Source organism: Nomascus leucogenys, chromosome 24, assembly GCF_006542625.1.
Source record: "Nomascus leucogenys isolate Asia chromosome 24, Asia_NLE_v1, whole genome shotgun sequence".
Classification (NCBI taxonomy): domain Eukaryota; kingdom Metazoa; phylum Chordata; class Mammalia; order Primates; family Hylobatidae; genus Nomascus; species Nomascus leucogenys.
This window is the reverse complement of record NC_044404.1, coordinates 24696327-24840505: the sequence shown is the minus strand read 5'-3', so window position 1 is coordinate 24840505 and position 144179 is coordinate 24696327. Positions and strand designations below refer to the sequence as shown.

Sequence of the window (144179 nt, the reverse complement as noted above, 5' to 3'; positions counted from 1 at the left end):
GAAAGATAACTAGAAAATTCCAAAACATGTGGAGATTAAACAAAACACTTCTAAATAATATATGGGTCAAAGAAGAAATCTCAAAAAAAATTTTAATATTTTTACCTAATGAAAATTAAAACACGACTTATTAAAATGTGTAAGATACAGCCAAAGCAGTGGTTCAAGGGAAGATTATAGCATCAAATGCATATATGAGGAAAGAAGAAAAATCTAAAATCAATAATCTAAGTTTCCACCTTAACAGAATAGGAAAAGAGGGCCGAAGTAAGTAGAAGAAAAAAAAGAATAGTAAAAATTAGGGCAGAAATCAATGAAATTGAAAAAAGAAAATTAACAAATAACGAAATCAAAAGCTGATTCTTTGAAAAGATCAATTAAATCAATAAGTCTCTAGCCAGACTAAGAAAAAAAGAGATGGAACACAAATTACTAATATCGGAAATTAAAGAAGGAACATCACTACAGATCCTATGGACATTGAAAGGATAAGAAAGGAATACTATGAACTCTATGCCCAGAAATTTGATAAGCTGGGTGAAATGGACCAACTCTGTGAAAGACACAATTTGCCAAAACTCATAAAAGAAGAAATAGACAATCTGAATAGGACTATATCTATTAAAAAATTGAATCAATAGTTAATAACCTTCCAAAACAGAAGGCGCCAGGCAGAGAAGAGTTCACTGGTAAGTTCAACCAAACATTTAAGGAAGAAATTATACCAATTCTCTACAATCACTTTCAGAGGATAGAAGCAGAGCAAATACTTTCTAACTCATCCTATGAGTCCAGCACTACCAAAACCAGACAAAAACATTACCAAAAAAGAAAACTACAGACCAATATATCTCATAAACACAGATGCAAAAATCTCCAACAAAGTACTAGCAAATCAAATCCAACCATGTATAAAAAGAATTATACCTCATTACCAAGTGAGATTTATCCTGGGTATATAAGGCTGGTTCAAGGTTTGAAAATAAATTAATATAACCATCACATGAACAAGCTAAAAAAGAAAAACCCCATGATTATATCAATAGATGAAGAAAAATAATTTCGCAAAATTCAACACCCATTCATATAACAACTCTCAGTAAACTAGGAATTGAGGAAAACTTCCTCTATTTGATGAAAAATATCTAGGAGGAAAGCTACAAAACTCTGATGAACAAAATCAAAGAAGAACTAAATAAATAAAGAGATATTCCATATTCACAGATAGGAAGACTCAAAATTGTCATGATATAAGTTTTTCCCAACCTGATCTATAGATTCAGTGCAATCCCAATCAAAATCCCAGCATGTTATTTTATGGATATTGAAAAATGATTCTAAAGTTTATATGGAGAGGGAAAGATCAAAATAATCAACACAATACTGAGGAAGAACAAAGTTGGAGGACAGACACTACCTGACTTCAAGACTTATTAGCTATAGTAATCTTCAAGACTTAAAGCTATACTAATCAAGACAGTGTGGTATTGGCAAAAGAATAAACAAGTAGATTAATAAACAGAATAAACAGCCCAAAACAGGCCCACATAAATATAGTCAACTAATCTTTGACAAAGAAGCAAAGACAATACAATAGAGCAAAGACAGTCTTTTCAAAATATCATGCAAAAATCAGTCTTTTAAAAAATATGAATAACTGGACATCCGTATACCAAAAAAACTGAATTTAGACACAGACATTATACATTCCACAAAAGTTAACTCAAAGTACCCCATAAATCTAAATTAAAAATGCAAAACTGTAAAACTCTGAGAAGACAACATAGGAAAAAGTCTAGATGACCTTAGGTATGGTGATGACTTGTCAGGTATAACACTGAAAGCATTATTGCTGAAATAAATAATGAATGAGCTGGAATTCATTAAAAAATTTTTTAAACTTCCATTTTGTGAAAGCTAGTGTCAAGGGAATGAGAAGACATGCCACAAACTGGGAGAAAATATTTGCAAAAGACATGTCTGATAAGAGACAGTTGTCCAAAATATACAAAGATCTCTTAAAGCTCTCAAGAAGAAAAAAAAAACCCAATTAAAAAATGGGCCATGTACCTTAATAGACACCTCACCAAAAAAGATATACAGATGTCAAATAAGCATAAGAAAAGATACTCTACATCACAGGTTATCAGGGAAATGAAAACTAAAACAACAATGAGATACTACATATCTATTAGAATGGCCAAAATACAGAATACAAACAGCACCAAACACTGAGGTGGATATGGAGCAACAGGAACTTTCCTTCATTGTTGTAAATGTAAATGTAAAATAGTACAGCCACTTAGCACATAGTACGTCACTTTGAAAGATAAATTGTCATCCTATAAAGCTAAACATACTTTTACCATATGATCGAGCAATCACACTCCATGGTATTTACACAAAAGAGTTGAAAACTTATGTTCACACAAAAATCTGCACACAGATGTTTATAGCAGCTTTTTTCATGTTGCCAAAAGAAGAAACCAGGATGTCCTTCAGCAGGTAAGTTGATTAACTGTGGTACATCCAGACAATGAACTATTGTTCAGCACTAAAAAGAAATGAGCTATCAAGCCATGAAAAGAATGGAGGAAACTTAAATCCATATTACTAAGTGAAAGAAGCCAATCTGAAAAGGCTACATACTGTGTGATTCCAACTATATGACTGCTATTGTTTGAAAGTCCCCTCAAAAAACTGATGTTGAAGTTTAGTTGCCATAGTAACTGTTGAGAGGGGAGACCTCTAAGAGGTGATTAGGTTATGAGAGCTCTGCCCTCATGAATGGGGTAATGTTGTTATTGTGAGAGTAGGTTAGTTATCTAGGAAGTGGGCTCCTGATAAAAAGAATGAGTTCAACCTGATTTCTGTTCTCTTTCTCTTGGCCCTTCTGCCATGTTATGACACAGCAAGAAGGCCCTCACCAGATGCAGTTCTTCAACCTTGGACTTCCCAGCCTATAGAACCATGAGTCAACACTCAGTATTATTATATAAAATACATACATATATATATTTTTCTATATATTATATATATTTCTATATATTCTATATATATATATATATTTCTATATATTCTATATATATATATATATATTTTCTACATATATGTAAAATTACCCAGCCTGTGGTATTGTGTTATGGCAACAGAAAACGGACTAAGACAGAAAATTGGTGCAGAGAAGAGGGACTGTTGTCATGACAAATACTTGAACATGTAGAAGCTGCTTTGGAACTGGGTAATGGATAGAAGCTGGAAGAGTTTGTAGGAGCAGGCTAGAAAAAGCCTAGATTTCTGTGAATAGAGCATTAAGGGCAAATTTGCTGAGGGCTCAAAAGAAGGCCCCAGAACTAAGGACAGCCTAAATCTTCTTAGAGATTATTTAAGTGGTCATGACCAGAATGTCGGTAGAAATATGAACAGTAAAGGCCATTCTAATGAGGTCTCAGACAGAAATGAGGAACAAGGTATTGGAAACTAAGGGGAAAGGCCATCTTTGTTACAAAGCAGCAAAGACTTTGGCTGAACTATGTTTATGTCCAAGGGCTTTATAGAGTGCAGGACTCAAGAGCAATGAACGGGGATATCTGATGGAAGAAACAGCTGAGCAGCAAAGCATTCAGGTTGCTGCATGGCTCCTTTTAACCACATACAGTGAGATGCAAAAGGAAAGGAATGACTTAAAGACAGAATTTATAATCAAAAGAGAAGCAAAGGAAAACTCACAGCCTGGCCACCTAAAGAGTGAAAAGCAATAACGTTTGGAAGAGAATACTAAGGGTGTGGCCAAGCAACCATTTGCTTAAAAGATCAGGCTAGCTAGAAGAAAGCCAGGTGTTATTCATAAGACAATGGAGGAAAGACTCCAAAGCCATTTCAGAGCTCTTCCAGGCTGTTTCTCTTATCAGGGGCCCAGAGCTGTAGGAGAGCAGAATGGTTTCAGGGGACATGCCTGGGACATCCTCCACAGGCTCACTGCCCAGAGCCATCTCAGGACTCTGCCCCCATCATTCCAGTGCAGCACCTCTCGACTTCCCTGGCTGTGGCTTAAGTGGTCCCAGGTGCAGCTCAACCTGCTGCTCCAGGAGGTACAAGCTTTAAACTTTAGCAGCATCCACATGGTGTTAGGTCTGCAAGCTCACAGAATGCAAGAGCTGTGGGGGCATGGCTACCTTCAACTAGATTTAAAAGGGGGCCCAGGCAGAAACCTGCCACAGGGCAGAGCCACGACAGAAAGCCCTAGTAGGTAAATGCCGAGTGGAAATGTGGGATCAGAGGCACTGCACAGAGTCCTCACTAGGGCGATGCCTACTGCAGCCACGGAAGTGGGGCCACTCCCCAGACCACAGAACTGTTGAGCTGCCAGTGAGTGATGGCAACCTGGGAAAGCTGCAGGCATGAGATTCCCACCTATCAAAATTGCGTGGGCTCAGCCTAGCAAAGCCATAGAGGCAGGGCTGCCCAGTGTGCCCAGGTTGCGGGTTGTGGAGTCAAAGGAGATTGTTCTCCAGCTTTAAGACTTAATCTTGTTTTCCCTTTTGGGTTTTGGACTTCTTTGGGGCCTGTTACTCCTTTCTCCTTTCCTGTTGCTCCCTTTTGGAATGGGAACATCTATCCTATGCCTGTCCCACCATTGTATTTTGGAAGTAGATAACCTGTTTTGATTTTGCAGACTCACAACTGGAATGAATTTGCTGCAGCATGAGACATGCTTTGAGTCTCATCCATATCTGATTTAGATGAGACTCTGAACTTCAGTCTTTTGAGTCGGTGCTGGAATGAGTTAAAACTTTGGGGCTATTGGAATGGGATGAATGCTATTTTGTATGCAAGGAAGACAAGAGTTTTGGTAGGCCAGAGGCGGAATGCTATGGCTTGAATGTCTTTTCCAAAACTTATGTTGAAATTTAGTTGCCATTGTAACAGCGTGGAGAGACAAGACCTTTAGGATGTGATTAGGGCCAGGCGCAATGCCTCACACCTGTAATCCCAGCACTTTGGGAGGCTGAGGCAGAAGGATCACTTGAGTCCAGGAGTTCAAGACTAGCCTGGGAAACATAGCAAGCCCTCATCTCTAAAAAAATTTACAAATTAGCCAAGCATGGTGGTACGTGCCTATAGTTTCAGCTACTTGGGAGCCTGAGGTAGGAGGATCACTTGAGCCTGCGAGGTCAAGGCTGCAATGAGCTATGGTTGTGCCACTGCACTCCAGCCTAGGCAACAGAGTGAGACCCTGTCTGAAAACAAAAACAAACAAACAAAAAAGAGGTGATTAGGCCATGAGAGCTCTGCCCTCTTGAATGGATTAATACCATTATTAGGGGATGGTGTTAGTTATCCCAGGAGTGGGCTCCTGATAAACAGAAGAGTTCAGTCTGAGTCCCTCTCTCTGTTCCGTGAGCTCGCTTGCCCTCCGCCATGTTATGACACAGCAAGAAGGCCCTCAGCAGATGCAGCCCCTCAATCTTGGATTTCCCCAACAACGAGCCTAGTAAGTCTCTTTTCTTTATAAATTACCCAGTCTGTGGTATTCTGTTATAGCAGCAGAAAATTGACTAAGAGAATGACATTCTGGAAAACGCAAAACTGTGGAGATGGTAGAAAGGTCAGTGGTTGCCAGGGGTTAGGGGGGTGGGAGGAAGAAATAGGTGTTGCACAGAGGATTTTTATGGCAGTGAAAATACTTTGATACCATCATGACAGATACACTTCTCCAAACCCATAGAATGTACAACATTAACAGTGAACCCCAAAGTAAACTATGGATTTGCAGTGATAATGATGTGTCAATGTCACTTCATCGGTTGTTAAAATTGTTCCATTCTGGTGGGAGATGATGATGGGAGGCTGTGTATGTTGTGGGGGCAGGCAACATAGGGAAATCTCCATACCTTCCTCGCAATTTTGCTGTGAAACTAAAACTACTCTTAAAAAATCTTTGAATGTATTTAAAAAATGTTTTTAATTTAAAAAGATTTTTTAAAGGGTGAAACATGCTACAACATACATGTTCCAGCAGTACAACATGTAGTAATACATATTACAGTATGGATGAACCTTGAAGACTTATGCTAAGTGAAAGAAAAGACCACATATTCTATGATTCCATTTATATGAAGTGTCCAGAATAGGCAGATCCATAGAGATGAAAAGTAGGTTTGCGACTGCAGGGGCTGAGGGATAGGGGAGTGGGGAGTCACTGCTAAATGGTACAAGGTTTCTTTTGAGAGCAATGAAAATATTCTGGAATTAGTGATAATAGGTTGTATGACCTGGTGGATAATACTAAAAGCCACCTCACTGCACACTTTAAAGGGTTAATTTTATGGGGTATGAATCATATCATTTAAAAATTGTCCTTGGGGCGAGGCGCTGTGGCTCACGCCTGTAATCCCAGCACTTTTGGAGGCCGAGATGGGTGGACCACCTGAGGTTAGGAGTGCGAGGCCACCTGGCCAACATGGTGAAACCCTGCCTCTTTTTTTTTTTTTTTTTTTTTTTTTGAGACGGAGTCTCGCTCTGTCCTGCAGGCTGGAGTGCAATGGCGGGATCTCCGCTCACTGCAAGCTCCGCCCCCTGGGTTCACGCCATTCTCCTGCCTCAGCCTCCCAAGTAGCTGGGACTACAGGCACCCACCACCACACCCAGCTAATTTTTTGTATATTTAGTAGAGACGAGGTTTCACCATGTTAGCCAGGATGGTCTCGATCTCCTGACCTTGTGATCCACCCACCTCAGCCTCCCAAAGTGCTAGGATTACAGGCTTGAGCCACCGTGCCCGGCCCAACCCTGCCTCTTCTAAAAATAAAAAAATTTAGCTGGGCGTCATGGTGTATGCCTGTAATCCCAGCTATTCAGGAGGCTGAGGCAGGAGAATCACTTGAACCCAGGAGGCAGAGGTTGCAGTGAGCTGAGATTGCACCACTGCAGTCCAGCCTGGGTGACAGAGCAAGACTCTGTCTCAAAAAGTAAATAAAAATAAAAAATAAATAAATAAAAATAAAAATTGTTTTTGGGTCTAGAGTAGTTGGGGTGGAGCCCGAGAATTTGCATTTCTGACAAAGTTCCCAAGTGATGCTGACACCGCTGGTCCCCAGACCAGACTTCGAAAATCATTTCATGTAAATTGCTCTGTGTCTGGCCAACAGCAGCGGCTCAAAACCACGTGAGGAGATTTCAGTGATATCCACAACCAACCATCTGATGCGGGAACAGGGCAATTTTCTTTAATTTCCAGTTGGGGAAACTGAGGCCCAGAGAAGGCAGTAACTACTGGGAGTTATGAGGGAGGATGGGACATGGCAGAGGTGGGACTCGAGCCCAGGTCTTCCAGCTCCACGTTGAAGGCTCCGCCACTGGCCTGGAGCAAGTGGGGTTCTCTCTGAATGCCCCATAGACAGGGAAATGTGCCCAGGAACATACCCAACCCTCCAACCTTCTCACTCCATCCTCAGCAAAATCCTTCCATTCTCCCAGCCCCTTCTGAGATTATATCTAAGGGCTGGTCTGCCTGGCTCCAGATCTACTTCATTTGTGGATTCTGCCTCCTGCCACCCTCCTTCCCTGGCCCCCCAGGGCAAGTCTCAGCCGGATCCTTCCTGCTGCCACTCCCGCCCCACCCCACTCCACCTGGGGACCCAGGCCTTGGCCCCAGCAGGCATCATGGCAGGGCAGCCTGAACCAAGTCACACAGGGGTGGTCTTGAGGTGTCCAAAAAGGTCACCTAAAGACATTCACAGTTAACCCCTCACAGCTCATGCAGAGCGATTTTGCATCTTTGTCTCATTTGCTCCTGTGACTTTTGCAGAAAGTGGCTTTCCCAAGGGCAGCCCGGCAGGCAGCCTTCAGAATAAAGGCTGTCCCTTCCTGGCCTTTCATTTGCTCATTCATTCAAATACTCACTGGGTGCTTGTTCCATGTCAGGGCCTTGGGAACACAAAGGTGATTAAAACACAGTTGCATGGCCAGGTACTGGTGGCTCACGCCTGTAGTCCCAACACTTTGGGAGGCCGAGGTGGGTGGATCACTTGAGGTCAGGAGTTTGAGACTAGCCTGGGCAACATGGCGAAACCCTGTCTCTACTAAAAATACAAAGATTAGCTGGTGTGGTGGCACACGCCTGTAATCCCAGCTACTTGAGAGGCTGAGGCAGAAGAATCACTTGAACCCAGGAGGTGGAGGTTGCAGTGAGCCGAGATTGTGCCACTGCACTCCAGCCTGGGCAACAGAGCAAGACTCTGTATCAAAAAAAAAAAAAGAAGAAAGAAAGAAAGAAAGAAAAAAAAAAAGAAAGAAAAAAATATTAAACAAACAACAACAACAAAAAAAACAAAAAAACACAGTTGCAGAAGCTCACAGTCAGGTTGGGAAAGTAACTCACTGGGACCCTGAAACAATCATCACAGGGATGAGTCTGAGGTCCGACCCTGAAGACCGCTTTGAACGGTCCCCAGAGGGCACAAGCCTGGTCTTTATCCACACCCAGAAAGGACTATCCAGAAGCAGCCTGGTGTTAGAGCTGAGGTTTCCCACGGCCTGCTGGCCCCCTTATTCCAGGCTGGGGCCTGAGGTAGTAACACTTGGCTGCCACATGAGAGAAGTGGGCAGACGCTACCTGTCTGGGGGCGAAGTGACAGCTGCGACAGCTAGCCCAGAGGGACTGCAGTCTCATCTGCTTTCCGGGGCTTAATGATGGAGACAAGCTGCTTCTCAAAGGAAATTGCTTCAGTAAAGATCTTCAGAAGGCAATATACTGTATTTTGGTGACTCTAAGAGGCTTGATTTTTCACATTTTAGTGTCTCTGAAATCGGGGTGTGTCTTACAGTAATTGTTGGCAGGAGGCCCTCTCCAGGGAGTGGTCACAGCCCGCTTACACCGTCACATCGACAATGGGATTCTGTGGCTTGGAAGGAAATCCTGGGGTTCTTTTAACCTCTAGGAACCAAATGGCTGTGGGTACAGGGTGGAGGAGGTGGTAAATCGGACGTGTTTAGCAGCATTCCTCCCATGGGCGTCGAAAGTGGGCCAGCCCCGCACAATGGCAAACCCTGCGCAGGAGCCCAGCGCCAGTGGCCCTCAGCCACCTCTAGGAAATGCCGCATCCAGTAGTTGTTCCCTTGGTGGAAAGGGGCTGGGACAGCCACAAAGGAGGCTTCTAGGATGCTGGGAAGCTCTCCCCATCTGGGTAGTAGCTACACTCAGTGGTGGGCCAGTAAACCAGACCTCTGAAGGGAAAAAAACAGCCCTGAATTATGTAGCATTTGCCAATTTCCATGATGTAAAATACTCCCATTGCAGCTGGGGTTTGGTTTTTGTTTTTGTTTTTAGAGACGGGGTCTCGCTCTGTCACACAGGCTGGAGTGCAGCAGCTCAATCACAGCCTACTGCAGCCTCAAGCTCCTGGGCTCAAGCAATCCTGCCATGTCAGCCTCCCAAGTAGCTGGAACTTACAGGCACACACCACCACATCTGGCTAATTTAAAAATATATATATTTTTGTAGAGACAGGGTCTTCCTATGTTGCCCAGGCTGGTCTCAAGCTCCTGGGCTCAAGTGGTCCTCCTGCCTTGGCCTCACAAAGTGTTGGAATTACAGGTGTGAGCCACTGTGCCTGGCCCACAGCTGATTTTAAGTGACCAACAATTTAAAAACCAGTTTGCAAAATTCCTGAGTGTTTAACAATCCTAATGTGAGCCAGCTCCAACCCACCGGTGAGTCTAGATGAATATTAACGTGGATAAAAATTCATCAAGTGTACTTATAATTTATGTACTTTATTATATGTAAACGTGCTTTTCCTCTCTAACATATTTTTGAAGAGAGAGGGAGAAATCTTCATCACCATCAGCATTTGCAGGTGCGGAGAACAATACTGTGGGAAAGAGCTGGGCTTCTATTGCTCACTCAGATTTTGTCTTTTTTTTTTTTTTTTCTTTTTCTTGAGACAGAGTCTCACTCTGTCGCCCAGACTGGAGTGCAGTGGCACAATCTTGGTTTACTGCAACCCCCACCTCCTGGGTTCAAGCAACTCTCCTGCCCCAGCCTCCCAAAGTAGCTGGGGCTACACAGCCTGTGCCACTACACCTGGCTAACTTTTGTATTTTTTGTAGAGACAGAGTTTTGACATGTTGCCCAAGCTGGTCTCAAACTCCTGGCCTCAAGTGATCCACCTGCCTTGGCCTCCCAAAGTGCTGGACACAGGACGCCCAGCTGCTCAGTTAGATTTTGAATGTGAAGAAGTTTATTTTCATATAAATCCATTTCATGTCATATAAATTTGTTTTCAGATAGATTTTCCTTCTATGTACAGACAAGTGAGATATATATACATATGCATATATATATATGATGCATATGGATATGAAAGAGCTCTCTTAATTAGTCTAAAATAAAATTCTAAGTGATGAGAAGTATTGTGTCTTACTGTAGCTGACAGCATTTCTATTTCCCGGGGTATGTAAAAGAGTGGTGTATCTATATTCAACGATGTCATAGATTTGTTGAAATATAGTCATATCTATTTTTAAGTTTGAGAGATGTTCTCAACAGTTGGTTAGAACACTGAACCAGGAGTCAAGACCAAGAGATGGGTTCTAGGTGTGGATTTGCCACTGTGTGACCTTGGGCAAGTCAATTGTTCTCTCTGAGCCTCAGTTTCCCTACTTCCAATGAGGGGTTGTAATAATATCTACCTTGCAGGGCTATTGTGAAGATCAAGTGAGACACTGTGTACAGGGCAGTTTCTGTCTGTCTTTGAGCGAGGCATGCTGACGGATCTGCAAAAGGCAACTAATTGTTGTCACTGTTGTTACTTAGCCTCTCTGAGCCTCCGTCCAGCAAATGAACCGAAGTCCCAGGCTTGTTGGGAAGAGCCGCTGAAGCAATGCATAAGAAAGTGCTGTGTGCAAACTGGGCAGTGCCCTACCAGTGAACAGGACTGTTAAACAGTCTAAAGATTGTGCACAACAGACATGGAAACCTATTAGGGCAATGAGACTATGTCTGGACACATCCCCCAAGGAAAGCGTGAAAAGGGAACCGCAGAAACAGCACATCGAGGCTCAAACCTCACTTCCACACGTGGAAACATCCGTCAATCTGTGGTCAGACCTGCTGTCCTAGCCAGGCCTCTTGGTCATTTCAGAATAGAGAAGTGGCTGTGGGAATGGCTGCCTCGCCTTCAAGGGGCTGACATGAGGCCTTGGACAGAGGGCAGGGGAGGAGGCACCAGGAGCTGAGCTGGAAACATTCCCAGTGAGGGACTTCACACAATCCCACCCTGCACCCAGCTGCACTGTGGCAAGACCTTGTGGCCCCGTGGCTAAGGAACGGGCCTTTAAGAGGCTGTGTTTGAATCCTAGCTCTGCCCCTACTAGCCAAGTGGCCTTGGGCACCCTCCTTTGAGCCTCAGATTCTCCAGCTGAGCAGGTATGGGCTAATCATACCAACCTCCGGAGTTGTTGGGAGAATTAAATTCGATAATGCCTGCCAAGCTCTTGGCAGACCTGGCACATTATAGGTGCCTTAGCAAGCATCTCTTTAACCTAGAGCCAGCTCTGGGTAGGCAAAGTCAGGTTCTCCAAGCTCCTTGCCCCCTATGAATGAGGCAGAACAAACGGAGAAGTCCACGTTGAACATAATGTTCACTACATTCCGCTAAATAGAGAAGGAAGCGCAGGTGCTGTGGGCGGACATGAGGGTACTATCCCTCGACATGGAGGTGCCGGAAGGTTTTCTGGGAGAATTGGGTCTCGGGCGATGGGAGGGCGGAAAGGGCCTTTCTGGCAGACACGACAGCACAAAGCAACACACACGGGGCTTCTGCCCCCAAGACAAACCCCTCGTCTTTCGGTAGGGAGTCACAGGAAACCAGTGTTTCTTCCTTACTCTGAGCCAAACGCTCATGCTCAGCCGCCAGCAGAACAGGCTGTTGCCACCACCTCTACAGTTCAGAGTTAGCGAATGAGCTCCCCAGTGCCTGAAGCATTCAAACACAGTCACCGGGCCAGTCCTGGGCCTCTGACTTCACATATGTTCCTCTCTGTGTTCGGGGCAGGGTGCGGGCTGATGCCTGCAGGCTGCGTTTTTCAGCGGGTTCTGCCAAAGCGAGGCACTGGGGAGATTGGAGATGGGGCACATGTGACGAGAGAAGCTGGATATCCCTCCCCTTCCCTGTCTTCCTTGGTGAGCTCAGCGGCAGCAGCCACGTCTCTGTGCTCCAGCTCTCTGCCACAAGGCCCTGGCTGGCACTGGGTGACCCCAATCCCAGGATCTGCTAACCCCACCACCTCCCTGGCTCTTCCATCCTGGGGCGGTGGCGGTTTCTCGAAATCGCTAATCTCTGGGTTAACTCATCACACCCTCTTTGGCTTCTTGGCTCTCCCATAGCTCGTGTGATTAAATCCCTGTATGAAGGCCCTCTGTCTGCAACACCTAAGCGTTTCTGCTTTCTTGGTTGGACCCTAAAAGACATAAGTCTTTCCTGATGCCACAAGACAGGAATTCAAGCCATAGACAGAAGGCTGATCAGGATGGTCCTTCCCAAGCCTGAGAGTCTGGGCTCAGCTTTAGGGCCTCCCAACATCCACGGCCCCCCACCCATCCTACTGCCAACTTCCCTCTAGGGGCAACAGGCAGGCAGCCTCCACCCACGTCGGCAAACATCCGCGAGCAGAAACTACAACCCCCACCCCAAACCGCCAGAAGAGCCCAGTCACCTTTCCAAGGTCCCCCAGAGCAGCACGCTGTTCCGAAGTGCAGATAACTGGGAAGCGCCCTCACCCTGTGGCTTTATGGACTGGCATCCTGTTTGCAAGCCAAGAAAGGCCTCCGGTACCCTCTGGGCCGGCATCTCCATCTGAAGGTCAGGAGACTGAGGTTCAGGCAGGTGAAATGACTTTCTCAAGAGCTCCCAGCAGGCAAGCGGCAGGGCTGGGGCTGGAACCCAGGCCTCCTGGCTCCCAGCCAGCACGCTTTTGACCTCCCTTGTTATCCTGTGCCTGGCCCAGCCTCACAGGAAACAGGGGTTCTCAGGACCCCGGCGAGGCCACGCATCAGAACTGGCTTCTGGAGGGCAGCTCTGGGTACTGCTGTGGCCTGTCCAGTCTATTCTGGGGACTTCCATGGGCTTGGCCATGTTCTAAGAAGAGTAAATAAAGTCGTTTTCAGTTCTTGATTTAAAAAGTAAGAAAGGGCCAGGGGCGGTGGCTCACGCCTTTAATCCCAACACTTTGGGAGACCGAGGTGGGTGGATTGCTTGAGATCAGGAGTTCGAGACCAGACTGACCAACATGGTGAAACCTCAGATCTACTAAAAACACAAAAATAGCCAGGCGTGGTGGCAGGTGCCTGTAATCCCAATCACTCAGGAGGCTGAGGCCGGAGAATTGCTTGAACCTGGGAGGCGGAGCTTGCAGTGAGCTGAGATCATGCCACTGCTTTCCAACCTGGGTGACAGAGTGAGACTCTGTCTCAAAAAAAAGTAAAAAAAGTCAGATTGAGTTTTGTATGTCTTGCCATGGAAACCTGTCCCCGATATATGAACAATCAATTGTGCAGGGCTCCCTCTGGGAGGAAAAAAGATTGACAGAACTTTCACCTGGAAAGAAAAACGCCTAGAAGAGGCTGCCAAGCTGTCCACAGGGGTTAAGATCTGGGGAGGGGCAAAGGTGAAAAAAGGTTTTGTTTTTTGCTTTATACACTTCTTAGTCATTTCACATTTTTATAATAAACTTGGTTTATCTTTGTAATTACAAGAAGAGAGGAAGAAAACTTATTTTCAGCAAAAATCTCTGTGATTTGTGGAGGTGGGGGTTGGGGGGGGGGGTCTCCTTTGGTCTCCTGGGACACGGCTGGTTCAGCCTGACTCTCCTCTGGATGAGAGAGGAAGTCCGGCAGCCACACCTTCACTCTGTGGACAGTGCAATAAACTCCCATATCCGGCTGGGTGCAGCGGCTCATGCCTGTAATCCCAGCATTTTGGGAGGCCGAGGCAGGCAGATCACTTGAGGCCAGGAGTTCTGGCCAACATGGCAAAACCCCATCTCGACTAAAAATATAAAAATTAGCCAGGCACAGTGGCTCACACCTGTAATCCCAGCACTTTGGGAGGCCGAAGCAGGAGGATCATTTGAGGTCAGGAGTTTAAGACCAACCCAGCCAACACGGCAAAACCCCGTCTCTACTAAAAATACAAAAATTAGCCGGGTGTAGCGGCGCACACCTGTAGTCCAAGATACTCAGGAGGTTGAGGCACGAGAATCACTTGAACCTGAGAGGCAGAGGTTGCAGTGAGCAGAGATTGTACCACTGCACTCCAGCCTCAGTGGCAGAGCGAGACTCCGTCTCAAAAAACAAAATAAAACAAAACACCACCACCAACAAACCTCCCACATCCCCTTTACCTAGGCTCACAGATTGTCAACATTTTGCTCCAGGGGGGTTCTCTCCGAGTATCTGCATAAATTTTGTTTGCTGAGCCATATAGAAGTATCTACGCATGTCAGGACCGTTCCCCGTGGGCCTCCCGAGAACGAGGACCTGCTCTTACATAACTGGGAACAACGATCACGTTCAGGAGAGTTCCTATTGACACAGTGCGGCTCCCACCGCACCCACCATCCCAACACTCTCCTTTATGTCACTTTGCCATGTGCATGTTTTTTTTTTTTGTTTTGGTTTGTTTTTTTGAGACTGAGTCTTGCTCTGTCGCCCAGGCTGGAGTACCATGGTGCAATCTCAGCTCACTGCAACCTCCGCCTCCTGGCTTCAAGCGATTCTCCTGCCTCAGTCTCCCTAGTAGATGGGATTACAGGTGCCCACCACCGCGCCCGGCTAATATTTTTGAATTTTTAGTAGAGATGGGGTTTCACCATCTTGGCCAGGCTGGTCTCGAACTCCTGACCTCATGATCCACCCACCTCGGCCTCCCAAAGTCCTGGGATTACAGGCATGAGCCACCGCGCCCGGCTGCCGTGTGCATGTTTTTAATATGCATCATCAGTTTTGTGCTGGGTTCTCCTTCTTCCTGCTTCCACCCACCTACGTTTCTCGGGTCCTGCCTCTTCCTGGAGCTCACAGTGTGCCTTGCCTCTGACTGCTGCAGGTCCACTGTGTTTTCCCGCTGGGGACAAGGCTGCAATGAGCCCACCTGTGCCCTAGAGCAGCGCTTCTCAGAGTTCACCCCGTATCCGATCCCCTGGGGCTCTGGTGGGAATGCAGAGCTGGCTCAGGACTGCAGTGGGGCCTGACCCACCGCAGGAGATGTGGACACAGCCCGTGCTTTGAGCTGGGAAGCCCCTGCGCAGGGACTCGTGCGTGACTTTCTTTGGTGGAAGGATGGAGCTCAAGAACTCGGATGCTGTTTCTTGGAGCTTGAGAACTTAACGTTACCAAGTAGGGTCAGTCCAAGCTCGACGATGGCTGTCCTGCATGTCTGTGCTCCCACGAAGGTCCGGGCCCTTTGCTGCCTCCCTTGCCCAACCAGACTCCCCTTCCTTCTTTCTGCACCGCAGCCCAGGCTGGTGATGGAAACAGCAGCTTCCCACGGCGGACAGGACTCCCTTCTGCTCTGTCAGCCGTGAGCAGCACCCGGAGGGCTGGTGTGATCAGCCTTCCAGGCTTGTCCCAGACACCTCTGTGGGTGAATATGGAACTGAGTGTGAGTTATTACGTGGTCACAGACCTCGATCTGCCTGCCTTTAGCTCACTCCTGTTTACAGCCCAGGCGACAGAGGCACAGAGAGATGCAGCGGCTTGCCCAGGGCTACACGGCCAGCCAGACAGAAGGACTAGAGCTCAACCACCAGGCAATGGTAAGGAGGAACCCACTCTCCAGGGAGGAGGTGAGAATGCCTCTCACCAACTGCACTGGGGAGAAAATGACATTCTAGAAAGACCCATCATGATCAGTGGATGGACGTTGGACATTTTGAGCTTTTGAGGGTGTGGGAAAGCCAGGTCAACCAGTCCAAGTCCCTGCCTCTGCTAGGGGTGCTCTCAAAGTTCTGGAAGTGTGTCCCTGAGCCTCTTGTGGAACCAACACCAGGTCCCTGGTGGTATGATCTCAGCCCCTCTCCGGGCGTGCGGACCTCCTCCCACATCTGTGCAGGTCAGGGCCATTCCTGCACCGCTGCTTCCCTCTGCTCTGCCCACATGCGCCATTCCTGCCCCCCATCCTGTCCAGGGAGAAGGGGCTCAGAGCAGGTGCCTCACCCTCCCACCTCCCTCCGTGGTCCTGCCTGACAGCTCCTGCCTCTTTCTCACCTGTCCAGACCTGGAAGCCTCTCTCCGCTGTCCCAAGCAAAGGACACGTGTCCACAAAACATTCCCACCTCTAGAGGCCACCTGTAGTGCACAGGCGCTGCCCAGCGGGCCCCTTGCCCGTTCTCCCTGCCCCAGCCTTCTGTTCCTCACCCGCTCTAGCTCCTCCCTTCCTTGGGGCTATCCCTTGACACTTTCCATAAACAGCTTTCCATCACTGACCTGCACCACACCGCTCAGCCTCTGTGCAGACATCACAAAGTCGGAGAGGCCCCTCCGTTGCTCAGCAGCCCAGCCCCAAGGCCGCTCCATCACACCGTCCAGCGTGGGTTCTCCACAGCACTCAACGCCGTCTGAACTGTCAGGCTTTCCCGGTTGATTAGCTGGCTCCAACCACTTGAAAGTAACTCCAGGGATCAGGACCTCATCTGCTGTGTTTGCTGCTGTCTCCCCAGATCCCAGAGAAGGGCCTGGCATGAAAGTGGGTGCATGATAAATGCTCATTTCAGGAATGAATAAAGCACACCTTATAGCGCACATGCTGTTTTCACAGCCATAACACACTCAGTCCACACAAGCCTGCAAGGTAGGTGGTTACTCGCCCCTTTTGCGGATGAGCACATTGAGGCTCGGAGGGGTGAAGGGATTTGGCAGAAGTTACACGACCAGAAAGTGGCAGAGCTGGGACCACAAGCCCCAGTCTTTCTGACTCTGACCCCCTTGCTCTCCCAGGTGAAGGCAGAAATCCTGCCCTGGTGCCCTCGGCATTGGGCAGCATCTCCCCTTGTGTGAGGAGTCTGCTCTGAGTCACTTGTCCTGTCTTGCCCGTTGTTGCTGTGATCAGTGTCATTTAGGGACCCATAATTCCCCACTGGAGTCAGTCTTGCTTGGAGGTCAGAATCTGCTTCATTCTGTTCTGGCTGTGTGAGCCTGGGCAAGCCACTTCACCTGCCTGGATTTCAGTTTCCTCGTCTGTAAAATGAGCACAGTAGCCATCCTCACAGCCTGCTACAGGGTCAGAGCCCAGTAAACGGGAACTGTTATTCATGTCACTTTATCCATATGCAGATATTAAAATATTTTCACTACCAAAGTAGTTGCTCCATCCATTCTAGTTACAAAAAATTATAATGACACACAAAGTGAATGAGCTCCTGGCACCCACTGCTGGTTTGGTGAGTAATTTCCAGGACTGTTTTTTGCCTCATCGAAAGAAATAGAGGAGGGGCTTAAAATTATAAGCCTCGCCATCCTGCATGGCTGAGTCCTAACTTGATTCTTCCACTCAGCTCTTTGTCTCAGAGATGTCCCTATGCTTTATCTTTCATTTTTATTTCTTTCTTTTTCTTTCCTTCCTTTCTTTCTTATTTTCTTTTGTAGAGACAGAGTCTCACTCTGCGGCCCAGGCTGGAGTGCAGTGGTACTACAGGTGTGCACCACTACACCTGGCTAATTTTTCTATTTTTATTAGAGATGGGGTTTCACCATGTTGGCTAGGCTGGGCTCGAACTCCTGGCCTCAAGTGATCTGCCTGCCTCGGCCTCCCAACGTACTGGGATTACAGGTGAGCCACCGCACCCGGTCCCAGCTCATTTTTTAAATAATATTTTTTTTGAGATGAGGTATTGCTGTGTTGCACATACTTGTCTCAAACTTCTGGTCTCCAGCAATCCTCCTGCCTTAGCTGGGATTCCAGGCATGGGCCACTCTGCCCGGCTGCTGTACCTTTTATGGAATATGCTCCCTCCTGCCTCCTGTTTTGACCTTCACAGGTCTGTGACATGAACTGGGCAGGCAGCATCCCCTTTTTGCGGATGGAAAAACTGAAGTTCCAAAAAGTAAATGACATCTGCCAAAGGTCACACAGGGAGGAAGTGGCTACATCCCAAATCCAGATCTTCCCACTCTGGATGGCTGAAGATGTGTTTTCCAGGATCCACTGCCCACTCGGAGACAGACTGCTCTGCACAGCTTCATTGTTTTCATTCATTCGTTCCTTCCTTCATTCATTCCACCTGTGCTGGAAGCCAGGCCTCCTGCTGTGATGAGTAAGATTCCAGTACTGGCCATGTACAATTGGCATTCACAAAGGCAGATGAGAAGTCTTCAGCTGCTCCCCGCACCACGCAGGTCTCGTTCCTGTGGGGAGAGCACTGGGAGGAGAGAAAGAATCTTCATTTCTTTTTTTTTTTTTTTTTGAGATGGAGATTGCTCTGTCGCCCAGGCTGGAGTACAGTGGCACGATCTTGGCTCATTGCAACCTCCACCTCCTGGGTTCAAGTGATTCTCCTACTCTGCCTCCCAAGTAGCTGGGATTACAGGCATGAGCCACCATGCCCTCCTAATTTTTGTATTTTTAGTAGAGACAGGGTTTTGCCATGATGGCCAGGCTGGTCTCGAACTCTTGACCTCAGGTGATCTGCCTGCCTCAGCCTCCCAAAGTGCTGGGATTACAGGCATGAGCCACTGCACCCCGGCTGGGATCTTCATTTCTATGCTGCTTATAGTTTTAGAGACAAACATGATTTCTTTTGTTACTAAAAAGAAATAGAAAAAACAAAACCAGTGGGATCTGTAGAGAGAGGTACGCTCAGGGTAAAGCCAGGTGAGAAACTGGGCATGGGCTGTGCCCTGGCCTTGCTGAACGGCTTTGCTGGGCGGCCCAAGACACCTGGAATCTGAGACGCCAGCTCCCGGGCAAAGTCTCAGAACGTGAAAGGGTAAAAAAGGGAAGCGTGGAACTGTCAGCAGTGCTCAGGCCTCATTAAGAGGGCCCCCAAAACCCAAAGGTCATTTCCTCCTGCACAGTGGATGTGTTTATTTTACATATCTGGCCAAGCACAGGGGAAAAAGCCAGGCTATAGAGCCAAGGGGCCGAGAAAGAAAGGGGAGAAAAGAAAACAGAAAGTGAAGTGGTGTTTTATGAGCAGCTTTAAATCCCCCTCCCATAATGAATCATGAGGGCTGCTAACGAGGACGACTCCAGAAAGTCTAGGGGTGGGAGTCAGGGGAAACAGGGAAATCAGATCAACACGGATGAAACGTACGTGTGCTTGTTCACACATACACACACACGCACACACACGCACACACGCACACACATGCAGACACGCATACACAGACATGCATGCACGTATACACACATGCATGCACACACACACTCACACATATGCACACACACGGAGCTGTTCTGAGGAGAACAGAGGTGGGGAAGAGAACACATAACCTACGCGGTTAAAAACCCCAGCTGGGCCGGGTGCGATGGCTCACGCCTGTAATCCCAGCACTTTGGGAGGCCAAGGCAGGAGGATCACCTGAGGTCAGGATTTCGAGACCAGCTTGACCAACATGGCGAAACCCCATCTCTACTAAAAACGCGAAAAAATTAGCTGGGCAGGGTGGTGTGTGCCTCTAATCCCAGCTACTCAGGAAGCTGAGGCAAGAGAATCACTTGAATTGAAGAGGCAGAGGTTGCAGCGAGCTGAGATTGCGCCACTGCACTCCAGCATGGGTGACAGAGCGGGACTCTGCCTCGAAAAAAATAAATAAAATAACAACAACGACAACAACAACCCCAGCTGTCCCAAGAAGAGCCCTGTGTGGAGAACCTTCACGGCCAGGGCCAGGGGCAGCAGGGAGACACTGCCACTGGCAGGTGCTCAGCTCCACTCCTGCGGGCTCCCTAGCGTCGTGGTCACCCTCAGGGAGCACCTGGGCCTCACTGCCTCGTCCCCCACCATCCCCTCACATGGGGCCTAGGAGTTAGGCCTGGTACAAGATGTGATCTCATGTACACACTCACACGCACACACACACTCACATGCACACGCACACACACTCATTTACACACACACCTCTTTAATGTCTTTTCCTCTGGGGGCACATCTTGGCCAACCTCCAAAAGGTGGACTGTGACTCCTGTGTTTTCCACGATTGCCAGCCCCTGCCCCTTGGGTGGCAGCAGGAGGCGGTTTCTGGCACATGGGGTGACGTTGGGCGCCTGGGTCCGGCTGCCCGCCAAGCTCCTAGTGCAGGGCCTGGTTCAGAGCTTCCAGGTATGGAAGGTTTTCTTTTCAGCATCACTGTGCTCATCCTGAGTAGGGACCTTGGGAAGGCCTGTGGGAAGGGTGGAGAGAAGAAAAGAAGGACAGAAGATGCAGGAGGAGGGTGGCCAGGGAGGGAGAGCCCAGGGAACGGTGTCCAGGTCAGCCAGCTCATCAGAGACCCAGGCCCACCCTCGAGGGAATGGAAGTGGATCCACTGTCGGGTGAGGCAGGAGCTGGTGGGCAGCCTGTGCCCCTGGCGTGGGGCCTGGAGTCACTACAGGTCACCGAGACTGGCAGTCGGGAAAGAAAACTGGATGTGGACCCACTGGGCCCCATGAGGATGGGGTCAGCGCACCCACCACTGAGCGTGGGGAAGGGAAATGCGGGTTTGGGCTCCAGGAGGAGACAGAGTTGGCCCAGAAAGATGCCTGGTGTCCACTCAGTCATGCAGGGAAGCTTTGCCCCCAGCTGTCAGCCCTCAGCACACCACTGACTACTGCAGGGCTCAGTTTCTCGCAGTCTCTGAGAGACTGGGGGGTCCCATCTCCCACAGATTTAAGGCTCATTTGAATGCTACCGACTGTCCCTATCCACACGGCCCCTCCCCGCGGCTGCCTCTCCTCCCAGCACCTCTCCCTCAAGACACTGCCATCAGCAGCTCAGAAGCAGCCAAGAATTTCTACTAATTGCCTCTCCCTGCAAAACAAACAAACCAAAAAGAGTCACAGTTTAAGTGTCTTTTGGTCTGCTGCCTGATCTTCTTTAAGCCCAGCCTGATTTCTTCTAGGTCCAGGTGTACGAAAACGTCACCTTTTCTGACAGTGGAGAAACAGCCACCGAGTTTTCATGCAGGCCACAGGGAGGAGCTCGTTCTGGAGAATAATACAGCAAAGAAGACTTGTGAGTGCAGCCTTGAAATGATTCAAGGCCGTACCTCGCCGCTCCTAAGCAACTCTCCAAACTGCGGTGCCTCTGTGGGGAGTGTGGCAAAGCTAACAGCAGCTTCTGCCAGAAGGGAGTGCCCGTCTGAGAGCCTGCGGCCACCAGCTAGAACAGGGATGCAGTAAACTGTCTGTTGTCTGAAGGAGGGGGCCTGTGGGGAGAGTGATGGGCCTGGTGGCCCCAGAATCTGCCCCTGGTCCACTCCCACCCTCTCCTTTAAGGAATGTGAGCTGCAGGCTTCAAGAGCCCCAGATGTTGGCCACCAGCTTTGCAGCTGCCACCAGCCTTCCCAGGACCAAACTGATGGCCGCAGCCAGGGTAGGAGGAGCCAGCAGCATCCCCCCACCATTTTCTGGGGGAGTCCAGGACAAGTCACACTCTCTAGCCTATGCAAGGTCGCTTGTCTGGCCAGGGTAGCCAGGATGGCCGGGTGCCCATGTGGGTCATGCCAACCTCACCTCCTTCCCCGCCGACCGTACTCTGTGTATGGGAGAGGGAGTGATACCACATAAGTTCTGGCACCTTCCTGATCTCCTTTTGCACTTCCAGGTGTCATGATTTCTGCTCTTGGGGACCTCAAGGTCAGCAATGTCACCTACAGTGTCCCAGAGAGGGCTGGGTTTCCATGTGCCTGAATCTCCACGTGCGCTGGCCGCTCAGTGGTTCTGAACGGGGTATGGGGCATATCTGGCTGCTGAAATCCCACCGCAGACCTAACACACAGAATCCTCGATGCCCCGGGCCCGAACAGGACTCCCGGATGCGCCCTAACAATAGCCATGTGAGACCCCCTTCTTCTGACACAGCCCCAAGAGCCAACAGACCCAGGATGAAGCCTCCTGATGTGTACAGCCTTCAGCAAATGACTGAACCTCTCAGAGCCTGTGTGCTCGTCCCCAAAGTAAAGATAACTCCGGCACCTACTCCGTAAGGTCACGAAGAAAACATGAGCTAACTCAGCCCAGGGCTTCACACAGACTACATGCCTAATAAATGGCAGCTCTTATCGTGCTGTTGCTGTGTGGACAGAGAGAGTCCACTGTGAACGACCACCTTGCCTGCTTTCAGGCTGGAGTCTGTCTGCTCCGCCTTGCTAGCCAAGTCACCCCTGCCGGTCAGGGTTGCCACATACGGGTGTATAGCTTGTGCACTGCACAAAGTGCTAGCACCGGAATTGGGGCCAAAATCCAACGTGACTCCACCGCTGAGCCATGTATGTTGGCATAAGAGGAGTCCTGCACTGCAAGGAGCACATTTTGTCGTCTGTCCAGGAGCACCTCGCAGGCAGTGACGGCTGCTGTGAACCCCGGGCTGGGCTTGCCCCAGCCTCCACCAGTCCCAGAACCAGGGTCGGTGTTTGCCAAGTTCTGTCTCGAGCCCCAGCTCAGCCACCCTGAGAAGGTAGTGGCCAGCGTCTGGCTCTCAGTACCTCCCCGACAGGAAACTGCCCAACCCCGCCCCATGCCTCCACCTGGTCCTCGCAGGCTGCGGATTCCTTATGTCTCTGCCCGACATCGCCACTGTCCCTGATGGGGTTTACAGGCTCAGGCGTAGGTGGGAGAGGAAGAAGTTTCAGGTGGGTGGAAGAGAAGAGAATGGCATTCTACTAGAAGCTGGTTTTTAATTTGCATATATAGGAATGCACACATAGGCTGGGTGCAATCTCTTACGCCTGTAATCCCAGCACTTTGGGAGGCCAAGGCGGGTGGATCACTTAAGGTCAGGAGTTCACGACCAGCCTGGCCAACATGACGAAACCCCGTATCTACTAAAAATACAAAAATTAGCTGGGCGTGGTGGTGGGCGCCTGTAATTCCAGCTACTTGGGAGGCTGAGGCAGGAGAATCGCTTGAACCCAGGAGGCAGAGGTTGCAGTGAGCCAAGATTGCGCCACTGCACTCCAGCCTGGGCGACAAGAATGAATTTCCATCTAAAAAAGAAAAAGGAATGCACATATAAAAATATATTTTTTATTTTTACAATATAATTATATATAGAGAGAGTGTGTGCATGTGAGAGAGAAGGAGGACAACTTGAGAAGCTTGAACATCTATTTATTATTAGATGACATTAGGAAATGATTGGTAGTTTTTTTAGATATTAGATTATGGGGCCGGGTGCAGTGACTCATGCCTGTAATCCCAGCACTTTGGGAGGTCAAGGCAGGAGGATTGCTTGAGGCCAGGAGTTTGAGACCAGCCTGGTCAACATGACAAAACCCCATCTCTACTAAAAATACAAAAAATAAGCCGGGCATGGTGGCATGCATCTTTGGTCCCATCTAGGGAGGCTGAGGCTCAAAAATCACTTGAACCCGGAAGGCAGAGTTTGCAGTAAGCCAAGACCACGCCACTGCACTCCAGCCTGGGTGTCAGAGCAAAACTGAACAAATATTATGGGCCAGGCACATTGGTTCACGTCTGTAATCTCAGCACTTTGGGAGGCTGAGGCAGGAGGATTGCTTGAGCCCAGGAGTTCAAGACCAGCCTGGGCAACATGGTGAAACCTCATCTCTATAAATAAATAAATAAATAAATAAATAAATAAATAAATAAATGTGTGTGTGTGTGTGTGTGTGTGTGTGTGTGTGTGTGTATTAATTAAAATCAGCTGGGCAGCCGGCATTATGGTGTGCACCTGAGGTCCCATCAAGTTGGGAGGCTGAAGTGGGAGAATCACCTAATCCCAGGAAGTCAAGGCTTCAGTGAGCTGAGATTGTGCAACTTCACCCCGGCCTGGGTGACACAATGTTGAATTAGTGAAATGTCATAATGTTTACAGCTTACTTTGAAATGTTTCGGAATAGACAGATAAAACAAATACAGCAAGTGTCAGCAGCTATCACATCTGGTTGGTGGCTGCGTGGATACTTGTATGGAGATTTGTTAGATTACTCCTGCACCTTTTCTGTATGTTTGAAAATTTTCATAATGAAAACGTCTACGTAATTTCAGGTGAGAAATAGCCTCCAGGGTCACCTCAGTTCTCTTGTTCCCTCCCCACCCTGCACTTCTGTCTTTACCTCCGAGAGGAATACCCCTGAGCAGACCTTTGCCTCCTTTAGGTGTGGGGGCAGGGGTCCTCGCAGGGTGACGCATTAGAGCCACTCAGAAGGGCGGGCCATTCACCGTCTCTGACTGTGCCTCCTGGAGCAGCTGACGATGTGCTGCTCATGTCCCCCGCATCTCCTCAACCTCAGGGATACTCCTTTTGGAGTGAGAAGCTCCACAGAAAGATGTTATTTGCTTATTTTGTATGATTAAAAAAAGGAGAAAAAGTAGACCAGTCCAACTGTCCATCAATAGGAAATTGGCAGCAAAATTTAACAGCTGTGTGTTAGTACATCCCGACATGCAAGTATGTTCATGGTACGGTGAAGAAAATAGCAACTGCAAACACTGTGTATTATATGATGCTTTAAAAAGAAAACATGGGCCAGGCGTGGTGGCTCGTGCCTGTAATCCCAGCACTTTGGGAGGCCAAGGTGGGAGGATCGCCTGAGCCTAAGAGGTGGAGGTTGCAGTGAGCCATGATCACGCCACTGTGCTCCAACCTGGGCGACAGAGCAAGATCCTGTCAAAAAAAAAAAAAAAAAAAAAAAAAAAACTAAAGAAAAGAAAAAAGAAAACACTATATGTATAATCATGATGTATTTCTAAAGAACGATCTGGAAGGTGGCCTAGGGAAGGAACTGTTCACAGTGGTTTCTTCTGGAGAGTGAGATTAGGTGGGGCAGGAGAAACTTTCACTTTTCATGTCAAACATGCCTCCATTTTTGGAATCTCTTTACAATTCTAATAGCGCACATCTCAGAGCACTTATTACATTTCAGGCACTGTAATGATATCTAGCACTCATATAGCACCTCCTATGTGCCAAGCACTGTTCTAAGGGCTTCACACACATTACCTCATTGACTCTGCACACAATTTATTCCGTGTTACGATCATCTTTCCCAGGTTAAAGATCAGTGATGGCCGGGCATGCTGGCTCACTCCTGTAATCCCAGTGCTTTGGAAGGATCATTTGAGACCAGGAGTTGGAGACCAACCTGGACAACATATTGAGATCCCATATCTACAAAATATTTGAAAATTAGCCAGTTGCGGTAGCAGTCACCTGCAGTCCCAGCTACTTGGGAGGCTGAGGTGGGAGGTTTGCTTGAGCCCAGGAGGTCAAGGCTGCTGTGAGCCATGATGGGGCCACTGCACTCCAGCCTGGGCAACAGAGCAAGACCTTGCCTCAAAAAAAAAAAAAAAAAAAAAGAAAAAAGAAAAAAGAAAAGGAAAGGGAAAAAAAAAAAGAAAAAACTGAGGCACAGAGTAGTTGAGTAACTTGCTCAGGGTCACACAGCCAGGGATTTAAACCTGGACAGTCCCTCTCTACTGATAGTGCCATTACAACTCTATTCTGTTGCCTCGGAGGCCTTGTTTCATTGGATCCTCACAACAGCTCTCCCAGCAGGTCCCTGCCTCACTGAAGTACTCAAAGAGCAGCCGAGGAGGCTGACAAGACACAGTTCAGGTACGAAGGTGATTGACGGCTGGCGTGAGGTTTTTCCTCCTCTCTTCTTAGCAGAAGGAGAGGACCCCAGAGAAATAAACATCTACACATGCATGAGGTCCCACCAGCAGCAAAGCACTTTCTCTTCCAAGGACGCCTCTCATGACACACAGTGTTAGACCTGGAAGTCAAGGGGCCCAGCTGCTCACTCAACAGATGAGGAAACTGAAGCCTAGAAACAAATGGCCAAAGTCCGGATGAGTTTGGGATGGCTACTCCCTAAGGCCAGGGCCTTGCCGGGGAAAGGGGGCAAATGCAGGGCAGAACTGTCCCCCTCAAGGCTCCTGGTCTTACCTTCTGCAGGTGGCAAGGACTGAGTCTTGAAGTCCTGTCTCCACACATGCAGCAAAAGTGGCCCGTTTGGGGACCCCTGTCCAGCACTCACTCCACCCCTCGCTGGGGCCTGGACAGAGAGGTGTCGCACTGCCCCGGAGCCACCCCGTAGAATTCTGAGAATAAGAAGTGGTCCGACACCCAGGAGGAGACACACCCAAATGTTCACAGTGACAGATCTGGGGTGTGAAATTGTGGGTGATTTTTATTTCCTTCTTTGTACTTTCCAAATTTTTCAGTGGTGAACATGCATCGCTATTCTAATTAGAAAATAAAAAAACAGACTGGACTTCTTTTTTCTTCAGGAGAAACCAAGGACATATCACAGGAAGTATTTCAGCCAGTAAGTGTCAAATGCGCGAACCAAGAAGGGGAAATGCGAGAGGCAGAGAGGTGGAAAACCAGCATTTGCCGGGTGCCTGCGCTGCAGGAACTGTGGTGCCGGGAAGGCGGCATTGCGGCCTCTTCAATCCTCCCAGCTACCCTAGGAGTTTGGTGCTGTGATCTCTGTTTACCAATGGGGATACTGAGGCACTATAAGGAAAGCAGCTTGCCCAAGTTCACCCAGCCAGCACGTGGTAGAGCTAAAATTTGAACCAGACTGTCTTCCTACAAGGCCCCTGTCCTCTCCACCTGCCCATGCTGCCTTTCCAAGAGATGGTAGAAAACTCAATTTCAAAACCAGTTTGGCCCCAGGCACAGTGGCTCACGCCTATAATCCCAGCACTCTGGAAAGCCAAGGCAGGAAGATCACTTGAGGTCAGGAGTTCGAGACCAGCCTGGCCAACATGGTGAAACCACATGTCTACTGAAAATACAAAAATTAGCCGGGCGTGGTGGCAGGTGCCTGTAATCCCAGCTACTCGGGAGGCTGAGGTAGGAGAATCGCTTGAACATGGGAGGTGGACGTTGCAGTGAGATGAGATGGCACCACTGCACTCCAGCCTGGGTGACAGAGCAAGACTCCATCTCAGAAAACAAACAAACAAACAAACAAACAAACAGTTTGGTTTAAAATCATCCAGCAGAGGACCTGTCATCCGGGGCCTCCCAGAAAAGAGCCTCCAGTCTTCACTATGGACGGTCTCCTCCAGGCAGCATGGTACTGAAGCCCAGAACCGTGCCTGGTGCTTATTATTTGCCACTATCTTGATGACAGAGTGTCATTTTCATGTTCTGGCACCCTGCTCTGTCTGGTGGCATTAAAATCTAATGTAGATGGAGCTGAAGTGGACTTGGTCTACCATCGGCTTGCTAGTAGCACTGAAAATCGGTACAATCCGAAGAAATAGCCACAAATGGGTTGAGATCTTTTGACTCAGGAGTTCCATTCCCAGGGATACATTTCTAAGAACTACTTCAGAAATAAGCTGTGTGCACAAGGATGTTCATATCAGTATTAACTACACAAAATTTAGTCATTTACTACAAAATCAACTCACTAAACTTGCAAAAACTTTACAATACAGCATTGTGAGGGGAGATGCTATAAAACATGATCTTTTATAATAGATAATGGTCACCAGCCTCTAAAGGCCCCCCAAAATCCTTGCCTCCTGGTAATCACATCCTTGTGAAGTCCCCTCTCACACTGGATAGGGCTGACATGGCGACCAACAGGATATGATGGAAGCAACCATGAGTGACTTGCAACAAGAGCTCACGAAAGATTTTGCAGCTTCTGCCTTGGTCTCTTGACCATTCACTCTGGGGAAAGCCAGAGTCATGTCAAGTCATGAAGAAACTCAAGCCACACTGTGGAGAGTCCCCTGTAGAGAGGAAGGAAGACCTCCTGCCAACCGCCATGTGAGTGACGAAGTTGGAGATGGAGACCCTTGAGCAACAGTCAAGCCCCAGTCAGATGTCTGCAGCCCTGAAGGACATCTCAGCCGCAACCACACGAGAGGCTCAGCTAGGCTGCTCTTGAAATTCCTAACGCATAGAAACTATGCAAGATAAATGTTATTGTTTTAAGTCACTAGGTTTTGGGGTAGTTTGTTCCACAGCCATAGACAGAATAGTAGATGGCTCATACAGCGGGGTCCCATAAGGCAATGAGAGTGAATGAACTATTGCTATGCACATCAATGTTGGTGAATTTTATAAACCTAATGTTGAATAAAAGCAGCAGATACCAAAGAGAACATACGTCTTGGTTCATTTTCTGTTGCTGTAACAGAATACCACAGATGGGGTAATATAAAAAGAAATGTGCTGGGCATGGTGGCTCACACCTGTAATCCCAGAACTTTGGGAGGCCAAGATGGGTGGATTGCTTGAGCTCAGGAATTTGAGACCAGCCTGTGCAACATGGTGAAATCCCATCTCTACCAAAAATTTAAAAATTAGCCAGGTGTGATGGTGCATGCCTATAGTCCCAGCTACTCGGAAGGCTGAGTTGGGAGGATGGTTTGAGCCCAGGAGGCAGAGTTGCAGTGAGCTGAGATTGCAGCACTGCACACACTCCAGCCTGGGTGACAGAACCAGACTCTGTCTCAAAGAAAAAAACAAAAAAAAAAGGAAAGAAAGAAAAAGAAAAAAAATTTATATCTTATAGTTAGGGAAGTCCAAGACTGAGGAGCTGCATCTGGTGAGGACCTTCTTGCTACATTATAACACGGCAGAGGGCACCACATGGTGAGAGGGCAAGAGCATGGCAGTTCAGGTCTCTCTTCCACTTCTTATGGGCCACCAGTCCCAACCATGGGGGGGCCCACCCTGATGACCTTATCTAATCCTAATTACCTCCCAAAGCCCCTTCCTCCCCTCCAAATGCCATCAACATGAATTTGGGGATCGTTTCCAATGCAGGAAATTTGGGGGACACATTCAAACCATAGCAACATACTTTATGATTTTATTAATCAAAGGTCAAAAACGGTCCAAATTAATCTATGCTGTTAGAAATCAGGGTAGTTGTTATCTTTGGAAGGGGGAGGTTGGTGACTGGGACAGGTAAAGAGAAGACCTCCAGGTGCTGGTAATGTCCTCTTTCTTGATCTGGGGACTGGTTACATGTGTGTGCTTAGTTTTCACAAATTCAAACTAAGGCTGGCCGCAGAAGCCCCCAGGATTTTGGACGGCCGAGGTGGGAGGATCACCTGAAGCCAGGAGTTTGAGACCAGCCTGGCCAACATGGTGAAACCCCGTCTCTAGTAAAAATACAAAAATTAGCTGGGCGTAGTGGTGGGTGCCTGTAATCCCAGCTACTTGGGAGGCTGAGGCAGGAGAATTGCTTGAACGCGGGAGAATTGCTTGAACCCGGGAGGTGGAGGTTGAGGTGAGGTGAGATTGCGCCAATGCACTCCAGCCTAGGTGACAGAGTGAGACTCTGTTTCAAAAAAAAAAAAATTCTAACAAAGCTGTACATTTAGGATTTGTGCACTATTCTGTGTGCTGTGTACAGACTACTGTGTATCCCAATAAAAAAGTTTTAAATATTTACATATTGTGTATTTCAATAAAAATGTTCTTAAATTATCATTTTATGCTCACTGTATAAAATCTAGACACACATAATCAGGCTTTTGTCAGTGAAACCGGCAGAAACACAGGAGAGTCCGTACAATGATTTGCGGCCCCGTGAAATGCACACGCACATGGAAGGCAGGACGGAAACAAATGGAATGTTTGTGTTGGGAGGCAAGGATTCTGGGTAGCTTTTAAGTATTTCAATGAAGAATGTATTATTGTCAAAGAGAATGAAAAAAGGGCCTAGAGGTATCCTACATTTCCACATAGTGTCTAACCAAAAAGTAAAATATAGACCTCGAAGGAATATGCTTTTTATTCACCAAAAAATTGGCCACCCAGAATAACTCCTTCCCAGAGATTTTACAAATTGTTCAAGTGTGGTTTCTCTAGCAGAATCAGTTATTGAAACTACCATTTTCCTTAAGACAGAAAAGTGGAGGTCTACTCACCACGCTCGCGGTTCAGCCAGGCTTGGAGGGAAGCCACGCAAAGCGGGGAGAGAAGGTGTCGGCGACATGCTGGGCAAACAAGCAGCAAGTATCAATTTGCTGCAAAGTAAGAAGGAAATGTGTGGGCCTGGAGGATCCTTCCTGGTGCTGATAGAATCAAAGCAGAAACACCACGCTCAAATCCCCAAAGAGGCCAGGCGTGGTGGCTCATGCCAGTAATTCCAGCACTTTGGGAGGAGACTCACTTGAGCCCAGGAGTTCAAGATCAACCTAATCAACATAGCAAGACGCAATCTCTATTAAAAAAATAAAATCCCCAAACAGCTGCAGACTCCAGAAATATGGGAGAATTCTTCAGTTTCACTGAGCAATGAACTCTGGATTTCCCATAATAGCTATCCAGAAGAAGTCCCATGTAGTTCTTGTGAGAAATAAAACATTCCAATATTCACGTATCATTGTGAAGATGGAGAATCTGTGTTTAGCAGCCCCTCCCATATGTCAGCATCTTGCTCGAAAATCTTCAGTGGCTCCCCCAGCTTGTGACCCCACAGCACAGTCTTTTTTTTTTTTTTTTTTTTTGAGATGGAGTCTCGCTCTGTTGCCCAGGCTGGAGTGCAGTGGTATGATCTCGGCTCAATGCAACCTCCGCCTCCCATTTTCAAGCAATTCTGCCTCAGCCTCCCAAGTAGCTGGGACTAGAGGCATGTGCCACCATGCTTGGCTAATTTTTGCATATTTAGTAGAGACGAGGTTTCACTATTTTGGCCAGGCTGGTCGAACTCCTGACCTCATGATATGCCTGCCTCAGCCTCCCAAAGTGCTGAGATTACAGGTGTGAGCCACCATGCCCGGCCAGCACAGTCTTAAAAGGTGTCTCTGACTGGGCCCGAAAGTGCAGGTTCAACTCACCATGCACCCAAGACAGGGTCTCCTTCAGCTTCCAGGCCAAGACCCCATTGTACCCTTCACCTGGGAACTCCCTTCACCAACTGGTCTTTACAGGGTGAAGGGCTTTCTAAGCTTCAAAGCCGTGGAAGAAGCCACAAGGGAAATGTTTGCCAGATCTGTGTCACATAAAAATAAAAACCTCTAGCATGATAAAAAAAAATACAAGCAAAATTAAAACGCAAACAACCAGGAAAAAGCTTGCAGAAATGCCACAAACAGATGGTTAGAATCCTTAATTTATACAGAGCTTACATAAATGGATTAAAAAAGACAAAAGTGTCCATGAATAAAAGGGTAAAGGACATCAACAATAAAACACAAATACAAATGGCCAATAAATATTGGCAGGGAGTGGCGTGGGGGAGAATGTTTAATCTCTCTAAGGGCCAAAAAAAATGCAAAATAGCAATGAAATAACATTAAGTCAGCAAAGATACTGCTCTCTGTTAGCCGAAGTGTAAGAAGATGGCATTTGCACAGGCACTGGGGGTGTGTAAACTAATGAAGTATTTTTGCAAGCCATTTGGTGAGATTTATCAAAAGCCTGAACATGTTCCCACCTTTCATCCCCTTTTTTTTTTTTAACATTTCCTTAGAAACTCTGGCAAATACTTTGGGGATATTTATCATTCTCCTTAAAAATGTTCGTATTTCCAATTATTTCCTCTGAAACTTAGAAGCTGAAGTACAGTCAAAGCGGTATGTACAGAGATGTCCACTGCAACATAAATGTGTGGTGATTAAAAGCCGGAAACAACCTCGACGTCCTACAGTCGGGAATGAGTGAGGTGATTATGATGGGTCCTTGTGATGGAAAACGTCAGGCAAATAGCCTTAAAATAATCAAGAGAGGCCAGGTGCGGTGTCTTACACCTGTAATCCCAGCATTTTGGGAGGCCAAGGTGGGCATATCGTTTGAGCTCAGGGGTTTGAGGCCAGCCTGGGCAACATAGAGAAACCTCGTTTCTACAAAAAAATACAAAAATTATCTGGGCATGGTGGTGCATGCTTGTAGTCCCACCTAGCCGGGAGGGTGAAGGGGGAGGACTGCAGGAGCCCAGGAGGTTGAGGCTGCAGTGAGCCAAGATTTCACTATTGCACTCCAGCCTAGGCAATAGAGCAAGACCCTGTCTCAAAAAAAAAAAAAAAAAAAAATCAAGAGTTCCAGATGATGTGGGAAAATGCTTATGGTATAACGGATTTGTAATAGAAATTAAGCTCTAAAATTCTTAAAGGAAAAAAAAAATTCTCACCAAATGGGCTGGAAAACACACTATAAATAGTTGTCTCTGGGTGGTAAATTTGGGGGAAATTTGCATATGTGTTTCTTTTCTCTTTTCTGTACTTTCCAAAACTTGTACAATGAGAATTGCTTTGATAATCACTTAAACAATTCAAAACCTGTACAAAAAAAAAAATCCTCCCTGATATCCTTTTGATTTTCCTAGTGAAAAGTTCCCTTCATGAATCTTCATAAAGTAGGTTCAATAAATTTTTGTGAATGGATGAATAAATAGTACTTTTAGTCTCTTGAGAATCGTTTCTCACCTTCTGCTTTTATGGCCCAGTTATTTGTGTTCATGCCTTTTCTCCCTTGTGATCCTGGAAGCCTCTTAAAGGCAGAAATCACATGTCTTCATTAATTCACATCCAGCCAAGGCCTTGCACCCGGGAGGCATTCAACAGTATTATTTTTTAATGAATAGAGCATGCCATATAGTTAAGTGCGTGTGTTTTAACATTAGATAAATATATTTTTAAACATGAGATCAACATTCTGGTTGCCAAGGATTATTTGTTAAGCCCATTCCTTAGGAAGTCAGGGAACTCCCTGAAAACCGACAAGAGGGGATAAAGATGTCATTCTAGTAGCAATTCTGTCCCAGCCTAGTTGCCATCATATGTTTATGCTAAACACACTGTCTGGTCCAAGGAGCCCCCATTCTGCAACCAACAGAGCCTTGGGTGAGTCACTCATCCTTAGCTCTTTCTTCAATGAGACGAGGGTCCTGGAATATTTCCAGCTTGATGTCATCAAGGTTTCTAAAAAAATCTGATAATGCAAGCTGGCTTAGAATTTCAAGTAAGGTAACTTTAGAACACTGCAGATTGAACAACAAAAAATCTCTATTGATAATCAAATCAATACTGTGCACCAGTGATTTGGGCTTCACTTTATGTACATTTTTTACATTTATTTACATTTTCTGACCAAAAATAAATAAATAGTAAGGGGCAAACTCATGATGCTGGCATAAACCATAGAATTCTTGGAAGATCTGTAAAGATTAGCAGCAATTCCACAGTAAATTATTTAAGAGATGATTAAATCTTTTTTCTTTCTTTCTTTTTTTTTTTTTTGGAGACAAGAGTCTCACTCTGTGGTCCAGGCTGAAGCACAGTGAACCTAGTTCACTCAGCCTTCACCTCTTGAGCTCAAGCGATCCTCCCACTTCAGCCTTCCAAACAGCTGAGACTACAGGCATGAGCCTCCGTGCCCAGCCTTTAAATCATTTTTTAAAAGCATGTCTATGAAGGAAGGGAATGGAGAGGGCCCTGGGCTTTTCTCCTCTTGCCCTTTCCTTGATTGGGAAACCTCCATTCAGCCACGTGAGAATGAGTCTGCTGGCTTACAGTGACCTCTGCAGACGGCAGGGAGTTGCGTGAACATCTCTGAGCCAAGGAGGGGGAGAGGCCCCTTTTGCCCTCCCTGACCCCTCAAAGTCCCCCCTGCCAAGCAGGACCCTTTTACCCAGAAATGTGGTGCCAATGCACTCGGTGCGTGGTACTGGAACCACTCGGTTCTGCTTGCATTGTGCTCATTAGGCTCCTAAACTTCCTGCTGGAAAAGGCCACTTGGGGTGGCACGTGCCTGTAGTGCCAGCTACTCAGGAGGCTGAGGCAGGAGGATTGCTTGACACTGTTTCTAAAAAAGTTAAAAAGAGAGGAGGAGGAGGAGGAGGAGAAGGAGGAGTACACCTGGGTAGCTGGGGAGCTCTGGGCGGTTCCACGGCTGGGCTAAGAAATCAGCTTCCCTGAAGGACACAGTGAGCCAAGACTGCACCACTGCAGTCCAGTCTGGGCGATGGGAGTGAAAGCCTGTGAAAAGAAAATAAAAAATAAAAGAGAAAAGAAAGAGAGAGAGAGAAAGGAGGGAAGGAGGGAAGGAGGGAGGGAGGGGGGAGGGGAGAAGAGGGGGGAAGAGGGGAGAAGAGAAGAGAGAGAAGAGAGAAGAGAAGAGAAGAGAGAAGAGAAGAGAAGGGAAGAGAAGAAAGAGGAGAAGAGGAGAAAAGGAAAAAAGAAATCAGCCTCCTCGAGTCTCCTTAAACCCTGCACAGGGGAGGTGACAGCAACCAACCCAGTGCGATGTTAAGCTCTGGAGCCAGATGACCTCTATCGGTTCCTGGTGTGATCTTGGGCAAATTATTTAACCTTTCTGGGTTTAAGTTTCTTTATATAAAACAATGGGGACAAGAATAGTCCCTTCTCTAATAGACTGTTGAGAATATGAAAAGACTTGAAACATTTTAAAAACTTTAGCACAATAACTGGTACATCGAGTTTAATGAAAATTATTATCTGACTGAGGAAATTAGAGAAAGGAAACACAGGAAGAAACTGAGGTTTATCTACTTCTTATTTTATAAAAAATTGGATCAGAAATGTGTCACTGGCTTCCCCAAAGGATGTCCCGAGGCCGTCCCTCCCCATGGATGGGTGCCGCTTCTTCTGGCAGGGAAGTGAGGCCCTTCCGAGTCAGCAGAGCCGGGACCGCCCCGCCTGGAACCGTGGCCTCTTTTTCTGGTGCCCAGGCAGTCCCTCCCGCGGTCGGCGCTCCGGCCTGTGCCGGGCGTCCAGGAGGGCTCGCTCGGGCTCCCGCGCGCGCTCTCAGAAGCGGGGAACTGGCGCCTGGCGCAGCGGCGGGGGCGCTCTCGAGTCCCCAGGCAGTGATCGGGGGCCCCCGGGGGAGGGACGCCGCCCAGCCCTGTGGTTCCGCGGGCGAAGCGCTTCCTCTAGCTGCCAGTGGCCGGCCGAGAACCAGGGACGTGCAGAAGTGCCAACATCGAGGCCCACGTGCGACCTGACCTCGCGTGGACATTGGCTGGCTCCGTCACACCCAGACCGCTGGCACTTCCCACCCCACCCCACTAGGGTGTGAGCGGGTCCCTGCCCTGCCCAGCCGGGGGAGGCGCGGAGGTGTCGGTGCGCGGAGGTGTGGGTTCGCAGCGGCGCCGGGGAGCGTCCGTTCGACACAGGAAGGAGGCCGGAGGCGCCTTCGCAGCGCGCAGCAGCCCCAACAGATCTGATAAAGAGGAAGGAAGCCGACAACGCTACTGATCGGGTCTGGCAGCTCCCCAAACTGACGAGGTCCTGCAGTTGTCACAGCCCTGCTTGCAGAAATGGCGCCGAAAGGAGGGGAACCGCGGCCCCTGCTGGCCACTTCGGAACCGCACCCGAGTGGTGACAGGAAGGCGAGCAGGGGCTTTAGGGACAAGGCCGGCTGATGCCTCTCGCCGCAGGAGGTGGGGGATGCAGGGCCCCTCTGGGCCCGGGACCTCTACCTCCTGCTTGGTGCGAGAGATCTGCCCCTCAGGACAAACCAACCAAATGTGCTCTTGGCTGGGCGCGGTGGCTCACGCCTGAAATCCCAACACTTCCGGAGGCTGTGACAGGAGGATTGCTTGAGGCCAAGGGCTTGACACCAGCCTGGGCAACAGAGCCAGAATCCTGTCCCTATTTTTTTTTTTTTTTTTTTTTTTTTTTTTTTAAAGAATCTGTATGTTCCAGCTGGACCTCTGCTTACCTGGCAACCAACTACCTCTTTTAAGGAGGAAAACAAACACACTTTTAAAGATCGCTGAGCACTATCTGCATATTGCTATATTGCCTAACTTTGACTGTCATTTACTAGCTGTGGGATTTTGAGCAAGTTTCTTTTCTTATTTAGAGACAAGATCTTGCTCTGTTGCCCAGGCTGGAGTGGAGTGCAATGACACGATCATAGTTCACTGCAATCTCGAACTCCTGGGCTCAAACGATCCTCCTGCCCCAGCCTCCCATGTAGCTAGGACTAGAGACTCTCACCACCATACTCTGCTAATTTTAAATTTTTTTTTTTTTTTTTTTTTTTTGTAGAGACAGGGTCCTGCCTTGTTTCCCAGGCCTTGAGCAAGTTTCTTAACCTCCACATGCCTCAGTTTCCTCATCCATAAAATGAGAATAATAGTCTCTATCTCATAGGATTGTTAAAGAGACTAATATATGTAAAGTGTTTAGAATAGTTCCTGGTATATAATAAACACGTGTGTTAAATTTAAAAATTTAGATTTTCAGGCAGGGTGTGGTGGCTCATGCCTGTAATCCCAGCACTGTCGGAGGCCAAGGCTGGTGGATCACTTGAGGTTAGGAGTTCGAGACCAACCTGGCCAACAGGTTACAATTTTGTATTTGTAAAAATACAAAAATTAGCAGGGTGTGGTGACGGGCACCTGTAATCCCAGCTACTAGGGAGGCTGAGGCAGGAAAATCACTTGGACCTGGGAGGCAGAGGCTGCAGTGAGCCAAGATCATGCCATTGCACTCCAGCCTGGGCAGCAGAGTGAGACTCTGTCAAAAAAAAAAAAAAAAAAAAAAAAATATTCAGCATGGGTTGTAGGCTACTGTAAATAGTTCCTTATTCTGGGGATTGTCTTGGTATCTTTCAACTATTTATTTCTAGTTTAATTACACTGTGGTCAGAAAACGTATTTTGCTTTTCATTCCTTTGAAATTTGTTGAGGCTTGTTTTATGGGTCGGCATAGGGTCTGTTTCACTAAAAGTTCCACATATACCTGAAAAGAATGTACATTCTGCAGTTGGATATGGCATTCCATATGCATCCATTAGGTCACATGGTTGTGTTCTTCTCTCTTCTGCTATTCCTGTGTGTGTACGTATGTGCACATGCACGTGTTTTCCTCCTTGTTCTATCAGTTACTGAGAGCTATGTTAAGAATCTCCAATTATGAGGATGAATTTGTCCTCACAATTGCAGACATTTCCCTCCTTTTAGCTTAGTCGATTTTTATTTTATTTAAAGGTGTTATTAGATACACAGAAATTTAGGACTGTTACATTTTCATAGTGAATAAACTGTTCAGGATTATCAATGTCCTATATTGTAACACATCCTTTTTCATCTCCGGTAACATTTGTTGCCTCAAAACCTACTTTGTATGATAGTCACATCTTCTTTCTATTTACTGTGTCAATGAATTAACTATTCCATTCTTTAATTTCACCCTTCTGGGCCCATATATTTGTCTCTTGTAAATAGCATATATTGGGTTTTGATTTTTTATCCAGTTTGACACTTAACATTGTTCAGCCCATTTACATTTCATAAATTTACTAACAGTATTGGATTTACAGTTAACCTTTCGCTATTTTTCCAATTTGTCCTTTTGTTCATTTGATCCTCTTGTCCTTTCTTTTGAATTGAATTTTTTAAAACTTCCATTTCCTCCTTGAGTCTTAGATTTTTAAGTTATTTATTCTTGTAGTTCTTTTAGTAGTTACCCTAGAAACTGTGATATTTATCCATGATTTATTATCATTTTGTTAAATTGGTACTTTCACCACTTCCCAAATAATGTAAGAATCTTACAAGTACTTAACTCCACTTACCTTCCTTCCATCACTATTGTTATATGTTTTTTGTATTTTTAGTAGAGTCAGGGTTTCATCATGTTGACCAGGCTGCTCTCAAACTCCTGACCTCAGGTGATTCCGCCTGCCTTGGCCTCCCAAAGTGCTGGGATTTGAGCCACCACACCTGGCCTGTTTTGGTGTTTTAATAGTTTTTTATGGTTGCTGCAGCAGTAGTATTGTGTTGCTGTGACCTATATCCTACCCATCAATTACTGTAAGTTTTTATTAAGTCTTGATATCTTGTCAGACAAGTTCTCTTTCCCCATCTTCAAATATATGTTGGCTATTTGGGGGCATAACTCTTCCACATGAATTTTTGAATCCATTTATCTAGTTTCCAAAAACACCTGTTAGGATATTGTTGGCAAATATATTTATAAGTAGTCAGAATTTAAATTTTCATGCTTTTGAGCTCTCCATCCATGAATATGGTATGCTTATCCACTCAACAAATTTCTATTAGGCCTTTCAATAATGTCTTGTACTTTTCTCCACAAAGAAATTGCACTTAAAAAAAAAAAAGATACAGGGTCTTGCTCTGTCACCCAGGCTGGAGTACAGTGGCACAACCATAGTTCACTACCATCCTCAAACTCCCGGGCTCAAGAGATCCTCCTTCCCCACCTCCCGAGTAGCTAGGACTACAGACTCATGCTACCACACTTGGCTTTTTTTTTTTTTTTTTTTTTTTCTGTAGAGACAGGGTCTTGCTTTATTGCCCAGACTGGTTTTGAACTCCTGGCCTCATGTAATCCTCCCACCTTGGCCTCCCTAAGTGCTGGGATTACAGGTATGAGCCACCATGCTTGGCTAGCAATTGCACATTGTTTGATTTGATCCTCACTTACAGATCTCTTTATTCTTTTTTTTAAAGCACTTTTTATTAGAATAGGTAATATATTTACCAATTTCGAAAAACTTAAAAGTATACATCGATAATTTCCCACCCCTTTACCTCAGGCACCCAATTCTCCTCCAGAAAAAAAACAATGTTACCAATTTCTCTATTGGCTTTCAATGTGCTTACTATTTGTATATAGTAGTTATATTAAATTTTGTCACTCGATCTTGCAACTAGAAATCCAGCTGAATTATTTTTAGTATTTGTAAGTTATTTTGGATTTTATACACATAGACACCATTAACATCATCATTATCTGCAAAGGGCAGTCATTTTGTTGCTTCTTTTCCATTCCTTATTCCTTTCACTGATGTTACTGCATTGGCTAGGATATCTCTAAATAAAGTAGCTGTTAAAGTAGCTGGATAGTAGCTGTGATAGAGGACAACCTTCTCTTATTCTTGACTTTTAACTGGATCACTTCTGTTTCATTTGCTATAGGTTCTCAATAAAAGTCTTTATCAGGTTAAAAAAAAAAAGTTACCTATTTTGCTACGAGTAACATGAATATTTTAATCAAGTTATTTTCTGTACCTATTGAAATGATCCTAAGGTTTTTCTCCTTTAACCTATTAAATGTGCTGAATCACCTATAGAAAAAAAATAGTAGTCTCAAAACACTTTTACCTCAAATTGTTGTTTATTTTCATGAGGGGGGAAAAAAGAATCCTTTATGATAGTGAAAATATACTTTATTTTTTAATACAATAGCTGCCAGCAATATACTGGTGTTGATGTTCCAAAGAGAAAAGAAAATACATGTATTCTATAATAAGCTTTCATTTGCCTGTTCAAGAAATTATAAAGAAAATACTCCAATTCTGTTCAACATTACGGCTTGAGGAGTTGAAACTTTTCCATGATAAAAATATACTTTGTGTGGCCCAAACCTTTACTATTTATAAAGGATGGAGTTTTTAAAAGCCCACATATATCAATAACGAATGCTCCCCTCTCTTTGAATTAAATGCTTAAATTCAAATTAATGCAAGAAATTGGTGAATCATTAAATGATGAAATTTGTATCAAAATGTCCATGAAAAAATAACATTTCTATTTCCTCTACATTTTTACTTTGTAGTTATTTTCTAAATGGGTTTAAGTGCACAGAAATAAATGCTATCTACAGGCAACTCTGGAGAGATTCAAAACACAACAGAAGTAAAGTTAACATGCCTAAATCCTAGAGTTGATCCACTTAGTGTAAGAATAAATGTCAGAAATCTCTTAATTGTATACAGATTGCTCAAGGATTTAAAGATAAACTGCGAAAGCCAAAATTACCAAGAAATAAAATCTTATTTGAATTTTATCACAAAAGTTAACAGTCCTAGTAAAAGACAACAGAACTGTATAGAATAATCTGCATCTACATCAAAAAAGGGAAGTTTTATCAACTAGAATAGAGAGCTTTCCAACTGTTGAATACAAAAATTTCTCAGAATCTCTTGGAAAACAGATCCATTCAGACTCCAGTCTCCTCACTAAAACCTCCTCAGTAAAACACAAAAGGTGTTTAAATGAAGGGGAATGGATTCGTTAGGTGTAAAAATAAAATCAGATTATTTCCATTATGTCAATTCATATACTGCATGAACTGTCTACCATGAAAACTTTTCCGGCGTTGGTTGAAAATCACCCCCGGCTTTGGCCGTGGCTGCGGGTGAGATTCGGCGCCCAGAGCCTCCGGGGGCCTCAGCTCACCGCGCGCTGCCCCATGTGCGGCGGTGAAACCCAGGCCCCGACAGGCGCCGCGGCCTCCCCCGCCCCGGGTGCGGCCACTCGCGAGGTCTGGCCCCTGACTCCTGACCCCGACTGCATACTCCTAACCCTGTTTTTTCTCCGCAGGACACTGGTCCTCCCACGCCTGAGACCGACGTCGCCAGGACCGCGGGGTCGGGGGAACTTAGCTGTCCCCCGTCTTTCAAATAAAGCTGTTTGTCTAAAAAAAGAAAAAAAAAAAAAAAAAAAAGAAAACTTTTATGTCCCAAATTTCTCAAGATGTTAAACTATGCTCTTTCCACAAACATACAATGGGGTTAAAGCATGTTGCTGGATCGCCCTTTTTACTAGCTAGCTTTTGTCCATTTACCAATTTCCATTTCATTTGACTAACTTCCCTGATAAAGTGGTATCTGTCTTTCTACAGAGAAAAGTAATTCTGTCTTCATCAAAATCACAATAGACATGCCTTCCTCGAACATTTAGAGGGATGGCCAAGTGTAATCACTGGGTTAATAAAAACAGGAGAATATCCAAAATGAAAATATTTTAGTTTCAAAATGAATTTTCATCACTGTATTCTGAAGAATGGAGCTCTTTCCTCTGTTAGCCCTCCACCCCGCACCACTCAGTCCACCATTCACTGGAAAGAACACACCTCACTGCTCTTGAATCTTTTTTATACTTTAAGCTATGAGGCAAGGTTCAGAATCACCAGAATGAATCCCAAGTTGCCACTATTTAAAAAGTAGGTGAAGAGTGATAATGCCTGCCTGTGTACTGGTGCAGATGGGACACTTTCACCCACTAAAACCACTGCAAAATAATTTCTCAACAGATAACTGAATAGTGCATCTTCCTTGAACCAGATAAATCATACAATATTTAATTACCAAAAAAAACCAAGCGGGTACTCAAACTTTTGATAAGCAATAAAGAGTTCCAAGAAAGGTAAGGCAAAGAATCTCCCTGAACCAAATGGATACAACATGGAGATTTTCTTATCTTTCATACTAAGCTAATTAACATTAGGTTCAAAAAATGCAGTACACTTATAAAAAGCTGCTTTCATAAAGCCAGTGCTTACTAAATGTTAGCATATCAAAGTGGGAGAAACACTGCCATTTTAAAGCAATAAACAAAATTTCAAGAAACAGCCTATGAGAAATAGCACTTCCTATACAAATTAGGTATAAAAAAATTACCAAAAATGTGTTATAGTCACAATCACAGTCTTTGGAGTAGTACGTAGAAAGTCTGGTTTTGTTTTTGTCTTTTAAAAAAGAGTAAATACATAGCAAAGTTTTATTTTCAGCAAGTTCATCCTCCCTTGTTAGAGCACAAATAATTCCTGGTTTAGGGCTTCAATTAAAAAAAACCCCGAAAAACAAAACAAAAACATGCAGAGTGCTATTCCTCAACATGGCTGTTGGAAAATATAACTCCAGGAAGTGCAATGAGTGAGATTAGGCAAAACTACAGTAAATACACACTCACCATAACTATAACTTAGTCCCAAAAGAATAAACAATCCTCTATATAAGGTAAATGGGGTGAAATGAGAAAATTAGTGACCCGTGTTTTACCTTTTTTTTTTTATATAGGCTGGATAATGCATTCTTTAGGTCATCTACATTAAATGTACTTTAGAAACAAAAATTTACTTGGTATTTTGACAAACCCACCCTTCATTCCTTAGGTTAATTTCTGTGTTAATTTTTACATTACTAATCATTGTACTGCTATAGCTAAGTCGACTAAAAATCAGTTATGTAGTGTTGCTCAAAAGATGTACAGATAGCAAGCTCTATGATTACCTAAAAACAAGCTTTTTAAAATAAAGAAAGCAATAAAGTTCTAAATGAATGGCACAGGGCAAAACACATATAACAAACGTATTTAGACAGAGTATCAGGTGCCCATCAGTTTCTCTTATAAAGATAAAATGCTTGAGGAAGGTCTTGAGAAAACCCTCACTCCCTCTAAACTTTTAGCTTCTACATGGTGTCAGATGTTACAACTGGTATGAAGGATAAATGCTTTTAGGCAAAAGTAAAAATCTATCTACAAAGCAATATAGCAAAATCTGTAGTGACGTTTGTAGAAAGCTCTCTTCTCTGGTGGTAATATTCGTTAGTACATATCCAGGATAGACTAAATTGAAACAATATTTCTGATACAGTAGCAATCCTTTCATATACTCTTACTAAATATTACTAAAAATTCCAAAAAATACATAAATATTCCTTGTACCTGCATTATGCACCAGTTTGGGGCTGCCTGATAAAGTCATGGCTACTATTTTTAACAATTAAACATTGCACCTCAAAAGTTCTGCCATCTATACACAGTGAATGGACACAATGGTGAGGGCTCCTGAGAGATGGCAAGCTACCTCTAAAGTGAAAAGTTTGTGGTGGAGTGTCTCCAAATTAAAGAGAGGGGAACCCAGGTAGGGGAGGTAGCCAGGGTAAAAGGATTTTAAAATAATACTGCTTAGGAGTGTATTTTAAGATAACTACTATACCTTGTCTATCCTTGATCCTAATCTTCAATAACTGCATGTTCGTGCAAAATACAATTTCTGCTCTATAGGAAGGAGTAGCCTGTTAGGAAAAGCATATTCTTAGGGGAAGACATGAAGACATCTCTTTTATAAACGCGATTTTACTTGGTGAGTCTTTTGGCTACGTCACTATATGCTATTTCAACCTCCTTATCACTGGGACAGGTATTGGTGAACTCGTCCCTACTGTATGCATTAGTTAGGTATCTCCAGATGCCAGTCATTTCTTTTGGAATATCAAAGTTGCGATATTTTTTGGCCACCACCTGAAATACAAAGAGATCAAAAGTTAACAGACTTATTTTCCATGTCTTGTAAACTAGACATATCTCTGATTTTGGAGCAAATAATTAATGCTCTAAATCTTTGAGAACTGCTTCTATTTGAAAAGAAGTCCATCACCATCATTCTAACTAGAGTTTTAAATAATGACCAAGACTGCAAGCTACACCAGGGATTTAGAAGTGTGACAGTGACTGCAAATAACTGCCTTGGACACCCAGAAAGATAGCCAAGTATAATCACTGGAAAATACTTCTCAACACACATACACTATTTTAGATCTGTTTTTATTATTATTTACAACTAGCACTTATTATTATATTTAACAATGTGCCCAGCCCAGTGTCTCATATTATAAATGCTCAATACTTTTTGCCTTGAATAGAGAAAGCCAGGTGTGATCACAGAACAGAATTTGACAACAGAAGTCAGTGTGGCAAACTCCAATTCAAAGTCACGCATTGTATCTTTGAATTTTTATGCAGTCACAGAAAAAAAAAATTCATCTTTCTTATATTCCTCAATTTTAAGACATAATTTTCCATTTAACTAACTCTAGGGTGCTTCAACTATTGCCTAAACTGCATTGAATTAAACAACTAGTCATATAAGATCAGAAATGTTTTGAACACAAAGGAAATGCCACTTTAGTAAATACAATACAAGGTGATGGCAATGCGACATCCCCCCCTGCAGACCTACCTTGACAATATGCAGTTTGGGCAGCAGGTTGCAATCAGCTAATGTCATTTCATTGCCATCCAGAAATTTACGTGTAGAAAACTTTATGTCCTCCATACTATTCTCATCAATTTCATCAGGGAGAGGAGAATTCAGATATTCATCCAGTTTCTGCAGAGTTTTCATGAGACCCCTCTCCAGTGCTTGGGGGCGGGGGGGAAAGATGAGAATACTGTAAGAAGGAGAACCACTCAAGTCCCCAAGTAGAAGCATGACTCTGAGTCAATAACTGTTTAAAAATGTTTACTCTGACACAAGGTCCTGTAGAACAAAACAGACAAGGCTCCTGCTCTCCTAGAGCTTAATTATGTGGGTCGAGGGATAAAACAAGTTTGTTCAGGTAAAAGAATAAATAAGCATAATAATGTCGGGCAGTGGTATTTGTAAAAACTTGCTAACAACTGGCCGGGCGCGGTGGCTCACGCCTGTAATCCCAGCACTTTGGGAGGCCGAGACGGGCGGATCACGAGGTCAGGAGATCGAGACCATCCTGGCTAACACGGTGAAACCCCATCTCTACTAAAAATACAAAAAATTAGCCAGGCGTGGTGGCGGGCGCCTGTAGTCCCAGCTACTCAGGAGGCTGGGCCAGGAGAATGGCGTGAACCCGGGAGGTGGAGCTTGCAGTGAGCTGAGATAGCACCACTGCACTCCAGCCTGGGCAAAAGAGCGAGACTCTGCCCCCAAGAGAAAAAACAAACAAACAAAAAACACAACTTGCTAACAACTAAATGTCCCACACATGAACATAAATGGTCCAACACATTTGACGTTTAAACTGGAAAAATGGATGAGAAAAGGCAAGCATACTAATTCAAATCTAGGGATTAAAAAAAATCTTAGAGACAGATTCTTGCCCTCATTTTTAATTTCTGCTCCCCCAGGAATATTTTGATTTATCAGCAAGAAATGTGTTAAGAAATACCAATTCAAACAATCCAAACAGAAAACCTGAGATTTTCAAAACTATCTTATAATTCACAGGAAGCCAAGAATAGTACTATCTTATACAAAAAACACAAAAGTCAGATTAAAGAGTTCAATTTACAATACTGAACGGGAGCCTCTTTAACCAAATAGGTTAAGATGCTCTGATTGTCATGATTCTGATTGTCATGATTCAGAAGAAAGGATAATAGAAGATTTGTCTATTGTTATTCCGTATTTTTTATGGCATTCATTAAAGTGGGACAGAGCACCACTGTATATCCGGAAAGTCAAGGTTAGTGGCCCTCAGCAGAAAGGGGGTGGGAATGTCATTAAAAATATGGAATAACAACAAACAGGTCTTCTATTATCCTTTCTTATCCTTTACTTCCAATCCACCTTCCCCCTCACTCTCAGAATAGATGAACTTATACAGATGATTGTGGTAACTGGCCGTAAAAGAAAGTTAAATATCATGAGGTGGCAAACCATGTAGTTTTAAGCCTGAATTCAGTTGTGTCCTTTAAGGAAAAAGGTAAAGGCTTACATGCTGCATCTTAGATATGTTACCAGCAATGTATGTATGTCCTAACCCCAAACCTCTTCTTCCAAATTACAGCCACCCACTCAACCCTTGGTCCCTTCATGGTAGTCCACGTAATAGATGGTAGTCTCAGTTAGGCAAGGGGCTATAGCCATAAAAAGGAATGAATAGATTTTAGGAAATAAAAACTAACAGAGTTCAGAAACCAAAGTGAATATGAGAAAGGGGGGTAGATGCATTCGACAGAATATAATTGAGCCCCTCCTACCTGCCAAGTCTTATTCTAAGGATTGTTAAATTCACTGTTGAATAAAACATAGTAGGTTCCTATCCTCAGAGAGTTTAGATCTTGGGGACAGAGGGTAGTACAGAGAAGCTGGTCAACAAATTAAAGACTCCCAGGGTGAATGCTGGTGTCATTTACTGAGCCATTTACCTTCCCAAGGAGAAACAGATTTAGGGGCTATGGAGATGAGTTCAGTTAATATGCTGGGTTTGAGGTGCCTGTAAGACATGTGAGTAGAGATGTCCAAGAGACAGACAAATACGGTTTCAAATGTCACAAACTGAGCTGGAGCAATGTGTTTAGAAGTTATGAGAACATAAATGAACACTCAAACCATGGAGTAAAGGAGAAGCAGAGGGCCTAGAGAAAGCCCTAAGGAACATCATTTAAAGGATAGGTAGGAGGAAGAGTCTGCGGAGAAGACGGGGTTTCACCACGTTAGCCAGGCTAATCTCAAACTCCCGAGCTCAAGTGATCGGCCTGCCTTGTCCTCCCAAAAGTGCTGGGACTGCAAGCATGAGTCACTGCAACTGGCCAGATTTTTGAATTTTTAAACTATCTTCCATTTCTGAGAAACCCAACTTGGTTGTATTACCTTTTGTTATGTTGCTGAATTTGGCATATTTTGTTTCAGACCTTTGCATCTATATTCAAGAAAGATTGGCTTGAAATTGTCCTTTCTTTTGATGTTCTTGTATGGTTTTGGTATCAAGGCTCCCTGCCCTCAACAAGCAAGTTAGAAAGTATTCCCTCTTTTCTGTTCCCTGGAAAGGTATATGCAAGTATGACCTTACTTCTTCCTCAAATGCTTGGAAGAGTTCAACAGTGAAGCCATCTGGATCTGGAGTTTTCTTTTTAATTATATGAAATTTAAATGATATAAGAATATTCACATTTTTAATTCCTTGTGTCAATTTTGTTACACTGTACTTTCTGTAAATTTCTCCAATAGTTTCATAATTATAAGCATAAATTTTTTCATAATATCCTCCAAAAATCATTTTAATGTAAGCTCTGTAGCAATCCTCCTTTTTATTTCTAATATTGGTTTTTGCTGTCTTCTCTCACTTTTCTTGATTTTTCTTGTCAAGGATTTATCAATTTTTTTTATTTGTTAGACTTTGCAAAGAACCAGCTTTTAGCTTCCTTGTTCAACGTCATGTTTGTTTTCTACTTCCTTATATTCTGCTCTTTAGTATTTCTAACTTTTAGTTCACCAATATTTAGCTCTCTTCTTTTCTAATATACGCTTTTGGAACTATAAAATTCCCTCTAAGCACAGTTTTAGCCATATCTCACAAATGTAGACATTTTGTATTTTCATCACTTTATTCTTTTTCAATCTGTGGATTTAGAAATATACTAGTTAATTTTCAAACATGTAGAAACTTTCTAGCTGTAGCTTTTGTTTTTTAATTTTTGAGACAAGGTTTCACTCCTGTCACCCAGGCTGGGGTGCAATGGCACGATCTCGGCTCATTGCAACCTCGATCTCCTGGGCTCAAGCGATCCTCCCACCTCAGCCTCCTGAGTAGCTGGGACTACAGGCACATGCCACTGCACCTGTCAAATTTTTGTATGTTTTGTAGACAGAGGGTTTAGCTATGTTGCCAAAGTTGGTCTCGAACTCCTGAGCTCAAGTGATCCGCCCACCTCAGCCTCCCAAAGTGCTGGGATTACAGGCATGAGCCACTGTGCCCAGTTCTAGCTGTACTTTTGTTATCGATATCTATCATATTTTCTTTGATTGAGAAACAGTCCACATTTTCAATTTTTTTGGAAAAATTTTTAGCTTTGTTTTATGGCGCAGCTTTACCATCAATTTTGTTCCATGTGCATTTGAAAAACCAAAGTATATTCTGAAGTACAGTGAGATATGTATATACATATATGAGATTAAATTTGTTCACTTTATTGTTCAATTTTATCTTCTCATTTTTTTCCTTTTGTGGTTGATTCTAACAGTTACTAAGGGGGTAAGTTAAGATCCCCCACTATGACTGTGGATTAGTCTGTCTCTTAGTTCTGTCAGTTTCGCTTATATTTTCAGGTTAGTTATTTGGTAACACAAGTTTAGAATTATTTTATCTTCCTGGTAGATTAACCTTTTTAAATCAGTCTGGAACATGTTTCATTATCTCATAATGCTTCTTTCCTTAAAGTCTACTTCATCCAATGTCAGTGTGGCTTTGTCAACTTTCTTTAGGTTAGTATTTATATTATTTCATTTTTAGCTTTCCTGGATCCACATTTCCTGTATGTATGTGTGTGTTTGAGAGAGAGAGAGAGAGAGAGAGAGAGAGAGAGAGAGATACAGTCTTGCACATAAGCAACATTGTTTTTAATCCAGTTGGTAAACTTTGTTTTTTATTTGTAATATTTAAATAATGTATATTCAATGTCATTACTAAAAACTCTGGTTTAAATTTGCCATATACTTCTTATTTGTCCACCTGTTCTGTGTTCTTTTCTTCTCTCCTACCTTCCTATGGATTACATTTTTAAAAATTATTCCTCTATTTCCACCTCTATTAGCTTAATACACAGCCTTTTCTACTCTTTGTTTCCCTGACTCATTAAAGTTTAATTATAACTGTTGCCACTTCCAGGATAATGCAAAGACCTTAGAACTCCATTAACCTCCTTTCTGTCCTATACGCTACTATTGTTATGTATTTAATTCTACATTTTTAAAATTAATTAATTAATTTATAGACAGATTCTCACACTCTATCGCCCAGGCTGGAGTGCAGTGGTGCAATCTCAGCTCACTGCAACCTCTGCCTCCCGGTTTCAAGTGACTCTCCCGCCTCAGCCTCCCGAGTAGCTGGGATTACAAGTGTGAGCCATCACGCCTGGCTGGTTTTTGTATTTTTAGTAGAGATGGGGTTATGGGGTTATGCCATGTTGGTCAGGCTGGTCTCGAACTCCTGGCTTCAAGCGATCCACCTGCCTCAGCCTCCCCAAGTGCTGGGATTTACAGGTGTGAGTCACCGCACCTGACCCGGTAATATTTTTTACTTAGGTAAATATCAAACAAATTATAATGTGTTACCTAAGTGATAAGTGACAAGGTCAAAGATCTACCCACTTTATTATTATTAAAGGATCATGCTAGCCATAGCCATGATCAAGTTAGCTTATTTCTTAGAGGAAACATAACCAGCAGAGGGCACTGGAACCCAGTAAAATAAAGTTGAGACATTAACAGAGCTCAACTGAAACTACAGAAGTGACAGAGAAACAAGCCACTTAAAAATAAAAAATCAAAAACACAAAACAATAAACATAAACTCTTATTAATTACATTCAGGCCAGCAATAATGCATATAGTTAGCTGAAATGTAAAGTTTACAAATTAACAAGAGAATACAATGTGAGAAACAGCTAGGTCAGTAAGAATTCCAGGAAATGATGAAACACTTTTTATGGGTATATTTAAGAGGAAAAAAGAGAAAAAGGAGAGAGCAGAATCTCAAGGTTGTAAAACAAGATTTAATATGCTTCTTATTAAAGGCAGTGAATGCATGGCTGGGTGTGGTGGTTCACACCTGTAATCTCAGTACTTTGGGAAGTCAAGGCAGGTAGATCACCTGAAGTCAGCAGTTCAAGACCAGCCTGGCCAACACGATGAGCCCTCGTATCTACTAAAAATACAAAACTTAGCCAGGCATGGTGGTGCATGCCTGTAGTCCCAGCCACTCGGGAGGCTGAGGCAGGAGAATCACTTGAACCCGGGAGGTGGAGGTTGCAGTGAGCCGAGATCGTGCCACTGCATTCCAGCCTGGGTAACAAAGCAAGACTCTGTCTTAAACAAAACAAACAAACAAAAAGCCAAAAAAAAATAAAAGTAGTGAATGCAGAACAAGAACATGTTAGAGTACAAGGACTTGTTCTTTGATCAGATTACAATGAATAGAATCAGTCTGTGGGGAAGATAATGTTGCCTGAATTCAAACATTGAATTATTGTCTCAAATGCTATTTGAGTGTTTTGACAAGTTTTTGAGCAAATGTTTAACCTTGGACCTGCTCTAAATTAATGTTTTTCCTGAATTATAGATATAAAAATAAAATATCCTAAATTTACAAGGTTTATAATATAGTATTCCTCAGTGCAAGGCATAGTGGCTCACGCCTGTAATCTCAGCACTTTGGGAGGCCAAGCTGGGTGGATTGCTTGAGTCCAGGAGGTCAAGACCAGCCTGGGCAATGTGGCGAGACTTTGTCTCATTTAAATAAATTTTTTTAAAAAAGAAAATTGAGTCTAGCATAACATTACAATGACTGTTTTTTCTATAATTTTGGACTTAGCAAAGCACTTTTGATGAAGTCGAATTGTTATACCTGACTAGAGTGTCAGTAATTTTTCATAGTTAAGAAAGTCATAACAAGGGTATATTAATGAAAACAAAGAATGATGAATTAGTTTGATACAATTATATGTATCAACGTAAGGTATGGCCAATAAAACAAATACAAACAGAGGTATCAAAAAGTACTAAACAGCACCATTCAATAAACACAATACAATTTTCAAGACTAACCATCACAAAGGAGTATGTAAATATAAAGAAAATGTCAAAATTAACCACTAGAAGGCAGTAGCAAGCCATCACAAAGTAGCTCCCTGTCTTATAGCTAGTAAGTAGCACTATTATTCTCCAACACCCCTGAGGTAGTAATGCTGGTATCCCTAAAAAGCTATTTCATAAAGCTCTCAAAAAATTTTTAAGTGCAACAGAGCAACAAAATCAGTTTAAAATTAATTATGAAAGTCAAAACACCCTTTCTTGTCTAAGAGAACACAGCAAAATTACAAAGATTAACACACACCAGGGTCCAAAGTGTAGGGAAATGAATACTTTCATGTTTGTGGGAATATAAACTGGTATAGACTTTTGGAGAACAATTTAGCAAAATAGAGCAAAATTTAAAATGCACAAACTTCTTGAACTATTTGGAATCTAGCTCAAGGACATTCACCAGCAGCACTGTTTATTATAGTGAAAAAAAAAAAACAAAACTTGAGACAATCTAGATGTCTATCAACATGGAAATGGTTAAATGAAAAGCAGAATTTCTAAAAGTTGAGGTAGATCTATATTTTGATATAGAAGCATTTCTACCATATAAGTGAAAAGTATAACCACATAATGTATTACATAATACATACTTACAGAAATGTCTGCAAAATTACATAGAAAAAAAGAAGAACACTAAATTGTTGAAGAGGTCATGTAATGTGATTAAGGAGGGGCAATTAAGTTTTGTTAAATTTATTTCTATACTTTCTATACTATAACTTTTTCAACAATCATGTATTCTCTGTTATTTGTATGATTTGAATGAGTAAAATTCAAGGCAGAAAACATTAAATGTAATAAGAGCATTTCTGTTATTGAAAAACAAGATAATTTACAATGACTACAACAAAGACTAAAAATTGTAAGCACCGACATGGATAAAACTATATTTTCAAGCTACCTACCGCAGTCTTAATAAAGGGTAACCTTATACAAACAAGTTTTAAGGCTAAGTTACACATCAGTGGAAAATAGAAAGAGGTAATGAGTATTTAAAGATAATTCAATATACAATGCAGGCTTACTGCTACAATAATGCACAACCATCCTCTGACTTCCAACACTTTTCCAGAGAGAAAGGCGGGAGTAGTGGGGAGGGGCGAAGGAAGAGGATCCTGAATAAAAAGGAATTAATCAGAACCTCTAGATTCCTTGCCTCCATCTAAAAATAGGAATTTGGACATCATGAAATATACCTCAGAGTACATTCAACAACGCTAAGTTCACGTCTCTGAGTATTATAAATATCAATGACTAGTCACAGTTGGGACCTTAGCAAATTACATAAACTAATGCCATCACAGAACTTAAAAAAACGTAAGAGATCGGGGGACAAGTCATACTTAATACATCCCCACAAAAAAATTACCCATGAGCTTCTCTTTGAATGCCTAAATGGTTACATAAACTTTTACTCCCAATCAACTTGAACGTGTTACCAAAAGAATTATATATGTGTTATCTATCTATCATCAGTGTCTCCCTTTATTCTTTACATTTTACTTGTTTACTTCGTACCCCAACCTAACCACTAGCCCTTCTATTTCAGTTTCACTAGCCCAAAACTGTAGCATTCAGGCATTGAATCCCTTACTTAGAATTAAGTCCTAAAAGGTCTTAAAATTGTCCAAACATATTGGATTTTGAAAATATTTAATAGGTGGTAAAACTAATCAGACTTGTCTACTCTGATTTACCATGTAAAATGACAAATTCATCTGTATAAACTGTCAGCATTTGGGTGGGGGTTGGGGGAAATAAAAAAGTGAATCACTAATTTCCTGGGATTACTAAAGGCATTTGATTGCACTAAACGGATGTGAGGCCTGCAGCAAACATACATAAGGAGGGCCCGTTAAGCTCCAAAGTGATTTGAAATATTGTTTTCTGAAGTCTTATGGCCTCAACAGGTCCCTGTGGAGAGAAGTTGCTTGGCAACTGGAACTTTTATTTACCAGTAGGTAATTTAATATAAAGCCTTCTAGATTATGTACCATGTATTATATTATGTTGTTTGTTCTTATTGGTTACAGCATTCTGAGGACAGGAAGAGTAGGTGGCTACTCAAGACAGTAATAAATTGATGGGGAAAAAATAGAATACAAAGTTATACTTAAATGAGTCACTTTCTAAGCTTTTTATTCGTGTCCCGCCCTCACCCCGCCCCATCCTCATCCCTCAAAGCGGAAGCAAACACATTTTATTCCTTTCTCCTCCCCACCAAGTGTCAGAAGAAATTTAACCACCCTCCAACTCCCAAAAAACCACACGGAAAAATAAAAACATAACTGTAACTAAGATTGTTCAAAGAAGTATGTGGCAGGGGCATCTAGGTATAAAAGGGTAGTTTTATGAAAAGAATGGTTAGCTCGCATGAAGGAAGGGCAGAACAGAAAAGACACTGTCTGTGGAAAGGAGGGGCTCCAACATTAACCACTTACTTAATGTATAAATTGCTTAGACAGAAACATTAGTCAGGAAAAAAAAAAAGCCAATTACTAAAGAAAATTGCTTCCAAACCATGGCAGCTACTGGAATACATTATTAACAGATACAAGCCAGACCAGACCCTTTTTTCCCCTCACTGTAGAAAAACATTTCATGCAGCTAAGTATTATTCCAAAAATCAAGAGCAAAAGACATTGGAATCCAATACTATTATTACAAAATGTTGCCATTTTAAAATTTAGTAATAAAAAATAGCCTGAAGAGCTTAGGAACTTGCCTACTGAAATAACATAAGGAAATCAGCAAGTATTTCACTTTTTTAAAAGATATTCATTCTTGTTTAACCAGCACTGATATTTTCCCCTTTGGTATTCTTGTTCATTTGCTGACATAAACTTCTCAAAAGAACCCCACTCAAGCTAGGAAACTATCTGGAACTATGATAAATATTTTTAGGAGCTAGCATTTTTGGTTATTGCGTTACTTTCAAATAAACACTAATGTGTGCTACACAGTTTTCCCCAGAGAGAAGAACTATGTTTAACATCCCGAAGAGAAAAGGAAATTACTGAATGCTGTAGTTAAGACAAGGTTCACTGAATGGAACCTCTTCCAAAGATACCTCCCTACACTATACATTCATTTGGTGAATAAAATAATAAAAATAGTGTCCTTTAATAAATAAAAGAAAACTCCATCTGTACTACCTAAACAATTCTTACTGTGAAAACACGACTTGAAAATGAAATTCCAGTTTGAAGATGCAGAGAAATTTGGAAGGATAGTATGTCTAATTACCCTTTTAAAGCAACTCCAAACAAACCTCAGACTGACTTTAGGCTGCAGGCACTCAACAATAAACATTTAGTTACAGTTTAAATTAAGCTCGACCAATCTATGCTAAACCACCACAACCACACAATCCACTGTTTCTGATGCACCACTAATTCTTTGCCTAGCTCCCTTCACAGTAACTTCTGAAAATAAGATGAAATCAACTTCATTCAAGAAGCATTTTATCACACACTTACTATATACTGTGCTACTAGCTAGAAACACGGAAAAAAAGCAACATAGGGACTTATTCCAGTTTATCATCCAATTTCTGACCAACTCTGAAAGACAGTTTTTATTACGTATGGGAATGGCTGGACTCTAAAGTACTCATTTATAATCACTGTCATAATAACAGCTTGTTGTTGTTTGGGGGTTTTTTTTGCAATGTTAATTCAATTTTTTGTTTTTTACCTTCATTAGCCTCTGGCCTTGAATTCTTGATATATGCAGAGAATTTGGCAAAGATGTCCATTCCAGCAGTATTTGATTCTGGGTGTTTTGGTGAAAGCTTTAAGTACCTAAATAGAAAAAGTGATATGGATTATAGATCCTTCAAAGATGAATTAGCATAAGTTTTCTCAAACTACCGTGCTAGCAGTTACTAGATGTCTTTTAATAGTTATTACTATAAGAAATATCATTTGTTTTCTATGGTATTTTTAAAAAGTTTTTTTTTTTCTTGGGAGACAAAGCTCTGCACTGTGTTTTTGTTCACATATTAATATTCTTGGCAACCACAGGGCATGTGCACTCCACCTCCATCTGATAAATTGGAATGCTGGGGAAACAGCTGACTTGTTCAGAGATTTGTGCCAGGCCAACGGGAGTCTTGGAATGAGATTGCCAGAGCAGTGCTGTCCAAGAGAACTTTCTGTGATGATGGAAATGTTCTCTATCTTCATTGTCCAATACAGTAGCCACTAGTGCCATCTACCTATTTGAATATGAATTTAAATTAATCACAAATAAAATTAAAAATTCACTTCCTCAGTTGCACTAGTCACATTTCAAGTGCTCAGTAGTCACCAGACAGCACAGCTCACGTGCCTTCTCAAACAGCAGTGCCAACCAGATCCTTAGTATACCCTGCACTAAACCAGCCAGAGAACCCCAATGGCAGGAAAAGCGCCTAGGCTGGTCAAGCATCATGATCATCCATAGCAGGTTAAGGACAAAAACAGTAGGAGGCGGGTCAATCACTTGAAACCTACACCTGGGATTTCCCAAAACCTCCCTTATATTACACATTCCCTAGAATATTTATGAGGGTAGCACCGAACAACAAAAAAATAAGATGTCAGAAAGCATGCTGACAAGTGTTCTATTGTGTTGTCACATTTTTCTACTTTTAGAACAGACGTAAAACACCAGCTTTCTAAAACACACACAAAAATGTATATTTCACATGTTTAGATTTAAAACACACATACTCTGTGTATATTTCTTCTTCAAACTGGAAAATTTGTGAAAAAGCTCAATTATTCATCTTCCCTTTAGCAGGACTCATGTCAGCCCCAGGAGTCAGGGCTAGAAGAATTCAGATTCTTAGCCCCATTTTAGGGAAGATTAATCAGCTTGCAGGTCCTGCAAAACGTCACTAGAAAATAGACTTGGGAGCAATAAGACTTTAGAAAAAAACCTTACAGTGTGCTAATTATTTCAACTCATTTAGTTGAAGACATTGTCTTGCCAGCTTTCTTTAAAAATGAAGGGGAAGTAGTTTTCGAAATTTAGTTCAGTTGCAAGTTGTGTTTCAGCTTTTATAGTCATGTATCTTCTGTTTACTATTTTGAATTCGGGAAGAGATATATCTTCTAAATATTGGGCAGAGTACTATATTGGTAAGGAAGATATAAAATATCTATTGAACACCTATATTTTCAAGACATCTTTTTTAATAAGTCTACCTAGTCTCTAGATAGCTCTCATTTTTTAAGCGTAAAGATTTATCTTATAAACAATTATTTACATAAAGTTTTTCTGTAAAAAATTACAGTGAGTTTCACCTGAATTTAGATATCTATATCTATCTAGCCATACATTAACCGCACATCCCCAACTATAGGACCCTTTATCCTCTCCATTTTCTTTGTTTCTGCCTGAGCTGAAACAGTTAATCACAGATCAACCATCCCTAGATTTCCCTTGACTATACAAACAAGCCTCCAGTTTAAATGTTTGTACTGCTTGTAATACAGGACCATCATTGACTCATTTCAAACAAAAAATAGCACAGTGAACATAGTGCCTTTTCAATACATCTATGTCTTCCTATAGCCAAGCTTCCCAAATTCTCCTTTTCCCCAACCACTATTTAGCTGTACCTAATTGTACTAAAGAGGTAAGCCTCACGGTTCTCAAAATAATTTACAGGAAGGCAGGCTTGAATTACAGATCATTTATATATTCATCATTCGCATATACAGTGTAATTCTTGTAATATGCCCTGTTGTCCCTCTGAGATGAATTACTAATTTTGTACTTTTGTGTGTGTATGTGTGTGACAGGTCTCCCTCTGTCACCCAGGGTGAAGTGTAGTAGCAGGATCTTGCTCACTGCAGCCTCAATCTCCTGGGCTCAAGCGATCCTCCCACCTTGGCCTCCTGAGTAGCCAGGACTACAGGCATGTGCCACCACACTTGGCTAGCTTTTTGTATTTTTTGTAGAGACGAGGTTTCACTATGTTGCCCAGGCTAGTGTTGAACTCCTGGGCTCAAGTGATCCTCCTGCCTCAGCCTCCCAAAGTGCTGGGATTACAGGCCCGAGCCACTGCACCCGGCCTGTACTATTAATTTAATGCACAGAATAGTACAGCTATAAGAGAATGTTCACCTCAGATCTCTCATTTTACCTAAAAGGAAATTATGTTCCAGAAAGCTTACATACTTGGCCCCAAAATCACTCAGCTAATTAAAAGTATTGACAAACGAGGCCAGGCACAGTGGCTCATGCCTGTAATCCCAGCACTTTGGGAGGCCAAGGCAGGCGGATCAATTGAGGTCAGGAGTTCGAGACCAGCCCCGCCAACATGGCAAAACCCTGTCTCTACTAAAAATACAAAAATCAGCCGGGCATGGTGGCGGGTGCCTGTAATCCTAGCTTCTCAGGAGTCTGAGGCAGGAGAATTGCTTGAGACCAGGAAGCAGAGGTTGCAGTGAGCAGAGATCATGCCACTGCACTCAGCCCAGGCAACAGAGTGAGACTCCGTCTCAAAAAAAAGTATTGACAAACTAAAACTGAAATCTCCTGTCCCCAGGTCTAGTGTTTTTGTTTGTTTCTATTACAGATTAAATTATCTCTACAAGATAAATCAAATTCTAAACCAGCAGGTTCAAAATCAACTTTTTTGCATCTTCCCAAACATTACATTGTAATTTATGTATTATTATTGGGTTTAGCAAATAGCCTGATCAAGCAATGGTTTTCAATTATTGTGAGAACTCATTTTAACATTTAGCAAAAGGGAGGCAAATAATAAAAGGCTGAGTGTCAATGACAGAATAGACATGAGCACCCAGGGTATTTAGACTTTCAGATAAGCCCTTAATTCTGCTTACATCACAGACTCTTAATATTTTAGACTAGCTAAGAATGTTTCTATGCTTTTGGGAAAGATCTCAGGCATTTTCTCCTTTCTGGTGTAAATATAAAAATGAAGGCTGATTAGCCTTGTAAATTCCTTTTTTGTATGTCTCTCTCTCTCTCTCTCTCTTTTTTTTTTGAGACAGAGTTTTGCTCTTATTGCCCAGGCTAGAGTACAGTGGTGCAATCTCGGCTCACTGCAACCTCCGCCTTCCGATTTCAAGTGATTCTCCTGCCTCAGCCTCCCAAATCACTGGGATTACAGGCGCCCGTCACCACGCCCAGCTAATTTTTTGTATTTTTAGTAGAGACAAGGTTTCACCATGTTGGTCAGGCTGGTCTCAAACTGCTGACCTTATGATCCACCCGCCTCGGCCTCCCAAAGTGCTGGGATTACAGGCGTGAGCCACCATGCCTGGCCTGTATGTCTCATTTTTTAAAAAAGCTTAATAACATTTTATAGCATGCCCCTCCAAATTTATCTAGCTTCCTTCTATTTTATCCTTTTATCAGTAAGTTAGCTAAGTATCTAGGCTGTTTCAGTTAAAAATCCAAGTTTCAAAGTTTTTTAGCAAAGTGGTTTCTTCATTCAAGCAAGAACTATAAAACATACACAAAAATACTTTCCCCAGAGAAGAAGTTCACTTAAAAACCTACAGTTACATACACCAGTAAAAGTTATTTGATTTGAGCTTTTCATTAGCCTCTCAATGTTAAGCAACTCTAGAATAGACAATTGCCTGTATTTATATTTGTCATGATTAAATCAGGAAGTGTTCACAAAAAACCACTCAGTTCTCAGTACATCAAATGCCAAAAACATGTTATTAGAAATGCTAGATTCCAGTCTACCAGCTTGAACAATTCTTCTCCCTTTTCTCCTTATCCTATTTAGAAACAGTCTTACAAGCAGAGCCTGAGGAAGACTAGCAATAAAGACCTGAGACCTCCTTGTTCTGGAAGGAAAAGGCAGTGAGACAGAATGGTCCCTGGGTGCCCTAGAACAATACAGCACAATAGAGTAAAGGAAAATAAATGCAGCTTGTGATCCCAGAAACACTTCCTCCTCCCACTCATCCCCTAGAAACAATTCTGCATGATGAAAATTATGCTAATTAATTAGCATTTCACATTCTGGGTCCATATAGCCCACTAAGAAGAAGGCATACCCACTTCAAACATGCTGTTTCAATGCATACAAATAAATAAAAATTCATCAGAAGAGTTAAGATTCACCTGCTTTTTCAAAGAATTCATTGAATTAAGGGCGGGCACTGTGGCTCACACCTGTAATCCCAGCACTTTGTGAGGCCGAGGAGGTTGGATCACTTGAAGTCAGGAGTTCCAAATCAGCCTGGCCAACATGGTGAAACCCCATCTCTACTAAAAATACAAAAATTAGCCAGGCATGGTGGTGCACACCTGTAATCCCAGCTACTTGGGAGGCTGAGGCAAGAGAATCACTTCAACCTGGGAAGTGGAGGTTGCAATGAGCCAAGATGGCACCACTGCACTCCAGCCTGGGCGACACAGCAAGGCTCTGTCTCAAAAAAAAAAAAAAAAAAAAAAAAAAAGAATTCACTGAATTAAGTTTAATAACCACCTTTGGTCCCACTTGTTCACAGTCAAGTAAACGATCTTTGATTTCTCTCCTACCTTTCTTCTAAACTTGAGCTAGCTTTCAATTTTGTACTCATTAAAGCACAATCCCAATTAAAGACTTAACATTTTCCCTCTTTTACAAAAGCCAAACCCAATAAAATAAGAAGCAGAAAGCAGAGAACAGATGAAACACAGATTTTTGAAGTCATATTGATGTGGCTTCAAAAGTATCCCTGCTCTGCCACCATTAACTGTGAAACCTTGGACAAATTATTTGGATTACATCTTCTGTTTCTTCCCAAAGTCTTTGTGAGGATTAACAGAGATAATCCACAAAATAACCCACAAAGCACAATGCATGGCGCATAATTAGCACTTGAGTGTTATTAATAACAGCAGAGGGATAAGCAGCATCAAAAACCCCTGGCCAGGCACGGTGGCTCACGCCTGTAATCCCAGCACTTCGGGAGGCTGAGGCAGGCAGATGGCTTGAGCCCAGGAGTTCAAGTCCCCGGCTTGGGTAACATGGCGAGACCCTGTTCTTAGACACCAATTTAAAGTGATCTTACTCTCTACAAAAAAATACAAAAATTAGCTGGGCGTGGTGATGTGCACCTGTAGTCCCAGCTACTCAAGAGGCTGAAGCAGGAGGATTATGCGCCTGGGAGGTTGAGGCTGCAGTGAGGTAAGACTGCACCACTGCATTCCAGCCTGGGTGACAGAGCAAGGAGCGAGACCCTGTCTCTAAACAAAAACAGAACAAAAGAAAAAAAACAAAGAAGTAAAAATTTTTACCCCTACAGGGGATTTGGCACATTGTGAACATTTATAACACAAAGATTCCCATGTATTTAAACTGAATGAAAAAGACCATCTCTGGTTACAGTGTTTCTATGAATATGCTCAAATATAATGGGGCTAGAATTTTTGTATAAAAAAGCAATATGAAAATGTTTATTTTCAAGGTCCAATTGAAAGCTATGATGTCTACAGAGCATTAGATGCTAAGAATCCAGAATATTCCATATTAACTCTACTATTTCTCTTAATGTCACTTTCCCTCAGAGAGAAATGAGCAGGAATAATGAAAATTCTTTTTTTTTTCCTTCTTCTTTTTTGAGACGGGGTCTTGCTGTATCACGCAGGCTGGAATGCAGTGGCATGATCTCAGCTCATTGCAACCTCTGCCACCCAGGCCCAAGCGATTCTCCCACCTCAGGCTCCCCAGTAGCTGGGACTACAGGCACGTGCCACCACATCCAGCTAATTTTTGTATTTTTTTGTAGAGACAGGGTTTCACCATGTTGCCCAGGCTGGTCTTGAACTCCTGAGCTCAAGTCATCCACCTGCCTCAGTCTCCCAAAGTGCTGGGATTACAGGCATGAGCCACCACGCCCAGCCGAAGTCTTCATTGTTGTTGTTGTTGAAGGATATAAGAGGATATGAGGAAATGTCCATTTAACTAAAGTCATATGTATGTTTTCAACACACTGATTTTAAAAACTAAATAGACTTGGAAGAATTTATATAATAAGCACTTCAGACAACACTTTAAAACAAAATAGTTTCCTTCATAGAGAATGAATAATAATTCAAACTACTTCTCCATTTATAATTTAATGTTGATACAATGATCTACAGTGACATGAGAGGAAGATCATTTTCAGTTAGTGTCTGAGAGCCAAGTTGGCAAATATGGAACTTACCTCAGAGCTGACACTTTTAAGACTAAAAAGGCACCAGGTATGACAGCTTACATCTGTAATCCCAGCAATTTGGGAGGCTGAGGCGGGAGGACTGATTGAGCCCATGAGTTTGAGACCAATCTGGGCAACATGGCAAGACCCCATCTCTACAAAAATTTTTAAAAACTTAGCTGGGCATGGTGGCACACACCTGTACTCCCAGCACCTCAGGGGAACTGCTTGAGCCCAGGAGGTCTAGGCTGTGGTGAGCCATAATCGTACCACTGCACTCCAGCCTGGGCAACAGAGAAAGACCATATCTCAAAAAAAAAAAAAAAAAAAGACCAAAAAGGGATCTAGAAGTGGGACATAGTGGTGCATGCCTGTGGTCCCACCTGTTTGGAAGGCTGAGGCAGGAGGATCATCCTAGGCAGGAAGCTAGGAGTTCGAGGTTGCAGTAGCCAGGACAGCAACACTGTACTCCAGCCTGGGTGACAGTACACAGTACAAGACACTGTCTTTTTTTTGTTGTTTGTTTTTTAAGTATGGCTGGGCGCGGTGGCTCACGCCTGTAATCCCAGCACTTTGGGAGGCCAAGGCGGGCAGGTACAAGGTCAGGAGTTCAAGAGCAGCTTGGCCAATACGGTAAAACCCTGTCTCTACTAAAAATACAAAAAAAATTAGCCGGGCGTGGCGGCGGGCACCTGTAATCCTAGCTACTCGAGAGACTGAGGCAGGAGAATTGCTTGAACCCAGGAGGCGGAGGTTGCAGTGAGCCAAGATCGCGCCACTGCACTCCAGCCTGGGCGACAGAGTGAGACTCTGTCAAAAAAAAAAAAAAAAAAAAAAAAAAAGTTACAGCCAGACGCGGTGGCTCATGCCTGTAATCCCAGCATTCTGGGAGGCTGAGGCAGGTGGATCACCTGAGGTCCAGAGTTCGAGACCAGCCTGGCCAACATGGTGAAATCCCATCTCTACTAAAAACAGAAAAAATTAGCTGGGTGTGGTGGTGGACGCCTGTAATTCCTGCTACTTGGGAGGCTGAGGCAGGAGAATCTCCTGAACCTGAGAGGCAAAGGTTGCAGTGAGCCAAGATCGCGCCATTGCACTACAGCCTGGGCAACAAAAGTGAAACTCTGTCTCAAAAAAAAAAAAAAAGTTATTTCCACTAAGTTGAATGCATGTTCATAATAGTATCCTACTGAGACAGATAAAGCTTCAATTTATATTCACAAATACTCTAGCTTTGATTTATTGGCATTCTAATTATATACATGGCCTGAAGGAAAAATCAAGATATAGTTTTCTTAATGTTGGTCTGGAGATACTTTACTAGGGATGAAAGGAAGGTTAGGACTCCTGGGAAGGTAGAGAAAAAAAGAAGCTCCAGGCTCTTAGAAGGGCAGGAAGGATAGTAGAGGATAAGCTTTTAGAATTTTAGTAGAAAAAAGAATTAAGAAAATAAAATCTTAGGCTTAGCACAAGATTGTTAACCAGAGAGCAATTCTGCTCACAACAGATGAGAAGCTAGTTATAGACAGAGGCGTTGTTGTTCATCAGCCTTCCTGCCTACCATCCCAACCATGCACATCACAGTCCAGCCACTCCAAGTCTCCCCCAAATATATGTATATTAATATTATATTAATTATAATATACATTACACACTATTTGTGTATAGTATGTGTATAACATACATTTATACTATTTATTTAAAATGACTCCTACTCTGGAATACCTGTCACTTCTTCGTTCAACTGCTGAACATCTTTTTTGTTTTTTTTAATTAAGACAGTTCAAGTGTTCCCTCTTCTCCAAAGCCTTTCCTGGTTCCATTCACCTTCCCGTCCCACCACCATAAACACCTCTCCACCCATACTTGACTGTACTTGTTGAGGGCAAGAACTGTGTTTTATTTACTAATATATTCACAGTGCTTTGTAGTCCATTAACCCTTTGCAGAATGAATAAATCAATAAATGAATGGATGAATACTGACTAACTGGGCCAGGCACAGTGGCTCACACCTGTAATCCCAGCACTTTGAGAGGCCGAGGTGGATGGATACCTTGAGGTCAGGATTTCGAGACCAGCATGGCCAACATGGTGGAACCCCATCTCCACTAAAAATACAAAAATTAGCCAGGCATGGTGGCAGGTGCCTGTAATCCCAGCTACTTGGGAGGCTGAGGCACAAGAATCACTTGAACCCAGGAGGCAGAGATTGTAGTGAGCCAAGATTGCGCCACTGCACTCCAGCCTGGGCGACAGAGTGAGCCTCTGTCTCAAAAAAAAAAAAACAAAACAAACAAACAAACAAAAAACCAAATTGAGTAACTTCAGGTATACCTTGTCTTATTGTGCTTTGCTTTATTGAGCTTTGCTTCATTGTGCTTTGCAGATATTACATTTTTTACAAATTGAAGGTTTATGGCAACCCTACGTCAAGCAAGATGGCGCCATTTTTCCCAGCAGCATGTGCTCACTTCACGTCTCTGTCACATTGTGGTATTTTTCACAATATTTTAAAACTTTTCATTATTATTGTATCTGTTATGATGATCTGTGATCAGTGATCTCTAATGTTGCTCTTGTGATTGTTTTGGGGGCACCACAAACCACACCCATATAAGACAGCAAACTTAACTGATTAATATCGTGTATGTTCTGACTACTCCAGTGATTTGCTTTTCCCCTGTCTTTCCCTCTCCTCAGGCCTTCCTGCTCTCTGAGACAAAATGATATTGAAATTAGGCCACAGTTGATGACCCTACAATGACCTCTCAGTGTTCAGGTGAAGGGAAGAGTCACATATCTCTTACTTTAAATCAAAAGCTAGAAATGTTTATGCTTAGTGAGGAAAGCATGTCGAAAGCTGAGACAGGCCAAAAGCTGAGATAGGCTGAAAGCTAGACTTCTTCCACCAAACAGCCAAACAGCATACACAGAAGAAAAGTTCTTGAAGGAAATTTAATAGTGCTATTCCAGTGAACACACAAATGATAGAGAAAAACAGCTTTATTGCTGATAGGGAGAAAGTTTGAGTGGTCCAGATAATCAAACCAGCCACAGCATTCCCTTAAGCCAAAGCCTAATCCAGATCAAGGCCCTAACTCGCTTCAGTTCTATCAAGGCAGAGAGAGGTGACAAAGCTACAGAAGAAAAGTTTGAAGGTAGCAGAGGTTGGTTCGTGAGGTTTACGGAAAGACGCCGTCTTCGTAACATAAAAGTAAAACATGAAGCAGCAAATGCTTATGCAGAAGCTGCAAGCAGCCAGTTATCTAGAAGATCTAGCTGACCTATCTAGAAGATCCAGCTGATCTCTCTAGATCTTCCTTCATCACCTTCATCTGATGATCCATCTAGAAAATCTGATCTACCTTCATCAATGATCTATCTAGAATTGATCTTCTAGATAGATCATTGATGAAGGTGGCTACACTAAACAGATTTTTAATGCAGACAAAACCTTCTATTCAAAGATGTCATCTATGATTTTCATAGCTACAGAGGAAAAGTCAATGTCTGGTTTCAAATCTTCAAAGGACAGGCTGCCTCTGTTAAACAGTCTAATGCAGCTGTTGACATTAGGTTGAAACCCATGCTCATCTTCCATTCCAAAATTTGAAGAACCCTTAAGAATTATACTGAAGCTACTCTGCACATCTATAAATGGAACAATAAAGGCTGGATAATGGCACATCCATCTGTTCACAGTATGGTTTACTAAATATTTTAAGCCCACTGTTGAGACCCACTGCCCAGGAAAAAAAGATTCCTTTCTAAATATTACCACTCATTGACAATGCACTAGTCACCCCAGAACTCTGATAGAGATATACAGGGAGATCATGGTTGTTTTCATGCCTGGTAACACAACATCCATTCTACAGTCCATAAATTAAGGAGTAATGTTGACTTTCAAGTCTTATTATTTAATAAACACATTTCATAAGGCCACAGAAAGTGATTCCTCTGATGGATCTGAGCAAAGCGAAGTGACCTGGAAAAGATTTACCTTTCTAGATGCAATTAAGAACATTCAGCGGGGTCTGGGGGCTCACAACACACCTGTAATCCCAGCACTTTGGGCGGCCGAGACGGGCAGATCACCTGAGGTCAGGAGTTCAAGACCAGCCTGGCCAAAATGGCAAAACCCCGACTCTACTAAACAATACAAAAAAATTAGCTGGGCATGGCAGCAGGTGCCTGTAATCTCAGCTATTCAGGAGGCTGAAGCAGGAGAATCGCTTGAACCTGGGAGACGGAGGTTGCGGTGAGCCAAGATCGCACCACTGCACTCCAGCCTGGGTGATAAGAACGAAAACTCCATCCCCAAAAAAGAAACAAAAACGAACATTCATGATTTATGGGAGGAGGTCAAAATAGCAACATTAACAGGAGTTTGGAGGAAGTGGATTCTAACCCTCATGGATGACGTTCACAGGTTCAAGACGTCAGTGGAGGGAGGAACTACCTATGTGTTGAAAATAGCAAGAGAACTAGAATTAGAAGTGGAGCCTGAAAATGTAATCTAATTGTTCTACCTTCATAATAAAATTTGAATGGATGAGGAGTTGCTTCTTATGAATGAGCAAAGAAAATGGCTTTTTTTTTTTTTTTTTTTTTTTTTTTGAGATGGAGTCTCGCTCTGTGGCCCAGGCTGGAGCGCAGTGGCACAACCTCGGCTCACTGCAAGCTCCGCCTCCCGGGTTCACGCCATTGTCCTGCCTCAGCCTCCTAAGTAGCTGGGACTACAGGCGCCTGCCACTGCGCCCGGCTAATTTTTTTGTATTTTTAGTAGAGACGGGGTTTCACCGTGTTAGCTAGGATGGTCTCAATCTCCTGACCTCATGATCCGCCCATCTCGGCCTCCCAAAGTGCTGGGATTACAGGCGTGAGCCACCACGCCCGGCCAGAAAATGGTTTCTTGAGATAGAATGTATACCTAGTGAAGATGTTAAGAACACTGTTGAAATGACAACAAGGAATTTAGAATATTACATCAACTTAGTTGTTAAAACAGCAGGAGGGTTTCAGAAGATGGATTCTAATTTTGAAAAAGGTTCTACTGTGGGTAAAACACTATTGAACAAGGGTGCATGTTCTCAGGACCTCTTGAGATTAGCCTCAGGCAAAGAATCTTTAAAATTTTTAAATGCTATCAAACACTATTGCATGTTACAGAGAAATCTTTCATGAAAGGAAGAGTCCATCAATGTAGAAAAATTCATTGTTATCTTACTTCAAGAAATTGCCACAGCCACCCCCACCAGCAACCACCATCCTGATCAGTCGGTAGCCAGCGACATCAAGGCAAAACCCTCCATCAGCAAAAAGACTGACTCACTGAAGGCTCAGACAACCATTAGCATTTGTTAGCAATGATTTTTTTTTTTTTTTTTTGAGACAGAGTTTTGCTTTTGTCACCCAGGCTGGAGTGCAGTGGCACTATCTTAGCTCACTACAACCTCCGCCTCCCGGGTTCAAGCGATTCTCCTGCCTCAGCCTCCCAAGTAGCTGGGATTACAGGCGCCTGCCACCACACCCAGCTAATTTTTTTTGTATTTTTTAGTAGAGATGGGGTTTCTCCATGTTGGTCAGGCTGGTCTCGAACTCTCAACCTCAGGTGATCCACCCGCCTCGGCCTCCCAAAGTGCTGGATTACAGGCATGAGCCACCGCACCCAGCCTAGCAATGAAGTATTTTTAAATTAAGGTACAAGCAATATTTTCAGACATAATGCTATTATTGTACACTTAAAACACTACAGTATACTACTGTAAATATAACTTTTACATGCACTGGGAAACCAAAAATTTCATGTGACTCATTTTATTCCAATATTCATTTTATCACAGTGGTCTGGAACCTAACCCACAATGGTCTGGAACCATACCCTTCAGGGTATGCCTATAATTATTTTAGAACCCTCCATCTCAATAATCCCATTCCTAGAAAATATATCTGGACATGGAGGGCAACAGTCAAGTTAACCAGTAAGAAAGGTTTTGGTCAGTAGAAACAAAACATGTCAATTTTCAGGATAATGAAACTGGAAAAGCCTAAAAGAAACAAATAATGCTTTGAATCTATGCCAATATTACAGTATGATGCAAAGCTGCATATTTGCAATTTAGGTAACTATCATTACAGTACATCCAGGACCTAGAGATCTGGAACACCTCAAAGAAATAAGTAAATAAAAACTCTGAATCCTAGGGACACGGTCTGAAAAGTCAATTTCCTTGGATTACAGCTTTGGAAAGTTACCTTTAAAATGAACTGAAATCAAATCTCATAGCAGTCCTGTGCCACACTCCTGCTAAGACATTCCTACTGGGTTCAGTTGGAATGTGTCTTTCCCCACCCCTTCTCCTCTTTAAACTTCTCTCTCAGTTTGAGACCTACAGTCCACAAATAACCAGTCTTTCCTGACCTATCAGACACATCCCAAATCTGTTTCTACCACATATTCTGCAGCTTAGACAAATCCCCACCTTTCTTAGTATGGCTTATTGGCCTAGCTGGAAGCCAATTCTTATATCTGTGTAGCATTAATTATAAGAAACATAGAAGAGAGTCCTAGTCATTCCAAATTAATGCTGCAAGAAAGATCTCTACAGACAAATAACACAAGCTTCAAAGAAGTGACAATATTTTCATACTATTTTCCTTGATACTCACTTGGGAGGGCATAAGACTTCTTCAAGAAATTCCTCAATCTTATTTACATCCGTTTTGACTTCACTGTTGAAAGTTATAAATGGTGGGTGGGTCCCGGGAGCCAAGTTCTGCAGGTCTGCAGGCTTCCTGTTGGGCAAAATATTGGTCAAAATCAGATCATTTTTTTACTCTTAAACAATAGTAATACTTTAAATTCTCAAAGTTGGCCAGGCACGGTGGCTTGTATCTGTAATCATAGCACTACAGGAGGCTGAGGTGGGAGACTGCTTAGCCCAGGAGTTTGAGACCCAGCCTGGGCAACATGGTAAGATCCTGTCTCCACAAAACATAAAAAATTAGCCAGGCATGGTGGTGCGTGCCTACTGTCCCAGCTACCAGGGAGGCTGAGGTGGGAGGATCACTTGAGCCTGGGAAGTTGAGGCTGGAGTGAGCCATGATCGCACCACTGCACTCCAGCCTGGGTGATGGAGAGACCCTGTCTCAAAAAGAAAATAAATAAATTGTCCGGGCGTGGTGGCTCATGTCTGTAATCCCAGCCCTTTGGGAGGCCGAGGCGGGTGGATCACCTGAGGTCAGGAGTTCGAGCCTGGTCAGCATGGTGAAACCCCATCTCTGCTAAAAATATAAAAATTAGCTGGGCATGGTGGCGCGCACCTGTAGTTCCAGCTACTTGGGAGGCTGAGGAAGGAGAATCACTTGAACCCGGGAGGCGGAGGTTGCAGTGAGCTGAGAATCTACCACTGCACTCCAGCCTAGGTGACAGAGTAAAACCCTGTCAGAAAAGAAAAAGAGATCAAAGTGGTTCTAAATTTTAAAGTATATAAAACTGAATAAGAAATGGTATTTTTCAGCCGGGCATGGTGGCTCATGCCTGTAATCCCAGCACTTTGGGAGGCCAAGGTGGGAGGATCACGAGGTCAGAAGTTTGAGACCAGCCTGACCAACATGATGAAACCCCATCTCTACTAAAAATACAAAAATTAACTGGGCGTGGTGGCACGCGCCTATAATCCCAGCTACTCAGGAGGCTGAGGCAGGAGAATCGCTTGAATCCCGGAAGCAGAGGTTGCAGTGAGCAGAGATCTTGCCACAGCACTCCAGCCTGGGCAACAGAGCAAGACTCCATCTTAAAAAGAAAAAAAAAGGAAAGAAAGGAAGGTATTTTTCGACCGGGTGTGGTGGCTCACACCTGTAATCCCAGCACTTTGAGAGGCCGGGCAGATCACGAGGTCAAGAGATCAAGACCATCCTGGCCAACATGGTGAAACTCCGTCTGCTAAAAATGTAAAAATTAGCTGGGCATGGTGGCCCGCACCTGTAGTTCCAGCTACTTGGGAGGCTGAGGAAGGAGAATCACTTGTACCCAGGAGGCGGAGGTTACAGTGAGCCAAGACCACGCCACTGCACTCCAGCCTGGTGACAGAGCAATACACTGTCTCAAAAAAAAGAAAGAAATAGTACTTTTCTACTAAGTATAATAGCTGTAATAGTATTCTAATAAGAAGCAAGCCTCCACAAAATACATAATTTATGCTAAGAAAATTCTTTGATTTTTTTTTAACCAAAATACAAAATCCATCATTCTCATTCCAAATTAACTAAGTCACTCATTAGAGATAGTGATAGAATGAGGAGGGAAAAAAGATTTTGGAGAGTTAGTCTCTGGTTTCCACTCTGGCCCCAACTAATTGTGTAAAGATGGGTAAGTCATGACTTCCCTAGGCCTTTTGTTTTTTTTTCGTTTTGGCAAAATAAAAGAGACAAGCAGCTGAATCCTGCAGTCATCTTCAACTTCATAAGATTCCAAATGCTGGTGCTATTTCTTTCCCATTATTCATAGAAGTCCAGGTTTGACAAGGAAAAGGATCACCAGATTAGACTATCTAATAACAAAATTACTTCAATATATAAAAGATGGCATAATGAAGGGTAAAAAGCAACAAAGAATGGACAAAGTATTGAGTCAGAAAAGCTTAAAATCTACATTACCTAAGGATTTTGTCCAAATTCATTTCAAAGGTCATCAAAAAAATCAAATAGGTATGGGTCAAAAGAAATTGATGAGAGACAGATAAAACAAGTGAACACACAGAAAAATGTAAAATAGCACAACTATAAAGGGAATTTAAAAGTAAACAATAAGATATCTTCCTCCTGTTGATTAGGAAAAATTGAAAATACCACAAAACACTGATAAAGATGGTGAAACTGTCATGCTGACAACTACTAACAGCAAGAAATGTTTGTACTATCTTGTTAAAAAGCAAAATGGCTCACCCAAACCCATCAATGAATTTTAGGATCAAAAAATGAGATGACCAGATATGGTGTGTTTCCTATAGCACCATGAAGTATTCTTACCAAAAAAGTTGACCCTGAATCTAATCAAGCCTCTGGGGCTAGCTGGGTGCAGTGGCTCATACCTGTAACCTTAGCACTTTGAGAGGCCAAGGCAGGAGGATTGCTTGAGTCCAGGAGTTCAAGTGAGACCAGCCTCAGCAACATAGTGAAATCCCATCTCTATAAAAAAATTTTTTTTAATTAGCTGGGTGTGGTGGCATGTGCCTGTAGTCCCAGCTACTTGGGAGGCTGAGATGGGAGGACTGGTTGAGCCCAGGCGGTTGAGGCTGCAGTGAACAGTGATCATATCATTGCATTTCAGCCTGGGCAACAGAGTGAGACCCTGTCTCAAAACAACAACAACAACAACAACAAACCAAAAGAAAGCAGCCTCTGGGGCAGCTGTTTCTCAAACTGTAAGCCAGGAGACCCTTCCACCAGGTGATCCATTAGGTCAGAACTATTTTTATAATACTAAGGCATCATTTGCCTTCTTCACTCTCATTCTCCTCTCATGCACATATAGTAAAATTTTCCAAATTTACTTGGCTACTTGGTATAAGATACCAGAAGGTAATGAATGCAGAAGCAGAGACAAGAAACCTCTTCTAAGATGTGCAAAAATGTAAAGGAATGCCACCCTTCTCACTGTTTTTTGTTTTGGGAAATATAGTTGTTTTACATTAAAAATGTTTTATGATAATAAGTAGTAGGTTTATTATTGTTCTATATTTAATGAATTAGTAAATAACTTTTTTTTTTTCTTTTCTGAGACGGAGTCTCACTCTGTCGCCCAGGCTGAAGTGCAGTGGCACGATCTCGGCTCACTACAAGCTCCATCTCCCAGGTTCACGCCATTCTCCTGCCTCAGCCTCCCGAGTAGCTGGGATTACAGGCACACACCAAGCCCAGCTAATTTTTGTTGTATTTTTTAGTAGAGACAGGGTTTCACCATGTTAGTCAGGATGGTCTCGATCTCCTGACCTCGTGATCTGCCCGCCTCGGCCTCCCAAAGTGCTGGGATTACAGGTGTGAGCCACCACACCTGGCCGCAAATAAACATTTTTAAAATTTCTCAGGATTTTTTTTTTTTTGAGACCAGTCACCAAAGCAGGAGTGCAGTGGCACAATCATGGTTCCCTGCAGCCTTGATTTCCTGGGCTCAAGCAATTCTCCTACCTCAGCCTCCCAAGCAGCTGGGACCAGAGGTACACTCCACCAAGCCCAGCTAATTTTTTAAAAATTTTTTGTAGAGATAAGGATCTCACCATATTGCCTAGGCTAATTTCTCAACTTTAATTTCTAATATAGTAAAATAGGTAGATATAACCCACACAACTGAAAGCTGTTTGAGGCCTTCAATAATTTAAGACTACAAAGGGATCCTGAGATTATTTACAGGAAATGCAGGGAGGGGGAAAATGAGAGGACAAAGTTAAATGATATCACAAGGAAGCAATTGCTAAATTCTGGATTTGGGACAATCTACCTTTCAGCTGAATGGCATTTTTACCAGACACAGGTGGGGGACTGTTATAGATTAAGAAAAACTTAAGAGATATAACAATCAAACATAAAAAGTAGAAATTACTTGGATACTGATTTGAATCAACCAGCCAAAAATAAAAAGATGTTTTAGAGATAACCACGGAAATCCCAAATTGTATACGAGGAACTTCAGGAGATGACAGCATTGTGGTTAGGGAAGAAAATGTCCACATTGTTTGAAGACATACACTGAATTAAGTAGGGATGAAATGACATGATGTCTAGCATTTACTTTAAAACATTTCAGCAAAGAAAATAAGAAAAAAGGGGCAAAGCAAATGTGGCAAGATCTTGATAACTGAATTGGGTTTACGGAGAAGTCTGTTCTATTCTTATGCATGTTTGAAAACTTTCATAATTAAAAAAGCAAACATAAAAGTGTGTACTTCAAGAAAAGTAATACAACAACATACAGTTTCAAGGAATGTTTCTCCCTCCTATTATAGCCCAGAGCTGTTTATCTTGTTATTAAGTTAGCCTGCCTGCCTTCCTTCTTCCTTCCTTCCTGACCATAAATGCACAGAATTTGAATAAAATAAAGAATATTGGCTGGGCATGGTGGCTCATGCCTGTAATCCCAGCACTTTGTGAGGCTGAAGCGGGTGGATCACCTGAGGTCAGGAGTTTGAGACCAACCTGGGCAACATGATGAAACCCCATCTCTACTAAAAATATAAAAATTAGCTGGGTGCAGTAGTGCATGACTATAGTCCCAGCTACTCGGAAGGCTGAGGCAGAATTGCTGGAAGATGGAGGTTACAGTGAGCTGAGATGGCACCACTGCACTTCAGCCTGGGCGACAGAGCAAGACTCTGTCTCCAAAAAAAAAAAAAGAATATTTTTAAATATATCATGAAAGTGAAATACTTCGTCATCAGAATTTTCAAGACAGAGGGGAATCAGAAATCTATAACCAGTTTATAATCTATCAATTTCCCTTGGTCTGAATTCTCTCTCTGGCTCCATCTTTCAATTTAGGTTAGAAAGCCTCAGGTTTCTATGACTACATTCCAACCAAAGATACAAAGATTTATTTAATTATCTCATTAATTCAAAAATTTTTAACTCAAAGTCCAAGTTCTAGAGCCTATCTTGCTTCCTAAACAAAGAAAAATAAGACATATTTCCTATCAACTTCTATAAGAACCTAACCTCCAAAAGAGGACTTTCAAAAGTCAAAATCTGATTTGATTTTCAACTCTGATGCTTTCACTGAACATTCTTTAGCCTGACAAGGTAAAGTTTTTCACAAAATGAAATAAGTCAGCCCTCCTTATTCATGGGTTCAGCATCTGTGGGTTCAACCAACTGAGGATCAAAAATATTTTTTACAAGGCCAAATGCGGTGGCTCATGTCTGTAATCCCAACACTTTGGGAGGCCGAGGCATGCAGATCAGTTGAGGTCGGGAGTTTGAGACCAGACTGGCCAACATGGTGAAACCCCGTCTCTACTAAAAATAAAAAAAATTAGCCAGGCGTGGTGGTGGGTGCCTGTAGTCCCAGCTACTTGGGAGGCTAAGGCAGGAGAATCGCTTGAACCTGAGAGGCCAAGATCGCACCACTGCACTCCAGCCTGGGTGACAGAGTGAGACTCCATCTCAAAAAAAAAAAAAAAAACGAAATTTATAGATAGATAGATAGATAGATAGATCGATCGATCGATCTCCCGTCTCTACAAAAAATACAAAAGTTAGCCAGGTGTGGTGGCGCATGCTACTTGGAAGGCTGAGACGAGCCATGATCACACACTGTACTCCAGCCTGGGCGACAGAATGAGACTCTGTCTCAAAAAAAAAGGGCGGCAGGGCGGGGGCGGAGGTGGGGGGTGGTTGCAGTTGTACTGAACATGTACAGACTTTTACTTGTCATTATTCCCTAAACACAGTGTAATGACAACTTACATAGCATTTACACTTTATTAGGCATTATAACCTAGAGATGATTTAAAGTATATGGGAGGCTATTTGCAGGTTAATATGCAAATACTATTCCATTTTATATAAGAAACTTGAGCCATCTGTGGATTTTGGTATCCACCAGGGGTCCTTAAACCAATCCCCCATGGATACCAAGCAATGACTGTAGACCAGGCACAGTGGCTCATGTCTGTAATCTCAGCACTTTGGGAGGCCAAGGCGGGCGGATCATCTGAGGTCAGGAGTTCGAGACCAGCCTGGCCAACATGGTGAAACCCCATCTCTACTAAAAATACAAAATTAGCCAGGCATGGTGGTGCACGCCTGCAATCCCAGTTACTCAGGAAGGACAATCGCTTGAATGCGGGAGGTGAAGGTTGCAGTGAGCTGAGATTGTACCATTGCATTCCAGCCTGGGCAACGACAGCAAAACTCTGTCTCAAAAAAAAAAAAAAAAAAAAAAAAGGAATGTTTTTTAATCCTTGGTCATATATAAATTGTGATTACCTGGAAAACAATTTTTCCTCACTCCAAATTCCAATAAAAAACATATCCGTTAACATTTTTATAATGAACAGTCAATTAAATGCCTAACTAAGTTAATAATATAAGTCTGTTTTTCACAAATAGTTTTTTTTAAGAACAGGGTAGATTAGATAAAGGGGAAGAAGGTCTTGTTAGATATGAGTTCTAAATTTCTTTTCAAATAATCAATATGTCAGTATGTTCAATTCTTCACCTTCTGCTTTTAAACTTAACTTCCTCGTAAAGTGACCATTTTTGATTACCTGCTCCACCCTGACTCATTTCAATTACCTGCTCTGTCATACCCATTTTTCCGACCAAACCACTCACCCAGTGACTCTCTTTAAATTAGCCAAGAATTAGTTTAGCCTGTGCGGTCTAACCCTAGCCAATAGGGGAACGACACGGCAGCAGGGGCCACGTGCGTCAGAGATAAGAACCCCTTCCCCTCCCTTATCCAAGTGTGCGCTTACCATTGCTCCATCTGTAAGAACGCACCCTTCTATAGAAGTAACTTGCCTTGCTGAGAATTAAAAAGAAAATTTTATATTCAAGTGCTATTTCTTTTGCAACACCAAAAATTTATTTATAACAGTCTCAATGCTTAAAAAAAAAAAACAAAAAAAAACCCAAAGGAGTAGGTCGGGTAGGGCATGTGTGACAAAATAAATAACACATATTACTTCTATAATTAATTATGAAAGTTTTTAAGCTCTCTAAACAAAAAGATTCTTAATTTTTTAAATTTTATTCAATTTTTTTTTTTTTTTTTTTAGAGATAGGGGTCTCTCTCTCTTGCTATGTTGCCCAGGCTGTCCTCAAACTCCTGGTCTCAAGTGATCCTCAGCTGCGAGTAGCTGGGACTAGAGAGCACGCCACTGCACCTGGCTCCCAAATGAAAATATTTATTGGGAGAGGGAGAAAGCTAGCATATCAGAGAAAAAAGAACCAAGGCTGAATAAAAAGGACTGGCTTGAAGTCCCAAATGGAAAAGCTCTGCCATTTACCAGCTACATGACTAAGTAAATTACAACCTCTTTGAGTCTGGATTTCCTCTTTATAAGATCTGCTTTGTCTGTAAAGATTAGATCAAATAAGGCAAGTGAAAGTGAACTAAAAGTATGCAAATGAAAGCCATTACCACTTTTAGTATCACATTAACAAAGCATTATGCAGGAAATAAGATTGGCAGTTTTAACTTTAATAGAGCTGGTGGTTCATAAATGGTTACCTAACATTAACTGACTAGTAATAAACAAAATCTGATTTTGTTTGTACCACCAAGGAAAGTTTAAAGGGCATATGATTACCAATTTTCCATTAATATTTGTAATTAGTGAATAGTCTATCTTGCTTCGGTTGAAAGGCTATATATATTTTTTTCAAATAAATAAAGCGATAAAACTGTTTTCCAGATTAACTGTTGAGATGACAGACAACCACGGCAGGTCCTGATTCCAAGTGAAGAATCTGAGAAGAAACTTTAGTGCCTTCAAACATATTAGTAGACTTCAAATAAATGGACAAGTTCTAAACAGTAATCTGATTCACTCACAAGCTATATATCAACCAAACAGCATCTAAGATTCTTCAACTTGCAGTTCTCACCTGCATTCTCAGGCCTCAGGTGTTCTGTTTGACCCACAAAGGCTCATTTTACAGATGCTTCACAGAAACGTAACACTGTAAGAATTGCAGTTCGAGATAAATGAAACTGAGCCAATAGGCAATGTCTAAAAATTTCAAGACATCTTTGGTTTACTTCCAAAAAGGCCTTCAGTAAATACTCAATACTTGATTAAAACTCATTCAAATATTTCCCTTACGTGACATCAAGGGCAAAGTGCACAGAACTCATGCCTTGCAACAGGGTGCAAATATTCTCTAGTGTTTTGGGGTTTATTATTTTTATCCTCATTTATCATGGTAGTCTTTCAGATGAAATAAATTATTCTGTTGTTTCCCATTTTCTTTCTAGATGAAGAAAAGGAAATAAAAACAAAAACCGAAAGGAAAAGAAACGAATGAAAAGGAGGAATCCTATAGGAGCTAATATTTTAAGAGACTTGAGTGGCTTAATTTCTATTAAAATGTAGTTCAGTACAATTGCAACAATTGGAGGAAGCTGGGCTGGTGACTCAGTTCCAGCTGCTTGGTATGAAATGAGTGCAGCATAGCTATAGGACACTGGAGCTGGCTCTTGAAGATGACCTATCTGTAACAAGTTGACGTGCCCAACGAAGAAGAAAGTACTAGGTATGTAGGCCTTATCTTTTAAATTGAGCTCCTTTTTTCTCCAGAAAGAGAACAATAACAAAAAAAAAAATCGAGTTCCTTTTTGAAGGTGCCGATTTTCAGGGCATAAAATTAATTCACACATATCAAAGAGATTACTAGACACTATATAAACATATAACAACAACAACAAAAAAACCTCACAAAAGTTAACATAGAACCAGAATTATTTGTTTCAGAACGCTTTACTACTATTAATTATTCTTTACTAGATTTGCTATATTCTGGTTTGACTGATAGTCAAGTCACTAATTGAACGAATTAATCATGGACTCAACAAAACACACACACCAAGACCCCTTGTCACTAAGAATTTGTCTTTGTCCCAGTTCAATCAGTTAAAGAATTTTATTGATTTGGATTAAATATTGTTAATCTGTCTACTTTTAATGTCAATTTTAATGCCAATCTGTGGAGGAATACTTCAATAAAAATAGCACCCATGGAAAGATTTCAAATATGGATTCCATAATTCTTTTGTCTTTGTTTTTGGGTGTGTTTTTTTTTTTTTTTTGAGATGGAGTCTCACTCTGTTGCCCAGGCTAGAGTGCAGTGGCATGATTTCAGCTCACTGCAGCCTCCACCTCCTGGATTCAAGCAATTCTCCTGCCTCTGCCTCCCGAGTAGCTGGGACTACAGGCACTCACCACCATGCATGACTAATTTTTGTATTTTTAGTAGAGACAGGATTTCACCATGTTGGCCAGGCTGGTCTTGAACTACTGACCTCAAGTGATCACCTGCCCCGGCCTCTCAAAGCGCTGGGATTACAAGAGTGAGCCACTTTGCCTGGCCCAAATATAGATTCTATAATTTTTAACATCTTGATAACAGTTTAGGAGTAAAGTGTATACTGATAACAGGTTTAGAAAAACATTCACTGATAATTCTATTCACTTAGCTCTCAGTGGCCTCAACAGGATGTATCATCTTTGAAATCGTCTTGAAAAAGATTAAAAAAAAAAAAAAAGAAAAAGAACATAAAGACATAGCAACAAAATACTCCCCCTCTGTGTGTCTATGTTTCCCTTACCTCTCAATCACACACACACACACACACCCTCACCCACCCACATACACACATCCCCCACCCACCCACCCACATACACACACACATACACACACACACCCCACACACACATTCACACACACACAGTGGGTACACATGTGATTCTGAATGCAGTCATAAAGCACAATTATCTTGAATTGGACTGCTCTAACAAGTGCTTCATGTAGCTCAAGTCAACTTTACAAAGGGGAAAAATGGAGTCTGACTTTCCTGTCTGGACAGCAGCAGGAAGTAGATGATCTCTCTGAAAGACAGGCCTGTCTCATTCCATTTAGTCTCGGCATGTGTCACTCATGCTGCTGCTACTGAAGATCATGGAAATTGAACTGATTTCTCAAGTTACTGAAGACTGTTTTCAGAAAGGTGGAACCACAGAGACATGATCATGAAGATAAAACTATCTGAAGAGTCTATTTGGGAATCAGATTTTCTTCTGAGTTTCTAACTGCCTTTTAAGATATGCAGAACTATCAGTTTCATAGTTCCATTGTAACATTTTAAACTATTACAAAAGTGAAGTTTTTTTCCCTTCCTTTTTCCTGAATTTAAATATAAGGTAACTGACTCCAAGGAAGATGAGGCAGCTTGGCCCCAGGTCCCAGTGAAATCAGTGATGGAGCTTTCTCCATACACAGCCAGGTCTCACTCCTGAAATTTTCTATACTATGCCATGGTTGTTTCCCAACTGATGACATGCCAGAACATCTTTAACTCTGTCCCCAATTTTAATATTTTCACTTATATTAGCTGAAGCTTTTGTTCAAATCGTTGATGTAAATTGAAATTCTTTGTGAAGCCCGGGCCCTTTTTTTATCTAAACGTTCTTTAAATTGCAATATGAACAGAAAATTAGGTTTGGAAATGACTCCCACCAAAGCACTAAGGCTGCTTTGGCAGGCAAGTAATGGAAGATTGTTCACAGCCTCACAAGGGACACATGAATACTACCAGCATAGTCATTAATGCCAACTGAGATTCAAAGAGAACATGTCATACAGTGCCAGAACTAGAAATGGGCTTGTTCTCATGGATGAAATGTCATGTAACAATCATTTTTTTCAAATCATAGAGTGAGCTGCTAAGTAACTCTCCGAGGAGTTCTATTGTTCTCCACTGGTTTGTTCTGGAGTCAGTACTTCTCACCAAGATATTAGGCAATTACCAGGAAAAGCAGGAAAATAAGCACTATAGGCATTTTTTCTCCCCCACAAATTTCTAAAAAGAGTCACATTTAATGTTTTAAGATTAAGAATATATTATGAAAAGTACTACAGGGATGTTTTATTCCTCTGTGATAACTTTCATATATACTGGTGGGTTGATTTCTGATTTTGTTTTTTGAACCAATGTTCACTTTCTTGAGGTACTTTCTCTTTAAAATTTTGTCCAAGACTACAAGTGTGTAAACTCATGGAAAAGATCTGGATGAGGCCAGGCACAGTGGCTAAAGTCTGTAATCCCAGCACTTTGGGAGGCCAAGGCCAGAGGACTGCTTGAGCCCAGGAGTTCAAGACCCACCTGGGCAACACAGGGAGACTCTGTCTCTTAAAAATAAAAAATTAGCCAGGTGCGATAGTAAATACCTGTAGTCCTAGCTACTTGGGAGGCTGAGGGTGGAGGATTACTTGAGCCCAGGAGTTCAAGGCTACAGAGTAAGCCGTGATCGTGCCACTGCACTCCAGCCTTGGTGACAGAGGCAGACCCTGTCTCAAAAAAAAAAAAAGAAAAAGAAAAAAGGAAAAGATTTGGAAGAATAAAGACCAAACCTAAAACAAATTATCTCTCTGAAGGGGAAGTTGATGACTAGGGGTAGGGATGGTAGAGACTCATTATCATGTACTACTTGTATAGTTTTAGCTGCCCTAAGAAGCATTTTTTAGATTTACTGGAGACCTATGATTGCTAAAGACCAAAAAATATAAGCTTCAATTTTAAGTGCTCTCTACTGTTGATTTTACATAAAGCCCTAGGTAATAAACATATATCTTCTTTGATATTTTCTAATTATGAGGCCCTGAATGCCTACCTCCCATGCGCCACTTTTTATATATATAAACACTTAACATATACCCTTAAACATATTTCCACATATACAATTAAATATATACAAATCTGCAAATATCAATCAACCTATAGGAATAATGCCTTTAAAAAGTCTGCAAATGAAAAGAAACAGACAACTCTGAAATAGCTATAATGGGTTTACTTCCTTTTCTGACCCAGATTCCCATCGTTTATAGCACTATTACTGGTATGTGTCACAATTAAAGCACTGTATTAAACTATTCAATGACGGCTTTTTCAAAGCATGGCAGTCAACTCACTTGCTCCAAGCCAAAAATGGAATAGGAGAAATTCATGTATTTTAGGACACAGTAAGGGTGTGTGCCTGGTGGCACAGTCTATTTTTAGGAGTTATATTGGGAAACTTCCTTTGTGTACACATGTATGAAAAAAAACAGTAATAGAAGGGTAACTACATGACTTATTTCATTCTTACAACATCTCTGTCCAACATGAATAAGGTAATGTCTTCCCAAGAGCTTGTAGTTTTAACTCACTATTCCCAAAGGCTTATTTCTACATTTACATATGTAACTAAAGGGGTTCCTAGATGACTTTATGGCTTATGTTCAATAAATTTTAAAGTCTGTAAAATTTCAAATATATGCACTGGCAGTAAGTAAAAATGTATTTTAAGGGAATGACAGAAATCTGAGTACACTAACCTAGAACTGGGAATGGAATTATAGCTCTCAGGTAACTATCAGCATGTGATGCTCAGAGGGATAACATACATGAATCCTGCCACTTTATCAAGTGATAGGCTGTCAATATTTTTTCCTGGACACTGTTCATAACTTGATATATAATATGGTTTAAATTTGTGTCCTTGCCCAAATCTCATATCAAATTGTAATCTTCAATGTTGGAAGAGGGGCCTTGTGGGAGGTGACTGGATCACAAGGGCAGACTTCCTGTGACAGTGAGTGAGTTCTCACAAGATCTGGTTGTTTAAAAATGTGTAACACCTCCCCCTTCTCTCTTCTTCCTTCTCTGGCCATGAAAGACATGTCTGCTTCCCCTTTGCCTTCTATCATAATTGTAAGTCTCCTGAGGCCTCCCCAGCCAAGTTTCCTGTACAACCTGCAGAACTGTCAGTCAATTAAACCTCTTTTCTTTATGAATTACCCAGTCTCAGGTAGTTCTTTATAGCAATGTGAGAACAGACTAATAGTTTTAAAAATAAGTATAATAGCAAATCATGTTGTGACACTTGCATCAAGAGGAATCCACTGCCAAACCCTAGATTTTCCCATTAATATAACTATTCTTCACCCTTGATTTTCATCTTTTCGGAAAGGAGATGTATGAATATTCTTCACCTCAGACCTGTTTGCTAAAGGTGAATAGACATTCCTGAATAAAACAGAGCTTTCTACTCATCACGGCTCTTCTCAGCCCTCTCCACTATGGAAAAATAAGCCATAAAATCATCCAAGAGAAAGCTGCAAACAACTCTTCACTTAGCAAGAACAGACACGGGGCCACAGATAATTGCTCTTATTTTACAATACATTTAAACAAATATGATTAAAATATTTGCATTATAGCTAAAATGCTATAGAAAATTACTGTTATTCCCTGAAAAATAAATTAAATGAAATTGACAACAATGGTATTCAACCCCCTAAAAATCCTTGTCTTTAAAGATCCAGATTATATAGGTCACATGTTTAACACATTTGGGGCGAAGATGATGTCTGTTTAGAAAGTTCTTGATGACTCCATGTTTACACTGGAAAAAAGAAGTCAAGGATTTCACTGCATCCACACTAACACATACCTCCTCGTGCTGCTCATGAAATTTAAGGTAAACATACAAAAGTTCCTAAAAAAGACTGAGTAGCCACATGCAGTATACTGACAGTGTGACTTGTCCAAAATGGTTATATACAAGTTAAGTTTGTCCACAAACCAGCAGAACTTTAATACAATATATTTCCTTTAGAGAATACATGCCATCAAGGTGAAAATAGGATCAAACTGAAAAGATAGTTCAGCTTAAGTTGATTGCAAACTGCGACCATGTCTTACCTTTTCAGGTCAACAGTTGTCACACTAAATACAACTCCTTTGAGCCAAAGAATCATGAAGAGCCTCTGGGAAAAGGGGCAGTTTCCTATGCTTTCACCATCACTGCCAGCCTGGAAAACAGAATTAAACATTAAAAACAAGGTCAAAGTGATGATACTCAACATGACATATCTTTTTCTGAATTTTAATCAAGAGTACAAGAAGCCAGGAAAAGTTACATTGTGGAAGGAAGAGTAGAAATTTGGGTCTTTATTATTTTGTTCTTTCATTAGCCTTTTTATTTTTTATTTTTTTCTTTTTTTGAGACAGGGTCTCCTTCTGTCACCCAGGCTGGAGTGCAGTGGTGCGATCTCAGCTCACTGCAACCTTCACCTCCAGGCTCAAGCAATCCTCCCATCTTAGCCTCCCAAGCAGCTGGAGCTACAGGCACGTACCACCATCCTGGCTAATTTTTAATATTTTTAGTAGAGACAGGGTTTCACCATGTTATCCAGGTTGGTCTTGAACTCCTGGGCTCAAGTGATCAACCTGCCTCAGCCTCCTAAAGTGGTGGGATCACAGGCATGAGCCACTGCACCCAGCTAGCGCTAGCCTCTTTCTTTTCTTAAAAATGATCAGTCTAGGGCCAGGCGTGGTGGCACACACCTGTAATCCCAGCACTTTGGGAGGCCGAGGTGAGTGGATCACACAGTCAGGAGTTTGAGATCAGCCTGGCCAATATGGTGAAACCCCATCTCTACTAAAAATCCAAAAATTAGCAAGGTGTGGTGGTGGGTGCCTGTAGTCCCAGCTACTCAAAAGGCTGAGGCAGGAGAATCACTTGAACCCGGGACGCAGAGGTTGCAGTGTGCCGAGATCGTGCCATGCACTCCAGCCCGGGCAACAGAGTGAGACTCTGTCTCAAATAAATAAATAAACAAACAAACAAATAAATAAAAAATAAAAATGACCAGTCTAGTATAGCACTGCCCAAGAGAATTTAATGCATGATGGCGATGATCCATATTGCCAATGTCCAATATGGTAGCCACTAGCAATATGTGGCTAGAGAGTATTTAAATGGGGCTAGTTCAAGTGAACTGAATTTTTTTGTTTCATTTATTTTAAATTACAGTCATGCATCACTTACTGATAGGGACACATTCTGAAAAAAATGTGCTGTTAGGTGATTCTAGCATTTTACAAGCATCACAGGGTGTGCCTTACACAAATCTAGATGAGACAGCCTACTACACACCTAGTCTACATGGCATAGCCTATTGCTCCCAGGCTACAAACCTGTTCAGCATGTTACTGTACTGAATACTGTAGGCAAGTGGAATATAATGGTAAGTATCTGTACATCAAGACACATCAAAACATAGAAAAGGTAGAATAAAAATACGAATTATAAGCCGGGCGCTATGGCTCACGCCTGCAATCCCAGCACTTTGGGAGGCCGAGGAGGGCAGACCACGAGGTCAGGAGTTTGAGACCAGCCTAGCCAACATGGTGAAACCCCATCTCTACTAAAATACAAAAAATTAGCTGGACGTGGTGGTGCATGCCTGCAGTCCCAGCTACTTGGGAGGCTGAGGCAGGAGAATCGCTTGAACCCGGGAGGCGGAGATTGTACTCAGCCGACATCGTGCCACTGCACTCCAGCCTGGTGAAAGAGCAAAACTCCGTCTCAAAAAATAAAAACAAAAAATAAAAGCGAATTACAATCTTTTGAGACCCCTGGCATATGCAGCACATGACTATAATTTCTAATTTAAAACATAAACAATATGTTTTCTTAATTTAAATAGCCACATATGACTAATGGCTACTATGTTGGACAGAACAGTAATTCCTAGGGGGTACATAAACCCTTGCCTCAGGGCAAAGTCAAAGTCAATTATGGGTTTTATGAAACGTAAAAATCATTTTTCATTCTATCAGACAGTATTCTTTGTAAGGCAAAGTAAAAACGGAAACTTGTAGGTGTGCCTGCCTCCAAAAAAAATTCATTATAAACATCCCATATCCTGGCTGGGCGCAGTGGCTCACTCCTGTAATCCCAGCACTTTGGGAGGCCGAGGCAGGCAGATCACGAGGTCAGGAGTTTTGCGACCAGCCTGACCAACATAGTGAAACTCCGTCTCTACAAAAAGTACAAAAATTAGCCAGGCGTTGTGGCGCATGCCTATAATCCCAGCTACTCGGGGGGCCGAGACAGGAGAATTGCTTGAACCCGGGAGGTGGAGGTTGCGGTGAGCCGAGATCGTGCCACTGCACTCCAGCCTGGGCAACAAAGTGAGACTCCATTTCAAAAATAAAGATAAATATCCTATATCCTGTTTTTTTTGTTTGTTTTTTTTAATTAGAGAAAGGATCTTACTATGTTTCCCAGGCTGGTGTGCAGTGGTTACTCACAGGCACAATCACAGCATACTGCAGTTTCAAATTTGTGGACTTAAGAAATCCTCCCACCTCAGCCTCCCCAGTAGCTGAAACTACAGGCATGCACCACCATACCCGGCCCATATCCTGTTGTACACATGTCTTCAGAGAGCAAGAAAATAACAAAAGATTTATTTATAATAACCCATTTCTAATCCTACTTAATGAATGGCAATGACGAGGTAGATTTTCCTAAAAATCAGAGTGGTACAAATCTTTTTTAGTCCCATCATGTGTGCCCCAAGGTTGTTTTTTTTTTTTTTTTTAACTTTTATTTTAGGTTCAGGGGTATTATGTGCAGGTTTGTTATATAGGTAAACTCATGTCACAGGTGTTTGTTGTACAGATTATTTCATCACCCAGGTACAAAGCCTAGAGCCCAATAGTTATTTTTTCTGATCCTCTCCCTCCTTCCATCCTCCAACCTCAACTAGAGCCCAGAAATAAGGCCACACATCTATAACCATCTGATCTTCGACAAAGCTGACAAAAACAAGCAACGTCAAAGACTCCATATTCAATAAATGGTGCTGGGATAACTGGCTAACCATATGCAGAAGATTAAAACTGGATCCCTTCCTTACACCATAGACAAAAATCAACTCAAGATGGATTAAAGACTTAAATGTAAAACCCAAAACTATAAAAACCCTGAAGACAACCTAGTCAGTGCCATTCTGGACATAGGAACTGGCAAAGATTTCATGACGAAGATGCCAAAAACAACTGCAACGAAAGTTGACAAACAGGATCTAATTAAACTTAAGAGTTTCCGCACAGCAGAAGAAACTATCAACAGAGTAAACAGACAAGCTACAGAATGGGAGAAAATATTTGCAAAATATGCATCTGACAAAGGTCTAATATCCAGCATCCATAAGGAACTTAAACAAAATTACAAATATAAAACAAACAACCCCATTAAAAAGTGGGCAATGGACATGAACAGACACTTTTCAAAAGAAGACATACATGTGGCCCAACAAGCATAGGAAAAAAAGCTCAATATCACTGATCAATAGAGAAAAACAAATTAAAACCACAATGAGATACCATTTCACACCAGAATGGCTATTTTCAAAAAGTAAAAAAAAATAACAGATGTTGGCAAAGTTGTAGAGAAAAGGGAACACTATACACTACTGGTGGGAGTGTAAATTAGTTAAACTACTGTGGAAAGCAATGTGGCAACTCCTCAAAGAGCTAAAAACAGAACTACCATTCAACTCAGCAATCCCATTACTGGGCATATACCCAAAGGAATATAAATCATTCTACCATAAAGACACATGAATACGTATGTTCACTGCAGCACTATTCATGATGGCAAAGACATGGAATCAGCCCCAAGTTTAAAAAGGAAAGATGGACTGAAGGAAAAGGAGAGATGGGAAGCAGAGAGAGCTGGAATGCTGGAAGAGAACGTTCTGACATTGCTAGAGATCAACACAGCCTGTTGACTATGACGTCCATGGAGAGTGCCAGAAATAACTCTCCAATAAGTCATTCAAAGATGCTGGTAAAAGTACTGTTTATTATCCTAAAGTAACTCTCAAAAAATTCGGAAGCATTTCAGTAAAATGCTACATCAGTAAAAAGTCATTAATTCCCAAACTAATGGAGAGGTAAAAGGAGTTTAAAAAACAAAAACAAAAGAAGTGGGCTTATAGTGAAGATTCCAGAACCCTAATCAGACAGCATGGGACAGTTACAACAGAGCTTGGTTTAAAAAAAAAAAAAAATCCACATCATTCTTTATCAGTAACAAAATATACACAGAATTTGATGGCAGAATGAATCATATTAATTCCTAATACTACATACAACTTGTACAAAAATGTACTTCCTAAAAAAGGCCTAGTTCTTAAATTTTATTGTGATTACAAATAACCTAAGGAAAACATTTAAAATGAAGACCTTGCGCCGGGCACGGTGGCTCACGCCTGTAATCCCAGCACTTTGGGAGGCCGAGGCGGGCGGATCACAAGGTCAGGAGATCGAGACCATCCTGGCTAACACGGTGAAACCCCGTCTCTAATAAAAATACAAAAAAATTAGCCGGGCGCGGTGGCAGGTGCCTGTAGTCCCAGCTACTCAGGAGGCTGAGGCAGGAGAACGGCACAAACCCGGGAGGCGGAGCTTGCAGTGAGCCGAGACTGCGCCACTGCACTCCGGCCTGGGCGAAAGAGCAAGACTCCATCTCAAAAAAAAAAAAAAAAAAAAAAAAAAAAGAGGACCTCAGGGCCACATATCTAGACATTCTGATTCAGCAGAACTCCTGGGTTGGGGCCCAGGAATCCTTATTTTGTTATAGGCACTCAAGGAGATTCCAAAGTAAGGCGGCACCTGCCTGCTGGATACATTAAGAAACACTGGTGTGGGAAGGTTAGGATGATATTTGATTCTCAGAACCCAAGTCAATTTACAGCACTAACTCATCCTACTATATAAAAACTGGTGCCCAAAGTTGCCTTTTTGAAGATACTGACCATTAATAGCATGGAACACTGATAACACACAAGTGAATTTACTACAGACAAGAAAATGTTAATACATTACCTTTCCAATTAGCTTGATAATCCAAATTTGAGATTTACTAAAAAAAAAAAAAAAAAAAAAAAAAAACAGTAGTTTGGTAGACAAAGAACTAGTCTGACTCAAGGTCTTTATCCTCCCCTCCACTTAATCTATAAAATTAACTAAAATTTCCCAAGCTGCCTGTCAAAGAAGTGTTAAAATCATTAAGTTGGTAAACGAGACATAATAAAGATATTACATGTAGGAACTTAGAAACACGTTAAACTAAAAGCAGGCTAACGATGAATGGGAACTGGCTACAGATCAGTCACCATACATAATCTCCTACAGTGGTCTGCAGAGCCAGTCCTTGAGCATGGGCAAAAGAATCTCAGAATACAGAACAGTTCATGAAGACCTGGTCAGGACACAAATGCCCCTTTCCTTTCACAGGTGACTGCCTCCTTTCTCTATAATTTTCTAACAAATTTTCCCAATTTACTTTTGTTTCAGGTATATCAGAAGCTTGTTACACATCTCATACGCCTAATAAGCACTTTCCTTCATGCACACATAAATAAAAGGATGCATATTCTTCAAGACAGACCTGAAAAAAGTCCCTTTTTTACTAACCACTAATGACAAGCCAAATAAGAAAAGTCATCGTCACCATGAACAACTTTTTCCAAAGTTTTAATAGCATCAGAAAATTGGGAGCTACTAGTCAGATGAAATATTTATTTTTATTTTTGAAATTTTTTAAAGTATAGAAAAGGCCACGCACAATGGTTCATGCCTGTAATCCCAACACTTTGGAAGTCCAAAGCAGGAGGATCACTTGACACCAGGAGTTTGAGATCAGCCTGGGCAACCGAACAATACCCCATCTCTACCAAAAAAATTAGAAAATCAGCCAGCGTGGTGGCACTCTCCTATAGTCCCAGTTATTCAGGAGGCTGAGGTAGGAGGATCACTGGAGCCCAGGAGTTCAAGACTGCAGCGAGCCATGATTATAGCACTGCATTCCAGCCTGGGTAACAGAGCACTATTTAAAATATGTATACATATTATATATATATACACACACACACACATACATACATATAAATACATATATCTACACACATCCACATATATATGTATAATTTATATCTATATAGTAAAACTGTGGAAAAATTCAAATTTCTTTTTTTTTTTTTTTTTTTTAATTAGATGGAGTCTCACTCTGTTACCCAGGGTGGAGTACAGTGGTGTGATCTCGGCTCACTGCAACCTCTGCCTCCCAGGTTCAGGCCATTCTCCCGTCTCAGCCTCCCGAGCAGCTGGGAGTACAGGTGCCCACCACCATGGCTGGCTGGCTTATTTATTTATTTATTTATTTATTTATTTATTTATTTTTTGAGATGGAGTTTCACTCTTGTCACCCAGGCTGGAGTGCAATGGTGTGATCTTGGCTCACTGCAACCTCCACCTCCAGGTTCAAGTGATTCTCCTGCCTCAACCTCCCAAGTAACTCGGATTACAAGTGCCCACAAACACACCCGGCTGATTTTTGTATTTTTATTAGAGATGGTGTTTCACCATGTCAGTCAGGCTGGTCTTGAACTCCTGACCTCAGGTGATCCGCCCGCCTCAGCCTCCCAAAGTGCCCGGATTACAGGCATGAGCCACGCCGCCCGGCCTAATTTTTGTATTTTTATTAGAGACAGGGTTTCACCATGTTGGCCAGGCTGATCTCAAACTCCTGACCTCAAGTGATCCACCCACCTCAGCCTCCCAAAGTCCCAGGATTACAGGTGTGAGCCATTGGGTCCGGTGAAAAATTCAAATTTCTAGAATTCACAAGTCAAAAACTTTCTCCTTTAATCCAAGTTAAATATAAAATTCAATTTCAACAAAATTATAGAATCAAAATTACCCTGTTTAGTATGAACTACACTGAATACAGCCTATTGCTACAGCTGACTGAGGACACTGTGATACAATGGAAAGCATCCTACACTGGGAGCCAGGATACGTTTATTCTATATCCAGTTTTGTATTAGTAACCATAAAAATTAACATATAGTTATCTAACAATAGCATCTGAGAAAAGTATGCCTTTAAAAAATACTTTTCACTGCTTCTAACAGTTATATTCATTATTTTTAAAATAAAAACTGAAATACTAGAGAAAGTCAGAGCTCCCTTACCCTTGAACCATTAATTTGCTACTTATTCTTCTACATTTTTATTTTCTATGTACATACTACTATTTTTCTTTTAATAGAGACGGGGTTCTAACTATGTTGCCCAGGCTGGTTTCAAACTCCTGGCCTCAAGTTATCCTCCCACCTTGGCCTCTCAAAGTGCTGGGATTACAGGTGTGAGCCACCATGCCTGGCCCATACTACTTTATTCCTTAAAAAATATGATCACACTATATATAACACTATATGTAACTTTTTTTTAGTTTATATATTTTATTTCCAACTTAATGTAACCAATCCTCTGGAGGCTGTAATGTCTCTGCCAGAATACTGTCAGAGATGGCCAGGGAGGAAACCAGGGCCTTCAAACCCTGCCAAGCCCCTGCCCCTGGGGTGGGGTCAGAGGAGGCCTAACAGAGTCAGGACTTTGAACATCAACCAGTGGTAATGAGACCACCTCCACTAGTGTATCAGGGAGGTCACACAGGGAGCTGCAACTCCCATTCCCCTACCCCAGCAGTAATAAGGAGCCTCCTCACCATGGTTGCTGGCTTCTTTGGTTCCAAGTCTGAGATGTATAAGGCAAAAAACTAAGAAACTCACTACCCTCTAATTCTGTCTTTCCAGACGCAGAAGTCTCTCCAAAGTATTAAATTTATTTATTTTTCTTTTCCTTTAAATCACATTCTGGAAGCAAGAAGTATTAAATCTAAAAAATGGGGCTAGGCACGGTGGCTCACGCCTGTAATCCCAGCACTTTGGGAGGCCAAGGCAGGCAGATCACCTGAGGTCAGGCATTTGAGACCAGCCTGGCCAACATGGTGAAACCCCGTCTCTACTAAAAATACAAAAATTAGCCGAGTGTGGTGGCGCATGCCTATAATCCCAGCCACTTGGGAGGCTGGGGCAGGAGAATTGCTTGAACCTGGGAGGCGGAGGTTGTAGTGAGCTGAGATCGCACCACTGCACTCCAGCCTGGGCAACAGAGCCAGACTCTGTCTCAAAACAAATAAAAATAAAAATAAAAAAATAAAAATGAGATAACCCAGTGGGGCACTTGGACTTCTATCTCCACCTGGTTATAACAAAGCAGTGCCATCTCCCTTCTCCTTTTCCCTCCACGGAAACATCAAAGGAGTCTTACGTGAGTGTCAGAAGTTTAAAGAGAAGGATTAAACAAGATCCAGAGTCTCTTTAACATAATATGAAAACGTCCATGTTTCAACTGAACATGTCATACCAAGAATCATATCAAACGGAATGATCTGCTTGAAGTAAATGAAAAAACAGAAAGCCTCAGCAAAAAAAAAAAAATAGAAGATGTATGTCAGAAGATAAACACAATAAAGTTAAAAAAAAAGATATAAAGAAGTCCCAGATGGAAATTTTAGAACTGAAAAATACAATAACTGAAATTTAAAAACTCAGTAGATGGGTTCGAAAGCCAAACGAAGGGGACAGAAGAATCAGTAAAATGGAAGGTAGAATAATAAAAATTACCTAGTCTAAACAACAGAGAAAAACTACACTGAAAATGTAATACTTCTTACATATTTCCATGGGTTTTTGTTTGTTTGTTTGTTTTGAGAGGGAGTCTTGCTCTGTCACTCAGGCTGGAATGCAATGGCGCGATCACGGCTCACTGCAACCTCTGCCTCCTGAGTTCAAGAGATTCTCCTGTCTCAACCTCCCGAATAGCTGGGATTACAGGCACACATCACCATACCCAGCTAATTTTTGTATTTTTAGTAGAGACAGCGTTTTACCATGTTGGCCAGGCTGGTCTTGAACTCTTGACCTCAGGTGATCCGGCCACCTCGGTCTCCCAAAGTGCTGGGATTACAGGCGTGAGCCTCCATGCCCAGCCTATTTCCATGTTTTGAGATCATCCAACTGCCATTCCTGAAGGCTTCACTGGATGCTATCTATTGTCCCAATAATTTTACATCTAGAAATTTATTCTATAGAAACAGTCATACAGATGTCCAAAGATACAAAAGAGAGGAATACTGAGGACTTACATTTGTAATAGCAAAACACTAGAGACCACCGAAGCCCATCAGTAAAAGATTTGTTAAATTTATAGACCACCAACAGAGGATGGAAGTCTAGGCCACCCATTCAGCCTTTGCTGGCATGTGTGAGGATGGAGCCACAGCTTTTTCTGTGGTGTTTACAGTACAGCAGTAATTATCTAGAAGTTTGTGGTCTTGTTTAGGCTGCCCCTTCCCTGGTTCTTAGGCAAGAGGCAGCAGGATTTGGCTGGAGTTTTTTTTCTCAGTGCCTGCTACTGTGTCCAGGTTGCTGGCTTCTTTAGCTCCAAGTCAGGAATATAGGAGGCAAAAAAGCAGGAAATTCTATATTACCAGAAGGAGAAGTCTCTCAGAAGTATTAGATTTAAAAGCAAAATTAAAAATGCATAACATGTGACATATCCATATAGTGGAATATTATTTGACAATTAAAAGCAATGAAGTATGGATACATGCTGTAACTTGAATAAACTAAGTGAAAGGAACAAAACACCACACATCACAGCTGGCCTTCCATATCCACAGATGCAGAACCCGCAGATACAGGGACAACTATAACGGACTTCTACATCCACAGAGGAGTCCTGGAACCAATCCCCTGTGGATTCCAGGGGACAACTGTATATGATTCCATTTATATGAAATGTCCAAAACAGGCAAATTCATACAGACAGTAGACTATCTGTTGCCAAGAACTGAGGATGGGGAAGAGGAGTGACTCCTAATGGGTACGCGGTTTCTTTTTGAGGTGATGAAAATGTTTTAAAATTAGACCCTGGTGGCCGGGCGTGGTGGCTAACATCTGTAATCCCAGCACTTTGGGAGGCCAAGGCAGGTGGATCACTTCAGGTCAGGAGTTTGAGATCAGCCTGGCCAACACACAATGAAACCCCATTTCTACTAAAAAATACAAAAATTGGCCAGGCGCGGTGGCTCATGCCTGTAATCCCAGCTACTCGGGAAGCTGAGGGAGAAGAATCACTTGAACTCGGGAGGCGGAGACTGCAGTGAACCAAGATCATGCCACTGCACTCCAGCCCGGGCAACAGAGCAAGACTCTGTCTCTCCCAGAAAAAAACAAAAAACAAAACAAAAACAAAAAAATTGGCCAGCACGGTGACTCACGCTTGCAATCCCAGCACTTTGGGAGGCTGAAGCAGGTGGATCACGAGGTCAGGAGATCGAGACCATCCTGGCTAACATGGTGAAACCCCATCTCTACTAAATATACAAAAACAAAAAAATTAGCCCAACGTGGTGGCAGACGCCTGTAGTCCAAGCTACTTGGGAGGCTGAGGCAGGAGAATGGTGTGAACGTGGGAGGCGGAGCTTGCAGTAAGCAGAGATCGTGCCACTGCACTCCAGCCTGGGTGACAAAGTGAGACTCTGTCTCAAAAAAAAAAAAAGAAAAAAATGAGACCCTGGTAATGGTTGCACAACTCTGTGAATACACTAAAAGCCATTGAACTGTATATTTTAAATGGGTGAATTATATTGCATATGAATTATATCCAATAAGTTGTTTTTTAAATATATATAGATTATAAATATAAATATATACATGCTGAAGAAGATTTTAATTTGGATTACATAGGTTTGTTTTGCTTTGGTATCTTTAGTAGAGACAGGGTTTCACCATGTTGGCCAGACTGGTCTCAAACTCCTGACCTTGTGATCCGCCCGCCTCAGCCTCCCAAAGTGCTGGGATTACAGGCGTGAGCCACTGCACCTGGCCTGGATTACATAAAATTATGATTTTGTGTTACAAAAACATACATGTCTACTATGTTTTCTTAAAAATTAGAAAACCAGTCTGAGAAACACATAGTGAGATCCCATCACCACAAAAAATTTTTAAAAATTAGCCAGGTGTGGTGGCTCATGCCTGTGGTCCTAGGCTACTCAGGACACTGAGGCAGGAGGATCACTTGAGCCTGGGAGGTCGAGGCTGCAGTGACCCATGATCACACCACTGCACTCTAGCCTGGGTGACAGAGTGAGACCCCGTCTCCAGAAAATAAAAATAATTGGCCGGGCGTGGTGGCTCACGCCTGTAATCCCAGCACTTTGGGAGGCCAAGGCGGGCAGATCACGAGGTCAGGAGATCGAGACCATCCTGCCTAACACGGTGAAACCCCGTCTCTACTAAAAATACAAAAAATTAGCTGGGTGTGGTGGTGGGCGCCTGTAGTCCCAGCTATTCGGGAGGCTGAGGCAGGAGAATGGCATGAACCCGGGAGGTGGAGCTTGCAGTGATCGGAGATAGCACCACTGCACTCCGGCCTGGGCGACAGGGCAAGACTCCATCTCAAAAATAAAAAAAAAATAAAAATAATTTTTTTAAACTCAAATAATTAAAGAGAAAACTTAAATAATCCCACTGACAGAAATAACAATGAATCTCTAGATAGAGTCTTAGCATTCATTTGGGTTTTATTATAAAACGAATATTTTCTTTACCTTGCTGTCTGGGTATTCCTTACTAGCCTCACCCTCTTCCCTTCACACCTCTGTGGTAATTCTTGAATTGCATTATACTGGTATTTAACCAGAAACTGCTGGATTAACTCCAATATTGCAGAATAGGGGTCAATGGCAGATGCCAAATATTTTAATGTTTTACTAAGTCAAGATTAAGGAACTGCTCACTTAGAAAACCTAGTTTAATCAGTCTTTAGAGTAGTCCGATTTTTAAACACCTAAGAAAAGCTTTAACTTCATTCTTCTCTTTATTTATGTTTATGGAACTGAGGGTAAGGGGTGGTGATGACTGGGGGAAGAGAGAGAGAAGTTAGGACCTGAAAGTAAGAACAGGCTCCTGACCATTAAATTATTTTCCTTGACATATTTTCTGGGGAGCGTATAGAGTAATGTGCTGTTAAAGAATGAACTTTAAAACTTTAATACCTCATTTACCTTTAGTATGAATTCTATCTAAATTAGCTGTCTGAATACACGAAATGGTTGTTTTGATTTAGACTAACTTAAAAGTCACAAAACAATGTGATAAATGGGCAAAGTCACCTGGCTTCTATTACCTATTTCTTCAGTTTTTTTTTTTTTTTTTTTTTTTTTTTTTTTTTTTTTTTTTTTTTGAGTTGTAGTCTCTCTCTGTCACCCAGGCTGGAGTGAAATGACGCGATCTCGGCTCAGTGCAACCTCTGACTCCCGGGTTCAAGCAATTCTCCTGCCTCAGCCTCCCGAGTAGCTGGGATTATAGGCACCTGCCACCATGTCTGGCTAATTTTTGTATTTTTTGGTAGAGACGGGGTTTCACCATATTGGCCAGGCTGGTCTCAAACTTCTGACCTCATGATCCGCCCACCTCGGCCCCCTAAAGTGCTGGGATTACAGGCGTGAGCCACCGCGCCTGGCCTATTTCTTCAGAATTGTTGCTAAACACATGCTGGAACCAAGTTTGGAGTCTAGAGGTTTTATAAGCTGTTCTTCTACAGGGTCTGCAGAGCATGATAAGAAACCACAGTTTAGAATCACACATATCTAGGTTTGAATCCTGACTTCCCTACTTCATTAGCTGTGTAATCTTCAGTAAGTTACTTAACATCCGTGAAACTTGAATTACTATATACCATGTTATTGTGGGGATCAAATAAGTTAGGATACACCCAGTTCCTGGCACATGGTAAGAGTTTTTAAAATGTTACTTGACTTAAAGATACTCCATGCAAAGAACTCAAGGCCTAACAACAGATTCTTCAGTTCAAGCACTTAGTGGTTAGAATCCCTAGATTGCTTTATTCTTTCAGAAAACAAGGAGAGAAGGGAAAAAAATCTAAATATCTTCCACATTAAATTATTCCAACTGACATAGATTATGACCCGATGCTTTAAAAAAAAAAAAAAAGTCTACATAAAGTTTAAATAGTTCACTAAATAGAAAAAAGCAAAGATATTCTTTTTTTTTTCTTTTTTTGTTTTTGAGACAGAGTCTCGCTCTGTCACCCAGGCTAGAGTGCAGTGGTGCTATCTCCGATCACTGCAAGCTCCGCCTCCCGGGTTCACGCCATTCTCCAGCCTCAGCCTCCTGAGTAGCTGGGACTACAGACACCCGCCACCATGCCCGGCTACTTTTTGTATTTTTAATACAGATGGGGTTTCACCAGGTTAGCCAGGATGGTCTCGATCTCCTTACCTCGTGATCCGCCCGCCTCGGCCTCCCAAAGTGCTGGGATTACAGGTGTGAGCTACAGCACCCGGCCAAGATATTCTTTAATATGTCAAAAATCTCTGGCCATGCAAAGATTATATTATTGTTTCCTAGCCATAACCATGTCACAGAACGAACTCGATAAATAAAGTCAAATAATATGTAATGGAAGAATTACTGTGTCCAAGCTCTGTCTATATAAATAAAACAGCTAAGCAGAGGATACAGCAAAGACTTCGGTTGCTACCATTTCCTTACTCAGCATCACCAATTCATGAAATCTGCTCTTCAGACAAAAGCTTGCACAATTTGGCCGGGCGTGGTGGCTCATGCCTGTAATCCCAGCACTTTGGGAGGCCGAGGCGGGCAGATCACGAGGTCAGGAGATCGAGACCATCCTGGCTAACATGGTGAAACCCCGTCTCTACTAAAAATACAAAAAATTAGCCGGGCGAGGTGGCAGGCGCCTGTAGTCCCAGCTATGCAGGAGGCTGAGGCAGGAGAATGGCATGAACCCCGGGGGGCGGAGCCTGCAGTGAGCCGAGATCACGCCACTGCACTCTAGCCTAGGCGACAGCAAGACTCCGTCTCAAAAAAAAAAAAATGCTTGCGCAATTTAGAGAGGAAATGATTAGCTTGAAATTACATCAGGATGCCCAATTACCAGGGCTAGATGAAACTCCAGGATAGACTATTAAGACTTCACTCACATTTACCTTATTGAAGACAAATCTCTCTGCTCGTCCAAAACAAGCTCTTCACATGTATTAATCTAGTTAATCCTGATATCCTCTTGCTCAGCAGAGAATGTTGGTTAAGACCACTAATTTAGAGCCAGACTCTCAGACAACTCCACTACTTCCTACCTAAGTGACTGAAAACTGGGCCTGTTTTCCTTTTCTATAAAATGGGAATAATAACCTCATTTGATAGTTGGGAGAACTGAATGAGTTCATATATATAAAGGGCTTAGAACAGCACAACACTCAAGGGATGGGGTTAGGGGGAGTTGTTTGTTGTATACCTTTCATACTTTTTGATATTTGTAATATAGACATGAATCTTTCATTTTAAAAAAGCAAGCAAACAAAAACCCTCCCATCAAAAACATATGAAAATAGAGTGAAATACAAGTTAAAGAATGAATGTGGAAAAACTCTGAAGATAAACAAAATCTCGGTGACAGAGCAAGACTCCATCTCAAAAAAAAAAAAATTAAAACTGGAATGAAGAAGTTTGCCCCACGGTTAAAGTTTGAATTCCTCATGATGCCTTTTGGACTCAGCTCTCTGTAGGCCAGTAACTGGTCACTGTTTCTTAGGGTCAAATTTGGTAAATAACAGTCTATTCCCTCCACACTATCATGTCTTAAACTTGGACAAACTCAAACTTAAACTAAGCCAAATAGAATGTCAAGGACAATTTTGGTGATCCAAAGTCCTTTATAGATCAAGAGCTATTGGATGGTTATATCTGGTTCAGAAGGTAATTATAAATTTCTAAATATATTACAGCTTACTTTTGTTGTCCGTCATTTATATATTATCTTCAAGGGCAGATAGATATCAATCTTTTACAATTAAAATTTTTTTTTTTATTCATTCACCAGCCATGTGAGGACCTACACTAAACACCAGAGATCTGGTGATGAATAAGAGAAGAAATGGTTTCTGCCTTTGCATTACCTATAGGGTCCAAAGTCTAATCTGAATCATTTAAGAATTTCAGAATACCCTAAAAGCACAAAATTTCAATTTAGAATACAATGAAACTCAAAATATACCCCACGACCTTACAATTTAAAAAGCACCTGTTTAATATTTTCTCAAAAGTGACATAAACATCTCCTGATAAATCATGGTTTTGTGAGTTTCAGTTTTATGGGCTTGCCAGTGGTTCCTCCTCTGAGTTAGTAGTTCAGCTTATAACAGCACATTTGATGTTCTCTTGCTTTAGTAAAGTCTAAGTTACTGTGAATTGAAGTCATTCAAATGTTGAATGGGAGAGATGATTCACCTTCCAGTAGTTTTCAAAGGTTATCTGTTGCTGTTTCTTTCAGTAAATGACCAAATTATGATCAATTACCTAATATAATAGTTTCATTAAAAATAAAAACCATAAAGTGTACAATAGTCTTTAAAAATTAGGTCTTACAAGGCCCGGCGCAGTGGCTCACGCCTGTAATGCCAGCACTTTGGGAGGCCGAGGCGGGCGAAACACGAGGTCAGGAGTTTGAGACCAGCCTGGTCAACATAGTGAAACCCCGTCTCTACTAAAAATACAAAAAATTAGTTGGGCGTGGTGGCAGGCACCTGTAATCCCAGCTACTTGGGAAGCTGAGGCAGGATATTCCCCTTAAAGTGGGGAGGCGGAGGTTGCAGCGAGCCGAAATTGCGCCACTGCACTCCAGCCTGTGCAACAGTGCGAGACTCCGTCTTTAAAAAAAAAAAAAAAAAAAAAAAAAAGGTCTCACAAAGTTCTCCAACCTCCTTTCCTAGAATGACTTCCCCACTGATGTCCTTGAGGACCCACCGCACTGCTCCACCCCCACTCCCGTTCATCCTGTACAATAAGGCCACATAAATCTGGACCCTTATGTGACTACAATCACATTAACCTCCACTGAAATGATCACTGCCACACCCACGCTTCAGGTCAAGCTCAAGTCTCACTATAAGAATTCAGTTACCTTACCAGACGAGGTGGCTCACGCCTGTAATCCCAGCATTGTGGGAGGCCGAGGAGGGCGGATCACGAAGTCAGGAGTTCAAGATCAGCCTGGGCAATATGGTGAAACCCCATCTCTACTAAAAAAAAATACAAAAATTTGCCGGGCATGGTGGTGTGTGCCTGTAGTCCCAGTTAACTGGGAGACTGAGGCAGGATAATCGCTTGAACCAGGGAGATGGAGGTTGCAGTGAGCCGAGATTGTGCCACTGCACTCCAGCATGGGTGACAGAGTGAGACTCTGTCTGAAAAAAAAAAAAAAAAAAAAAAATTCAGTTACCTGTCCTTTCAATTTCTTTTTTTTTTTTTTTTTTTTTTTTTTTTGAGATGGAGTTTCACTCTTGTTGCTGAGGCTGGAGTGCAATGGTGCGATCTCAGCTCACAACCTCCACCTCCCAGGTTCAAGTGATTCTCCTGCCTTAGCCTCCCGAGTAGCTGGGATTACAGGCATGCGCCACCGTGCCCGGCTAATTTTGTATTTTTAGTAGAGACAGGGTTTCTCCAAGTTGGTCAAGTTGTTCTCAAACTCTTGACCTCAGGTGATCCACCTGCCTCTGCCTCCCAAAGCGCTGGGATTACAGGCATGAGCCACCACGCCCAGCTGTCCTTTCAATTTCTATCCCAGCTTCTCAAACTCTGATGTCATCACAACTTATTAGGAGATCTTGTAAAAATGCAGATTCCGATTCAGTAAATCTGGGGTGACAACCAAGATTCTGCATCTCTTACAAATTCCCAGGGAATAGCAAGCCTATACCACGTATTTAACCATTAATCATGAATTGCCTAAAGTAAAACAAAGTACTCAGAGAGGGGACAAGAAGCACCTACTTCAGATAAGATGACCACAGAAGACCTCTTAGACATAAAGAATGAGAAGGAAACAGCCATGCAAAGAGCCAGTGTGACAAGAGTGCCATGAGTACATGAGAAAGTGGTGTTGGCAGGGGCTAGATCATGAAAGATTTTCTAGACCAAATTAAGTGTTTGAATTGTAAGCAAAGAGGGAACAATTTATTCATTAACTTAACAAATGTTTACCAAGTACCTACTATGTAGGAAAAAAGCATTTAATATAACATTTAACAGCAAGGACTGAAGGCAGAGTGCCTGGTTTGATATATTGATTCTTCTACTTAAGCATGAGTGTGATATTGGGTAAGTTACTTAAACCTCTCTGAGCCTCAGTTGCTTTATACATATAATGGTTGGAAGAATACCTACTTCACAGAGTTATCACGAATATAAATGAGTTAATAGATGAAAAGCTCTTAAAATATTGTCTAGCGTGTGGTTAAGTGCTCAGTAAAACAGTATGTGCCAGAGAAGATATTCCTGACTTCATGAAGCTTCCACTGGTGGGTGGGGAAAGGGTAAGGAATGCCAGAACAGGGTAACAGGATACCACTGAAGGGTTTTGATGGGTGCAAGATAAGGGCAAAATCTGATTTCCATTTAAGACAATAAATAACATTCTGCCATATGGAAAACAGGTCAGAGGCATCAAACTGATGAAGAATTGAAGCTGGGTGGCCTCTTGTGGTAGTTTTGGTGAAATGTGTTTTGGATTAGGTAAAAGCAATGGACATGGAAAGAAAAGTGTAGATTAAATTGAATTGGGGTAGCATAATCCTAAAGACGTGTGGATGGTTTGGATGTGGAAAACGGGAGAAAGAAATCAAGTAATTCTTACATATCTGCTTTGAGCAACTGGGCCAAGGAAACCTCAAGATGGGAGGAAGGGTAGGCCTATACTTTGCTGGAGGATGGAAAGGGAAATAAATCCCTTTAAGAGATACCACGGATCTGTAACACTGGCATTTACATCTTGAAAATAATTCTCCAGTATGGAGGGCTATAAACCAAAATTAACATTGTTTACCTCGGGACAGATCTGGGGAGAGGTAAGGACAGAAGATTATTTTTATTTTATTTTTTGAGACAAACACTCGCTCAGCCGCCCAGGCTGGAGTACAGTGGCACAATCATGGCTCACTGCAGCCTTGACCTCCTGGGTTCAAGCGATCCTCCCACCTCAGCTTCCCAAGTACCTGGGACTATAGGCACGTACCACCATGCGTGGCTAATTTTTGTATTTTTTGTAGAATCAGAGTTTCACCATGTTGCCCAGGCTGGTCTCAAACCCCTGGGCTCAAGCGATGTGCCCACTTTAGCCTCCCAACATGCTGGGAGTACAGGCGTAAGCTACCATGCCCAGCCTGGGGGTATTAATTTGTTATACTTGTGTCTATTTGTCTTTTTATAACAAGCATGTTTTTCTTTTATATTCTTTGTAGATTTAAGAAAATTTTTTTAATGTTTATACATGATAATCTCATTACTGTCTCTAATCAGTGCCAAAATGTTAAACTGCTTAAATATAATAGAACTTCTTTTGAATAAATGCTAAATGCAAAGTAGTCATTCAAAAACTACTAGATGAAATAACAAACGGAATTAATGTCACTTGAGTTTCTTTTGAGTACTTTTGTTACTTGCTTGAAGTATATGCTGAAGATGGAAAGAAAGGCTTTAATCTGTAGGAAAATCAAATCTGAAATATCTCAGCCAGAACCACTTTTTAAAACAAACTGTCAGATGTACAATGACCAGACTTTCCATCTAGGCACAACAGACCCATGATGAAAACCAGTTCTGCTTGTTCACATTCACTCATCAAAAGCCTAAAAGGAGGAACAAAGCCTATTACCTCTTCAGAATAACTAATAAACCATATAATTTAAAATATTGACTGTCTGGAGGCAACATCTCTTCTTTTTACAGAGGGTCCATCCTTTTTTCTTACAAATTCTTCATCAAAGACATATTCTTTAGTGGTGGAAAAAAACTGAATGACAACAAATGAAAGAAAGAAAAAAAAAATGACGAAAGCTACAGTCCTTTTTTCCTAGTCTGGATCTACCTTGATTGTATTCCCTATAAGTATCAACTACAATAAATCAAAATGTTACCAAAATGGTCTGGAAACAAGTTAAAAGCTACTATTTATTGAGTAGTGTATTTTGCAGTTGACATGCACTATATAAACCTAGTTTTATGTATTTCACAATAACCATATGAAATTAGGGGTTGTTTTCCTCATGTTTCATATGAGTTTCAGATGAGGAAACTGAGGTTCAGAGAAGCTCAGTAATTTGTCATAGGTCATACAACTGAGGAGTGTCAAAACCAAGGTTTAAACTCCAAGGTCCATACCACCTACCAACCACTATGATAGTTTCTTACACCAGAGCAAAGAAGGAGATGCTAGAATCTCACCTGCTTGATCTCAAGATTCTTACAGAACCACTACCATCTCACTCACAGACACTACTATCAAGTAAGATAAATTACCAGAGCTACGACCAATATAATGTAGGCCACAAATGTTATATTAAATTTTCCAGCAGCCATATTGAAGATGTAAAAAGAGTACTTACTTTGACAGCATGAATACTAAAATTGGAACAATTCAAAACAGGTTAGCATGGCCCCTGTACAAGAATGATGCAAAAATTTGTGAAGCATTCCACATTTTTTTAAAAGTAAAAGAAACAAGTGTGATTAAATATTTTTTTATTTAACTCAATATATCTAAAATCATTTCAACACATAATCAACATAGAAAGTTATTACATTATTTTCTTTGTACTACATCTTTAAAATCTGGTGTATATTTCATAATTATAGTACATCTCAACTCAAACTAGACAAATTTCAAACACTCAATAGCCATGTATAGGTAGCAACTATTGTATTGACAGCACGCCTCTAGAGAAAAGGCCTCTGGGCACCAATGTCACCAAGACCAGATACTAAAGATGATGTACCTGACTCATTAACTCAACATTCAAGCTCTCAGAAACTATTTATTCTTTTTTTTTTTTTTTTGCTCTATCACCCAGGCTAGAGTGCAGTGGCGTGATCTCGGCTGACTGCAACCTCCACCTCCTAGGTTCAAGCGATTCTCCTGCCTCAGCCTCCCGAGTAGCTGGGATTACAGGCACATGCCACCACGCCTGACTAATTTTTGTATTTTTAGTAGAGACAGCGTTTCACCATGTTGGTCAGGCTGGTCTTGAACTTCTGACCTCATGATCCGCCCACCCTGGCTTCCCAAAGTGCTAGGATTACAGGCATGAGCCACCGTGCCCAGGCTGAAATGATTTATTCTTATTTCAAACAAATTTTTAACAGTTTATCTGGTGTACTGAGCCACAACAAATTACAATAGAAAATTAAAGGAAATGGGCTGCATCAATAGAGCTAAGTTGGCAAAGGAAGAAATACAAAATACACACACACGTGCACGCACGCACCCATCCACACATGCACACACACAAAGGAGATTTAGGTTTGAAAAGCACAATAGTTGAGGCCATTTAGCAGAAAGACAAAAATAGTCTTACATGCCTCAGTGGCTCCCGGGGCCATTGCTGCATTACTGAATTCATACTCAGAATGTTGACATTAATTGGCAGTCAAACCCAGCATTTTCGTTTTTGGTTTTTTTTTTTTTTTTTTTTTTTTTTTTTTTTTTTTTTGAGACGGAGTTTTGCTCTTGTCGCCCAGGCTAGAGTGCAATGGCATGATCTTCACTCACTGCAACCTCCGCCTTCTGGGTTCAAGGGATTCTCCTGCCTCAGCCTCCCGAGTAGCTGGGACTACAGGCCCCTACCACTATGCCCAGCTAATTTTTGTATTTTTGGTAGAAAGAGGGTTTCCTGACCTCTGATGATCCACCCGCCTCAGCCTCCCAAAGTGCTGGGATTACAGGCGTGAGCCATCACACCCGGCCAAACTCAGCATTTTCAAAAGTCAAGGAAGCATTAATATATTTTAGAAATAATTTCATTTAAAATAAATTTCAGAACTCTGTATTATTTTTGCAATTTTTCTATAAATCTAAAACTATTCTAAAATTTAAACGTTTCTGTTTTTAAAAAAATAAATTTGAGTCTTCTAGTAAGACCAGGCAGTTCCTCCTATAGGATCAACTCTGCCTATCATAACAGCTATAACTTCCAGACAAAAACAACCACCTGAAGGCACTGGAGAGTGACAAAAGCAGGCAAATATTGGAGGGGAGTTGGCACTTGGAGGAAGGGAACTGCACTGGATAAGTTTCCCCAATTTTTATCTTTTAGCCTTGCACCATGTAGGGCAGCTAAAACTCCAATGGAAAATTCACAGTTCTGCTGACTTTAAAAGCCAAAAAACAGTCTAGAGCAACCATCACCACTGCAAAGAAAATAAAGTAAGACACCATTAAAAAGAGAGAGAGACAGAGAGAGAGAGAGAGAGAGAGAGAGAGAGAACCAGCACAGGGGAGCCCTAAAATCTGCATAAATCTGTCTAAATCTCTCGCTGATCCGTGAAACACACATGCACAGAGCAGGCTCCAAGTAGGCCAGCTAAGAGAACTGAACTGAAATGTATGCTGCCACCTACTATGGGGGGACAGTTTTGCAGCTTGAATTCAGCTAAGTTAATCAATTGCCTGCTTTAGAAAAGAAAATCAACGCTCTTAAGAGGGGCATAACAAAATTTATATATATAAATTATCATTTATCATTTGTAATATCCAGAATATAATCTAAAATTACTCCCTATAAGAAGAAATGGAAAAACCTGACCCATTCTCAAGAAAAAAAAAAAAAAAGTCATCAAGGAGACCACCCTAAGATGACCCAGATTCTACAGTTTGCAGTCAAGGATTTTAAAGCAGTTATGGTAACTATGTTCAAATACCGAAAGAAAAATATGCTCATAATAAAGGAAGATAGGAAATCTCAGTAGGGAAAGAAATCACACACAAAAATGTAAATTCTAGAACTAAAAACTACAATATCTAAATTATTTTTTCAAATTACTAGATTGGCTTAACGGTAGAATAAAGAAGGAAAGGAAAAGAGAAAGAAGAAAGAAAGAAAAGAAAGAAAGAAAGGAAAGAAAGAAAGAAAAAGAAAGAGAAAGAGAGAAAGAAAGAAAGAAAGAGAAAAGAGAGAAGAAAAAGGTCTGTGAACATGAAGACAGAACCAAGAAATTACTCAATTTGAAGAACAGAAAAAAATGAGCCCCGAAGACCTACGGGAAAATACTAAAACTTTTAAATTTTAGAGTTCCAGAAGGAGACAATGAGGAAAAAAATATTTCAAGAAATAACGGCCGAAATTTTCCGAAATAAAGACAGATTTACAGATTCAAGTTTCATGAACATCAAGCAGATTCAATATTAAATAATGCCATACCTAAGTATATCATAATTGAAATAATGAAAAGCAAAAAAAAAAAAAAAAGGAAAAAAAAAAAGAAAGGAAGAAAAAGAAAATCTTCACGGTAGCTAGAAAAAAACACACTGCATACAAGGAAATAATAATTTGAATGACTGTTGAATTATCATTTGGAGTAATGGAGGCCAGAAAACATGGAACGACTTTTTTTTTTTTTTTGAGATGGAGTCTCACTCTGTCACCCAGGCTGGAGTACAGTGGCGTGATCTAGGCTCACTGCAACCTGTGCCTCCCGGGTTCAAGCGATTCTCCCACCTCAGCCGCCCCAGTAGCTGGGATTACAGGCATGCACCACTACATCCAGCTAATTTTTGTATTTTTAGTAAAGTCAGGGTTTCACCATGTTGGCCAGGCTGGTCTTGAATTCCTGACCTCAGGTGATCCACCCACCTTGGCCTCTCAAAGTGCTGTGATTATAGGCATAAGCCACCGCCCTCGGTCCTTTTTTTTTTTTTTAGACAAGGTCTCGCTCTGTTGCCTAAGCTGAAGCACAGCTCTCACTGCAGCCTCGATCTCCAGGGATCAAGCCATCCTCCCACCTCAGCCTCCCAAGTAGCTGGGACCAGGCACCTGCCACCATGTCCAGCTATTTTTTCAATTTTTGTAGAGACAGGGTCTCACTACATTGCCCAAGATGGTCTCAAACTCCTGGGCTCAAGAGATCTCCCACTTCAGCCTCCCAAAGTGCTGAGATTACAGGCATGAGCCACCATGCCCAGTCAAGAACGTTTTTTTAAATGCCAAAAGAATAACAAGAACAACAATAAAAATCAACTCAAAATTCTATTTCCAACAAAACCATCTTTAAAGAATGGAAGAGAAGTCAAGGCATTTTCAGATACAACTATTTAGAATGTGAAAGTCTGGCATTAAATGACTTAATTTCAGAAACATAGAACACTAATTTGTTTTTATTATATTAAGCCATGATTATTTTATTTAAAAAAGAAGTTACTAAGCTGGGCACAGTGGCTCACGCCTGTAATCCCAACACTTTGGGAGGCCGAGGCAGGCGGATTGCCTGAGCTCAGGAGTTTAAGACCAGCCTGGGCAACACGGTGAAACCCCGTCTCTACTAAAAATACAAAAGAAATTAGCCAGGCGTCACAGTGTGCGCCTGTAGTCCCAGCTACTAGGGAGGCTGAGGCAGGAGAATTGTTTGACTCCCAGAGGCAGAGGTTGCAGTGAGCCGAGATTGCACCACTGCACTCCAGCCAGGGCCACAGAGCGAGGCTCCATTTCTAAAAAAAAAAAAAAATTAAAATTAAAATTAAAAAAGAAGCATGCTTGCTCCTTTATAATTATTCTCACTTTGGTTACATGAAAAAAAGTGCATCTCTGGCTGGGTGCAATGGCTCACACCTGTAATCCCAACACTCTGGGAAGCCAAGATGGGAGGATCACTTGAAGCTGGGAGTTTTGAGACCAGCCTGGACAACACAGTGAGACCTCATCTCTATGAAAAATAAAAAAATTAGCCAGATATGGTAGTACACACCTTTAGTCCTAGCTACTCAGAAGGCTTAAGCAGGAGGATCACTTGAGCCCAGGAGGTCAAGGATGTAGTGAGCTATGATCTTACCACTGCACTCTAGCCTGGATGACAAAGTGAGGCCCTGTCAAAAAAAAAAAAAAAAAGATGCATCTCAAACTTTTTCATTGTCTAGCCCTCATTTTTTAAAAATATCTGCTAACCAAAGATAAATTCACTAACTGCCAGGGTCTTCCCTTGTTTATCAACTAAAGACAACTATGTTGGGGGATGGGTGAAATTCTTCTGCAAGTCAAAATGCAGCAACCCACTTTCCTTAAGGGTATACACATTATACTGTAGCATAAACTAGATTCAGAAAGAATCCCAAAAGTACAAGAAAACAATGAAATGTTCAAGAAATTAATATTATTCTTCCCCATCTGTGCTTAAGGCAGCTATTTCTGTTCATCAAGTTCTCAGACCAATTTTAACTAGACACTCCACCAAGAGTTCCGTAGTAGAGTCAAAAATCCAATTTTTCCCTTTGGAAAAAACCTAAATTCTGCAGAAAGTTTTTTCTTTTTAAGAGATTACATTCCAGGTGAAGTATGAAAAAAGAGAGATTACAGTTTAAGTAAACAAAAGGAAAATAAAGAAAGAATTCAGAGGGTAAATGAGATATGTGGGGGACTTTTAAAACAGAATTGCTTGACATGCACAGAAAATTGGCTGTAAGGATATATATCACAATATTGCTTAAAGCCAAATTTCAGACCTCTAAGTGACTAAGAACAATGGATTAATGAAGATGACAATAAACAATGAAAAACTGCAATCATGAAAATGCTATAGGATATTTTATTAATACTATAAAATATTAGCTCTCAATAAACATGAATAAATGAATCTTCCTCAGATGTTTTAATTTTGGATTATGTATTTTTAAATGTTCATTAAAATATATTACAAAATCAGCCGGGCGCTGTGGCTCACACCTGTAATCCCAGCACTTTGGGAGGCCAAGGTGGGTGGATCACGAGGTCAGGGGTTCAAGACCAGCCTGGCCAAGATGGTGAAACCCCGTCTCTACTAATAATACAAAAATTAGCCGGACGTGGTGGCGGGTGCCTGTAATCCCAGCTACTCAGGAGGCTGAGGCAGGAGAATCGCTTGAATCCGGGAGGTGGAGGCTGCAGTGAGCCAAGATTGTGCCACTGCACTCTAGCCTGGGCAACAGAGCAAGACTCTGTCTCTATATATACGTTACAAAATCAGTTTCTGTAAAAATTATATATTCAACACTGTATTTCAGCTGTGAAAGTTAATATTCAGAATTCTTGTCTATCTTCTTTGCTGGCCTAAAACTTCAAATACCTGAATAGTGTAACATAGCAGGATGTTTCTTACTGAAATATTTTACTTCGGATTTCAATGCACAGGTTCCTCAAATATGATGAAGGAAAATTCTATAAATTTGACTGGCTTTAAAAAAGAGAAGGAGAAGGAGAAGAAGAAGAAGAAGAATGGTTCTGTGTCTGCTTTATTTTAGATACAACAAACAAAATCTTTCCTTAAACTTTCCTTCAGGAGTTCATCTGGGAAATAAAATATATTCTTTCTGGTCAAAGAATTCACTGCTGAAATATTTTTTCTTTCTTTGGCAAACTGCCTCCATTATCATGAAGAATTTGTATTGGCTCTATTTTTGTTATCTAATGGATTGCTTCTAATTATGAGAATTTAATTCTCTGGATCTGACGTTGGAATCTCAGGACTCAACTTTCTGCCTAAGCCTACCTTGGCATATAAAATAATACAGACTGGACTGAACATCACCTCCAAGAAACACACCCACTTGACAGATGAGATAGCAGATCAATTAGGATACACATAGGACTTGAACCTGGCCTTCCAGTTACATAATATTCTAGTTCTCTAAACCAATCTGTTAAGTTTAGACCAATAGCTATATAGTGAGCAGCTAGTTACAAAACCCCAATTACATGTCTCAAGTTCAATAACTGAATACTACTACTTTGATCTCTGGTATTTTACTATGAGGTAATATAGAACACAATAACAGAAAATATTTAATATATTCCCTCTTACATGCTTATATTCCTATACTATGCATACCAATTTGCCCAAAAACACTAATAAGTGCTTACTGAATTAATGAATTATCTCCTATATATAAAGGTTTGTGGTAGGGGGTAGAAATAAAAGATGAAGAAAATAGTCCCTTAGTCTTTGGAAGAACATAATAATTTTTTAAATTTAAAATATAAAAAGAAAAAAGAAAATAATCCCTTATCCTTGATCTCCTGGAATTTACATATTCTAGCCTGGAACAAAAATGTAATTAAAGGTGATTCAGATGAGTGGCAGAATACAAAAATGCACGAACTGCCCCAAACAGTAGGAAAGAGTAGTTCTGCTAAGGGAACAACAAGGTCAGAGAAGGATTCAGAAAAGATTTCACCTTAGGCTTGGAGAACATTTAGTTTCATGAACTGATCCCTAAAACTCCGAAATATGTTAAGCTAAACTTTTTACAGAATTAGTTGTATTACAAAGCATTTATAGTAAGATACGCCATAGATGTGTGTATACAGTTCTTCTCTTCAGAAGCACAGCACGTTCGTAAGGGCTTGACTGTTTAGGCATGCTTGCAAAGGGCTCTAAGAAGGAGCACAAGAGTTGGAAATAATTATTGTAAGAATGCTGTGGGGGACTTTTCAAAGTCCTTATTTGAGAAGGACATGTGCTGTGACCAGAAGCAGATTTATCCCATCATTCCATTCTACCACAATCTCTCTAACCAGCCAATCAGAAGAAATCCTATTACCATTTAGCCACACTGAGATCTGCTTTAATGGTTAAAAATGGAATAAACCAAGAAAATACTAAGTAAAACAGATGTTTCTTACAACTTACAAAGATGAGTCCAGCCTCATAGTAAAAATATGTGACAAAGACTCAAGGATAAAACCAACTCAAAAAAACAAAAAAAGAAGAAGAAGAATTGGTGTGAGGAAAATGACAAGGTCAAGAAATTAAAGAAGCTAATTTATTTATAACCTCCCCTCAAAGGGAGGCATAAGTAACTATGCTTCATATACAAAGCAACTTTTTAAAAATTTGTATGCTTGTTTTACAGAAAGATTCCTTATAATTTTTTTAATTCTTTTTTTAAAGAAGCAAAGGCAGGCAGACTATAGGACTAATCAGTTTGGTAAGTGAGCCAAAAGCAAGGGAGGAAAAAACAGATCCAAAAGCACTGGCTGATCTCATTAGCTTTGCTTAAGAAACTTTATAGATGTGACTTCACTCCTGGATTACACATCTATATTTAGTTTATACCTAATATGGATAAAGTCTTCAACCAACAGTCATTTCCTCTCTCCACAAAAAGAAACTTCCTTGCCTTTTTTTTTTTTTCTACCAACCTCTGAAGGGGGAGGAAGGGAGAAAGGGAGGGGGCAGAAAGAAAAGAACTCACAGAAAAATAATTAACAAATTAGTATATGATTTTTGTTAAACTTGAACCATTTAGACATTTCTCAATTGGAAAACAATCCTAAAATCAAAATATGTGAGGCCAAGCACAGTGGCTCATGCCTGTAATGGGAGGCCAAAGTGGGAGGATAACTTGAGCCCAGGAGTTCAAGACCATCTTAGGCAACACAGTGAGACCTCATCTCCAGAAAAAATTAATTTAAAAAAATTAGCTGGGCATGGTGGCACTGCAAGTCCCAGCTACTCAGGGGGCTAAAAGAGGAGGATCACTTGAGCCCAGGAGGTCAAGGTGGCAGTGACCTGTGATGACACCACTGCACTCCATCCTGGGCAACAGTGAAACCCTGTCTCAAAAAAAAAAAAAAAAATGACATTCAAGTCAGGTTCCTTAACAAGTTTATAAATAAACCCTCTAAAGTGCTTTATAAAATACTAATTAACCAGGCCCCCCAAATGCAACGAGGTGAGGTAATGGAAATTTTAGTTTCCTTTCAAATTTTACCAAGAGAACTGAAAGCAACCAAAGTCATCTAATGAACCATCTAGGCTCACTAGTTGTTAGTATGTTTTAGAAATATCCTTAAATATTCTCAGAATTTTTTTTTCAGGGTGACCGAAAACAGAACACAAGAAACTCTGTTAGGAAAGCATTCAAGTTTCAAATAAATAGAGAAAAAGAACATAAACAAAGTTCTTGATTCAGGTTCTGAAATCCCAAAGACGTTAGTACAAATCGCAGTACTGCTACTTACTGGCCCTGCAACCATACCCAATGATCTCTCTAATTCTCATGTGTTAAACAGTATCGATAGCACCTATTTCAAAGTTTATATGAGGATTAAATTAGCTAACACATGTAAAAGGCTGGCACACTGTGCCTGGCCCATAGTAAGCACCCAATGCTATCTATTAGCTCATGACCATTATTCTGGCTTTAGTAGGGAAACAAAAACTTACTGATCATTTTTTATATATGCTTATTCTGTATAGTGATAAATTAAGTAGCTTCAGAAAACTTATAACATTATTATAAAATGAAGATTTTAAAGTCACTTCATGATTCTTACATTATGTTCTTCTGTTTGTTTTCTTTTGTTTTGAGACAGGGTCTCACTCTGCCACCCAGGCTGGAGCGGAGTGGTGCAATCACAGTGGCTCACTACAGCCTCAATCTCCTAGGCTCAGGCAATCCTCCTGCTTCAGCCCCACTAGTAGTTGAGACCACAGGCATGTGCCACCATGCCCAGCTATTTTTGTTTTAATTATCATTAAACAAATGATAGAGATTATATCTACCAATTACAGACATGCTATCTTTTTTTTTTTTTTTTTTTTTTTTTTTTTTTGGTGAGACAGAGTCTCTCTCTGTCGCCCAGGCTGGAGTGCAGTGGCACAATCTCGGCTCACTGCAGCCTCCACCTCCTGGGTTCAAGTGATTCTTCTGCCTTAGCCTCCCGAGTAGCTGGGACTACAGGCACATGCCACCATGCCTCCTAATTTTCGTATTATGAGTAGAGATGGGGTTTCACCATGTTGGCCAGGCTGGTCTCGAACTCCTGACTAACCGCCTCAGACTCCCAAAGTACTGGGATTACAGGCGTGAGCCACCGCGCCCCGCCGACATGCTAATGTTTTAAGCTTTATCATCCCATTGTGGTATAAGATGAAAAAATCTAAAAACAATAATCTTAGAGTCTAGAAAAATTAGGAGACTTCGTTTTTACTCCTTAAAAATTACTAAATATAAAACCTGTAGATCTACACTATCTCAACTTCTTCCAGACAAATTAAATAAAAAGAGCTTAATCTCTTCTTCTCTTTAAGAGAAATGTAGATGTGTTAAAAATATAAGCACGTCTACATTTCCTTTAAAGAAAGCATTAGATAAAGGCTAGTTAATATATGACCTGTTCAACTGTAAAGGTGAATACCACAAAAATCAAGAAATAGTGGAATTTGGTAGCACAGGAAGCCAAAATCCATAATTCAAAAGTACTTTTACCCAGCACTTTGGGAGGCCACCACAAGGGGATTACTTGAGTTCAGGAATTTGGGACCAGCCTGGGCAACATGGCAAGATCCCCATATCTTAAAAAAATGAAAATTTTGGCTGGGCGTGGTGGCTCATACCTGTAATCCCAACATTTTGGGAGGCCAAGGAAGGCGGATCACCTCATGTCAGGAGTCCAAGACCAGCCTGACCAATATGGAGAAACCCTGTCTCTACTAAAAATACAAAAATCAGCCAAGCGTGGTGGCAAGCGCCTGTAGTCCCAGCTACTCGGGAGGCTGAGGCAGGAGAACTGCTTGAACCCAGGAGGCAGAGGTTGTAGTTAGCCGAGATCATGCCACTGCACTCCAGCCTGGGCAACAGAGCGGAACTCCATGTCAAAAAATATATATATATATATAGATATATATATATTATTTTAACTTAAAAATTTTAAGAGTATTTGTACAGAACCAATTAAGATCCTATGTCATAGATTATTCCTGTTTACTTCTTTTGTGCTTTCACATTAAAAAAAAAAGAGAGGAAAAAAAGAAAAACATTCTCACTAGTAATGGACTCTCAAGCTTTAGCTACAAGTCCAGAAACAGCTGCTGAGGCCAATGGACTAAGATGGCAGAGTCCAATCTGACTGTCCTTTAGTTACCTAGTAAGTGTCAACAGGATCAGAGTTCACTGAAGTTAATTCAAGAGCAAATTCAAGCTTAACCTTGAACTTTTTTTGTACTAACCCTGCTCTTTTGATAAAGAATGAAAAGTTCCCACCTGGCGGTAGTGGCAGTCCGGCAGATGCTTCTAATCCTGGAGGTTGAAAACACATATGGTATATTGAATATATAAACTAACCACAGGCCAAGCCAACATGGTCTTAATTCTACATTCCTAAAGGCAAAATAGTAAGCAAACAAGGCTTACCATGAGTTAGACTCTAACGGCTTTTCTTATATGAACTCTTATAATCTTTACAAAAGCCCAAGATTACCCCAGTGAGGACACCAAGGCAACTAGTGAAGGGTAGAACTAGGATTCAAACACAGGTCACATGGCTTGGGAGTCCACACTCTTAGCCACTACATCAAGCTTGTCCAACCTGAGGTCTGTGGGCCACATGTGGCCCAGGACCGCTTTGAATGAAGCCCAACACAAATCCATAAACTTTCTTAAAACATTATAAGGTTTTTTTGCTTTTTCTTTTCTTTTTTTTTTTTTTAGCTCATCAGTTATTGTTAGTGTATTTTTTGTGTAGCCCAAGACAATTCTTCTTCTTCCAGTGTGGCTCAGGGAAACCAAAAGATTGGACACTGCATACTCTAACAACATAACACTAAAGATCCAGTCTTCCATTATGATGACTCAATTGCCTACTTGAAATATTAATTCTAATGATCTTCAACTCCAAAAGAAACTATTTCAGCACCTAGATAGAAATATAGGTGTGGTGGCTTACACCTATAATCCCAGCACTTCGGGAGGGCAAGGTGGGCGGATCACTTGACGCCAGGAGTTCAAGACTAGCCTGGCCAACATAGCGAAACTCTGTCTCTACTGAAAATACAAAAAAATTAGCCAGTTGCAGTGGCACATGTCTGTAGTCCCAGCTACTAAGGAAGCTGAGGCACAAGAATCACTTGAGCCCAGGAAATGGAGGTTGCAGTGAGCTGAGATTGTGCCACTGCACTCCAGCCTGGGTGACAGAGTGAGACCCCGTCTCAAAAAACAAAACAAAACAAACAAACAAAAAACAACACTCTGGGCAACATAGCAAGACCTGATATCTAAAAAAAAGAAAAAAGGTACAGTGGCTCATGCCTATAATCCTAGCACTTTGGGAGGCCAAGATAGGTGGATCATTTGAGGTCAGGATTTCAAAATCAGCCTCGCCAACATGGTGAAACCCTGTCTCTATTAAAAACACAGGCCGGGCGTGGTGGCTCACATCTGTAATCCCAGGACTTTGGGAGCCAAGGTGGGTGGAACAGGAGGTCAAGAGATCGAGACCATCCTGGCCAACATGGTGTAACCCTGTCTCCACTAAAAATACAAAAATTAGCTGGGCGTGGTGGCACGCCTATAGTCCCAACTACTCAGGAAGCTGAGTCAGGAGAATAGCTTGAACGCAGGAGGCGGAGGCTGCTGCAGTGAGCTGAGATCGCGCCACTGCACTCCATCCTGGCAACAGAGCGAGACTCCATCTCAAAACAAAAAAAATTTTAATTTAAAATTAAAAAAATTTTTAAAAATTAGCCGGGTGTGATGGTAGGCACCTGTAATCCCAGCTAGTTGGGAGGCTGGGAGGAGGATTGCTTGAACCCAGAAAGTGTAGGTTGCAGTGAGCCAAGATGGAGTCACTGCTCTCCAGCCTAGGTGACAGAGCAAGACTCTGTCAAGAAAGAAAGAAAAGAAAGAAAGAGAGAGAGAGAAAGAAAGAAAGAGAAAGAAAGAAAAAGAAAGAAAGAAAGAAAGAAAGAAAGAAAGAAAGAAAGAAAGAAAGAAAAAGAAAAAAGAAGGAAAGAAAAATACAAATGATACTTCAAGTAAACAATCATCCCTGGCTCTGATTTTGGGATCTATGATCTCAAATATTTCAAAAGATATAAAAAACTTTTTATGTGCAACACTGAGGCAACAGTATAATCTAACACAGGGGTTCCTGCTGAGTCATCAGGACAATAGCTGCTCTCAACACTCCTAATCTTAATGGCTATCAAGCCACATGCTCAGGGTCAAAACACAGTTGCAGACTCTCCCTTAAATCTTTTTTACTTTGCAAGGAAAAACAAATCTGTTTATTTCAATCTAAAACATGAACTGAGCCCAGTCATTTGCATCACCCTCTCGACCTATTTCTCTGGCTTCTTGTTAGGCATTTGCTTTTTCCCAATCATGTGATCTTTTATTTCTTCTTTTCCTCCCAACCTCCTCTGAAATTAAGCCTGTGCACGGAAAAAATAAAAGCTTCTATATATTCCTTCAGCAAACATTTTATTGAGTAACAATCAAATGAGTTAACATTTCATAGATGTAATGTAGTTAACACAGTGCCTGGCACATAGAAAGCACTCCATAAGTGTATATATTATTTCAATTAAATATGAAATGCTTTTCCATATATACTTCTTCTATCTCATGCATTTAAGAAATCCAACAGAAAACCAAGTCAATGGGAACAGTATTTATTCTAAATATAGGAAAACCAGGTCTTCCTAGAAGTGAAAAGGCCTCCAGGTCAGTCAGTTACAATAACTCCAGCGGAAAATATTATCCTATCTAAGATAATGGTGTATAGTATGCCCTCCTTATAGCTCATTCATTACTGACACCTGAGGGTACATTTTCTCGCTTCCCAGAGCTTAGAGCAGTTCCTAGTAGGCACTTAGTAAAAGACACGTTTAATGAAAGATTTTTTAAATTTGTAGTCTCTGTATTTACCAAAAAACCAACAACAACAACAACAACAAACCTGCAGTGAGAGAGAGTTAAAACACAAAGTAAATAAAAAGGAATTTAGGGTTTTAGTGGTGAATCTCAAATTTGCTTGAAAGATTATTTTTAATAAAAGACAAAAAAATCAATTTTGGCAGGAATCCAGATGCCCTTCCGTGAAATGCCAGAAGATACCAGAGTATGAATTTTTTTTTTTTTTCCTTGAGATAGGGTCTTGCTCTGTCGCCCAGGGTGGAGTAAAGTAGCACCATCTTGGCTCACCGCAAACGTCGTCTCCCGGGCTCAAGCAATCCTCCCACCTCAGCCTCCCAAGTAGCTGGGACCATAGGCATGTGCTTCAATACACAGCTAATTTTTGCATTTTTTGTGGAGACAGGGTTTCACCATGTTGTCCAGGCTGGAAACCCAATCCACCTGCCTCGCCTCCCAAAGTGCTGGGATTACAAGTGTGAGCCTCGGCCGGGCATGGTGGCTCACGCCTGTAATCCTAGCACTTTGGGAGGCCAAGGCAGGTGGATCACCTGAGGTTGGGAGTTCGAGACCACCCTGACCAACATGGAGAAACCCCATCTCTACTAAAAATACAAAATTAGCCAGGTGTGGTGGCACATGCCTGTAATCACAGCTACTCGAGAGGCTGAGGCAGGAGAATCGCTTGAACCTGGGAGGTGGAGGTTGCGGTGAGCCGGAGATTGTGCCATTGCACTCCGGCCTGGGCAACAACTACCCGCCAAACAGTGCTGCTAAGCAGATGATCCTTTTCCAAAGCACAGCACTTATAAAGAATATTTTTAGCCAACTATAATTTACTAGCAGTAGGTTAAGGTCTATCAACTATACTTAAGTGCATTTACTCATTCAATAAGACTTACTGAAAGCCTATTATGAGGCAGACAATCTACTAAATATTGTGGTGGATGCAAAGATAAATAAGACAAGGAATCTACTCTCCTGGAGCTTACTTTATTATAGCAAAGATAAGACATACATGCAAAACTATCAACAAAATAGATAACCGAAGAGTCATATAAGAGGCATGAAATATGAATCTTGAAGGATTAACAAAGGGAGACACATTTAAATGGAGGTTTACAGGATTATGGAGTTTAAACAAATGGGAATGGAAGAGATGGGAAAGGTTGCTTCAGGGAAACAAGATAGCTCACATGTAAACAAAGAAGAGTTCAATTTAGCCGGACTGTAAGACCCAGGACAAGTAGGAGATAAATTTGTTCAATTAATTGGAGCTAGACTATGAAGGCCATAGACTTGAATCCCAGACTATAGATTTGAACTTCTTTTTTTTGAGACGGAGTCTCGCTCTGTGGTGGAGTGCAGTGGCATGACTTCAATTCACTGCAACCTCCGCCTCCCAGGTTCAGGTGATTCTCTTGCCTCAGCTCCCAAGTAGCTGGGACTACAAGCATGCGCCACAACGCCTGGCTAATACTTGTATTTTTAATAGAGACGGGGTTTCTCCATATTAGTCAGGCTGGTCTCGAACTCCTGACTTCAGGTGATCTGCCCACCACAGCCTCCCAAAGTGCTGGGATTACAGGAGTGAGCCAGCATGCCCAGCCAATTCTTTCTTTAGTAGAGAGCAACAAAATGGTTTTTGCACTTGCAGAGTGTGGGGGTCAGGAAATGGAAGAACCTGTCTTAGCTGGTTCTTCAAAAAAACATAGCGTTGGACAGTCTGGCTTATACAAAGATGAAGAACAAAATCTCTTCCTCACAGAGTTTACTTGGCCTCAAGTAAAGAAGTAGGGAGGAAGTTTATGAAAATTCATACAAAGAAGCAATACATACCACTGAGGGGGACCTAGTGGAATAGGTGGCCATTTGGGAGATTCCTTGAAGGACATCCATTAAACCATGTCTGTTTAATTTTCCACCTTTTTCTCTAATAAATCAGCATTCAACCCAGCTCTTACAGCTTATACTTTTTAAAGCCTTCCCTTCATATGTATCCCCCTTTACAGCTATCAACCTGTCTCTTCTACATAACCAAGTTTCTTGTTAGAGCTGGCTTTACACACTGACTCCAGTCTCTTACTTCCTATTTCATTCTTCTACCCGCTGTATTATGACTTCCCCACCACCACTACTCCACCAAAGCTGTTACTACTAAGGTTGCCAGTAACTTCCAGGGTGTTAAATCCAACAAACACTCAGCTTGATACAACTGGTCACTCCCTCCTTACAAACCTCTCTTAGCTTCTTCCTACCTCACTCTAGTAGTTTTCCTCTCACCACTCACTACTGTTCTCCCACAGTTCCTCTTTGTTCTCCTTGTCTAGCTTCTCCTCCATTATCCAACCTCAGTTTAGAGTTCTTCAGAACTTGCTTCTAGGCATTTTCCTTACTCTTTACTCATCCACACAATGATCTCATACACTTGTTTTTTTCTTTAGAGACAGTCTCACTCCGTCATCTGGCAGTGCAGTGGCATGATCATATCTCACTGTAGCCTCTAACTCCTAGGTTCAAGTGATCCTTCCTGCCTCAGCCTCCTGAAGTAGCTAGGACTATAGGCATGTGACATCACGCCTAGCTGATTTTTTATTTTTATTTTTGCAGGGATGGGGTCTTGCTATGTTGCCCAGACTGGTCAAAAACTCCTGGCCTCAAGCAAATCTTCCACCTCAGCCTTCCATAGTGCTGGGATTATAGGTGTGAGCTACCACATCCAGCCTCATACACTTTAAATACCAAATATTATATGTGTGTGTGTATGTCATATATACATATATGTCATCAAGTATGACATATATATGTCATCAAGTCCCAAATGTCTCTATCCTGCCTAGACTTCTTTCTGAACAGATCTGTATATCCAACTTTCTACCAACATCTCCATTTGACATCTCAGCCATCTTATACTCAACAAGTCAAAACTTGAACTCTGTCTGCTCCTCCTCCCTCTCCATGAACGGCAACTCTTGACCAGTGACTCTAATTACAAACCCAAGTCATTTCTTACACTTTTCTCTCTCACATACCTCCTTATATATCTTCCTATTGACACTACTTCCAAAATCTATCTCAAATCCATTCTCTCCTCTCCATCACCTCCCTAATCCAAGTCACCATCACCTTTCTTGATTGCCATGGCCTCCAAATAGTTGTCCTTATTGCCACTCTTGCCTCCCTTAAATTCATTTTCCACAGAGCCAGGCTACTCATCTTAAGATGTAACTCTAATTCTGAAGCTCCCTCACTTAAACCCATCTGAGAACTGCCATTTCTACTAAGGACAAAATTCACACGATATACAAGGCCCTCCATGATGTGGCCCCTGTCAATCCCTCACTCTACTGCTCACTTTTGTTCTCTATTTTCCAGTCACACCCTTAATTGACTATTTCCAGCCTTTACACATGCTGATTCCTTCAACCTAGAATGCTTTTCCCCTCATTCTAATTACTACTCATCCTACATGTTATTTTCTCAGAAAAGCTCTCACTGAGCCTCCATCTAAATTGGGTTTCCTGTCATTCTTTCTCAAGTTGCCCTGTTCTTTTCTTTGATATAATAACGTACCGTCCTTATTTATATGTTTCTTTAACATATGCCTCTCCAAGTAGACAATAGGTTTTATGAGGTATTAACAAATTTGAATTTAACATGTCAAAAAACTAAACTCCTGATCTCTTCCCCATTAGAATTAGCCCTTCCCACGGCCTTTTCCACCTCAGTTAATGACAACTCCATCATTCTGGTTGTTCAGAACAAAAATCTCAGAATCATCTTCAACTCCTTTCTCTCACATTCCACATCCAGTCCATCAGGAAATTCTGTTGTCTACATCTTAGAAATATATCCAGAATCCAGCAACTTCCCACCTTATTCCAAGCCACCATCATCTCGTGCCCGGATTACTGGAAAGGTCACCTCTAATTAGTCTCCCTGCTTCTGACCTTGCCTTCCTAATTGTCATTCTCCACAGGGATAACGGAATGCCCCGTTAAACTGAAAATAGCACCCCCTATCATTGTCAATACTCCTTAACCTACTTCAAAAAATTTCCTTAACCTACTTCATTTGCTTCACAGCATTTAATCACCAGCATTTATCATTTGCCTCCCTCAACTGAATATGACTGCCATAATGACGGGAACTTTGTTCACTAGGTGCATCCAAGCACCTAGAACAGTGTCTTAATAGTTGTTAAATGAATGAAAGAAGAACAGATATTATTCTGGCAAGCAGAAATTAGGGGCAGGGAGAGGGTGGAAAAGCCAAAAGTATATCAAGTGAAAGAAATACCAGCAAAAGTCTTCCATGAAGGCAGAGAAGTGCAGGGCATGTTTAAGACCAATCTAGATAGAATATGAGGCATATCTGCAGCTGCGGTGGGGTTAAGAGTGGAAATACAAGTTAGATCAATGCCAGATCAAAGATTTTGTATCTAATTCAATAAACAACTAGGGAAACTAAGATCTATTTAAGATTTTCTCTTTTTTTTTTTTTGAGATGGAGTCTCCCTCTGTCACTGGAGTGCAGTGGTGCAATCTAGGCTCACTGCAACCTCTGCCTCCCAGGTTCAAGCGATTCTCCTACCTCAGCCTCCCAAGTAGCTGAGATTACAGGCACCCGCTACCATGCCTGGCTAATTTTTTGTAGTCTTAGTAGAGACAGGGTTTCCCCATGTTGGCCAGGCTGGTCTCAAACTCCTGACTTCAGCTGATCCACCTGCCTCAGCCTCCCAAAGTGCTGGAATTACAGGCACGAGCCACCGCATCTGGCCCATATTTAAAATTTGAGGCAAGAAGTATCCATTTTATTTTAGATAGATCAAAATTAGCAGATATAACACGCAACTAATTATTGAGGGAAAAGATAAAAGTTTGTTTTGGTTTGGTTTTTTTGGAGACATGGTCTCACTCTGTGGCCCAGGCTGGAGTGCAGTGACACGATTATGGATTACTACTCACTGTGGCCTCAACCTCCCAAGGTTCAGGTGATCCTCCTGCCTCAGCCCGCAAGCAACTGGCAATACAGGCACGCGCCACCACACCCAGATTTTTGTGTTTTTGCAAAACACAAAAAGATAGGGTTTCACCACGTTGCAGAGGCTGGTCTTGAACTCCTGGACTCAAGTGATCCACCCACCTTGGCCTCCCAAAATGCTGGGATTACAGGTGTGAGTCACCATGCCTGGTCAAAAGTTTCTTTAAACAACTGATAATTAGCAGTGTAATAGATTCAGTAATACTAGCAACCCTTAAACTGTTAGAATACAACACAAACATTTAACTCATCTCTAAATCAATTATCTCATTTAATTTCCCACTTAAATCATTTCTTAAGCTTTTATTTCAGATAGAATAAAAAAGTGCATGAGACAAAAAAAAAAAAGTCACGTATTATATAGGAAAAAGATGATGCTAAGAACCTACCACCATCGACCATGGCTCATTTACTCACCATCTGACTGTCTACTTGGTTATAATGAGAGCTCCTTGAAGACAAGGGGCTCATTCTTACTCCTTTACCTCTCCAGCACTTAGTGCATGGAAAGTATTCAATTGATGTTTGCTTCTATTACGATCCCCTATACTGTGCTCAACTGTTCCTAGGCAAAGACTGGTTTCTTATTATACTTGAACTATAAAATGAACATATCTTACCTATTACATAGATATTGAAGGAAGAAATTAATACTGAAAAATAACTTTCATTTTTAGAATAGATTTCTCCTAAAAAGCACAAGAGGAGGATCTACCTTCAAACCATTTAATCAATATCCATTCTAGGTGATGGCACATTTCATGTTATACTTTCATGACCTGCTTTCTTCCACCAAAGATCAAATGTTCTAAGGAAGATATAGGCAAAATCTGAGTTTCTTTTATAAAACCTAAATAAATTTTCTTTAAACCAACTCAATTCAACACACATTACATATCAGATCAGCCCTCATTCTTCACTCATTCAAGTATTGTCATGAAGAGCATTAAAATATTATATATAAATTCTCAATAATTCATGCAAGCAAAAATAAAAAATAAAAATAAAAATGAATAAATAATAATTCATGCAAACTTATTAAAAAAAGACTAAGGGCCGGGCATGGTGGCTCACGCCTGTAATCCCAGAACTTTGGGGAGGCCAAGGCGGGCAGATCACCAGAAGTCAGGAGTTCAAGATCAGCCTGGCGAACAATGGCGAAACCCTGTCTCTACTAAAAATACAAAAATAAGCCAGGCATGGTGGTACACGTCTCTAGTCCCAGCTACTCGGGAGGCTGAGGCAAGAGAATCACTTGAACCAGGAGGTGGAGGTTGCATTGAGCCAAGATCGCACCAGTGCACCCCAGCCTGGGCGACAGAGTGAGACTCTGCCTCAAAAAAAAAAAAAAAAAAAAATCTGGGTGTGGTGGCAGGCGCCTGTAATCCCAGCTATTTGGGAGGCTAAGGCAGGAGAATCGCTTGAACCCGGGAGGCAGAGGTTGCAGTGCGCTGAGATTGAACCACTGCACTCCAGCTGGGGAGAAAGAACGAGGGAAAAAAAAAAAAAAAGACTAGGACATAAAATAACAACAACTGTTTCTAGTTAAGGGGTTTTAAGTAATTTTTACTTTATTTATGCTTTTCTATTGTTTTCTAAGTTGTCTAGAGTAAATACATATAGCTTTTATAACTGAAAAAAAGACACTTTTTTAAAAAGAGCATAATACACACAATGAATATACTAGAAAGCAGAAGGAAATGACATTACCTTTTCTTTTTTTTTTTTTTTTTTTTTTTTTTTTGGAGACAGTGTCTCGCTCTGTCGCCCAGGCTGGAGTTCAGTGGCGCGATCTCGGCTCACTGCAAGCTCCGCCTCCCGGGTTCACGCCATTCTCCTGCCTCAGCCTCTCCGAGTAGCTGGGACTACAGGCGCCCGCCACCATGCCCGGCTAATTTTTTATATTTTTTAGTAGAGACGGGGTTTCACCGTGGTCTCGATCTCCTGACCTCGTGATTCGCCCGCCTCGGCCTCCCAAAGTGCTGGGATTACAAGCGTGAGCCACCGTGCCCGGCCGACATTACCTTTTCAAACTTAGGACCAATATTTAAACTAAAACAGAGAAAGGCTAAATAGGACTGGGCATGGTGGCTCACGCCTGTAATCCCAGCACTTTGAGAGGCTGAGGTGGGAGAACTGCTTGTGCCCTGGAGTTTGAGACCAGCCTGGGCAACACTGAGAAACCCCATCTCTACAAAAAGCAGCCAAGCACGGTGGCGCATGCCTGTGGTCCCAGCTACTTGGAAGGCTGATGAGCCCAGGAGGTTGGGGTTGCAGTGATTGCACCAGTGCACTCCAGCCTGGGCCACAGAGCAAGACTGTCTCAAAAAAAAAAAAAAAGAAGAAGAAGAAAAGAAAAGAAAAAAGAAGAGAAGAAAAAGAAAAAATTTCATTTCAGTCTTGGGTGCATGTTATGGTCAAGGCTTAAATTTAATTTCTTAAGTCTAATCACCTTCTTTTTTTCCTGATTAGTCTGTTTTCACAGCTACCACTTTTTCTGTTTTCCTAGGTAGCACAATAATCTAGTTTGGTTCACCTTTAGTTTTTTTGTAGAGACAGGGTCTTACTATGTTGCTTAGGCTGGTCTCGAACTCCTGGGCTCAAATGATCCTCCTGCCCCAGCCTCCCAAAGTGCTGGGGTTACAGGCATGTGCCACCACGCCTGGTCCATCTTTAGTTTTTAATGAATATTCACTCTTGTAATCCACCACCTGTTCTCTACTTCCAAAATAAAGTAACTGGTTGCTAGCAGAAGAAAACATGCAGAGAATTCACAAATCCTTAAAAGTTCTTAAGGCCAGGTGCAGTGGCTCATGCCTATAATCCCAGCACTTTGGGAGGCCAAGGCAGGCAGATCACCTAAGGTCAAGAGTTCAAGATCAGCCTACCCAACATGGTGAAACCCCGTCTCTACTAAAAATACAAAAACTAGGCCAGGCGCGGTGGCTCACGCCTGTAATCCCAGCACTTTGGGAGGCTGAGGCAGGTGGATTACCTGAGGTCCAGAGTTACAGACCAGCCTGACCAACATGGAGAAACCCCGTCTCTACTAAAAATACAAAATTAGGTGGGTGTGGTGGTGCATGCCTATAATCTCAGCTACTTGGGAGGCTGAGGCAGGAGAATTGCTTGAACCTAGGAGGCGGAGGTTGCGGTGAGCAGAGATCGTGCCATTGCACTCCAGCCTGGGAAACAAGAGCGAAACTCCACCTCAAATAAAAAAAAAAAAAAACTAGCCAGGCATGGTGGTGGGTGTCTATAATCCCAGCTACTCAGGAGGCTGAGGCAGGAGAATCGCTTGAACCCGAGAGGTGGAGGTTGCAGTGAGCCAAGATCACGCCACTACACTCCAGCCTAGGCGACAGAGTGAGACTCCATTTCAAAAAAAAGTTCTTAATTACCTCAGCTTTCATCTGATTGTTTGGTTTTGTATTCTCCAATATTTGTTCAGATTCTCTTTTTTCTTCTCCCACATACACAAATAAATAGCTATGCTGCACAGTGGTAAAATTCAATACTTAAGTTATTACAGGTGATCGACATTTTTACAACTATATTATAATGAGAACTAAATCTTTTCATAAGAATGAGTTATTCACATGTAAGCTGGAAGTAATAATTTTGTTACAAAAAAAAGAGAAAGAAAACCTGTCATACTCCTAGTTTATTTCAGCTTCAAGAAACAGCTTGTATTTCAACTTCAAGAAAAGCAAAGAAACCTATGAAAGGATGCTTAAAGGTACAAAATATATGCATGTTGAGCTCAGGTCCATTCCTGGCCCTGGTTCTAATAGTTACTTTTTCAAAATGTTAATGTTAGCAGGGCACGGTGGCTCACGCCTGTAATTCCAGCACTTTGGGAGGCTGAGGCAGGTGGATCACGAGGTCAAGAGATCGAGACCATCCTGGCCAACATGGTGAAACCCCATCTCTACTAAAAAATACAAAAAATTAGCTGGGCGTGGTGGCACGTGCCTGTAGTCCCAGCTACTCGGGAGGCTGAGGCAGGAGAATCGCTTGAAACCAGGAGGCGGAGGTTGCAGTGAGCCGAGATCGCACCACTGCACTCCAGCCTGGGTAACAAGAGCAAAACTCCATCTCAAAAAAAAAAAAAAAAAAAAAAAAAGTTAAAATTTAAGATACTCCTAAGTCTACATTTGATACAATTTTCAAATACAGTCTTATTTATCTGCATGAAGTTGTCACCTTCATAAATTAGACTAATACATTATCCTGGGTTTTTTTTTCTTTTTTTAATTTTGTTTTTTGTGGTTTTATTTTAAATAAAGGAAGAAACAGAAACCATATAAGGCTAATTATATGGATAGTTCTTGTCTTTTTTTTTTTTTTTTTAAGAGATAGGCTTTCCATCTGTCACTCAGGCCAGAGTGCAGTGGCACAATCATAGCTCACTGCAGCCTTGAACTTCTAGGCTTAAGTGATCCACTGGCCTCAGCCTGCCAAAGCTAGGTCTAGAAGCACTCACCACCACCACTACACCAGACTAATTTTTTTTTTTTTTTTTTTTTTGAGACAGAGTCTCACTCTGTCGCCCAGGCTGGAGTGCAGTGGTGTGATCTTAGCTCACTGCAACCTCTGCCTCCCGGGTTCAAGAGATTCTCCTGCCTCAGCCTCCTGAGTAGCTGGGATTACAGACGTGCACCATCATGCCTAGCTAATTTTTATATTTTTAGTAGAGACGGGGCCAGGAGTGGTAGCTCATGCCTGTAATCCCAGTACTTTGGGAGGCCGAGGCAGGCAGATCATGAGGCCAGGAGTTCAAGACAAGCCTGAACAACATGGTGAAACCCCATCTCTACTAAAAATACAAAAATTTAGTTTTTATAGAGATGAGGTCTCACTATTTTGCCCAGGCGCCCACCACCATGCCCAGCTAACTTTTGTATTTTTAGTAGAGACAGGGATTCACCATGTTGGCCAGGCTGGCCTCGAACTCCTGACCTCAGGCGATCCGCCCACCTTGGTCTCCCGAAGTGCTGGGATTACAGGTATGAGCCACCGCAGAGGGCCTATAATTGTTATTTCTTATTTTTTACACCAATATCTAGAACTGACCACTGAGAGATAAGAGGCAAGTCTCGAAGTAGACAATATAATTAAAAGCCACAAGAAAATTCACCAGCTGATGCCCTAAATTACATTTACATGTCTTAAATCATCCTTGGACAATAGGTAACCATGACCTAATGTTATTTTCCTTCAGAAAGTCCCTTTCCATTCTCTATACAAGCGTCTAAAATGGGCAAACCCATCCTAGCTTACTCCTTTACTTGACCAAAATCTTAACTCATGCCTTAATCACACTTCCCATCCTGCCTAACACATTTTCCTTTTATGGACTCACAATTCCCTATTCAGGGGACATCGGAACACAGAGGCTCCACAGCTCTAATGAAACAGGAAGCGGGAAAGGATGGCTCACCATCCTTACTTACTGGCTTCTAGGCACCTCTGCAGGCATCTTCCCAAACCAACTGTGACTTTTCGTGACAGCCAGGTTCTTCTCCCAATTGCCTCTTTCCTATCATTATTCATACTCTGTTAAGCTTTTCGTGTACTCAGTCTCCTGGGCTCAAAGCCTCCTGCCTCTTCCCCATTCTAGGCTCCTTTCTCACAGGTTTTTACATTAAACCAAAATCATCAACTTTGGCCTTTGCCAAAAGTAGCATTGTTAGGTCTTCAGGAACAGCTCAGGCAAAAAGTTAAAATAATAGGTTTTCATTAACTTGATACTTTACATTCATTTCTGTCTCCTGAATTTTCCCCCCGGAAACTTCAAATGAATGGCAAATCAATTAGATTCAAGGTAATATTGTCTGAATATTGAGTTAGCTTTTGTTAATTACCAGAACAAAGTTTTCACATCATTTCCTATAGAAAATTTCATTTTTTTCTGTTTGAAAAAACAAAGACAGGGGGAAGTTTGAAGTCTGCCCTTGAAACAATATAAAGAATTCCCGCTTTAAAGTGTCAAAACAGCCCATCTGTACAATCCATTTGCACCTTCCCAAGTGCCACTGAAAAGTTATTGGACAGCAATCCAAAAACACAGGAAAGTGTGGGGAGAATGAAAAAGGCTAGGAAAATGTATACGTCAACAAAAACCCAAGTTAGGTTTTAAAAGTCTCATCCTCAACTTTTTTTTTTTTTTTGAGACAGAGTCTTGCTCTGTCGCCCAGGCTGGAGTGCAGTGGCGCAATCTCGGCTCACCGCAACCTCCACCTCCTGGGTTCACGCCATTCTCCTGCCTCAGCCTCTCCCAGTAACTGGGACTACAGGCGCCCGCCACCACGCCCAGCTAATTTTTTTTTGTATTTTTAGTAGAGACGGGGTTTCACTGTGGTCTCCATCTCCTGACCTCGTGATCCGCCCACCTCGGCCTCCCAAAGTGCTGGGATTTGAAGCGTGAGCCACCGCGCCCGGCCTCATCCTCAACTTTTAAATAACTTGTCTCCTTGGCACTATAGATCTGAATCACTCCTAGTTCCTTCTTAGGTATCAATCTACCAATTGTTTCCTGCATAAGGAGCTTCCACATGATGTCAAAACTCACATTCCCATTCTTGGCTATTCCAAACCCACCTATTCATCTCCTTTTTCAAGGTCAAGTTTAAGCCTCCTTCCAACTTTCCCCACGTCTCCTAGCCCTACTTAATGTGAGCCCCACTTGACTCTTTAAGCATGGACCATCTTGTATTGTTTTCTTTCCAATAAAATTTGTAAACCTAAAGAAATTAACTGTTTAATAATTTCTTATATCTTCCATAGTACTTAACTCAGTATTAGCACTTAGTTCATGCCAGTACATTCTTTAAGTCATAGTTAATAATAACTAGAAGAGACCTTAGCGATCATCCAGCCCAAGCCCTTCTTTTATACCTTGCTTATATAAAGTATTGTTGATTCTAAGAATTCCACTATTTACTTCTTTTAGAACAGTGGTTCTTAGCCTTGGTTTATGAATTTCCAGAAAAAAAGCCTTACATTAGAATTTTTTACTGTAATTTCAAGGATTTACAGAACTCCCTGATCCTACTAATAGAGCCCGCATTTAAAAATAATATACTATTAGGCTGGGCGCGGTGGCTCACACCTGTAATCCCAGCACTTTGGGAGGCCAAGGTGGCCAGACCACGAGGTCAGGAGATCGAGATCATCCTGACCAACACGGTGAAACCCCATCTCTACTAAAAATACAAACATTAGCTGGGCATGGTGGCACGTGCCTGTAGTCCCAGCTACTCCAGAGGCTGAGGCAGGAGAATCGCTTGAACCCAGGAGGCAGAGGTTGCAGTGAGCCAAGATTGCGCCACTGTATTCCAGTCTGGCAACAGAGCGAGACTCCGTCTCAAAAAATAATAGTAATAATAAACTATTATCAATGACAAAAGCAGGTGTTTACTATGTGTCAAGCACTCTTCCTAAAGTTTTACATAGGATGGTATATGGTTAGACCACACTTGCCAGCCTCTCTTGCAGATGAAGCTATGTGATTAAGTTCTCTCCAGTAGAATGTGACCGGAAGTAGCAGGTAGAACTTCTGGGCTGGGGCCCTTAAGATGTGCTTCCTCCATGTTTTCCACCCCCCACTGGCAGCAGACAGTACTTGTCACCCACCAACTTTGACAATTCAGAAGAGGACAATGCTCTGGGCGTTAGTGGACAAATAAGCTAGAAAGAGCCCGGGTCCCTTAATGACTCTGAGGAGGAAAGCCACCCTAACATCTAAGACATTCTCCTGGACTGAGGAGTGAGAAATAAACTTCCATCACATTTGAACCACTGTTTGTGGGGGGATAACTTATTACAGCAACTTAAACTACCCTAACTAATATGCACAGATTAACAGTTTTAATCCCCTCAGTAACCATATAAAATTGTTATTATTATTATCCTGATATTAGAAGTTGGGAAACTGAAGCACTGAGAGCTTAAAAACTTGTCTGACATACTAGAAGCCAGATTCAAGTCAAGCAGTCTGGCTCCAGAGTCCATGCCCATTAGGAACCTCTGCCAAATATCTCAAAAGAAACAGACTCTTATGTGTTATGCCACCCTGCACCAGATTAACTTTTTACAAACACCACCCCAATCCCAGCAGCTTGGTGACTACTTGCTGACAGTGATCGTCCCAATTCACAGTGGCACAACAACAAATTTAAATTCCAGCCCATAAAACTGAACTCCGCAAAGGGATTACTTTCTGTTTTTTGATGTGATTGTTTTTGAGACAGAGTCTTGCTCTTGTCCCTCAGGCTGGAGTGCAATGGCACAATCTCAGCTCACTGCAATCTCCGCCTCCCACGTTCAAGTGATTCTCCTGCCTCAGACTCCTGAGTAGCTGGGATTACAGGCACCCGCCACCATGCCCGGCTAATTTTTGTATTTTTAGTAGAGATGGGGTTTCGCCATGTTGGCCAGGCTGGATGGAGAAACCCCATCTCTACTACTCTCATTTGTGGTTCAAGAGTTAATACTTAGTTTTACCCAAACAAAAATCTTGGTTCCCCAAATTCTGGACATAGCCAAGAAGAAACACTAGTAAATATATAAAAGACTGGCACGGTGGCTCATGCCTGTAATCCCAGCACTTTGGGAGGCTGAGGCGGGTGGATCACTAGGTGAGGGTTTCAAGACCAGCCTGGCCAACATAGTGAAACCCCGTCTCTACTAAAAATACAAATTAGCTCCTCATCTCTACTAAAAATACAAAAAATTAGCTGGCCATGGTGGCGGGTGCCTGTAACCCCAGCTACTCGGGAGTCTGCGGCAGGAGAATCGCTTGAACTCGGGAGGCAGAGGTTGCAGTGAGCCAAGATCGTGCCACTGCACTCCAGCCTGGGTAACAGTGCAAGACCCCATTTCGGAAAAAAAAAAAAAAAAAAAAAAAAAGGACTGAAAGTATTAAATGGAGAAAAAAAGAGGTGAGTAGATAAAATTACACTGGGTTTGGAGACTGGAGGCTAGAGAAAACAGGATGAAAAACCATGCTTTGATGCTCTAACCATCGGGATCTCAGTAAGTGGTTTCTAATTCCAAAGCATGGTAGAGACATACATTGACAACAAAATGCTCGACAACAGAATTCTCTGAAAGAAGGGAGCAATCTCATTTCAAACATTTGGCATCCTCTTAAGTTGCAGGCACTCTGAACCATATGCACACCCTATCCTCAAAGAATTTACTGCCTATCTAGTAGGGGAGATCTGCATATAAATATATATTCATACAAAATTATACACAACTAGCATTTATTTGCTTACAGTGTACTAGACATTGTTCTAAGATTGTTGCATACTACATATATTAATTTATCCCATAGGACTGTTCTACTAATATCCCAACTGTGCAGATGTGGCACAGAGAGGTTTAAGTGATGTATCCTGGGATACACAATTAGTAACTGGACATATTGGATTAGAAACCCAGGCAGCAGGTCGGGCTCGATGGCTCATGCCTGTAATCCCAGCACTTTTGGAGGCCAAGGCAGGCGGATACCCTGAGGTCAGGAGTTCGAGACAAGCCTGACCAACATGAAGAAACCCCGTCTCTACTAAAAATACAAAATTAGCCAGGCATGGTGGCGTGCGCCTGTAGTCCCAGCCACTCGGGAAGTGGAGGGGTAACAAGAGCGAAACTCCGTCTTAAAAACAAAAAAGAAAGAAAGAAAGAAACCCAGATTATAAGGGACCTTATGCCCTTGCTAAAAGGTCAGAAATATACCGTATCTGTTGGTGGTTCCCAGCTGGAAATATATACAGCTACCAGGCTCCTCTGGGTGGGGTAGAGAGCATCTCCACTGTTAAGGATGATTGTCATTGTAAGCCTTTTTTTTTTCCCCCGAGACAGGGTCTTGCTCTGTCACCCAGATTGGAGTACAGGTACATGATCATAAGCTCACTGCAGCCTTGAACTCCTGGGCTCAAGCAATCCTCCCACCCTCAGCCTCTAGGGCTAGGGCTACAGGCGTGGGCCACCAGGCCCAGCTTAGTTACTTACTTATTTTTTCATTTATTTATTTAGAGATAGGGTCTCACCCAAGCTGGAGTGCAGTGGCACAATCACGGCTCACAGGAACCTCTGCCTCCAAGGCTAAAGGAATCCTCCCACCTCAGCTGGGACCACAAGCATGTATCATCACACCCAGCCAATTTTTTGTATTTTTTGTAGAGATGGGGTTTTGCTACGTTGCCCAGGCTGGTCTCGAACTCCTGGGCTCAAGAGGTCCGCCTCCCTCAGCTTCCCAAAGTACTGGAATTACAGGCATGAGCCACCACAGCCCAGCTGCCTTTTTTACTTTTGAGAGGGCATCCTATCTATCCTCCAGATGTTGAGGGTAAAACAAAACAAAAACAAACCAAAAAAAACCATCCTGCTGTTATACAGATGACAGGTAGTTAATGGGCTCATGGGCAGACAACTCCAAAAACTACTCACAAGGAAGGAAATGCAGCTGTGAGTTCAGTCACACTACTTGAGAAGGTGCTCATCTCTCTCTCTCTTAAATGTAAAGCTCATTGCTAGCTAGACAGGTAGGCTCAAAGCCCCATTATATCTCTTGGCCTTCCCCCTAGCACCACCACCGAATTTCTAATTTCTATACATGCTATGTGCTTCAACTGTAAATAGTTTTCTTTTTTTTTTTTTTTTTTTTTTTTTTTTGAGACGGAGTCTCGCTCTGTCGCCCAGGCTGGAGTGCAGTGGCGCAATCTCGGCTCACTGCAAGCTCCGCCTCCCGGGTTCACGCCATTCTCCTGCCTCAGCCTCTCCGAGTAGCTGGGACTACAGGCGCCCGCCACCACGCCCGGCTAATTTTTTTTTTGGTATTTTTAGTAGAGACGGGGTTTCACCGTGGTCTCGATCTCCTGACCTCGTGATCCGCCCGCCTCGGCCTCCCAAAGTGCTGGGATTACAAGCGTGAGCCACCGCGCCCGGCCTGCAAATAGTTTTCTTCTACAAACTCAGATACCTCTTGGCAGGTTAACACTGTTCAACATACCACTCTGGCCAACCACAGCCTCTGCACCCTCTCTTTCTTTTTTTTTTTTTTTTAATTTTTATTTTTTAAGATGGAGCCTCGCTCTGTCGCCCAGGCTGGAGTGCAGTGGCACCATCTCGGCTCACTGCAACCACCGCCTCCCAGGTTCAAGCAATTCTCCTGCCTCAGTCTCCCGAGTAGCTGGGATTACAGCCATGCACCACTATGCGTGGCTAATTTTTGTATTTTTAGTAGAAATGCGGTTTCTCCATGTTGGCCAGGCTGGTCTCAACCTCAAGTGATCCACCCCCCTCCGCCTCCCAAAGGGCTGGGATTACAGGAGTGAGCCACCACACCTGGCCCACTGCTTTCAAAATAACTATATTTACAAGGGTATTTCCCCCATTTGCATTTCCCACACATAGGTTTTGAGAAGAGATCAAGAATGCCCTTTACCACATTTTACCTGTCCTTTTTTCCCCTTTCAAACAAACTGGTCTAGGGACCGAGCACAGAGGCTCAAGCCTGTAATCCCAGCACTTTGGGAGGCCAAGGCGGGCAGATCACTGAAGGTCAGGAGTTTGAGACCAGCCTGGCCAACATGGTGAAACCCAGTCTCTACTAAACTACAAAAATCAGCCAGGCCTAGTGGTGCATGCGCTCCTCGGAAGGTTAAGGCAGAAGAATCACTTGAGGCCGGGCGCGGTGGCTCACGCTTGTAATCCCAGCACTTTGGGAGGCCGAGGCGGGCGAATCACGAGGTCAGGAGATAGAGACCACGGTGAAATCCCGTCTCTACTAAAAATACAAAAAATTAGCCGGGCGTGGTGGCGGACGCCTTGTAGTCCCAGCTACTCGGAGAGGCTGAGGCAGGAGAATGGCGTGAACCCGGGAGGCGGAGCTTGCAGTGAGCCGAGATTGCGCCACTGCACTCCAGCCTGGGCGACAGAGCGAGACTCCGTCTCAAAAAAAAAAAGAAGAATCACTTGAACCTGGGAGGCAGAGAGTGCAGTGAGCTGAGATCGCACCACTGCACACCAGCAGCCAGGGTGACAGAGCGAGACATCATCTCAAAAAAAAACCAAAAAAAACAAAAAAAACCTGATCTGTATCAGTGCAAAGTTTTGCCTATGTTGAATCACTGGGAAGCAGAAAACATTTATTTCACAAATGAGACAAATAAGGCTTAAAGAGTGAAAACAAACTACCTAGGGTAACCCAACCAAGGAGTAAAGAACTGTGACTTGAACCCTGATTCTCTGCCACCAAGCCCAATGAGAAAGGCTTACAACTAGTGATAGGAAGGATGATTTTCAGTGGTTCTCAACAGAAATATGAAAAACAGAAAGGGTATACAATTGACTCAAGTTTGGAAAACTGCACCACGCCCCTCTGCTATTCTAACTGAAAGATGAAATTAATAGTAAGCAGGGCGTTAAGCATCAATCTCTTCCTAATTCAAATACTTAATTTTTCTTGTTTTCTTTGATTAGCTCCTCCAATAGAATGCTGAATAGAGCCATTAACTGATAATAGCTTTATCTTTCTTTTTTTTTTTTTTGAGAAGAAGTCTCACTCTGTCACCCAGGATGGAGTGCAGTGACTTGATTTTGGCTCACTCCAACCTTCGCCTCCCTGGTTCAAGCGATTCTCATGCCTCAGCCTCCCGAATAGCTGGGCCCACCACCATGCCTGGCTAATTTTTCTATTTTTAGTAGAGACAGGGTTTCACCATGTTGGCCAGGCTGGTCTCAAACCCCTGGCCTCAAGTGATCTCCCCATCTCAGCCTCCCAAAATGCTACAGGCGTGAGTCACCTCACCCAGCCAGATAGTAGCTTTATCTTATTCTAAGTTTAATACTGTTCCAAAGTTTCACCGTTAAGTATCATGTTTTACAGATTACTCATGGATGCACTTTTTTTGAGTTTATGGAAATTCCTTCCTATTCCTTACTCTGTAAAAATTTTTTTAACTGATCTCTGGCCCACTTGTTTCCCTTCTCCATGCTGTTTTCCACCCACCACCCTTCCTTTCTTTTTTTTTTTTTTTTTTTTGAGATGGAGTCTTGCTCTGTTGCCCAGGCTGGAGTGCAGTGGCGCAGTCTCGGCTCACCACAACCTCTGCCTCCTGGGTTCAAGCAATTCTCCTGCCTCAGCCTCCCGAGTAGCTGGGACTACAGGCACGCGCCACCACGCCCAGCTAATTTTTGTATGTTTAGTAGAGACGGGGGGGTTTCACCATGGTGGCCTCGATCTCCTGACCTCGTGATCTGCCAGCCTCAGCCTCCCAAAGTGCTGGGATTACAGGCGTGAGCCACCGCGCCCGGCCTCCTTCCTTTCTTATATTTCAGGTTCCTTCCTACGTTCTACGCCACTAAAAGTAACCGAAACGCTTTGATATTTGGGGGGGTTATATACCTGTCTGCTGTTTCAGTTCCCTGGACCAAAAAAGAAAAAAAAATCGAAAATTGACAATTGAAAGAAAATCCTAAGGTAAACACTGTTTCAGTCATTACTGAAGACTGCAAAAGTAAATGCAGATTATTTCTTCTCTCCATCTCTTTTGTTTGAGACAGGGTCTTGCTCTGTCGCCCAGGCTGGAATGCAGTGGTGCGACGTGGCTCACTGCAGCCTCGACCTCCCGAGCTCAAGCGATTCTCCCACCGCAGCCTCCAGAGTAGTACAGGCGCGTAACATCGCTCCCAGCTAATTTTTGTATTTTTTTGTAGAGACAGGGTTTCGCCATCTTGTTCAGGCTGGACTCGAACTTTTGAGCTCAAGTAATCCTCCCACCTCGGCCTCCGAAAAGTGCTGCGATTACAGGCATGAGCCACCGCGCCCAGCCCTTCTTTATCTCTTAAACACACCCTGAAATGTCCTTTCTTTAAAGTAAAAACTCGGGGAAAAATAAAGAACCCAATAGTTCTAGATGACCATTTACTTTCCGGTATGTTGCCTAGCTCTGAATGAGCCTGGCTTTTTAAGTAGCTGGAAGAAGCTCAGTGTTTTTTTTTTTAAGTTTTGAGGGAAGGAACTGGATTCAGATGTTTATAACTTCGACTCTCTCCTTTGCTAAAATAGAAAGTATTAAAGAGAAAAGCAAAGGAAGAGGGGTAGTATGTGTAAGCAAGTAAGTTCCAGGACATGAAAGCTGAAGACACAAGGGAAAACCAACCCTTTAAAGCCCAAGCAAGTTAAGAATTCTCTCCCTCAATTTGTTTCAAAACAAAAGGGCACACACAATCCTTCCCGAAGCAGCAAAGCCGGGGGGAGAAGCCAAAATGTTGCATCATACAGAACACTCCGCGCTTGAGAAACGAGAACGCCAGTAAATGCCCAAGACAGAAAAACACAAGTTGGGAATCTCGGTCTTTTCCGAAGGTCCAAGAGCACCTGCTCTTTGGTAAATTTGTTTAAGATTGCATCGAAAATTAAAGTTTCCGTTTCAGACCAGTGGGGAGCAAATGCTTTCTCAAAAACGCGTTCAAAGAAGTTCGTTTGAAAGCTCATCGGGCGGCCGGCCGCATTTCGGGCTCCGGGCGGCGGAGCGGAGCGGGGCGCTGGGGAGCGGGTGGGGCCGGGCCCCGGCGCCCGGGCGGGGGTGGTGACAGGACCCGCGCGCGCCCGGCGCTGGGGCCCCCGGGAAGGCAAGTCCCGCCCGCCGGCTCTTCCCGACCCACCCGGGCGCGGGACGCTGGTCTGGCGTCCGCCGGAGCCCGCGAGCTGGAGACGGTGGCCGCCCCCCGGGTCCCCAACCCGGACCCCTCGACTGGCCCTCGGAGGCGGGAAGGCGCGGGCGGCCCCCAGACAATGGGCCGGGGGCGCGGGAGCCCGCAGCGGGACGGGTGCTGGCGCCGAGCTGGGGCGCCTCGGGAGAGCCCCGGGACGCCGCTCCCCGCAGCCGGGAGGGCGCCGGGGGCTCGGCAGGGCGGGACCGCGAGGCGAGCGCTCACCTTGACGAAGAGCTCGATGAGGGGCTCTTTGTCCTCCTCCTTCAGCCCATTCAGCGGCATCGACAACGCCATGGCCGGCTCGGCTGCGCTCCGCGAACGGCGACGGCTGCTGCTACTGCTTCTGCTCCGGGACTGCTCCGGCTGCCGGTTCCCGCCGTGCTGCTCGCTGGACTGTCCGGCGTCGAGCTGGCCACGGCTTCAGCTCCTCAGCACCGCCCCACGCCCCCCGCGCCACTCTGAGGCAGCCGCAGCCCGAGCCGCTTCAAAGGGCTGGGAGGGGCGCCGGGGGCGGGGCCTCGAGCTGTAGGCGGGGCCAAGGCGCGGCGCCTCGGGACTCTCCGGGGAAAATAAGGCGGCAGGAGCACGGGGGCGTGGCCTCGAGCGGGGAAGGCGGCGGGACCGCTCCGGAGCCGAAGGAACTCTGCGACGCCTCAAAGCTGGTAGGGGGCGTGGCCTTGGTGGGCGGTACAAAGCTCAGGCTCGGGCGGGCGGGACCCGGGTACGCCTCTCGAGGGGACGGGTAGGGGGGAAGGGGGGGAGGAATTCCCCAGGGGCCCGAGCCTGACACTGCCTCCCGCCGCAGCGCCTGCGCGTCCTCCGCAGCTGCTGCTGGTGCTGTGCCAGGTGACCTCATGCCTCGGCCGGCCTGGGGAAGCGAGGAGGCGCCTCCTACCCACTCCCCCGCTGCGGCACCCCAGGACTCATCGCCCTTTCCCGCAGCGGCCACCTCCCCAACTCCCTCTATTATGCGGAGTTGCCTTTTCCAAGACAACTCACTGGAAAGTTTACATCGCCTGGGGAACACCTTTTTCTTCTGCCTCTGACTTCGTTTTTCCCTTTGACGCTCCTGATCCTTTCGATCTTGGCAGCCAGCATATTCACAAATACATACATATATATATATATTGTTTTTGTTTTTCTTTTGAGACAGAGTCTGGCTCTATCGCCTAGGCTGGAGTGCAGTGGCGCGATCTCGGCTCACTGCAAACTCTGCCTCCTCGGTTCACGCCATTCTCCTGCCTCAGCCTCCCAAGTAGCTGGGACTACAGGCGCCTGCCACCGCGCCCGGCTAATTTTTTGTATTTTTAGTAGAGACGGGGTTTCACTGTGTTAGCCAGGATGGTCTCGATCTCCTGACCTCGTGATCCGCCCGCCTCGGCCTCCCAAAGTGCTGGGATTACAGGCGTGAGCCACGGCGCCGGGCGCATATTCACAAATATTTATGAAACCTTACTGTGTTTCAGGCTCTGAGCTACTCACGATCTTGAACTGCAATCTCAGTGCCTGCAGGCCACTAAGGACTCCCAAGTCGTTGTCCATCTTGTTCCCCACTGCCCACACCCATTTATTCCCCCCACCTCCCCGCCCCCGCTCACCTAGCAAATCTGAGTGTGCATCAGAATCACCTCGGTGCTACACGCAGCCCCGCTTTATGTGTTTCCCAGATCCTCTGGGAAAAAGAGAAATCTACATCTTAGCAAGCACCAGGACAATTCTGAAGTAGGTGGTCCGCAAACCAGTTAAACTGCCCTGGGATTTAAGCCCCCGAGGGCAAGAGCTGTGCTTGCCCTGAGATTGTAGGCACCTGGTCCTAGTTTGCTGCCGTTGAGTGCCTGGGGCAAATTTCACCTCCTCTGGAAACAATTACTTGTGCCCTTTTCTGACTTTCCATAATACTTGACTCACAGCTACTCCTCCCAACTTCCCAGGTTGGGATAAATAGTGAGTTCCAGGAGGCCCAGACATGGGAGGTTTGTCTCCATATCTTCGGTGCCTAGCACATACCAGAATGTTTGAACAAATTGTATGTAGGCATGAAAATACAGTGAAACTTGCAATTTCTTCCTCTGCCAGCCCAAAGCAAGTTGCTCAAATTTTCTCGTAGAGGCTCCGTGAAAGAGCCAGTGTATCCCAGTGGCCAGGAACACATGCTCTGTAGTCAGACTGTTTAAGTTCAAATCCGACAAGGCAATATCCTTAAAACCCCTAAGCCTCAGTTTCATTATCTAGAAGTGGACGGGGCTAATTACTGATTCTTGCCTTACCATATGTGCTGCTCCATCAGTATGGCTGTTACCTGCATTGAGACTTATTCTGTCCCTACCACCCCTGCAGGCTAGAATGTGGCATCATATTCTACTCTCTCTATGCCCAGCTAGTTCGTTGAAAATAAATAAAAAATAAATTCTAGGAGGCTTCCCTTAGATGGGGGCTTGAACCATGAAAATCCTGAAGTGACTGACTGGACTCTGGACTGAACTCAGTGTTAATTTTTCATAGAATCATGAACTGAAGCAAAGTTTCCTTCCAGAATCCACCCTCTCTGCCCTACCAAAAAGGAACCAAATGGTGAATCAGTTCAAAGCAGATCTAAGCCAAAAAACAATTCAGCAGAAACTCAATGTGCCTGAGAATTGATCAAATTGAGGCCGGGCACAGTGGCTCATGCCTGTAATCCCAACACGTTGGGAGACCCAGGCGAGTGGATCACCTGAGGTCAGGAGTTCGAGACCAGCCTGGCCAACATGGCGAAACCCCATCTTTACTAAAAATACAAGAATTAGCTGGGTGTGGTGGCACATGCCTGTAATCCTAGCTACTCGGGAGGCTGAGGCAGAAGAATCGCTTGAACCGGGGAGGCAAAGGTGGCTGTGAGCCGAGATCACGCCACTGTACTCCAGCCTGGGCGACAGAGCAAAATCCGTCCCAAAAAAAAAAAAAAAAAAAAAATAGAGGCAGCAAATATTCCCGGTGGTGAGTTGCCTGTCGCAGGCTCCAACCGGCCTCACAGCACCAGGGTATGGAAGGAAGAACAGACCAGGGTCCTTTAGGCTTCATTGACTAAACACAGATCTTAGCTGGGAGGAAGCCAGTGGCATTCTCCTCCACAGAGCCCTGCGGTGGTGAGGATCTCCTGGGCTCCTCCTACCCAGTGGGAAGCCCCCCAGGAAGAGGCTCAGACCCAGAGCCTGTGCTTACACCTAGTCACAGTCACACCTACAGTTTCCCAAGTTCCGCCCTCATGTGGCTCCCACGGATGGGCAGTCAGTCCTGGGAGTGGGTGAAAGGGAAAGAGGATGTTTATGCAGGGGAGGCCCCCTAAGCACATTGCAGTCAAGTCTCCTCTTCCAATTTTGAAATGCATGCCTGTTTTACATTCTTTACTCAGGCTTGTTTTTATAGCACACAGAAATCTTGAAGATGGGTGGAGACGTGTTGTCTCCTCCCACACACCCCTCTGACCTCATCTCCTACCATTCTCCCCTTTGCTCTCCAGCCCAGCCTCACTGGCCTCCTTTCTAGTCCTTGAATATGCCAAGCACACTGTGGCCTCAGGGCCTTTGCATTTGCTCTTCCCCCTCTCTGGAACATTCTTCCCCCAGAATTTCTGCAACTCCCACTCCCTTACTTCCTTTGGCTCTTTGCTCAGATGTCATCTTCTCAGAGAGCTCTCCCCAAATACTACCCTGTGCAACGTTGCAAGTTGCTATCTTTCACTCCACCCTCCACTTTATCCCTCTTCATAACACTTACGACCCTCTGATATATATCTACCTATTTATCTGCTTATTGTCTGTCTTCTCCCACTAGAACATAAATGCCATAAGGGCAAGGATTTTTTGTTTAGTTTTGTTTATGGCTATATTCCTGGCTCAGAGGACAGCTTATGGTACACAATAAAAATTTATGGAGTGGGCCTGGCGCAGTGGCTCACACCTATAATCCCAGCACTTTGGGAGGCCAAGGCGGATGGATCACCTGAGGTCGGGAGTTCGAGACCAGTCTGATCAACATGGAGAAACCCCGTCTCCACTAAAAATACAAAATTAGCCGGGCGTGGTGGTACATGCCTGTAATCCCAGCTACTTGGAAGGCTGAGGCAGGAGAATCGCTTGAACCTGAGAGACGGAGGTTGCAGTAAGCCGAGATTGCGCCATTGCACTCCAGCCTGGACAACAAGAGCGAAACTCTGTCTCAAACAACAAAAAAAAAATAGCCTATGGAGTGAGTGACTGTACCATGTTTATCCTATGGTTTCATGTACCCCTGACATAACATTTGGATTGTAACGCTCTTCCAGTCTAGGAAGCCAGGTGGTTTGTGTTTATGACTGCCCCTTCACAGGGGGTCAGGTTTTCCTCCAGTAAGCCTCCCTTGATGACACACTTTCCTCCTCCCACTTCTAACTCTGTGGTGCTGCTCGCTGACTGTCTCAGCTCAAAGTTCTGCAATTTCAGCAGCAGAATGAGCTGCTATGCACATGGACTCTGGGGCCAGACTGCCTGGCTTCCAATCCTGCCTCTGTTATTTACTAACTCAGGATACTTACTTAACCTCTCTGTGCTTCATTTTCTCATCAGTAAAAATGGATCTAAATTAGTACCATTTTCTCATCTGTAAACATGGATATAAAATTAGTACCTATTAATATTTAATAGGATCATTGATAAATTAGTCTGTGTTAAGAGCTTGGATTGTAAGTGCTCTGTAGACGCTAGCTGTTGGTATTATTCCCGTCTGTCCATATTCTTGACCGGTCACTGAGCTCTCACACTGCATGCCAGACACCAAGCTGGGTGCTTTCATATCCAATCATATTTATTCATCATGGTCTTGCAAGGCTTGATTGATTGATTGATTGATTGATTTTTTTTGAGACGGAGTCTCACTCTGTCACACAGGTTGAAGTGCAGTGGCACAATCTCATCTCACTGCAACCTCCACCTCCCAGGTTCAAGCGATTCTCATGTCTCAGCCTCTCAAGTAGCTGGGATTACAGGCATGTGCCACCATGCCTGGCTAATTTTTGTATTTTCAGTAGAGACGGGGTTTTGCCATGTTGGCCAGACTGGTCTCAAGCTCCTGACCTTAAGTGATCCACCCGCCTTGGCCTCCCAAAGTGCTGGGATTACAGGCATGAGCCACCATGCCCAGCATTGCAAGGCATAATTTTCATTGTCCCTATTTTACAAATAAAGAAACTGAGGGCCAGGCACGGTGGCTCAAGCCTGTAATCCCAGCACTTAGGGAGGCCGAGGCAGGTGGATCACTTGAGGCCAGGAGCTCAAGACCAGCCTGGCCAACATGGGGAAATCCCATCTCTACTAAAAGCACAGAACGTAGCTGTACATGGTGGCACACGCATGTAATCCCAGCTACTCCAGAGGCAGAGACACGAGAATCGCTTGAACCTCGGAGGCAGAGGCTGCAGTGAGCTGAGATCACACCACTGCACTCCAGCCTGGGTGACAGAGCGAGACTCAAAAACAACAACAATAACAACGAAAACCACCAGGAAACTGAACATCACAGGACAACTAACCACAAGTGATTCAAATACTGGGAAGATGGTGGAGCTGGGATTCAAACCACAACTCTCTAGGAGCCTATGTTCCTCTTCACTACACTGTATACTAAGTAAGCATGGGAAAAGGTAGGCTCCTACCCATTCTTCAAGGTTCAACTCAAATATCCATCTGCCTTAAGAAGCTTCCTTGCACCACACAGAGGGAGTTATCCTTCCTTCCTCTTACCAATCTGCCGCGTTGGTCTGGATTCTACATCACCCATCAGGGAGGTAAGGGTGGTGTTGCAGTTCTCAATATGGGCTTCCCTAGCAAACTGCCAGACTCCCAGCTTGGGCAAGTTATAATAGCTAACCCAAATAAGTTTCCTCTGAAGCACTGGCATTGGTGAGATGGTGGTGAGCATAGCTGCCTTCCAGGTAAGTTTCCTCATTGCTTCAGCAGGAAATACAGTAGTTCGCTCTTACCTGCCGGGGACTATGTGTTAAGTAAGACCCACCAGTGGATGCCTGAAACCACGGGTAGTAATAACCCTATATATACAGTACTGTGTTTTCTTCCATATGTGCATACCTATGAGAAAGTTTAACTTATAAATTAGGCACAGCAACAGAGTAATGACAATACTACTAATAAAATAGAACAAGTGAGTAAAATAAGGATTACTTAAACAGAAGCACTGAGATACCTCCATAGCTGATCTGATAACCGAAAGAGCTGCGAAGTGACTAATGAGCCCAAATTGTAGAGATGCTGAACAAAGGGAAGATTCCATGTCCAGGGTGGGATGGAGTAAGATGGCATAAGATTTCATCATGCTCCGCCGGGCACGGTGGCTCAATTCCAGCTGCTCTGGAGGCTGAGGCAGGAGAATCGTTTGAACCCAGGGGGCAGAAGTTGCAGTGAGTAGAGATCATGCCATTGTACTCCAGCCTGGGCGACAACAGCGAAACTCTATCTCAAAAAAAAAAAAAAGATTTCATCAAGCTCCTCAAAATGGCATGCAACTTATTTTTTATTTTTTTTTTAATAGGAGAAAAGGCATACAAATTTATTTCACATGCATACACAGGAGCCTTCAGAATGAAGACCCAACTCCCCCATGAATTACAGAAACTTATATATCATCTTGAGGTTACAGAAAGAATGGGAGTTTGCATCCTGGTAAAACAGGCTATGGGAAGGGGGAGAAGAATTCTGTTTAGGGGCAATAAGGGGTTGGGAAGGAGAATGACTGGATGGGGGAACAGGGATTAACTTGTAAATAGTTTTCTTTAGAATTTAAATGATCCTTGGAGACAGTCATTATCCTCATAAAAAGACCTGTTAGTCTTCTTTTCTATATCACAAGATATAAATTTTAGCTTGCAGGGCCACAGGTCAGGAACCCTCTAAAGGACCTGCATAAACAAGGCACAAGGCCAGTCTTTCTGAGGGGCGTTTATCAGTTCTATAAAGTCTATTTCAATTCCTCAAAGCAGTTTGCTCATATTTTAAAATATCCCATTCTGGCCAAAACCTTGATAAAATAACCGGTGTTTCCAATTGTGTCCCCTTTGCAGGCAGGTGAGTTTCCTGGGTTCTCTTCACTGTGGCTTCCAGAACAGAACGACAGTAGCTTTCATCACCCTGATCACTGCACCATACTGTGGAGGCCGTAGGCTCCCGGTCCCCTAAAAGTTCACTGAAAAGTTACTGACATGAGGCAGATTGGTTAATAGGGGAAAAGGCATACAAATTTATTTAATATATATACACAGAAGCCTTCAGAATGAAGACCCTGACATGCCACTTAAATCTAATAAATGGGGCCGGGCATGGTGGCTCACTCCTGTAATCCCAGAACTTTGGGAGGCCGAGATGGGCGAATCATTTGAGGTCAGGAATTTAAGACCAGCCCGGCCAACGTGGTGAAACCCCATCATTACTTAAAAAAAAAAAAAAAAAAAAAAAAAAAGGCCGGGCGCGGTGGCTCACGCTTGTAATCCCAGCACTTGGGGAGGCCGAGGCGGGCGGATCACGAGTTCAGGAGATTGAGACCACAGTGAAACCCTGTCTCTACTAAAAATACAAAAAAAAAAAAAAAAAAAAAAAAATCAGTCAAGTGTGGAGATGTACGCCTATAATCCCAGCTACTCAGGAGGCTGAGGCAGGAATTGCTTGAACCTGGGAGATGGAGGTTGCAGTGAGCTGAGATTGCGCCACTGCACTCCAACGTGGGTGACAGAGCAAGACTCTGTCTCAAAATAAATAAATAAATAAATAAAAATTAATTAATTTTTAAAAAGCTAATAAATGGTTTATTTCTAGAATTTTCCATTTAATATCTTTGGATTGTGGGTAACTGAAACTGCAGAAATCAAAACTGTGGATATAGAGGATACTACTGTATAACAGAACCTAATTCAGGAACTCATTGTGAGGATTATATGAGATAATCCATTTAAAACATTTAATAATCAGCATTTAATAAGTGTTAGCTATTACAGGCTAAGCATCCCTACTCCAAAAACCCCGAATCCAAAATGCTTCACAATCTGAAACTTTTTGAGTGCCAACATGACACTACAAGTGGAAAATTCCACAAAAAAGTACTGAATACAAGCACTTTGGGAGGCCAAGGCGGGCGGATCACGAGGTCAGGAGATCCAGACCATCCTGGCTAACACGGTGAAACCCCGTCTCTACTAAAATACAAAAAATTAGCTGGGTGTGGTGGCGGGCGCCTGTAGTCCCAGCTATTCAGGAGGCTGAGGCAGGAGAATGGTGTGAATCCAGGAGGCGGAGCTTGCAGTGAGCCAAGATGGCACCACTGCACTCCAGCCTGAGCAACAGAGCCAGACTCTGTCTCAAAAAAAAAAAAAAAAAGGTACTGAATACAAACTTTGTTTCACGTACAAAATTATTCGAAATATATAAAATTACCTTCAGGCTATGTGAATAAGGTATATATGAAACATTAATAAATTTCCTGTTTAGACTGGGGTCCCATCCCTAAGATATGTCATTATGTACACTCAAATATTCCAAAATTCAAAATAATCCAAAATTTGAAATCTGAAACACTTTTGGTCCCAAGCATTTATTTTTTTAATTTTTAAGTTTTAATTTTTGTGGGGACACAGTGGGTATATATATATATATTTATGGAGGTCCCAAGCATTTAAATAAAGGATACTTGCCTGGTTATGGTGACTCACACCTATAATCCCAGCACTTTGGGAGGCTGTGGCAGGAGGATCACTTGAGCCTTTTTTTGTAGAGATGAGGTCCCACTATGTTGCCCAGGCTTGGTCTTGAGTTTGAGACCAGCCTGGGCAACACAGTGGGACCTCATCTCTACAAAAAACCCCGAAAATTAGCCAGGCATGGTGGTGCACACCTATGGTTCCAGCTATTCAGGAGACTGAGGTGGGAGGATCACTTGAGCCCAGGAGGTCAAGGCTGCAGTGAGCCATGATCACACCACTGCACTCCAGCCTGGGTGATTGAGTGAGACCCTGTCTCAAAACAAATAAATAAATAAAAACAGGGCCAGGCAGGGTGGCTCACCCTTATAATCCCAGCACTTTGGGAGGCCAAGGCAGGATGATTGCTTGAGCCCAGGAGTTTGGGACCAGCCTGGGGAACACAGCAAGACCCCAGTCTCTGTTAAATTAAAAAAAAAAAAAATTTAAGAAAAAAGAAATAGATAAGGGATACTCAACCTGTATTACTAGTCATATCAATGTCCTCTTCCTTGGTATACTGTGAGATTCTTGGAGGCAAGGAACCTTGCCATATACATTTTTATTTGAATAAAATATTTCACTTCCTATCTGTGTGATTTTTGAGCAAGTTATGCTCTCTACACTTCATTTCCACATATAAAGTGATGCTAATTATACTTCATGGTGTTGTTATGGAAAGTAAACGAGTTAATGTAAAGCACATAACAGTGCTTGGCAGAGAGTAGGTGTTCAATAAATGTTATTATTTTATTATTATATGCATTTCTTTCTGGAAGAATACACAAAAAATTTTTAAGTGTTTATTTCCATGGAGGAGAACTGGGGAACTGAGTCACTGCTGACTTATATACTGTTTTGGTTCCCATTTTGTAACTTTTGTCCTAGGGGTATGTGTTATCTATCAACAAATTGGTTTAAACAAAGGAAAACAGGAGCCGGGCCTGTAATTCCAGCACTTTGGGAGGCTGAGGCAGGTGGATCACCTGAGGTCAGAAGTTCGAGACCAGCCTGGCCAACATAGTAAGAACCCGTCTCTACTAAAAATACAGAAAGTTAGCTAAGTGTGGTGGCGGGCGCCTGTAATCCCAGCTACTAAGGAGGCTGAAGTAGGAGGGTCACTTGAACCCAGGAGGCGGAGGTTGCAGTAAGCTTAGATTGCGCCATTTTACACCGGCCTGGGCAACAAGAGCGAAACTCTGTCCAAAAAAAAAAAAAAAAAAATGGAAAAACAGGGCCAGGCGTGGTGGCTGACGCCTGTAATCCTAACACTTTGGGGGGCCGAGGCAGGCAGATCACTTGAGGTCAACAGTTTGAGACCAACCTGGCCAATATGGTGAAACCCCATCTCTACTAAAAATACAAAAATTAGGTGGGCGTGGTTGTGGGCACATGTAATCCCAGCTACTTCGAAGGCTGAGGCAGGAGAATTGCTTGAACCGGGGAGGCGGAGGTTGCAGTGAGCCAAGATTACACCACGGCACTCCAGCCTGGACAACAGAGTGAGACTCCTTCTCATAAATACATAAATAAATAAATACAGTTGAAATAGACTTCTGAGTGCAATTAAGCCTGAATGCATGGACAGCTGCCTTTCCAGTTCTGTTGTAGGGAACTGGAGCCTCAGGCAGGGCTTGTGTTCCCTGGCCCACTTGGTTTTCTTCCCTGTCCCATAGCTGGGTGAAAACAGAACTAAGACTAGAACCCAGGACTCCTCATTTGGCATTTGAACCCTTTCCGTTGCTTCCCCATGAGGGACTGAATCCAGCTGCTGTTCCTGGCTCTTCCCACCACACGTGCGCGCACACACACACACACACACACACACACACACACACTCTCTCTCTCTCTCTCTTTCTGTATTAAAACTATTCGGGCCCAGTGCAGATCTCTTCCCCTGGGAGCAGAAACCTGACTATCAGCCCCTTTCTGCCCTGCTCGCCTGGAGACTTTCTCATCCTGGGGACATTACAGGTTTCATTT

At 42.7% G+C, this 144179-nt stretch overlaps 1 protein-coding gene and 2 non-coding genes across 3 annotated transcripts; 2 read left to right on the top strand and 1 right to left on the bottom strand.

Moving 5' to 3' along the window:
* Nucleotides 1-40237: 40237 nt before the first annotated feature.
* Nucleotides 40238-40364, top strand: LOC115833074. The gene has a single exon (XR_004028526.1). It is a non-coding gene; the product is annotated as a small nucleolar RNA ACA64 (small nucleolar RNA).
* An 832-nt stretch (nt 40365-41196) lies between these two features.
* Nucleotides 41197-134014, bottom strand: CLIC4 (chloride intracellular channel 4). Its single transcript, XM_030805026.1, has 6 exons — nt 133664-134014; nt 80900-81009; nt 67108-67233; nt 53964-54070; nt 43887-44068; nt 41197-43168 (listed from the first exon to the last, which is right to left on the bottom strand). The coding sequence occupies exons 1-6, from the start codon at nt 133733-133735 to the stop codon at nt 43004-43006; spliced, it is 762 nt and encodes a 253-aa protein (XP_030660886.1). The 5' UTR covers nt 133736-134014; the 3' UTR covers nt 41197-43003.
* LOC115833094 lies at nt 100390-100496 on the top strand. Its single transcript, XR_004028544.1, has one exon. It is a non-coding gene; the product is annotated as a U6 spliceosomal RNA (small nuclear RNA).
* Nucleotides 134015-144179: the final 10165 nt, after the last annotated feature.

What these genes read in the sequence shown, in the direction of transcription:
- CLIC4 (XM_030805026.1), bottom strand. Translation starts at nt 133,735, where the DNA reads ATGGCGTTGTCGATGCCGCTGAATGGGCTGAAGGAGGAGGACAAAGAG. An exon ending in ACAACTGTTGACCTGAAAAG is followed by an intron (nt 67,234 to 80,899) that starts GTAAGACATGGT and finishes TTTGCCCAACAG; the next exon opens with GAAGCCTGCAGACCTGCAGA. An exon ending in GAAGTCTTATGCCCTCCCAA is followed by an intron (nt 54,071 to 67,107) that starts GTGAGTATCAAG and finishes TTTTCTATTTAG; the next exon opens with GTACTTAAAGCTTTCACCAA.